The sequence below is a fragment of the Sminthopsis crassicaudata genome, chromosome 2 (genome assembly GCF_048593235.1).
Source record: "Sminthopsis crassicaudata isolate SCR6 chromosome 2, ASM4859323v1, whole genome shotgun sequence".
NCBI lineage: Eukaryota > Metazoa > Chordata > Mammalia > Dasyuromorphia > Dasyuridae > Sminthopsis > Sminthopsis crassicaudata.
The window spans coordinates 33094873-33237163 of record NC_133618.1 but is presented as its reverse complement, the minus strand read 5'-3'; the positions used below and the strand labels follow the sequence as shown (position 1 = coordinate 33237163).

At 44.0% G+C, this 142291-nt stretch overlaps 6 protein-coding genes and 1 long non-coding RNA gene across 8 annotated transcripts; 4 read left to right on the top strand and 3 right to left on the bottom strand.

Moving 5' to 3' along the window:
• Positions 1-41692: 41692 nt before the first annotated feature.
• On the top strand, positions 41693-54716 carry SFTPB (surfactant protein B). Of its 2 annotated transcripts, XM_074285648.1 has the most exons (12): positions 41693-41829; positions 42834-42972; positions 44342-44469; positions 45344-45415; positions 45771-45896; positions 47123-47266; positions 49844-49933; positions 50913-51096; positions 51267-51427; positions 52377-52457; positions 52947-53051; positions 54331-54716. In XM_074285648.1, the coding sequence occupies exons 2-12, from the start codon at positions 42909-42911 to the stop codon at positions 54364-54366; spliced, it is 1191 nt and encodes a 396-aa protein (XP_074141749.1). In that variant the 5' UTR covers positions 41693-41829; positions 42834-42908; the 3' UTR covers positions 54367-54716. The 2 variants fall into 2 exon arrangements, with proteins under 2 accessions (XP_074141749.1, XP_074141748.1); XM_074285647.1 differs by lacking the exon at positions 41693-41829 and having other exon boundaries at positions 42798-42972.
• Positions 54717-67939: 13223 nt separating this feature from the next.
• Positions 67940-72447, top strand: LOC141554089 (uncharacterized). The gene is made up of 3 exons (XR_012485777.1): positions 67940-68028; positions 68554-68662; positions 72200-72447. It is a non-coding gene; the product is annotated as an uncharacterized LOC141554089 (long non-coding RNA).
• On the bottom strand, positions 70435-103855 carry USP39 (ubiquitin specific peptidase 39). Its single transcript, XM_074285646.1, has 13 exons — positions 103436-103855; positions 97121-97190; positions 95650-95744; positions 94142-94278; positions 93342-93494; positions 90310-90535; positions 86958-87035; positions 85378-85445; positions 84718-84906; positions 81070-81212; positions 75398-75533; positions 74573-74659; positions 70435-70719 (listed from the first exon to the last, which is right to left on the bottom strand). The coding sequence occupies exons 1-13, from the start codon at positions 103719-103721 to the stop codon at positions 70672-70674; spliced, it is 1716 nt and encodes a 571-aa protein (XP_074141747.1). The 5' UTR covers positions 103722-103855; the 3' UTR covers positions 70435-70671.
• A 3266-nt stretch (positions 103856-107121) lies between these two features.
• On the top strand, positions 107122-111187 carry C2H2orf68 (chromosome 2 C2orf68 homolog). The gene is made up of 4 exons (XM_074285645.1): positions 107122-107350; positions 108043-108206; positions 109614-109765; positions 110014-111187. Exons 1-4 carry the CDS (start codon positions 107244-107246, stop codon positions 110134-110136), a joined length of 546 nt encoding a protein of 181 aa, XP_074141746.1. The 5' UTR covers positions 107122-107243; the 3' UTR covers positions 110137-111187.
• A 12836-nt stretch (positions 111188-124023) lies between these two features.
• On the top strand, positions 124024-128518 carry TMEM150A (transmembrane protein 150A). The gene is made up of 8 exons (XM_074285642.1): positions 124024-124113; positions 124774-124941; positions 125368-125415; positions 125796-125882; positions 126173-126240; positions 126901-127028; positions 127190-127367; positions 127662-128518. Exons 2-8 carry the CDS (start codon positions 124877-124879, stop codon positions 127901-127903), a joined length of 816 nt encoding a protein of 271 aa, XP_074141743.1. The 5' UTR covers positions 124024-124113; positions 124774-124876; the 3' UTR covers positions 127904-128518.
• A 694-nt stretch (positions 128519-129212) lies between these two features.
• On the bottom strand, positions 129213-132016 carry LOC141554084 (E3 ubiquitin-protein ligase RNF181-like). The gene is made up of 5 exons (XM_074285643.1): positions 131865-132016; positions 130586-130719; positions 130221-130336; positions 129721-129795; positions 129213-129334 (listed from the first exon to the last, which is right to left on the bottom strand). Exons 1-5 carry the CDS (start codon positions 131948-131950, stop codon positions 129275-129277), a joined length of 471 nt encoding a protein of 156 aa, XP_074141744.1. The 5' UTR covers positions 131951-132016; the 3' UTR covers positions 129213-129274.
• A 1744-nt stretch (positions 132017-133760) lies between these two features.
• Positions 133761-138035, bottom strand: LOC141554085 (E3 ubiquitin-protein ligase RNF181-like). Its single transcript, XM_074285644.1, has 6 exons — positions 137811-138035; positions 135920-136053; positions 135537-135652; positions 135273-135347; positions 134877-134942; positions 133761-134217 (listed from the first exon to the last, which is right to left on the bottom strand). Exons 1-6 carry the CDS (start codon positions 137876-137878, stop codon positions 133981-133983), a joined length of 696 nt encoding a protein of 231 aa, XP_074141745.1. The 5' UTR covers positions 137879-138035; the 3' UTR covers positions 133761-133980.
• Between the last annotated feature and the right edge of the window lie 4256 nt (positions 138036-142291).

The window sequence follows — 142291 nt, the reverse complement described above, 5'->3', positions numbered from 1 at the left end:
TTTCTCTTTTCGTCTTTAGCTCCCAAACTTGGCTATTATAATCATATGGTGTTCAGTGTCACTCCTATTGCTGCTGTAGTTGTTTCCATTTACATGTCCTTGTGCATTTTGTTTTTCTGGTCCTGCTCACTTGACTCTGCATCAGTTCATGTAAGTCTTCCCAAACTTCTCTCTGTTCTTCACATTCAGTGTTTCTGATATTCCATCTCATTCATGTTCAATGACTTGTTTTCTCCATTACTACAAAAGGGACTACTATGAAATACTGTGGTGGACATGGGGCCCCTCTTTCTATCTTTGATCGTTTTGGAAGCATATCCTACCAATAGTCGAATCTTTAGGTTTAAAGGACAACCAGATTAAATCCTGAAGGTTTTTCAACAGGATTAATTGGTGAAGGAATATTAATCACACTCAGGACTTAGACCCAGGGAATATCTGAAATTAGCTTGATTCTAACTTTTCACTAGAGGTTTTCAGTTCCTTTGCAAACATCTAGAGAAGAAAGAGGAGGAGGAGGAGAAGGAAGAGGAAGAGGAGGAGGAAAAGGAAGAGGAGGAGGAGGAAGAGGAGGAGGAGGAAGAGGAGGAGAAGGAGGAGAACAAGAAGAGGAAGGAGAACAATTATAGTGACAAAGACAACAACAAGAAAAAGGAGAGGGAGAGGGAAGCGGAGGAAAAGAGGGAGAAGAGGAAGAAGAGGAGGAAAAGAAGACTAGAAGAGGGAGGGAAAGGAAGAGGAGGGATTTTATACCCACGTACTCACACACACACATTTTCAGATTTCTTCTCTGGTATGAAGAGAGGGCTAAAAAATATAACTTTTTAGCATTTCCTTCAAACCAGAGAAGTCTGAAAACATGGTATTAAAAGATGAAATATATTGATATTATACAAGCTCTCTGTCCAGTCATAGCTAGTTTAGGAAATGTGGTTACTCCAGAAAAAACAAGAATGACTGATTCTGATTTTCTTACCTAGGGGTAAGGACTGCATCTGTGATTCTTTGGGAGCAGGGAATTCCCAGATGAGGAAACTTCCTCCACCAGTGCAGGGTAGCTCTTTCTCTCTAACTTAGTCTTAGAAAACTGCCTGGATTCGGAGCCTTATACAGGGTCACCTGTATACTGTAATACAGTAAGTATTAAAGTATCAATTCCACAAATTTTTGCAAATAAAATATGCAAATAAAATGTGCTGATATTTATACATATTCCAGATATGTAGAAATAGATACATATATTACATTACAAAACATACATATATTATATCTATACATATATGTGTATACAACATGGATACAAATGGATACAACAACCTCTTCGCTGTGTCCCACCATCAGAATCTCAGCTCCTTGATACAGGAGAGAGAAATGTTTGTTTCTATGTCCTGATGCCTTGAGCAGAGTAGCCAGCTAATAAATATTTGTTGAATTGAATTGAATTAAATCATGATTACTTTTAATTTATTCTTCCTCTCCTCAAGCCCATGGTTAGACTATGCCATTTGGTAGGGGGGCAGGTGAGAAGACATGGCTAGAAGATCCATTTGTATGTCCATGGTCCAACTCTCCTATTGGGAAATAAATAATTATTTCTACATATAGCATCCCAGAATATTAATATTGGATGGGACTTTAAATGATAATAATAATAATAGTTATCAATATACATATGGTACTTTCAAGTTTTTTACATGTAGCATCCCAGAATATTAATATTGGATGGGACTTTGATAATAATAATAGTTATCAATATGCATATGGCGCTTTCAGATTTATAACATACTTGACAAATATTATTGCATTTGATCCTTGGATGTTTTCTCTTTTCATCACAGGTGAATATAATAATTGTTCAGTTATTTCACTCATGTCTGACTCTTCGGGACCCCATTTGGGGTTTTCTTGGCAAATACTGGAACAATTTGTCATTTCATTTTTTTAGGAATGAGGAAACTGAGACAAATAAGGTGAAATGACTTGCCTCAGGTCACACAGTATCTCAGATAAGATTTGAATTCAGGAAAATAAAACAAGCTGACTTCAGGCCTCTATCCATTGTGCTACCTAGCCTCCCTTCATTACAGATGAAGAAACTGAAAGAACCAGAGGGATTTAAAATTTTTACCCAGGACCACACAAATGCTATATCTGAGGAATCCTCCATCTTCTCCCCTAAAAAGCCTCACTTCTAATCCTAGTTTTGACTGAGTTGTTGAGGGCAGAGGAGTATCTAGGGAGAGGAAAGCAGAGATGGAGCAGAGATTAAAATAACGTGAGATCCAGCGACTATTAAGCAAGCCCTAATCATTTCCATTGCGACTCTCATCACCTCCAGGGGAGGCAGATAGGTGTAATTACATCCTCTTGCCCATGAGGAAAATTGGGCACCAAGGGCTTAGGTCTCTGGCTACAGAGTACAGAGCAAGGTCATGAGAGAGTTAAGAGCTCCCAGTTACCATCTTGTTCATCCTAATGGTCCTCTTGCCCAAGACCGTGTCTCTGACGAGGGCCCCGAAGGACAGGTTGTAAGATTGACGTCAATCTGAAAAGGTTAGAACAGTTCCCAGACATCCCTCATTTCTCTTAATAGCCTGCTGTGACTTGGTCATCCATTCATTTATCTGAATCCTGATGCTTTTACTTTCAGTCTATGTCGCCTTTGGGTTCATGAAGCTTCTTAAAATTTCCTAGTGTAAACTGCACAAAAAACAAGTACGCTCTGGCTCCCTCTCCTCTGGCCAGCTGGCTGGCTGTCTCTTTCAGAATTCTAGGCTACCCTGAGGAGCCAGGGTATGATTTCTCTACTTCCATTGGTTTGAGCCCCCATCGGTTGCATTCTCTCCATTGGTAAAGGTCCAGTGAGTAGACGACTTTCAGTTCAGTTAATATCCAGTTGCTTTTATAAAAGTTTAAAGATGGAAGAAGAATAAATACACAAACATTTCCTCCCTATCCCAACATTTAACCATGTTAATCTCTAGGAGAGTGGGTTTAAAACCTAATTCAGTTTCTACCAAGCATCGGTCCAGCAAATTTGTATACAGAAGAGATATCTTTGAGAGATAAGTCCTTGTTTCAGCTCCTTCTGGGCTGAATCCCAAAGGTCCTGGTAAAGGTCACTCCTTCCTCCTCAGAGGGTCAGGCTACAATTGATCTGGACTCCAACCCTTAGATTCCTGTGGTTTGAGATCCCAACCTATCAAAGTCCCAAGGTCAGGTGCTCTAAATCAGCAAGTGTGGGTGATAAGGTGTCACCCACCTATCTTGGTATAATGGAAGTTAGTAAGAATTGGGTTCAAATTCATTTTCTTACATTTATTGTCTGTGTGACCATTTGCCAAGACACTCAAACTCAGTTTCCAGATATGGAAAATGAAAATAATATTATCTATAGGGAGGAAGCTGGGTAGTGCAGTGGATAAAGCCCCAGGACTGAAGACAAGAGGACCTGAGTTCAAATCTGACCTCAGAAACTCAACACTGCCTAGCTGTGTGATCCTGGGCGAATTACTTAACCCCAACTGCCTCTGCAAAAATAATCATCATCATAATAATAATACCTGTAGGTTCTATCTCACAGCTCTATTGTGATGATTAAATGAGGCAGTGTGAATAAAGTGCTTTGTAGCTTTGAAATGAGACCCCTAGGCCTGTCTTCTATTCCAGTGAAATTTTTATATATCCAGTTCTTAGCACAGTTCCTGGCATGTAGTAGGCACTTAATAAATGCTTGTTGACTTGATATTACTGTAAAGAATCTATGAGGAGACTAGATATTGGGATAGAATTTGAGAGTCATGTGTTCCCATAGGGGGAAATGTTATTTTTTTGCAGGACAATATAGCACCTCTCTTCCCTAGGATGTTCCAAACAGAATGTGGTCACGGGATCCTGTTAACCATATCTTCATCAATCTCTTTTCTTTTGACTTGTCATTTTGGCACTGTACCACCTCCTGTTAGTCTTTCAAATATCTAGAACTCTTCATTTATTCTTTGACTTCCTCATGGTTAGACTATACCTTGGTCATGCCATTTGGTAGAGGGTGACTGACTGGGTGGGTGGGGAAGACACGACTATGAGACCTGCTTGGATGTCCATTCTCCTCCGAATTCTCCTCTTGTGCCTAATAAAAATGCCTTGGCTAAAAAAAGAAAACACCAAATTCCGCATTAATTCATTGGCAAGGCCTTAAAAGGCTGTGTAAATGGGAGCTATTATTATTAAGAGGCAAGAAGCTCCTTATATACTTCCTGCTCTCAGAGTGTGAAGGAAGAAAGGAAGGAAGGAAGGAAGAAGTGAATAATAGCCAGTAATATATAGCTCTTTAAGGCTTGCAAAAAAGCTTTACAAATATGATCTCATTTTATCCTCACGCCTCTGGAAGATAGGGACTCTTATTATCCCCATTTTACAGAGCAGGTTACTGAGGTTAGGGATATGCCCAAGGTAACAGCTAGGAAATGCCTACGTCTGGATTTGAACTCAGGTCCTTCCTGACTTACTGTCTTTAGGACCAGCATTCTTTCTACCTGGATGCCTAATGAATGAATGAACCAAAGAGTCAATGAACAATTACTAAGTACTTACTATATACAAATTTAAGTACTAGACTATATACAAAGCACCATGCTAAATGTCAGGGATACAGATAGAAAAGCAAGATAGTCTCTATCTTCAAAGTGCTTGTATTTTAATGAAAGAGACAAGACCCACAGGTTTCTGTTGTAAATCAGGGAAAAGGTCCTAGTCCTCTAGAAGTCACACAAAGCAGATAGTCAGGAAACCCTGCTTCTAAGCATCAGCTATTTCTGATGGTAAACCATTTCACTGACCTAAGTAAGGACCCAAGGGACCCAAGGACTTTGATGCTCAGAACTTTGTTTTCCTGATATTCAGTAGGTGGTTGTTGTGGCTGCTGTTGCTATTATTGCTAATGCTGTTGTTTTTGTTGCTGTTATTGCTAATGTTGTTGTTGCTGTTATCATTGCTGCTATTGTTGCTGCTGTGCTGTTATTGTTGTTGCTGCTATTGTTGCTGTTGTTATTGTTGTTGCTGCTATTGCTGCCATCATTTTATTGTTGTTGCTTCTGTTGTTATTGTTGTTGCTGCTGTTATTGTTGCTGTTGTTGTTGTTGTTGTTGCTGCTGCTACTGTTTTTGTTGTTACTGCTATTGTTGTTTTATTATTGTTGCTGCTGTTGTTATTGTTGTTGCTATTGTTATTAGCTGTTATTGCTAATGCTTTTGTTATTGCTGCTGCTGCTGCTGTTGTGGTGGTTGCTGCTATTGTTGCTGTTGTTATTGTTGTTGGGAAGGAGAGTTTGACCTATGCTAGGGTTCTCAGCCCTCCTATTCAGGCAATAGAAAGCCGTTATCCTTGGTGTTGGCCTTGTCTAGAAGGATGGGACTTCTCAGTGATTTCGCCTCTCCATGGTGGTCGCAAGGCAGAAATGGAAGCAGGACCAGGGGGGGTGGTCTGGGGGATGCTGCTACTCCTGATATCCCCATCAGGATCTGAAGGGAGATAGCCCCCGGCCCAAATGTTCCCTCTAATAGTTTACTGCATCACTCAGAGCCTGAAGGTTCAGATCCACAGTCCTTGTCCCAGAAAGGCATTCCAAGACCTTTCCCCATGCTCCCAGTAGAAGCAGTTAGGGGCGGTGAGATGCACTTCAGAAAGCTAAAAACAGACAAGAGCCTCAGCAAGGTTAAAAGCAGCCAGCAAGGAGGTTCCCTGGGGTCTTGGGGGGCTCTGTGCCAAGTTCTTAAAACCTGCTTGTAGACTCTTTCGCCCAAAGGGCTGACATCTGGGTTCCAGATCAACCCACCTAGAGTCAACCAAAATCACCCCAGGTCTACCCACATTTTCATCACAATAATACTAGCTGGTGATTGAGTTGGGGGTGGGGAAGAGTTAACTAAAACCTCTTTAGTTCCAGCTGCACCCTGGCTCATAGCACCACAAGCAGAGGAAAATCTGGGTATCTGAAAGTGGAGAGAGGGGAGGATGAGGGGCAAGGAATTTTCTGACATCCTCCTCCGAACTTCGAGTGAGAGGGAACATAAAGATTTCATTCTAGTCTTCAATACAGCGAATGTACATAGTGTACCAGAAAATCATTCCATTCAAAACAAAACTCTTGAGCACCACAGATGCATTTCTTTTACTGGATCATCCAGAAGATACATTTGTTTGAAGCTATATATAAATATGTGTGTGTGAATGTGTGTATGTATTCATATATATGAATACATACACACATATTTATATATATACTCCTACTGGTCTCATGTAACCTCTAGGAGACTCTACTCCCATGTGTTTGGAGGAAGATTTCTATCATGTATTTGTTATACTCTTAGTCATGTATATATGATTTATAATTTTATACATTTATAATTAATATATACTTTTATGTTATATTATTGTATTGTGCATTAATATAATAATGTACATTATATACTTATAACAGTCATATTGTTTATAATTGTATAATCCATATATATATTATGTAATATATAATATATGTATTATACTGTTATATTGTATTACACATATTATAATATGATGTTATATGCCATATATCTATATGATTAAGAGTCTAATATATACATGGCATGTAACATCATATTATAATATGTTTTAATTATTTATTAAAATATTGTTTATTAAAATTGTTTATTAAAATATTGTTTATGATTGTATAATCAATATATATTATCTAATATATGTAACATACTGTTATATTATATTACACATATTATAATATGATCGTTATATGCCATGTATATATTAGACTCTTAGTCATATAGATATATGATTTATAAATTTATATATTTATAATTAATATATACTTCTATGTTATATTATTGTATTATGCATTAATATAATAATGTACATTATATTTATAAGTCATATTGTTTATAATTATGTAGTCAATATATATTATATAATATGCAACAATGTTATATTATATTACATATAATATGATGTCATATGCCATATATATATTAGATTAAGAGTATAACAAATATATGACAGAAATCTTCCTCCATACACATGGGAGTAGAGACTCCTACAGGTTACATGAAAGCTGTGAGGGAGGACAAACTTGCATTGCTGAGAAATATGTGCGTCCAGGGCATTTCACATTTCTAACCCAGCAGAGCTAACAATGGCTTCTGGTGTTATTATAGCCCTTGTTCTTTAAGAAATATGGGCCTGGGACTCTCTGCTGAGCTGCTTTCAGGAAGCCAGATCTGTTTGGCTGGTGCTGCTCTCTGTGGGTTTTCGGTCATGATGTGATTTTATTTCAGTTCTTTTGGGAGACAGACCCGTGCCAACCATACTCAGTTAACCTCAGTCAACTAACTAGGAAAGCCCTTAGCTACTAAGTCTTTCTTTTGAACAGTTCTTTCCCCTGTTGCATTAAATCCAAATACTTATCTGAGTTATAGACCTATGTAACTTAATTCTCTTAGTTGTTGGGCTAAAACCCATTTGAATCATCCTGAAAAGACTCCATTTTTGTTTTTGTTTTTGTTTTAAATTAATTTTATAATTGTAATTTTTTTTGACAATACATATGCATGGGTAATTTTTTTTTACAACATTATCCCTTGTATTCACTTTTCAAAATTTCCCCTCCCTCCCTCTACTCCCTCCCCTAGATGACAGGCAATCCCATATATAATAAATGTGTTACAGTATATCCTAAATACAATATATGTGTGTAAAACCAAATTTCTTGTTGCACGATAAGAATTGGATTCCGAAGGGTAAGACTCCATTTTTGAAGGATTTGGTTGGAACGGGGATAAAAAGATTCATAATTCTCCTGGGTGCTATGCAATTCAACTTGGGAGCAAAATTGGAGAGAACTGAATAGTCGATGAAGTTGTTGATCTTTGCTCTACTTTGACCCCAGCAACCATAATGGCTGTATTCCCTCCACAAGGATCACAGAGAACATAGGCTTGCTACCTACCCCACAGGATCATTATGGAAAAGGAACTTTGTAAACCTTTACATTACAAATGGGATATTATTTTTATTAACTCAATCTGGTCCCTTTATAATTGTGCTAATAATGGAATAACAATTTACATTTACAGAATGTTTTATGAGAATCATCTATAAAACAGGTAGGGCAATGAACACTATGCTCATTATACAGATAAGGACAATTGTGGTTCAGATTTGTTAGATCCCAAGTAATTCAAGTAGAAAGACTCCAGTCTTCTGACTCCTTCTGAAGATCTTCCCATACGCCAATGATTTCTTTCCTTGAGTCAGAATTAAGAGTGATATCACAGAACATCCAATTCATACTTCTAATTTCAATGATGAAAGAGACTGAATCCTCCATTGGACAGATGACTTTCCCCTAGGTCACACACACTGGTAGTGGAAGAACTGGAAAGCCCATGGATCCTGATCCTCAATCCATTTTTTTTTTTAAACAACTCAGTCTTCAAATTTCCAGACTGAAGAGTTTTTGTTGTTCAATCGTTTTTCAGCCGTGTCTGACTTTCCATGACCCTCTCTGGAACTTTCTTGGCAGAGATATTAGAATTGTTTGCCATTTTCTTCTTCAGCTTATTTTACAGATAAGGAATCTGGAGCAAACAGGGTTAAGAGACTCGCTCAGGGTCACACAGCTAGGAAGTGTCTGAAACCTTATTTGAACTCATGAAGATGAATCTTCTTGATTCCAAGCTCACTGAACTATCCACTTCAGCGCCACCTAGCTGATGAGTTACCGAATCACAAAATCTCATCACTGGAAGAATATTTGGGAGCCCAAGACCAAATCGCCCCATCCTAGTTATAGCCCTGGCTAGATAAGTATCATGATAATGAAGAGACAGGGAGGCCATGTGACATGATGCCTAGAGAGCTGGATTCGAGTCTGCCTCTGAGACCCTCTGACTGTGTGGACCAGTTACTCAGCCTCTCTGAACCCCAGGCAGCTTTCTCAGAAGCAGGATCTTAATAGATGTTTATTGACCGAATGACCATAAATCACAGAGAAAGTGCCAAATCTTTCTTGGTAGAGGAAATTCCTGACAGAGTTCCTTATGTGAATGACATCACAGGTCCAATTTAAAAAAGAAAAAAGTATCATGTAAGTATCAGTCAACCTGGAGCATCTGAGAGTACAGAGTAGGGTCTGGGGACTTCAGAAATAAGGGGGAGAAGATTGGGTTTCTCTCCCCCTTTCTTCTCCTCTTGTCTTTTCTTTTTCTTACCTCCCTTGATTCCTTAAAGAGTATAATCAGTGTGACTGGTGCTAGAGACCAGGGTTCAAGGGTGATTCAAACAGATTGGGGGTAGAAGGGAAAGAGAGAAGGAACAGTGTGCAATGTGTCTGGATCTTCCTCAATCTAGAAGTCCATAGTCCTCTGTTGGTTTAAATCACAGTTCTATCAATGATATGTTTTTATGAAGGGTATTTTATCTCCCCAAGAATCAGTTTTTCCATCTGTAAGATGGAACTGTTTCAATTTACACTTACACTTTTTTTCTCTCTCTCTCTCTCCTTTCCCCTCTTTCTCTCTCTCTCTTCCCTCATTCTCCTCTTGGTCTTCTCTCTTTCACAGTCCCTTTCTTTTCTTCCTTCCTCCCTTCTTCCTATCTTCCATGAAATTCCATCCAGGGAAGAAATTAGTGGCTTCCCCAAAGCCAACCATATAAAGATCCCTGAACCAGGACACTGAACCCCATCCCGAGGCTCAGGCCACTGCTGCCTCTTCTTCCCCTCAGAAATGGCCGAGGCCTCCATTTTGTCCTTGGAGTCAGTGACCAGCTGCCCAGTGAATCTTCCCAGCCATTGCCCAATTCCACCTTCAAAGCTAACTCACAGCTCTTCAGGGAACTCAAGTTGTCATTATTATGTTGATAGCTATTGTTGCTGTTATTTATTGTTCCACCCCTTCTCTTGTGTAAACAAATCCAGTCCAGTTAGTTTTTCTTCCCAATGGCTAGTTCCCAAACCTTTAATGGTCTGCAGTGCCCTCTTCTGGACATTTGCCAAGTTCTCTGAGAGCCCCTCAGAACTAAGTCCCAAGGACTGGTGGGATGTCAAAATGCCCAGCTCATTCCAGAGCCTGGAGGGGAAGAGGAAGGGAGAGGGAGTTTCGAAGGAGAGGGCACAGTCTTTTCTGAAGGGGAATGGATTGTTCTGGGTCTTAGCTCCCACCTCTCCCTCTCCCATGTCTCCTTTTTTCTTTCCCCCTCCCCTTCTCTCTCTTCCCTTCTTCCCTCCTACCTTTCCTTTTCCCCTCTCTTTGCTCTTACTTTCCCTGTTCCTCTTCCTTTACTTAGCTCTCCAGCCTCCTCTGCCTTTGTCTTCCCTGCCTTCCTCTTTTCTCTCCCCAAGTGCAAATAAAGGAGAGGCAGAGAGGCAGGGTCCTTTAGTTGGGATAAGGGTATCAAGGTCTCCTTGACCCCTCACCCAGATTGTTACACTCTGATCCCTTGCTGAGCAAAGATATAAATGTCAAAAAAAAAAAGAAGGAAAGAAATTTACCTGGTTATTATATATTTAAAAGGAATAGCAAGTTGCACAGATTTGCAGTTTCCTGTGCAGTCATCTTTTTTAAAATTCTACTATATTATGGAAATGCTTGTCTTATTTCATAAATCAAAAATAAAATAATTATGGATGAAAAAGAGAAAAGTTACAGATGTCAAAGGATCACAGACCAGGAAGAGACCTCAGAGGCCAAATAGTCCAGCTTCCTCTTTTTCCAGCTGAGGAAACTAAGACAGGCAAGTTTTAACAGTTTATTCAAAGTCACAGAGCTAGCAAAGGTCTCTGGTTTTAGAGCTGAGAAGGTCCTTTGCACAGCACCTCAGTGCCTGGATTCCACCTCCCAGGGGTCTCCTGCTTGGCCAAGGAGCATGGGTTGTCCAGAGGCAGCTGGAGAGGGAGGCAGAGGGCCAGGGAGGGCACCAGCAGCCCATCTGGCCGGCCCCTGGGCCTCTTGCCCGGTCCCTGCCTCTGGTCTCATGATTCTGTTCTGACTTCTGTGGTTCCTGGGCTGGACTCTGGCCTGAGCTGCTAACTAACTTCTCTGTGCCCTTTGGGTTCCCCTGAAAGGGGATATGGTCACAGGCCTGAGAACTTGCTATTCTTTCCCATGGGGCCTCTCAGAGGGGGCTCTGGTCTCAGGCCTTTGCCTCTCCCTCTGGCCCCGGGCTGGGTGGGCTCCAGCTGAGGGGGCCGGCAGGGTGTTAGCCATCCAGGGCAGCCCTAAGAAGGCTATGTTCCACCATTCATGTGACTGCCACCGGCCTCCTCCGCCCCCACCAGGGCTCTCTGTCCCCATTCAGCCCAGACATCATGACAGATGGTACTTGAAGACAAGACCTTGGAATGGGTCCATGGGCTTTGGGTGTCAGCTGGCTTGCTCGGGGCTCTCCCCTTTCATCCCCTGGCATGCACTGGGGGAGCCCTGGGTCCTTCATGTTGACTAAATGGGACTCATTGTCAGGCGGGGGGGGGGGGGGGGACAGGGTGGCTGCCATTGGTCTTGGGCCAAAGGGCTGGGGGCGAAATTCAAATAGTTGAAGGGTCTTGATTGGGGGAGAATGTCACTTCGACCCTGGGCTCCTGGGGGAAGGAGGGGAGGCCATATCCTCCTTCTCTACGGTGGGAGAGGATATGGGGAGATGGGAGTTGTCAGGAGGCCAGAATTTACATTCTCAACAGATCAAAACATGCTTTATCCATGAATAAAGACAGTTAATCCCCGGGCAGCTGAAGGGATGCTAACAATGTGGGTGGCAGCCTTCTGAAATTCGGGGGGCAGGGGATGGGGAGGGGAAGAAATGAAAGGTGGCTGAATGGAGCAACAGGTGACTGGGGGATCCCACTCCGCCAGTGACCCCGGAGTCCCTGCAAGCTTTCCGGGATGACAGCTTCCCCTGCCCGCTGTGAGGGGGCCCTCCGAGGCCCCCAGCTGCGTCTAATCCGGCCAGGTGGGGCTGCAGACAAATGCTTGGGCCCCGAGAAGGTCTTTGATGGCAGTGATGTCATGTCTGAATTCTCCAACAGTTTCCATCTGGAGTCAATGCTATCACTGCCCCTGTCACCGCCCTGCCAGGGCCTGGGATCAGGTGTCATTGGAGACAAATCTTAAGGGAGACCAGTTCAGATTGGATTTAGAGTTTGGGGTGGGAGGGGGAGACCTCTCCATCATCCAGGAGGGAACACATCTCTCTGTCCCCTGGCCCCCGTCTGACTGTCCCACCTGGGGAAGGGAGGACTTCAAGGAAGCTGCAATGCTGAGTTCAAATACGTGGCAGAGGACTCAGGCCTGCTCCTGGTCACCTGAGAGGAAATTTCCAGTGCTTAGAGCTGTCCAGAAACTGAGAGGTTTGCTTTATGGGACACAGAGATGCTGAATTCCACAGCTGGGCCAGACCGCCACTTGCAGGAAATGAGGGCCTTGGTGAGCTCTGAGAACTGAAAGAAGTCATACATGACTTACTCGCCAAGAGTCACCAAATTAATTAATGAGTCTAAGGCAGGATCCGAACTCAGATCTTCCTCAGAAGATTGCTCTCAGATTCAGTCTTTCTGAGTGCTCTATTCACTGTACTAACTGGGGGACCTGGGGAGGGATGTTCATCCTGACTCTTACCCACCGCAGCTCCATGGTACAAATCTGCTTTGGCTGTCTCCTTGTTTCTTCTTCCTACTAGCTCCCTTCCCAAAGATCAGGGTCAAGGGCAGACCTTGAGACTTTGAGAAGCTGCCTGTCCAAGTAAGTCACTTCCCTCCCCCAGCTGCGCCAAGGTTTTTCTGTCCTTTGTTAGGTATGGCCAAGCTACAGCGACAAATGTTATCAAGATATGAATTGTTATTACCATCAGTTAATCAACGAGCATTTATTAAGTACCTGCTACATGCCAGGCACTATTTTAGATGTTGGGGATGCAAGAAAAAGTAATAGAGCAATCCCTGCTCTATATACTAAGGGGGTATGTGTGTGTGTGTGTGTGTGTGTGTGTGTGTGTGTGTGTGTGTGTGTGTGTGTGTGTGAAGGACCACAAATGACAGATAGGATGCTGCCCTTCCCCTAAAGGAGCCCACAATCTGGTCTTCAGGGATATGCGCTTTTGTCAGCTTCTGTGCTGGATATTCTTAGTTCTTTTTCACATGTTTCTTGATTATTCTCCTCCGAGGAAGCTCATTTTCCCATAGTTCCTCCCCACACTAAAGAATCAAATTGAATGTTTGCCAAAAAGCAAAGCATCTACAAGTATCTGGGTAAAGATTCACCAACAAATGTCCCTAGAGTGCTTGAATTCACCTTCTCCTCACTTTCTGAGAGTCTGTGGGCAGCTACATGACTTTCCTTCTCTATAAAATGAGCCCTTTGGACCAGAGAGCTTCTGAGGTTGCCACACTCCCACAATTCCATAAAGACCCAAAGGATGAACCGAGCCAACAGCAACTTCTTCACCAGCCCATCCATCGGCAGCTCCTATAGTTCACTGCAGCTGTGTTCCTGGATCCCTCATCACAACATAAATCACTGTGGAGCAGGTTCTGGTTTTCTGGGTGCTGATGTTGGCAAGCTGCTTTTCCATGAGTAGGCTGGCATTTCCCTTCTTCACCAGGATGAGGCACAGCAGCGCAATGGAGAGTCATATAATAAATAAATAAAGATGGTCAAATTGATCTATAATGGCAGCATTTCACAAACAAGTAGAACTGCCCATATTAGGGGCTTTGGGGTGCACTCCTTGGTGCTCAAAGAGGTAAATTCAGGGCTAACAAAAGGAAATGCTACTTACAAAGAAGGAAGTCAATTTAAGGAACTTTGTCCCCACCCCTAAAAGTAATACAGGCAGGACACATAAATAGACTCGAGGAGGGTTTAGAGAGATTCCAAGATGACAGATCCATGATGGCATAAGGCAGGTTTGGGGTATCCCTGACCTTCAGAGGGGAGAGAGGGGGGGAGAACAAGCCTGCCCTCCCCTACCACGTCCTTCACTCCCCTCCAGATGCCCCAGATAGCACTTTATCCTCACAACCACGTCCAACTCCAGGACTCCCTAAAAGAGTGGAAATTTACAGTTGCTGAGAACTCTGGGTTCTTGGCTGCCAACAGTCCTGGCCTGATGAAGGGGAGGCGTGATTCCTTTGTAATTGTACTTCCTTCCTCCAACAATTGTTCCTCTTGAATCAGACATGTTTCTGGCTGGGCTGCCCCTCACCTTCCCGAGGCCAAGAGAAAAAAGTCATTCAATGAGTCACAGAACCCCAGAATCTCCAAGTCCCCGGGGATCTCTGAAGCCATCTGGTTCTAATCAGGCCCGAACAGTCATCCCGCTTCAGCATCTCTGGCAATGGGTCATCTGGCATCCGTTTGAAAATGAGGAGCTCACTACCTTATGAGGTGGTCCATTTTGCTATCCTTTGATAACAGTAACTGGCAGGGGTTCTCAAACTACGGCCCACGGGCCAGATGTGGCCGCTGAGGATGTTTATGCGGCCTGCCGGGTTATGGCAAATGGGCTGAGGGGAGGAGACAGAGCGTGAGCTTTTGTTTTTACTCTAGTCCGGCCTTCCCACAGTCTGAGGGACAGTGAACTGGCCCCCTATTTAAAAAGTTTGAGGACCACTGGTAACTGGAATGGAGCTCTCTCTCCTTAGAATGTGAGTTCCTTGAGGCTATTTTTACCTTATTTAGGATCCTCAGCCCTTAGCACAGTGCCTAGCAGGTAGTTGATGTTTGTTGACTTGATACTTCCATTGGGATTCACTCACAAGGACAGCGCCCAGCATGTTGGATGGCCTTGTGGGAGGATATGTATAATTGAGCTGCAGATGGATGGGGAGGGAGGGGTATGCATTGATAGTTTGAGAGGCTTAGTTACCCCCCCTAAAAAAAATAGTTAACTCAAGCTTCCCATCCCCTCCATTTCTTCATTGTTCTGGTTAATAGAGGCTTAACTGTAAACAGAATCCTATTAGAAGAATCAAGAGTCCTGTGGATACTGGAAAAAGCTGATTTATTTTCTTGTAAATTAGACAGGACTCTGACAAGTGTATCTCTCAGAAGGTTATTCAGGGTTATACAACATGCTTCCAGCATTCAGGAAGCAGTGATTTTTAGCCACTGAGGCTTGCTGCTGAGCAAATCTGGCCCATTCACTGGTACTATGTTGTAGAACAGCTTAGGAAGCAGAGATGAGAGGACGCCCAAGTTTCATGGCTTTCTTGCTTGGGAGGTCAAAGCATGAGGAAAGGAATGATAGGAGTACTTGCTACTTGACTTAACTTTTTACTATGCATGATGTTTTAAGTAAATTACTTTATTTTTGTCTTTGTGATGTCATCTGTTTTATTCTGGCTGGGTTTGGAATAAATGACTAACTCTTTGAGAGGCAGCATGCTGTATGGATGGACTTGGAGTCAGGAAGATTTCAGTTCAAATTCTGTCTCATTTACCAGCTGTGTAGACAAGTCATTCAGTCTCTCTGGGTCTCTTTCTCCTTATCTATAAAGTGGGTGGGTGGATCAGCAAGCATTATGGGTAATGAGGGTAAACTAGAAGCTTTCCCAATATAATCAAGGGTGAAACAAGGCTGCCCATTATCACCTCTGTTATTGTTCTCTCTTTTTTTTTTTTTTATTAAAGCTTTTTGTTTACAAAACATATGCATTGGTAATTTTTCAACACTGACCCTTACAAAACCTTCTTTTCCAAATTTTCCCCTCCTTTCTCCCTCCTCCTCCCCTAGATGGCCAGTATTCCAATACATGTTAAATTATATGTTAAATCCAATATATGCATACATATACATATATAGTTACCTTGTTGCATAAGAAAAATCTGATCTAAAAAAAAAACTGAGAAGTAAAACAAAAATGCAAGCAAACAACATCAGAAAGAGTGAAAATGCTGTTGTATCACCTCTATTATTTAATGTTGTAGTAGAAATGTTAGCTAGACCAATAGGAGAAGAAAAAGAAATCGAAGAAAATAGAGTAGGTAATGAGGAAAAAAAGTGATTACTCTTTGCAGATGATATGATGTTATACTTAGAAAATCCTAGTGGATTAACTAAAAAATTATTTGAAATTATTAACAAATTTAACAAAGTTGTAGGTTACAAAATAAAGTCACATAAATGATTAGCATTTTTATATGTTATTAATAAAGCATAGCAGTAAGAGAAAGAGAAATTCCATGTAGAATAACTATAGACAATATAAAATACTTGTGAATCTACCTGCCAAGACAAACCCAGAATCTACATGAACACAACTATAAAACACTTTTCACAGAAGAAAAAAATCTAAACAATTGAAAAATTATTAATTGCTCAAAGGTAGGCTGAACCAATATAATAAAAATGAAAATTCTACCTTAATTATCTATTGATTCAGTGACATGCCAATTGTTTGATTATTAATTAATTATTATTAATCGTTTAACAATCAAAAAATTATTTTATAGTACTAGAAAAAAACAAAATTCATTTGGAAGAAAAAAAAGTTCAAAGATACCAAGGGGAAAAGATGCAAAAGAAAGATTTCAAACTGTATTATAAGGGGTGATTATCAAAACAATATGGTATTGGCTAAGAAACAGAATAATAGATCAATGGAATAGATTAGGTACAAAATGCCTTGTACTAAAGGACCATAGTAGTCTAGGATATGATCAATCCTAAACCCTGTGATTTCATCAGGATAAGAAGCTTCCAGTAAGGTATTTCCTCTTTCAATATAGCTAAGAACCTTTTCTGCAACTTATTGTCTTAGACTTTCTACAACATTGAGAGTTTAAGTGACTTGCCCAGGGACACATAGGGATCAAAGCAGGACTTTAAACTGCTTCTTAATTCCAAGACCAGATCTTTTTTTGCTTAGATAGGTTGCCTCCTTAGCATATAGATTGATTGATAAATATTTAACTAAATTGGTGAATTCGGGATGTGGGGATCACCTTGCCCTAGCACAGAGCAGCCTTTCACATGTCTTTAACAGAGAATCTCATTATTTCAAAGCTGAAAGGGACATGAGTGATCATCTCATCCAAATGTCCTTAGCCAATGGATCTCACTGGCAGTCTGGCAAAGCCTATACACCCCTTCACAGAATGGCTTTTTCTAACTCGTAATTAAAGGAAATCCTAAATTTCAGTTAGGGTTTTGTGAAATAAAGATATAATCTTTTCTCATACAAGTGAAATCTCAAAGACCAGTTAAAAAGCCCTGATCTCAGCAGGATGAATTTAGAGAGGCTTGGAGAGACTTACATGAACTGATGCTGAGTGAAATAAGCAGAACCAGGAAATCATTATATACTTCAACAATGATACTGTATGAAGATGTATTCTGATGGAAGTGGATATCTTCAAGAAAGAGAAGATTTAATTCAATTCCAATTGATCAATGATGGACAGAATCAGCTACATCCAGAGAAGGAACACTGGGAAATGAGTGTAAACTGTTTGCATTTTTGCTTTTCTTCCCAGGTTATTTTCTGAATCCATTTCTTCCTTAGGAACAACAACAACAAAATTCTGTTTTGCACACATATATTGTACCTAGGATATACTATAACATATTTAACATGTATAAGACTGCTTGCCATCTAGGGGAAGGGATGGAGGGAGGGAAGGGAAAAGTCGGAACAGAAGTGAGTGCAAGGGATAATGTTGTAAAAAAATTACCCATGCATATGTTCTGTCAATAAAAAGTTATAATAAAACAACAAAAAAAAAAGGGAAACAAAAGAACTGATCTAGTCCAAGCCATACTTCATGGAAAGCCAGCTTTCCATTACTCCATACCCAATAAGTCTATTTGGAGCCCTTCAGTGATGGGAAATCCCATTACACTTTGGGAGAACTCTAATTCTCCAGAAGTTTGTTGTGACATTCCCAGGGCCATACATTAAGTATCTGATCCATCCTTCACAAAGCATACTTGAAGGCAGGCATCATGGAGCCCATCTCAGTCTCCTCTTCTCTCCTTTGATGCAGCTTAGGGCCTCTCCGTGCCTCCTTCTGATCCTACCTTCCTGTTCCATTTTGGTTCATGTTCTTCCCCTGCCTTACATGGTAGATGGATGCCAGAGACCATTCTCCAAATCCAGTTACATTTTAAGGGTATCGAAAGAGCTTTTAAGGAGGGCTAGTGTTTTGACAGGCAGCTAGATGATGTCATAGTGCATCAAGTGCTGGCTCTGGAGTCAGGAAGACTTTTCTTTATGCATTCAAATCTGACCTCAGACACTTACTAGATGTGTGACCTTGGACAAGTCACTTAACTCTGTTTGCCTTTGTTTCCTTATCGTAAAATGAGCTGGAGAAGGAAACAGCAAACTACTTCAGCGTCTTTGACAATAAAACCCCAAATGGAGTCATGAAGCAGTCAGACACAACTGAAAAATGACTGAAAATACAAAAGGCTTACAAAGAACATTCCTTGCAGCAACCCTGGGTTTTTGTTTTGGGTTTTTGTTTTTTGGGTTTGTTTGTTTGTTGCAAAAGTGATATTATTACATGTATTGGATTTAATATACATTATAACCTATTTAACATGTATTGGACTACCTGCCATCTAGGGAAGGGGATGGGGAGAAGGAAGGGAAAATTTTGGAGCAGAAGGTTTTGCAAAGATCAATATTGAACAATTACTCTTACATATGTTTTGTAAATAAAAAACTTTAATAAAAAGTTTCATCTAAAAATGTGATATTATTATTCCCATTTTACAGATTGAGAGTCCAAGGGATGAAATTATTAGCTATGGGTTAATCAGTCAAACAAGAAGCATTTATTAAGCCAGGCATTGTGATAGACACAAGAGATCCAAGAGTAAACAGAATAGTCTGCTCTCAAGAAATTTACATTCTCTTGGTGAAGAGACGTCCACAAAAAAGTATAAATGTGCAAATGTGCAAAGAAGAGAGGAGCATCAGGAAAGTCCTCATGCAAAAGGTGGCCCTTCTTACTATTTTATTTACTTTCCTTACTAATATTAAAAAATTAGGGATTCTAGGAGCTAGAGGGAGAGCATTTCAGGCATGAGACAGTGAGGGTAAGAAAACAGAGACAGAAAGCAGGATGCTACAAATGAGAAACAAAAAGCAGATCTGCTTGACTGGACTTGTAAAGTATGAAGGTGAGTGTGAATTCTGCCTTTAACACTTCCTAGATACATAATGCTGGGCAATTTACTTAAACATGAAGAGTTTCAGTTTCCCCATCTGTAAAATGGGAATTATCTTATAGGGCTGTTGGGAGGACCCCATGAGATTACTTGTAAAGCACTTTGCCAATGTCTCTCTGCACTTATCAGACTAAGAATATTTTATAAAAATGAGAATGGGAAGCTGTCCCAAAACCAGTGTGTGCCCAACCATGGTCTGCCTGACTTCAGATCTAGCACCCAACTACCCTGCCACACTGTCCTGATCTTCAGTGCATCTCACAGGACCCACATGCATGGCTGGAAGGATCTACAGAAGTCATCTAAAACTCACTTTACAGATGAGGAAACTGAGGCTCAGAGAAACTAATAGACTTGCTGAAGATCTGACAAATTGTTTATCCTTCAGTGTTTTTTTTTTGTTGTTTGTTTTTAATTTTTATAATTATAACATTTTCTTTGACAGTACATATGCATAGGTAATTTTTTTTTTACAACATTATCCCTTGTACTCCCTTCTGTTCCGAGTTTTTCCCCTCCTTCCCTCCACCCCCTCCCCTAGATGGCAGGCATTCCCATACATATTAAATATCTTATAGTATATCCTAGGTTATCCTTCAGTTTTGAAGAGGATCCATGACATTGTGGGATGATGTCTTGGATCATGCATGAATTAGATTGAAGTGGGGCGGAGTTGCACAATGTCATCAGTCTCATTCTCTCTTCAAATCAGCGACATGGCAGAAGTCAAGCTGACGAGTGATGGCCCAGGATGCAGTGGATGACCTTGGTCACCTGCTTGGTCTTAGTTCAATGTCTAACCAAGCTCTAAGTGCTTCACGGTACCCTTCAGCTGCCTTCAAAGCTCTTGGGAAAAATTGTTCTCATCTGCCCATTCTGTGTGGGGAAGGTCCACACATGCTAGGAGCAGACGTCTCCCTTCCCCGCCAATGGGTTCGAGGCCCTTCCCTGGCTCAGCCTGCCTTCCCAGGTGGTTTACCAGGGAGTGGCTGCTTCACCTGCTTCTTGGAGCCCCAAGTGAGGGTCGGGACTGCAAAGGTGAATGAGCGGGCCTGGAAAGGCCCGGCAGCCCTCACCATGGAGGCAGAGTCCTCCTTTGGCCCAAGCAGTCAGGAGGAGAGGTGGAATTGGGATACAGCTCCCCTGATTCCAGAGCATTATTACCTCCCCAAGACTACTGTCTGGATTCAGACCGAATGACATTTTCCTATTATAAAGTACATTATTATTATTATTATTATTATTATTATTATTATTATTATTATTATTCCTATTATTAAAGTACTTATTATTAGTAGTATTATAAAGAGTATACCTTACAAAATGTTCTGGAACACCCTCCTCCATGACGCACATGTGGTTCTACCTCCAGTCATGAAACTTCTGGGAATGGAGGCTGTCCTAGGGATCCAACCTTTTTAGCACAATTCTTAATTTCTGTGTGTGTGTGTGTGTGTGTGTGTGTGTGTGTGTGTGAGCGCACACAAGTACTCCATGTGGGGAATTGTGAAAGAGCAAGGATGACGTGAAGAACTTTGGAAACTTTAGGAAGGAGCCTGGCTATTCTTGGCCCGGAGGGTCTGAACATAAGACCCCAGAGACAGCCGGGCCAGCAGTCAGCTGGGGACAGACATGATTCCAGAAGAGTTCTGCTGCTGCCCTCTTGTGGCCTCTCAGAGCCTCACTTGCAAATGATTGCCCCCCTCCAATGGGAGTGGGGAGTGGGGTTTCCTGCATCCCACTTCAGCAATGTCCCCAAACCTAAGGACCAGCTTCTCACAGGGTTTCCCATCTGCTCAGGGGGATGCAGCGGGCTCCCCTACAACGGCTCTGGATAGTAGGCCTCTTGAAGAGGGACTTGATTTTATACACGGCAACAAGAAGACTACGATGATCACTTCTGATGGATGTGGCTCTTCAACAATGAGAGGATTCAAACCAGTTCCACTTGTTCAGTGATGAAGAGAATCAACTACACCCAGAGAGAAAGGATTGTGGCAACTGAGTGTGGGCCACACAGCATTCTCACTCTTTTTGTTGTTGTTTGCTTCCATTTTATTCTACTCTTTTTAAATTTTTATTGGTTTGATCTGATTTTTCTTGTGCAGCAAGATAACTGTATAAATATGTATTCATATATTGGATTTAACATATATTTCTATTATGTTTAACATGTATTGGACTACTTGCCATTTAGGGGAGGGCGTGGAGGAAAGGAGGGAAAATTGGAAGACAAGGTTAAGTATAAGTACTCTTTTCAGAAATAATTTTTTAGATAAAAGAAGCAATGGATTAATATTATTTGTTGATTAATTGTCAGTGCATATGTTCTAAAAAATAAAAACATTTAATAAAATAAATAGATAAATAAATTGTGATTTGCGTTTTTGCCATGACATTCATCAATCTGTCCTTCTTTTGACCATCCTGCCAAACCTTTGCCCTGGTGGTGTCCCATGCCTGGAGCACTGTCCCTCCTGATTGCTGCCTATTAGATTCCTGCTCCCTTCAAAGGCCAGCTCAAATGTTAGCTTTTGTCTAAAGCTTTCGGCAGTCCCCAGCCATGAATGATAGTAGTGATCCCTATCATGTTGTATTTATTTTATATATGCCTATATGTATATTATTCACTGTGCCAATATATGATTGATTGATAATAATAATACCATGTGTAGAGTGCTTCAAGTTTGCAAAGTGCTTTATAAATATTATTTCATTTGATTGTGATCACAACCGTGCAAGGTAGGTGCTATTACCCCCAATTTACATATGAGGAAACTGAGGCAGACAGACAAGAAATAAGTTACAACAAAATAAATGCTTAAACATGCTTGGTAATTGCTCCCTGCCTCATGATATCTTGCATTGGCTCTCTAATTTGCTCTGGGTATCAGTCATTCAATCAGCAAGCATTTATGTAAGCATCTAGTGCCAGGGCACTGTCCTAGGTACTGAGAATAAAAAGACAGAAATCTGTGCCCTCCAGAAATTTATAATCTAGAGTGGCAGAGAGAATTTCTATATGGATATGGATATGGAAAATAAATTAAGGTGGGGGGTTCAAAGGGCTACATTGAGAAGAGCTGAGTCTTAAAGGAAGTTCTCTGAAGCAGAAATGAGAAAGGAGTGAATTCCAGGTAGGGAAGAGGAAGGAAAAGGGGGAACCAGTGCAAGGATTCAGAGGCAGAAAAGGAACGATATGTATAAGGAATAACAAGAAGGTCGGCTTGATTTTCTCTGGCCTCCTGCTCTCCCTGGGTTGCTGTATTTTCTGCTCTCTTTCCCATCTCCCAATCAGATTCTTAAGACTGATTCTTGGAAAGTCTCTGCAATGGATTCACAGTAGCCCAGGGACAGTCTCTTTAGGGCCCCTCGTGATCTGGGAAACTGCAAAATACAAAACAAAGCCAGAGACATTTTCCCTCTATGTCAGAGCCTGGCCCAGGGTGAATCCCTGTCTTAGCATGTTGATGAGCTAGGGTGGGGAAAAATTGGGATTGTCACACTCCCTGCCTAATGCATTGAAATATATCCAGTCACCAAACTTGGCCTTTTTGAGTGGGCTGTCGAACTCCAGAGGAAGACATTAATTCCCATCATTCAGCCCCAACCCCAAAAGGGATGCAGATATACATCCATTCCCAATTCTATTTATCTTTTCTCTTTTTCTAACTGCTTAGAAGCAGCCATCACAGCTATAAACTAATTTGGGTTTCCAGAGAAGCTAAAGAACCCCATAATAACTAAGCTCATTACTGCACAAATTCACTTCAGCTGGATTGAAGGATTTCCTCAGAACATTAGTTTCTGGGACAGTTTGCTGATTGCAACATGATTTAATGGGCATGTTTATATGGAACTCAAGAGTTTACATTGTAAAATGTAATTGTACATTCATATACACTATGTGTAAGAAAGAAAAGAAAAGAAAAGAAAAGAAAAGAAAAGAAAAGAAAAGAAAAGAAAAGAAAAGAAAAGAAAAGAAAAGAAAGGAAAAGAAAAGAAAAGAAAAGAAAGGAAAGGAAAGGAAAAGAAAAGAAAAGAAAAGAAAAGAAAAGAAAAGAAAAGAAAAGAAAAGAAAAGAAAAGAAAAGAAAAGAAAAGAGAAGAAAAGGAAAGAAAAATGTTTGCCAAAATGGATACATGATTTGGGCACAAAGGGTGATACCATAAGCAAATTAGGAGAGTAAGGGATATTTTATCTATCAGATCTTTGGAAAAGGAAGGAATTTATGACCAAAAAAGTATTAGAGAACATTATGAAATGCAAAATGGATAACTTTGATTAAAAGTTTTGCATAAACAAAAACAACACAAATAAGATTAAAATGGAAACACAAAAATAGGGGAAAAAATTTTGCAGCATAAGGCATCATTTTTAAAATATATAAAGAATTGTGTCAAATTTGTAAGAATACAAGCCATAGCCAATTGATAAATAACCAAAGGATATGAACAATTTTCAAATCAAGAAATTAAAGCCATGTATGGTCATATAAAAATGCTCTAAATCACTATTGATTAGAGAAATATAAATTAAAATAATTCTGAGGTATCACCTCATACCTCTCAGATTGGCTAAGATGGAAGGAAAAGAAATGATAAATGTTGGAGGGAGTGTGGGAAAACTGGGACACTGATGCATTGTTGGTTGGAGCTATGAAAGAATTTAGCCATTCTGGAGAGCAATTTGGAACTATACCAAAAAGGTAATCAAACTGTGATCCCTTTGATCCAGCAGTGTTACTACTAGGTCTGTATCTCAAGGAAATCATAAAGGAGGGGAAAGGACCCACATGGGCAAGAATGTTTGTAGCAGAACTTTTTGTGATGACAAAGAATTGGAAAATGAATAGATGTTCCTTAATTGGAGAATGGCAGAATAAGTCTTGGTACATGGAAGTAGTGGAATATTATTGTTCTATAAAAATGATGAACCAGCTAATTTTAGAATAGCCTGGAAAGATTTACATGAACTGATGCTGAGCAAAGCAAGCAGAACCAGGAATACATTGGACACAATAATAGCGAGATTGTGCAATCATCACCTATAAGGGAGTTGGTTCTTCTCAGCAGTTCAATGACCCAAGGCAATCCCAATAAACTTTGGATAGAAAATGCCATCTCTATCCAGAGAGAGAACTAGGGACACTGAATGTAAATCAACCCACACTATGTTCACTTTTTCCCCCTTTTTTCCTTCTGTTTTCTTTTTCTTTTGTGATTTTTCCTTTTTGTTCTGATTTTTCTCTCCCAACATAATTTATAAGGAAATGTGTTTTTGAAAAAATGAATGTACATGTATAACCAGAAAAAAATGTAAATTTAAAAGTGCCACTGTTATGAAGTTACATATGATGCTCAGGGAGCTTCATGGGAGACTTCTAAAATATAGATGACAAGGTCCTCCAAATATTTTCAGATGACATTTTCCATTTGTGTGGAACCTTGAAATATGATATCCATTAAGCTCTACCATCACTTGAAATAGATCAGCCTAAGAGTCCACATTGGAAAAACATAAATGAATGAAAAATACTTATCGTGCAGAGTATCAGAGACAAATAGGTAACCCAAAGATCCATTTTGTTGTTTAGTCATTTCAGTTGCATCCAACTCTTTATGACCTCATTTAGGGTATTCTTGGCAAATAGAGTGGTTTACCACTTCCTTCCCTATCTTATTTTTACAGATGAGGAAACTGAGGCAAACAAGGTTAAGGGCCTGTCCAGAGTCATAATTTGGGGTTCCATGAGTACATATAAATTAGACAGGTACCAAAGACAATAAATTGGGCCCATACTTGAAAAAGAACAAGAGAATGGAGTAGATTATGTCTCTCATCATCTGCCACAGATTCAATGATCATCTTTATTCAGATGACACTCAGATGTCTATATCTACTCCTGTTTTTTTCTCCTGGGCTTCATTTGTTCCTCTGCCATATCCAAACCAGATTTCATCATCTGTCCCACCAGAGTCCATTCCAAATTCTAGCGTTTCAAGTTCTGTACAGGGTATTGTCATCCTCCCAGTTAGCCATGTTCACAAGCTCATACATAACCCTCAATCACTCTCATTTTCCCAGGTCTAATAAGTCATCAAGTCTTGTCATTTCTACCTCTCAGCCATCATCTTCTCTCCACTCACATAGCCACCATCCTAGCTCAGCCTCTGTTATCATTCCCTAAGATTGCTACAATAGGTGGCAAACTGATCTCTCCCCTCTCCAACTTGCCCTCTATACAGGCCGGGGACAAGATGGCTTGAATGGGACCAAGAGGAACATAGTAATGAGCTGGGCAAGTCAGGAAGGCCAAGGAAAGCAATCTGGGACCAAAGTAACAATGATGGGTACATAGGGGCAGCTAGGTGGCGCAGTGGATAGAGTACCAGCCTTGGATTCAGGAGGACCAGAGTTCAAGTCTGGTCTCAGACACTTAACATTTCCTAGCTGTGTGACCCTGAGCAAGTCACTTAACCCCAGCCTCAGAAAAACAAAAACAAAAACAAACAAACAAACAAAAAAAACCAATGATGGGTACTGACCCTTACACAGGCTCCTTCTGTCTTTCAAAGAGGAATGCTGCCCTTCCTTCAAGAATCAGCTCAAATCCTGCCTGTGAAGAGGGTCTTTCCTGGTTCCCCCCCCCCAGCTAGCAGGGCCTTCTCTTTCCACCTTGCCTCGAATTTAATTTCTGTATATGTAAAGTTAAGGGATTTCAAACTTTATGTCATGACCCCTTGAACAGGTTGATAAAGCCTGTGAACCCCTTCCCCCCATCAGAATCATATTTTAAATGCATAAAGTAAGATAGAGAGGATTACAAAGGAGACCAAATATATTAAAATAGAGTTATAAAATATTTTTAAATAAGTTTATTGACCCCAGACTAAGAATTCCCAATCTAGATACTTATATGTTGTCTCCGCCATTAAAGCATGAAGGAAGAGATTGGGTTTCTGGTGGTGTTGTCTTGTTATTTTTATCTTTAAGCTTTCTTTATATCCCCAGCACAGTGCTGGTATACAGTAGATGCTTAATAAATAAACAAAATAAAAGCCAACTGAGTAAAATGTTAAGGGGAGGTGAAAGGGCACCAAAGGTCCATTTTCCCTATTGCACCATTTTGCCTAAGACTACTCTTTCTTCCACAACACCTTCATTTGCTTTCTCTCAACATCCTTGGCCTTCTCTCTAGGATTCCTGGAAGAAAAACAACCAAAAATTGGTGCTGTCTATGGTACCATTGGCTTCTAGCTTCTAATATCTTTCATTTCTCCTTTCTTAAACTCCCTGCTTAATGACTTCTGGGCCCTGATCTTGGGTAGATAACTGATGCCTTCTATTCTCTAATTCTATGGGAAACAGGTAATGAAGGGGTGCTTGGGACCTTCCCAAAAAAGACAAAACCGGCAGCCACTGAAAGGCTAAATGAGTTGTGGTTTATGAACATCATGAAGATGATTTCAAATAAACATGGAAAGACTTGCATGGACTGATACTGAGGGAAGTGTGCAGAACTAGAACAATTGATACTATAACAATTTTATAAAACCAAACAATTTTGAAGTCTTTTAAAATTGATAAAGAATAAACTGAGTAGAACCAGTTGAACAATTTCTACACTAACCCTATAAATAAATAAACAACTATGAAAGCTCTAAGAACTTGACCCATACACATGATTTCAAAAGTCTGATAATGAAACCTTCTCCTATTTTAAATGGAGTTGAAGGAAAATTATCTCATTTTACAGATGAGGAAACAGAGAAATAGAGATGAAGTGACTGGCCCCAGCTAGTACGTATCTGAGATCACATTTAAACAAAACTCTTCCTAACTCCAGAGTTCTACCTACTATGCCACCCAGCTGCCTAAATGCTCAATTTCAGTTTTCTTATCTATAAAATAGAGGTGATATGTGCCATGTATCACAATGAGCTCAAGATGGACGTGTGTGACCTGAATATGAAAAATCAGACCATTCAAAAATTGCATAAATACATTTTATGATGAAGAAGATTCTTTTTAGTGTATTTTTATTTATTTTGTTAAATACTTCCCAATTACATATAAAAAATGTAACATAAATTTTTTAAAATTCTGAGCTCCAAATCTTCTCCTTCCCTCACATCTCCCTCATCTCTTGAAAAGACAAGTAACTTTTCAACAGTGAGATGATTCAGATCAGTTTCAATGATCTTATGAAGAGAGCCATCTACACCCACAGAGAGGACTATGGGAACTGTGTGGATCACAATGTAGCATTTTCACCCTTTTTGTTGTTGTTTGCCGGTATTTTTTTTCTCATTTTCCCCCTTTTGATTTGATTTTTCTTGTGCAGCAAGGTAATTATATAAATATACATGCATAGATTGGATTTAACATATATTTTTTCACGTTTAACATATACTAAATTACTTACTATTTAGGGGAGGGGATGTGGGTAAAGGGTGGAAAATTTGGAACACAATTTTTTGTAAAGTTTTTGCTGGAGTTAATGCTGAATTCACGCTGAAAAAATACCCATGCATATCTTTTGAAAATTAAAAAGTTTTAATAAGAAAAATAAAAATTTAAAAAGCAAGCAAAAGCATATCTATTATACATGAAAAGTCAAGCAAAAGATTTCTATATTAGCCATGTTGCAAAAAAAAACAAAAAACAAAAAACACTACCATACACAATTCCCCTGCCAAGAAAAATAAAGTTTTCAAAGTATGCTTCAGTCTGTACTCAGTTCTCTCTCTCTCTCTCTTCTCTCCTCTCTCTCTCTCTCTCTCTCTCTCTCTCTCTCTCTCTCTCTCTCTCTCTCTGTGTGTGTCTGTCTCTCTCCCTCTCTCCTCTCTCTTTTCTCTCTCTTTCTTTCTCTCTCTTTTTCCCCCCCTCTCTCTCTATTTCTCGGGAAGTAGACAGCATTTTTCATCATGGGTTCTTTTAATTTCCTTGGATCATTGTCTTGATTGGAGCAGCTATATCTTTCACAGTTGGTCATCCTTACCATATTGCAATTACTATGTATGACATTCTCCTGCTTCTACTCGCTTTACTGTGAATCAGTTCGTATAGCTCTTCCTAGGTTTTTTCCACAAGCATCCTGCTCATCATTTTTTATAGCACAATAGTATTCCATCACAATCATGTGCCACAACTTGTTTGGCTATTCCTCAGTCGATGAACATGCTCTCAGTTTCAAATTTTTGCCATTACAAAAAGAGTGGCTAAAATATTTTTGTATAAATAAGTTTTTTTTTCTTTTCCTGGATTTCTCTGGGAAACAGTTAGTACTGTGGTTTAGGAAAATCATTTTAATGACTGAATGGAGGCTAGATTGGAGTGGGGAGAGACTGAAAGTAGACAGCTTCCCCAGAAGACTATAATAGTCCAGGTGTGAGGAGATGAGGACTTGCACCTGAAGTGTGGCTGGGGCAGAGAAGGGAAGGGTGCACAATTCAGAGATGTTGTAAAGGTGAAATCCTTGGCAACAGCTTGGATGCGGTTGGAACGAGAGAGATAGTGAGGATTCCAGGATGACGCCTGGCTCACAAGTGGGAGAGACTGGGGTGGGTGTTTACTCATTTCCTTCTTAATACTATTACTTCACTCTTTGACTGACATCCCAATACTAATTTCCTCCCCTTTCTCTTAGTCTCAAAAACAACTCTTAAAAAAACTCCTCTGCTGTTTATAACTTATCTAGTTTCCATCTTCACTAAATCATTCTCGGAGTTGGAAAAGATCTTGGAGGCCATATGGTCCAAACTGTGGTTGAACAGATATTTCCTCTCCAAAACTCTCAAGAGGCAATCTAGCCTTTGCTTAAAGACTTCTAGTGCTGGAAAAGATGAAGACTAAGAAGAACTCAGTACTCCATCCAAGCCTATCCACTCCTTTTTGGCTCGCTATGATGGCTGAATTTAAATCTGGGTATTGAATGGAAATAAATTAACGTTGTTCTTTTGGGTCTCAGGAAACAGTGCTGAGAGCAATCGATGGAAACCACAGAGATATAAATTGTAATCAATCAGTGAATCCCCTCAGTCAACAGTGAGCAAGTCAATAAACATTTGTTAGGTCCCTGCTATGTGCCTGGAACCATGCTTAAGCTCTAGATTGTATAAATTTATAGTAGACTGATTAGGATAAAAGAAAAAGGTCTAGTTTCAAATCCCACCCCCAAGGCTTACTGTGTGACCTTGGTCCAAACATCCAATCTTTCTAGGCCTTCTGTAAAACAAAGGTGATGGATTAGAAGCTCCCAAGATTCCTTCCAGCACTAGATCAATAATTCTATGATCTCAATGTAAGAGGAATCTGGAAGGGAAACAGAGACTGAAGGACAATTTGGTGTAGATATCAGTGATAACTATAAAAATTTTAGCACTTATGTTCTGTGCATCAAAGCTACCCAAAATGTCTATGCTGGGCAATAGGATTGTTAGGCTACTACATTTCAAGAAAAGGCTGCATGACTACTTGCTAGAAATATCGTAGAGAGAATTTCCATTCAAATAAGAGTTAGACTAGACAGTTTCTGAGGTCTGCTCCAACTAAGATGTCTTATGATTGTACGAGTCTGTGACCTCATTCTCTGACAGTGCTGAGAACTGAAGACTAATGGAGTCAAAAATTGTTTTCTATACAAATGGAAAATGACCTTTTTTTTTTTTTTTTTTTTTTTTTAATTCTGTTAGTAACTCTGGCCAGACACAAGTTCACAAAGACTTATATTTATCTCCCAGTTCGTTTCCTGGTTTACCCTTAGTTCCATCTCCAGTCCAAAACCAGGATTTCATTTCTATTAGTTCCCTTGGTCATTGGGGAAACAAGCATCTTCCTTTCTCTAATTGCTAAATATCTACCTGCGAGGAACTTCCAGATTATATTGGACCAGACATTTTCTCTGATCCCAGTGACCTCTCAAACCTCTCAGAAACAGAAATGTATGTACCAAAAAGAAAGCAGCTGACACCAAGAATCCAAAGGAAAATTTAGAAACCCGGGAACTGGCATTCCCTGACTCAAGCTCCCTCACTTCTCATGCTACTAGCAATGAAGCTTTACTATACTAGCATATTTAAGGACATAGCACAGATCTACAGTTTTACCACAGATTTCTTCCCTCTTTCTGGTACAGTGGAGACTGGTTCCAGGCCAAGGAACTTTGTTCAGGCCTCCACCATCGGCTTGACCATAGTCTTCTAATAGCAAAAGACTGCTGGGGACTGCAACCCAGAAGCATCAGTGCTGCTAATCTCTGAACAACCAATGCTGAGGAAAACAGGCTCTGAATGGCCAGTTCTGGCCAGAGACCTGAGGTTCAAGAGTGTCCAGGACAGGACACTCTGCATGTGATAGGCTACTGTAGCATTCCGTCAAGCCTGAGAGAAAGAGCAGAGAACCCAGTGAATTGTGAACTGTTCATTGTGGGAAGAGGTTGATATTCAGCCCTCAAGGAAACCAAAATCAGATGGGAAGGAGTCAGAAAATGAGTAAGAGAAAAGATCAGTATGTAAGTAAAACATGCTGATATTGGAGACAGGGTAGAGACAGCCTAAAGAGCCTAAGTTCCCCCCCCCCCAAAAAAAAAAAAAAAAAAAAAAAAAAAAAAAAAACATGGTACAACAATGAAATTTAAGACCATAAAGAAGAAAATAATAGAAGAAAATGGTCAGAATTTCAGAACACAGAAAATGAAATTCTAAGTGAAAGATCACAGATCAACTCCCAAAAGAAAAAAAAAAAAAAAACCAAGCTTGCAAACTCCAGAACTCATATTGTTTAAATTTAACACTTCAATTCAGAAACAAGTTCTGCAAGCTACCAGGCGAAAGACTTTTTAACTACAAAGGAAATGATATTCAAATAACATTGTGCACCCACTAAGAAAAGGAGGAGGGAATTTAAAATATTATTTAAGATATTCAAAAATATTTAAATATTTGAAATATTTTTAAAAAATATTTAAAATACTCATCAGTGGAGCTCTAAATGTAACCCCAGGATGACCTATACTACAAATCTGAGCTTAACTATACAGGATAAAATATGAACATTAAATAATAAAGAATAAATAGAGATTATTTTCTTCTCAAACACAGCCAACAATCGAAATATATAATATGTATAATATATAATACAGCAATAGCAACAGAGCAACAACAGAAAGATCAGTAAGAGATGTCTTTCTTAAAGAAACAGGTGGGAATAGTAATAGTAAAGAGATAGATAGGGAGCATAGTATAGAAAATGGTGTTATCATGACTACAGGTGAATCAGTGCTTTTTTTATGGGACTACTTTGTAATGTGGTGGGAGGTTCATGAAATTAAATGTGCTGGGATCAAATCAGAGGCTATAACTGAGGGGAAGCTGGACTCTGTGGTATCAGGAAGAGAAGAGAAGAATGGGGATGGGAGTAAGAGGGATAAAAGATTAAAATGGGGAAGGAAGAAGGCCTTTCTCTGAATGTGGTAGGGCTTTCTACCAATGAATGCTCTTATAGGCAAAGGGAGATGAGGACCTTACACCCAATGGGGTCTGGGGAATTTGATGCTTGAAGAATTTACTTATCCTGGGAGGAAAGAAGGTGGAACTTCTCTGGGCAACTGCTACCTAGAAGAGTGGGAGAGCATAGATACAGAGAGGAGATTTTCAAGCAAATATAGAAAAATTTAAAAGGTCAACAAAAGAAGGTCCAGATGGGGGCAGCTAGGTGGCGCAGTGGATAGAGCACCAGCCTTGAATTCAGGAGGACCCGAGATCAAATCTGGTCTCAGACACTTAACACTTCCTAGCTGTGTGACCCTGGGCAAGTCACTTAACCCCAGCCTCAAAAAAAAAAAAAAAAGAAGGTCCAGATCACTGGTGGGAAAAGGGCTCTCTCAGTGTCCTCTGATACCTGCAATAATAGGTGTTGTTCTGAAGGGACACAATGGAAAAAGGGAATCTTTGGGGTAAACCCCATGAGTCAGTGTCCAAAAGTACCTAAAGGGGAAAGCCTTGGATGGATCCCTTGGAAGCTACCTGAAAAATATAAAAGAAAGAGGGTGACAGATGATTACGAGGATCTAAAACAATCAGAAAGAGAAGGTGGATTATAGAGGGGATGAATCACACTGGCTGAATGTGTAGATTTGGGAGTCATCTGCAAAAAGATGATGAATGAACCTGTGACTTTTGATGAGATAAGAATGAACAACTGTAGGAAGAAAATAGGACCCAGATAGAGCCTTGGAGTACATTTATGCTTACAACGCAGGACATAAATGATGATCCTGCGGAGACTCTTGTCAGCTAGGAGGAGAGAGAGAAAGCAGTGTCACAAAAACTCAGAGGTGTTTCAATGTGGTATTCCAGTCTCTAATACCAAATTATGTAATAAATGTCACCCTCTTCCAGGTTCAACAGAAGGTCCCACTAAAATCTTCATTGCTTCAGCTTTTTAATCACTCATCTCTGTAGATGTGGAGATTTTCTCATCAGACAAACTCTTAATGAACCTAAAGCCAATTACTGGGAGCCTTCTTTTCTCCAAATCCTAATTCCTTTAACCTATTATAAGGACAGGCAGCTGTGTGGTACAGTGGATAGAGCACTGGACCTGGAATTGGGAAAATATGAGTTCAAATCTGGCCTCAGATATTTACTATAGCTGTGTGAGTCATTTCACCCAATTTGCCTCAGTTTCCTTCCCTGTCAAATGAACTGGAAAAGAAAAATGGCAAATCTCTCCAATGTCTTTACCAAGAAAACCCCAAACGGGAACACAAAGAACAAGAAGTGATTGAAATTTAGCTTTTTAATGGCCAAAGGAGGTAAGCAGTTTGCCATACCAAAAGGGAGCAAAGAATATAAGGACAGGAGCTCTGTCCCACCTCCAACTAACATATGACAGAGGGGCCAGATAACAGCAACAACAATCCGAAAAAAACGACTTTCAGTAATCAGGAGTCTTGAGTTTCCCTTTGCTACATATGTTCCTGACCCATGTGCCTCACATGACTTTTGTATTTTAAGCTCGACCTGATGTCCCCAGAGGATTTGTGTATGTGATGTCCCCATTTGGGGAGAATGGTTTGTACCAACTGTTCTTGCTACCTCACAGTAAATACCTAAAAATGAAAAAAAAGATAGTCATCTTATTGGCCAATTGTCAATGAGAGTGCACTGGGGAGGGGGAAGGGAACTCATGTGTGACAGTCCTAAAAATCTAGACCCTCAAGGTTATCACTGGAATTGTGAGAATAGTAATAAACTGCCTTCTGGGAGCCCAGCCAGCCAACACAATTGGGAGGTGGTAGACCCAAAGCAGATACTGTGCTACTTTCAGATAATCAGAGAATTTTAGATCTTTAAAGGGTCTCCAAGATGATCCAGGGACAGAGTCAAGCACCTCAGAGTTGGCTGGGCCCTCAGAGATCATTTAGTACCAAAATGCCTCCCGCAACCATCTCCAAAGGGGGCAACCAGAGTTTGAAAGAAGCCTTTACTTCCCAAGGCTCTTTCCATTGCCAGGAGTGATCACTGACTCTATCCACTTCATGGTGAAATGTCTCACCAGGCTAACCTCAAGTTCCCAGATGCCCCCTGTGTACCCACTGCTCCTGACTCAGCCCTCAAGGGCTGATCAATCAATCTAAAAGAATTACATCAGCTGACCACTCTGTGTCAGAACAAACCTGATCTCTCTTCCACATGAGAGGAGTTCAAACTATTCCATTTTACAGACAAGGTTAAAAAAAAAAAAATCCAGAAAAGGAAATGGACTTGCCTGATATACACAGTGAATTTGGTTATTCTTTTCATTTTATTAAAATCTCAGTGACCCACATTTCTGTTTTGGGGGTTATTTTAGACTAGGACAAAGGTTTTTGTTTTGGTTTGGTTTTTTTCTAAATAGCATTTTATTTTTTATAATTACAAGAAAAAACAATTTTTAACATTCATTTTTTAAAATTTTGAGTTTTAGTTTTTTCTTCCTGCCTCCCCACACCCTTCCCTAAAATTGTAAACAATTTGATATGTATATATGTACAGTCATGAAAAACATATTAGTAAGATTTCATTAATTTTTTAAAAATGTTTGTTATTGTATTTCAGTATAATTGGTCTCCTTTGCAATCCTATGTGTTTTGTTTTATGTATTTAAAAATGTGATTCTCGGCCACATCAATATTATACGACCATCAATTCTGATGAACGTGACTCTTTCTAACAATGAGATGATTCAAGCCAGTTCCAATGATCTTGTGACAAAGAGAGCCATCTACATCCAGAGAGAGGACTGTGGGAACTGTGTGGATCATAACATGACATTCTCACTCTTTTTGTTGTTCGTTTGCATTTTTTTCTTACTCATTTTCTTTCTTTTTGATCTGATTTTACTTGTGCAGCAAGAGAATTGGATAAATATGTTTACACACATTGGATTTCACATATTTTAGCATGTATAATATATATTGGATTACTTGCCACCTAGGGGAAAGGGTTGGGGGAGAAGAAGGGGAAAATCTGAAACACAAGGCTATGTAAGGGTCAATGTTAAAAAATTACTCGTGCACATATTTTGAAAATAAAAAGGCTTAAAAAAAATAAAAAATAAATAAAAATGTGAGCCTAAGCAGGAGTCTATAGACTTTACCAGACTGTTATCAAAGGGGTCCCTGAAATGAGATAGGTGAAGAAGCCCCACATGTGGAAGTATTAAGTCCTTTTCTGAGTTAATTACAGCTCTCAGAGGTCTCTCCTGAGTTCTATCGTCCTTTCCTCCTTTGCACTGAGTAAGAGACCAGCCTGGAGGACGTCCAGGCAGTAAGAGGGATGATGATGACCACGAGCAGATGGCCCAAACTGGGGGAGCCGCCAACCACTTCATTCAAAGAGAGGCAGGGCTTACTTTCTAGAAATAGCCCAAGGACAAGGTGGGGCTGCTTCCGTCCTGCAGATGGAGAAATCTGGGAAGTTTCCATTCCTCAGTCTTGTCATTCATCCCCCTCCCTTCTCTATAATGGGATCCAGGCACCTTGAAGATGCTGGAATGGAGCCCACTGGTTTCCAGTCTTCCCTCTGACCATCAGTCACTTAAAAGAAATACAAATGCCTTAGCCTTATCTCACCCCCTCTAACATTTTAGGCATATAGATATAGAGATATATGCACTCACCTAATTATAACAGCTCTATGAACCTGGGATCATTAGTCTCATTTAACAGATAAGGAAACTGAGATCCAGAACAATGAAAAAAGGCTTTCAGATTCAGGAGATTCAGAGAATCAGAGTTGGGACCTCACTCATGGCTAAGCAAATATCCTATCTAGAGCACAGGCCACTTGTGGGTCATCCGGTATCCTGCTGAAAACCACTAGTTACAAGACATAAAGGTATATAAAGGTATTATAGATCCTGCCTTAGATATGGCTTATTAAGAAAGAGTCTTGGGTTTCACTCAATGGCCTTGACACATCAAATAGGCTCAGATCTTTTGGGCTGGTCCCAGAAACTAAAACCCAGAAAGAATAAGGACTGTGTTCTAATAGTCGGTTAGCATTCTTTCCATGCGTCATGTTGTGCTTTCCGCACCCCATTCCCCACCCCTAAGAATCAGAGGCATAAACTTATATTTAGGCAGTCTTTGTCAGTGAGACCCATCCCCTTCAGCTCACTACTTCCAGATATAAGCTCTCGAAGTGGGCTTCTTCTGCTTTCATGAACCCCAAGATGACTCATGTACTAGATACATATTATGTACATGACTATTATACACATATGTACATATAATATACACATGTGCATGTGTGTAGGTTCATATCTCATAGGGTCAGAGATTTAGAGCCAGAAGAGATTGTGAAAATCAACTCATGCATCCATGATTTTACAGATAAGGAAACTGAGGTACAGAAATAATAAGTCACTTGCCCAAAGTCATCCAAGGAATAAGAGGAAGAGTTGAGATTCAAACTCAAGTTCCTTGACTCCAAATCCAATAGTCTCCCCTCAGTGAAATATTTTTCCTCTTATATCTGTTAAGGAGATGCACATACATATTATATATATGCATGTGTGTATATATATATATGTATGTATATATATACACACATATGATAATAAGCATTAATTAAGTGCCTAAAATGTGTCAGAAACTGCTAAACACAAAATCATCTTTTCCATTATTAAGAAGCAGGGTGGTACCATGGGTAACTAGAAATGAACTTGAAGTCAGGACAATCTAGGACATTTACTACTACTACTACTACTACTATTACTACTACTACTATTACTGCTACTACTACTATGATGACAATGATTACTACATCAACTACAACTATTACTATGACTACTAAAATTACTACTACGACTACTATAAATACTAGAACTACTACTACAATCACAACTATTACTATTATTACTAGTAGTAGTAGTACAACTACTAGTTGTTACAACTAGTAGTACAACTACTACAACTACTACTGCTACTAGATAGCTAGTATTTATATAGGTCTTTAAGGTTTCAAAAAGACTTTATAAATATTTTCTCATTTTATCCATCTAAAAATCAATTAACATATTTCAGAACTGGAAGAGCTCTCAGATATTTATCTACTCTAATCTTATGGAAAGAAGTAAAATGGATCTTGTTTTTTGCTGCTTGTTGTTCAGTCATTTTCACTCATTTCTAACTCTTTGTGACTCATTTGGGGTTTCTTTAGCAAAGGTACTAGAGTGGTTTGCCATTTTCTTCTCTAGGTCATTTGACAGATGAGGAAACAAGTAAAGTAACTTGCCCAGGGTTACAGCTAGGAAGTGTCTGAAGCTTTCTTTTAACTCTTCCAGGTTTAGCTATGTCATGCTGAGAAAATCACTTGAACCTCTCCCAGCCTCAACTTTCTTATCTTTAAAATGATTGAGATGGACTCATCTGTCTCTAGGACTCCTTCTAACTCTAATTTTCTGGTCCTATAATCCATTCCCTTCATCAAAGATCTTCACTGACACACTTTTTGATTTCCTGAGCAAATTCAAATTCCATAACTTCCCAGACTTTATTTCCCATAGGCCCCTCCCTTCTTTTTATTCTAAGTTCCCCTAAAATAATAACGCTTTTTATTTCTATAGCCCTCCTCAAAACAACCTTACAACATGGGAAATGCGAAAATGGCTGCCTCCATATAAAGGATAAGGAAACTGGGTCCCAGAGAATTGAAATAATTTATTCAAAGTCACAAGGCTAATAAATGACAGAGTTCAGATTGGAATCCAGGTTTCCTGACTTCAAGGGCAGTGTTCCTTTGACTATACCCATCTCCAAGGCAACAATCTCTAGAATCCTTTTCCCTCCACACTTAAAGTTCCAAGAACAACCTCTGATTTTCAAGTTGTCAACCTTCCTCTTCTGGGTCAAGACTCACTTCAAATCTTACTTCCTCCAGGTGGATATCAAAAGAGGTGACCTAAAGCACCTCTTCCCATCAATGAGGGGAAAACACCAATGGAAAGAAAAAAAAAAAAGCCAGTGTATTTATCCATCTTATCTTCAGAGGGTCTGAGCTCCTTGGGGTGGGACCAAGGGGACAGGTGGTGACCTAGATCAATTTCTATGATTTCCAATTTGGGGAAGAAAAAATTTTTTTAAATTTATAGAATAAACTGTTAGAGTTAGAAAAAAACATTAGCTGTTCCTCTCCTTTCTCAGAAAAAGAATTCAGAGAGAAAACTGTCTTCTATTCAGCTTGGTCTAGCTTAAAGAGCCCCGACCAGCGCCTAATTATTCTTCTGCTTTTATTTTCTCTTCAAGCTGAAATCCCTGTGCTATTCACAGAATCAAAGAATCTATCATCCCCTTAATCCAACAACAATCTCTGCTTAAAGATCTCCAAGGAAAGGGAGTCATCACCTCCCATTCCCACTTTGAACATCTTTCATTGTGTTTGTCCCTATATCCAACTTAAAGTTTCTTCTTTGTACCTTTCATTCACTGTTTTTCATTATGTCCTCTGGGGCCAATCAAATGACCAACAAGCATTTTTAAAATAAGCTTCTGTTGATGGCTAAAAGCACATGTGATATATAACACCCCTGCATCTCTTGCCTCCACAAAGTGGCCTTTCTATAGAAAGCGAGGTTGAGTCATTCTTAGAGATATGAAGATGTGCTTCTGACAGGTAGTGATGGTGTGACCTTGAGCATCTCCAGGCAACTCTAAGACTGTATTGATGAAGGCATTTTCTCACAGTACCAAAGAAATCACATATACCAGACTCTATATTAAGTCCAGAGGACACCAAAACACAAATGAAATAATCCCTGACTTATGAAGCTTAAATTCTCTCAAAGAAAGCAAGCATGTTTGTTCCCTCTCCTTGAGAAGTCTTCAGATTCTGATGCCCAAAATAAAATCTATTCCACCCCAGTTTCAAAGCTTTATTTTTCCCCATTAATGTGGCATAGTTGCCTGTCTCTGAATACAGTCTTTCATTTCTGTCTCCTTCCCTGCTGCCCAGATCTGCCCATTCCTAAAAAACCTCCACTGAACCCTGCCATCTTCTCAAGCCATATTTCTTTTCCCTTTCACGTTCAAATTCCTCGAAGAAACTATATATTTACACTTGTCCCTATTTCCTCAATTTCCACTTATATTTCTTTTGTTTCATAATTTTTTGAAGTTAGACATTTTATTTGTAGTATTTGGGGGGGGTATGGGTTATACTTTAATACACGTTTTTAATAGTAGCTTTTTTAAAATAGTAGCAAAGATAGTTGTCAACATTCACTCTTGCAAAACCTTGTATTCCAAATTTTTCTCCTTCCTTCCCCTCTACTCTCCTCCCCTAGAGAGCAAGTAATCCAATCTAGGTACAATTCTTCTAAATATATTTCCATATTTTTCATGCTGCACAAGAAAAATTAGATTAAAAAGGGAAAAAATGAGAAAGAAGGAAAAAAGTAATTGAACAACAACAAAAAAGGTAAAAAGACTATGTTGTGATCCACATTCAGTCCCCATAGTCCTCTCTCTGGGTTCAGATGGCTCTCTCCATCCCAAGTCTATCGGAACTGGCCTGAATCACGTCATTGTTGAAAAGAGCCACGTCCATCACAGTTGATCATCACATAATCTATTTGTTGCTATGTGCAATGTTCTCTTGGTTCTACCCACTTCACTTAGCATTCCACTTGTATTTCAACTTCTTGTAATCTGACTTCCTGCCCCACTTACCTGAAGCTGCTCTTTCTAACGCCACCAACTATGATCGTCTTTTTTCAATCCTTGCCTTTTGGACTTCTCTGCCATATTTGGCACTTTGGGTCAGCCCCTGTTCCTGGGTTTTTTTTCTTCTCTGGGTTTTAATGATTCTGCTCCCTTCCCCATTCTCTATCTAACAACACTGGGCTCCTTGCTATTCTTTCCACATGACACTCCATATTCCAATTTCAAATTTTGTATTTTTTTTTCCTGTCTGTCTCTTAAATGTAGAATACTCTCTTCCTTACCTCTCCATCTTGGATTTCCCATCGTCTTTCAAGATTCAGCTCAAATCCCATCTCTGCAAGGGGTCTTTTTCCATTCTCCCCCTACCCCAAACTGCTAGTTCCTTCTTTCTGAAAAGACCTCCTACTCATATTGTATATATCAAGTATGTACATAGGTGTGTATATTTTATTGCCCTTCATTAAAATTTGAGCTCCTTGAAAGTGGGGACTGTGCCTTTCTTTGTATTCCCAGAGAGCAGTATCTGGCATTCAGTAAGCATTTAATAAGTGGTTGTTAATGATGATCATGACGATAGAAAATAGAAGAAAAAGCTAAGAGAACTTATTCCCTAAGATAACTGAGCTTGACTTTTATCTTGTGAAGAAAAATGAAGAAAATTCTTGAGAACAGACTTTAGTTGGTATACTGAGGGGACTGAATAGCGGGACTGTGTTTCCAGAATTGAGAAAGTCAGCAGTTGTAATGATAATTAACAGTGACTTTTAGCTTAAATCATTCTCACAACTGACAAATTGTAAATAATTTTTTGTTTTATTATTTGTTACATTGTAAATAAATAGTGTTTGCAACCTATAATTTTTTTATTTAAGCTTAGGAAACTAGGAAATTTGATATATTAAAAAATTGAACAAATGTTTATGAAAATAGAGGTTTCTTTAGTTTATTAAATGAAATTAGAGTAGGGACACATTTAATTGATTAAATAATGAGAGTGATAATTGTAGCTTTAGCACTTGGCATGGAAAATGAGAATAATACCCCTTGATTTCCTTAGAACTCAAGATTAGAATGAATTAAGAAAACGAGCTAGTACCAGGTAGAAAGAAAAGTGATAATTTCACCTAGATTATAATATAAGGCTTCACTGCAAAACCCTACTGCATAAATAAACACAAGATAATTTGAGGAAAGAGAAACATAATTCCAAGGATCAGAGAAAGCATTACAGAACAGTGGAAGCTGAAGGCGCATGAATTGGGGAAGCAGAGAAGGAAACACATTTCAGAAATAAGGGGTAGGGAGAAGCAAATGCACAGAGGAGAGAGAGGGCGTGATAAATTCAGGGATCAGTTAGCAACCCAGTGTGGCTAGAATATAGGGATCAGATAACAGAGGTGTAATGACAGCAGGCCAACTTAAATCTGATCCCAGGGCCATGTGTTTCCCTCCCCAACATCGTCTGGAGACTCCCCTATGCAAGCTTGTGTCTAAGGGATGTTATCCTGCTCTCCCACCCAGCTCTGGGAAACCATTCACAGTGAGCGTATCCCACTCCTGGGAACTCTTTCCCTCCAATTCCAGTGGGGACATAGGCTGGACTCTTGAGACCAGGCTGCCTTTTTTCTCAGACTGTACTCGAGGTTTAACTGTCCCTTCCTTCCCCATTGTCCTTAGCTCCTTGATGTCAAACTGTCCTCAGTATAATCCACCCACCACAACCACAGCTGGGCTGTTTTTGTTTCATGGTGAAGCAGGAAAGGGAGCAATGTGAAATAAGTTTGGGAAGACAATTAAAAGACAGATTAAGGACGGCCTTGAATGACTGCCTTGAAAAGTCTGTATTTTGTCCAAATGACAAGGGAGAACTATGGGATGTTTGGGAACATCTGAAGTTGTCAGACCCCTGCTTTAAGATTATTTGGGCAGCTGTGAGGGGTTGGAGTTAAGAGACACTGAAAATAGGGAGCCCAATTAGTAGCTTAGTACAACAATCCTGGTGAAAGATCCTGAGACCTTTTATAGTTGTATGAATGAAGAGAACAGATGTGAGAGATGTTGGCAATTGATTAGATTTAGGGGTAGATGGAATAGTTTTTGAGATGTGTGGCAGTCAGTGTGGCCCACGGCCCAAGGTGAGAACCTCGTCTACTCCGTAACTGGCACCGAGGAGATGATGACTATTCCCCGGGCACCTCTCCAGATGCTTGCCCCCGTGGAGTCAGGCAGTCGAGTGTTTGCCCATCGGGTCCTTGTTCCTGGCTGGAGGACCAGGTGAGGGCTTTCAGAGAGATTTCCCAAGAGCAGAGACAAACAGGCTGTGGTATGCTGAGAGGGATGGAAGTCAAGGAAGAGGATCATCAAAGGAGCCCTGTAATTAGCTCAGAAAAGGAGCTTTCAAGGTTTGTTAGCCCATTTCCCTCCGTTTGCACCTATAGAAAATGAGAAATAAGTGATATACCCACGATCACACAAGTAAGAAGCAGCAAAGTCCAGATTCAAACTCTTTGGAGCCTCTGACTCCAAACCTTATGGGCTTCCTGCTCTAATGATTCCTCTGTGTGTGTAGTTCTTAAAGCTTTGAAAGATTCCTTACAAAACACCCCCTCCCTTTTGGGAATAGACCTTTCTCCCCAAGAATGTAGCACCGGCAAAATGAGGGGGCTCAAAGGTCCCTGATCTTCTCCCACCCTTTGTACTCAACTTCTGCTGAAAATGAGAACAGGACTGAGCCGTGGGACTAAGCAGCCCATAGAATGAAGGATGCTATCGTTGTTTAGTCATTCTTCAGTTGTGTCCGACTCTCTGGGGTCCCCTTGATGGTTTTCTTGTCAAAGATACTGGAGTGGTTTGCCATTTCCTTTTCTGGCTTATTTTTAAAATGGGGAAACTGAGGCAGAATAAAGTGACTGGCTCAGGGTCACACAGCTAATAAGTGTCTGCAGCCGGATTTGAACTCGAGAAAATGAGTTTTCCTGACTCCAGGTCCTGCACTCTATCCACTGTGACATCTAGCTGCCCCAAAATGAATAAATAGAACTAGGGGAGGAGGTTGGCTGAGAAGACTAATAAGTGAAAGAGTCTGAGAAGAGGGTTGGGGTGTGGGGACTGAAGGAGTCAGTTTCCACAAGAAATTGGTAAATATCAAAGACCTTGAGAGCTTTTTAAGGGGAAGACAAATATCTGGGATCTTGATCTCCCCTCCCTCCATCTCATTTCCTTCTTCTCTCCTTCCTCTTGTGTCCTCTCCCTCCTCCTCCTCTCCTGCTCTCCCTTCCCTCCTCCTTCTCCTCCTCCCATCCTTCTCCTTTCCCCCCTCCCCATTGTCCTGAACCAGCTCCCCAATTCCAGCCTCAGCCCCCCTTCCCATGGCTCCCTCTAAGCTGCCCCCTTTGCCTCATTCCAGCACGGTGCCCACGCCCCCAAGTATAAAAGCCGCAGCCAGGACTGCTGAGTGACAAACTCTGCTGGATCATCCACCATGGCTTTAGCTGGAACCCTCCCACTGCTGCTGCTGCTGCTGCCTCTTTCCAGCCCCAGCCCGGGTGAGTCCATCCCCTCAATCTCCAGAGAGAAACAGTTGGGGCTCTCAGCTAGAGTGCAGTAAAACGGTCAGGGACTCTGGAGTCCAAAGGCCTGGGTTCCAGGATCCCCACTTCTGACACTTATAGCTGGGTGACCTTGAGCAAGACAAAACTCTGGGTCTCAATTCATATAAGGAGGGTGACTGAATGACCTCTGAGGCCCCTTTCAGCTCTTCATCTCTTCTCCTTCTTCCACCTCCTGCTCTTATAGACCAGGGGTCAGAGTGGAAGTCCGAGTCCAGCAAATGAAGAGTAAAAACTGGAAGAAATTGAAAGGAATCATCCCTCTGAAAACCCTCCAGAAAGATTCACAAGGAATGAGAAATGGGAGTGGGAGTGAGAGGGAGATTATGCCTGTGTAATATTCAGGGAGGCTCTTGGATTAAAAAACACACACACACACACACACACACACACACACACAGATTGTTCAAGTAAAAAATTAAGAAAGTGGGATTATATAGCAGTTCGTCTGGAAAAAGATCTGGGGAGATTGGTGGACCACAAGCTCCAGATAATCACCAGGATAATATGGGAGCCAAAAAAGAAAAAAGTCAAAATTAAGAGGTGGAAATATCCTAAAAATAAGGAGATGATGATCATCCTGTAATTATTCTCTACTGGTATCAAATTCAGAGCAGAGCAACATAGTTTAGAAAAGACATTGATAAATTGGAGAATATAGAAAGAGTTCAACCAGGATGGTGAAAGTTCCTATTGGATTTTAGGAAATAGATGCAGCAATTAGGGGTATTTAACATTTTTAAAAGGCTCAGAGATGCACAATAGTCATTTTCCAAATATCTGAAGGGCTCCTGTATGGAAGAGAAAATGGGTTTGTTTAGGAAATAAGGTGGATCATGTCCAAGGGAGACACACAGACTTCAGAAGATTCTGTTCATGCTGTATGGGGATCAGTCAAGGCATCCGTGGTCCTATGATCACTATCTTCAAGAATAGGAAGGATGCATTGTGGGAGAAAGATTCCACTAGTTCTGCTTGGCCCAAGAGAGAAGAACCAGGAACAATGGATAAAACCAGAAGTTTAGCTTTGACCTCAGGAAGAACTTTCTAACAGTTAGTGGAAGGTAATGAGCGCCCCATCAGTGGAAGTCATCCACCAAGTTGGATAATCACTTGTCAGGGATGTTTTGCTGCATGGAGAGAGGGGGTTCTTTTCCAGATCCAGATTGGACTAGACTAGTATGGGACAAAGTTCTTTGCAAGGCTTCTTCCCACTTTAATTCTGTACTTCTGTGGAGGTTGACAATGGGGAGTCAGGCCGCTGTGCTCGCCAAGTAAGGAAACTGGTTTGGGTCCTCAATTGCAGCAGCTCCAATCCCCAGCCTATCAGCTTGTGCCCAAGATCTCGAGTCCCAGTGTCAGGACATTGAGACGGCTATTCTCTGCGGATCCCTTGGTCGGTGCTTCCAGAAGGTCTGGGGACATGCTAATGAAGTGAGTATCAGTTCCCTGGGCATGAAGGGAAAAATCCCAAGGGGTTTGTGGAGTCCCAGAAGTGGATAAGAGAGAGTTTAGAGACTGAGAAGTAGAGAAGAAGGCCATTGTTCCCCCAGCTGCAAGCCCCTAAGGTTGTCTCTTGTACACACTTATATAGGTACATGGCATCTCCTCCATTAAGCTTCTTGGGGACAGGAAATGTGTTCTTACTTTTTTGTAATCCCAGAGCTTAGCAGTATGGTTGGCACTTAGTAAGTGCTTATTTAATAAGTCTTTATTGATTCTTGATGGGAACCTAGCTATCAGTTCAATTCAATAAGCACATTAAGCACCTACCATGTACCAAGCTTGCATCATGGGATGAAAACATAAAAGTGATCCACTCCCTATCCTCGAGGAGTTTATCAGCTAAGCCTCCCCAATCAATCAATAAAAATGTATTAAGCACCTACTATGTGCCAGACACTGTGGTAAACAATGAGGATCCAAAGAGGCAAAAGTTAGTTCCTGTCCTCAAGGAACTTAATAGGGAAGACAATGTGGCAAAAAAAAAAAAAAAAATTTATATACAAAGCAAGCTATATATATAAGATAAGTAGAAAATAGCTGAGGGAAGGCACTAGAATTAAGAGAAAATGGGGAAGTTTTTAAATAGAAGAGATTTTAGCTGAGACTTAAAGAAACATAGACAGAGTAAAGAATGGAGAGCCTTCCAGACTTTGGGGATAAGCAGAGAAAATACTCAAAGCTGAGAGAGGGGGGTTTTGTTCTCCATGAAAAATGTTCTGTCCACATCATCATTGAGATTGTTGGACCCTAAGAGGAATCCTCTCTTCCCTGCCCCTTGCTCTGTTCCCTTCTTCCTCCTCAGGATGACCTTTGCCAGGAATGTCAGGACATCGTGACCATTCTCACCAAGATGGCTAAAGAGACAATTTTCAAGGTATTAAAATGATTCCTCCCCTGGGGTTGGGGAAAATGTCCCTGGAAGGTACAGACAGGGAGCAGGACAGGACATGGGGCAGCAGAGAGAAGGGAACAAGGATACTGGACAGAAGCCTGGCACAAAAAGACTACAGAATTACCATCACAAGAGCACCAAGGACCTTGAATTCATTCATTAGGTTCAGTCTGTGAGTGGAAATCTTTGATTTGTTCCTCCCTGTACCATGATCTGATGTTTTTTCCCTCAAGCCCTCCCCAGTTACCGTCGGATTCTCCCATGTCACCTCTTTCCTCCAGAGTTTCCTTGGCCCCTGCTTCCCAGATCTTCTCATAATTCTGCATTTTCTCTCTAGAAAACCATCAAGAACTTCCTAGAGGAAGAATGTTCCAAATTACCAATGAAGCTTATGGTCCCAAGTTGCCAGCACATGGTGGATGAGTACTTGTCTCTCCTCATCACACACTTCCAGGGACAGATTGTGAGTAATGCCCAATGTTCATTCAAAACTCATACTCAAATACTATTCCTTTTATGACACAAACATGGTACTGATACCTAAACCAGGTAGGACAAAAACAGAAAAAGAAAATTATAGACCAGTCTCCTTAATGAACATTGATTCAAAAAACTTAAATAAAATATTAGCAAAAATATTACCAAAGAGCCCTCATGGAACTCATTCAGTGCTATATACCCTTGCTAGAGTGAGTGTTTCTGAGGATGGCAACCAACTCTGGTTAATTATTTTTTTTTTCCCTGAGGCTGGGGTTAAACTTGCCCAGGGTCACACAGCTAGGAAGTGTTAAGTGTCTGAGACCAGATTTGAACTCTGGTTCTGGTTAACTATTAATGAGAAGAATAAATATTGTGAGTGTGGACCCATTCTAATGAGGGGCTGGGTTTGTGACTTGGATCACTTTTGCTCTCAAAGCACACCCAGCCTCTGGCAATATAGACAAAAGATATATCCTCACTCAAGATTGAAATAGTCCACAAAGGGCTGGAATTCACTTTAAATTAGATTCTTTGTAAGGTTCTTTAGTTGGGTGGGGTTACCTACCCAAGATCAAAAAGTCAGGTCACCTATTAACAAAGTCCTTCAGTTCAATGTCATACTTGACTATCATATAAAAGAGAAATAATTTTTCTTAATATTTAATAATCTTCCTCAAATCATACACACATCGTATTCACTGTATATATACACATTGGGACTCACATACATACACAGAAAGCATTCACCTCCACAGACACACAAGTACCTAATCCACGTTTACACAGAGCGAGCACTCACCCAGCACAGAGTATCCACTCCATATTCTTACATATAGAATATTCACTCTACTATCCCATGAAAAGCACCTAATCTTTGTATACACTCAGAGCATGCAAATGCATACATTTCCCCATATACACATAACTCTTTTCTCACACACACACTGCACACCCTTTTTTTATTTGCACACCCTTTCTAAATCCACAAGCTCAGAGATGTGTTCATCCCCTGCCCAAGGATCTACTCCATACCTTAAACTACCTGCCCCTCTGCCCCCAGTGAGTGTCTATCATTCTACATGATCCTGTGTATACTTCCATTCATAGAGTTTCTGATTTTTCTTCACCAAAGACTGAGTTGAGACCCAGGGATTTCCTCTCTCCTGGTTGCCATCATGTCTTCTGATACCTCTTATTGTTTCCCAATAGCCAAAGCGGATATGTGGGAGTCTTGGCCTGTGTGAAAACAAGACCCCCCTCTCATCATGGGAGCCAGAGTCTCGGGCTCTCTCAGAGAATCTGGTTCCAGCATTTCTGGAGGATTTCCCAGGGAGACCTGGGGCTCATACCCAGGTGAGCTGCCACCCCTTAATGTCACTGTTGCTACTGTCTTCCTTCCGAGAACAGAGCAGGAGCCTGGGCTGGGAAGAGAGAGAGGAACACCTTTCTGAGGATGGTGGAGGGAGTTAGGTCACTAAAGCCAGAAGCTGGAGGGGTTTTCTCCAATATTCCTTGAATGAATCATGCTATCCTAAAAACTTAGAATTCAAGGAACATTGGAGAAAACTTGTTCAGTCCCATACCAATCAGACTGCAAAAACATTATTTTATAGGTCTAGAAAAAATTAATAACAAAATTCATCTGAAAGAACAAAGGGTCAAGACTATCAAGGGAATTAAGGAAACTGAAGCAGAGAGATACAGTGAATTATCCAAGATCACACACTAATCAGTGACCCAATCACTGGATGCTGAGTTCTCAGTCCAATGTCCACAGCACCTACTCCCTTAAAACCAGGTTCATCGATAAGATAAAGCCCAGATGGAAAGTGAGCCTAGCAGAGTCCCAGAGCCATGCCTAAATGCCAAGCTATGCGTGGGACTCCCATATGGCCATACTTGCTCCACACGCATGTGTGTGCTTACCCTTAAAATGCTTCTATACACGATATGCTAGAAAGAGCTAACTGGGGACAGCTAGACAGAGCAGTGGCTCTAGAATCACAAGGACCAGAGTTCATACATGACATCAGACAGACCACACTTACACCCTGAACAAATTAGTCACTTAAATCCATTTGCCCCTGGGGAAAATATTGCCCAGCTATCCATCAGTTCAAGGGTCCCTTTCTGCTTAATAATAGCCTAAGTAAAATAGTCATTCATATAAAGACAGGATACGTTCTGATCAAGGAAATCAGCAAAGGGGATTTGGGCTGGATCAGAGGAAGAGTTTCCTGACCTGGTTTAGGTGGGGAAGGGCCAGGAGAAATCATCTTTTCTGTGAGGCATCAGGGAAATAGCTATCCATGTACAATAGGGATGGAGACAGAACCCAAGCTGGTTCATCTGGCTGATGCCTGGTTCTCTTAAATAGAATGGGGCAGGGGGGAGAGGAGGGAGAGAAACAGAGAGACAGAGACACAGGGACAGAGAGAGATACAAAAGCAGAGACACACAAAGAGAGAGGAAGGGAGAGAAGAGGCGCACACACAGAGACAGAGATGAGAGACACACACAGAGAAATTCTTAACTACATAGAGTCTTTGGATTTCAGTTATCCAGGCTCTCCTGTCCCCCAAGAGTGCTAACAGTAGAGTTTAAACCCTTTAAGGCAGATTTGGATCTTCATTTTGTCTTTCTATCACCAATGCTTACCAATCAAAAAGCATTTATCAACCAGCTACTAAGTGCCAGGCAATGTGCTAGGTGGAAAATGAGAAATAAAATAAAATAAAACAGCCCTTGTCCTCAGAGAATGGATATTTCATCCAAGGAGAACACGTTCAGAAATCCGCATAGACAAAATAAATGTAAGGCAAATTTGAAGGAGAGAGAAACCCTAGAAACTGGGGACTTTAAGGAAAGCTTCATGCAAGAGGTGGTGTCTGAGCTGAGCTTTGAAAGAAATAAGGGATGATTTTCAGAGGAAAAGGTCAGGAAGGAGGGAATTGTGGGTGTGGGGCACGGAGAGATAAGAGAGCATATCATGTGTTAGGAACAGCAAGGATGATAGTTGGCTGGACCAAAGAGTATAGGAAGAAGAATATATAATAAAATTGAAAAATTAGATTGGAGCCAAGTGGTGGAGGGCTTTAAATGTCTCAGAGCATTGTGCTTTGTACACAGTAGCCATTTAATAAATGCATGTTGAGCTGGACTGATTTTTGAACCACACAGAGGCTCCTCAACTATGGGCATTAGCCAGCGTTCTGTCCAAGGTTCTGGTCCTATTCCAGTCTTCTGCTGGGGGAGAGAGTGTGGGTTGTATGATCCCAGACCATGGAGATACTTGGTAGAGTGTCAGGGAAGGAATAAGAGAGCGTATGAATGGGATTCCAGAGTTGGCTAGGACACTGATTCCAGAGCCTGGAAATTGGAAAGGACCTCAAGAGCCCTCTTGTCTGACTCATAACCGAAAAAGAAGAATCTTTTTCAGACAGTCTCCAACTAGTGGTACCAGCCTGTGCTTGAAGATCTCTGGTGACAGGGCGCTCACTCCCTCAGATCTAATTCTTTCTCTTTGCAACTTTCCTCCAGCATTTCTGGTTCTCTTTTCCAGGGCCCAAGCAGAGCACATCTGGGTCCTCATTCAACATTTAGCACAATGATTGGCACATAGTAGGTGCTTAATAAATACTTATCAATATATTTCACAGCCCTTCAAATACTTGAATACAGCTAAATCCTAAGGCGAGGATTAACAGTCTCTCAGAATTAGAAAAAGACAGAAGACATGGGTTCAGGCCTAACTAGTATAGTTAAGGGAGATGGAGGAGAAATGGGAAGAGAGTGTAGAAAGAGGAAAAGCAGAGAGCCAGAGAGTTTCTGCAATTTCTGGAAGAAAAACTGTAAAGTTAGGAAGGCAAGGGACAAGAGACAGACCTCTCTCATTGAGCACCCTTTTCCATCGTGGTTCTCTCCCTCTAGGACCTCATCAAACAGAATTTTCCCATCCCGCTTCCATTCTGTTGGTTCTGCCGAACCTTAATCAAGAAGGTTCAATCCGTGATCCCCAAGGTGAGGCCGAGGGGCTGCCCTGCACACTGAGGCAGACTCCCTTCCCCATTCTTGATGACTTTACCTCCCCTGGTTCCCCGGCTGTCCTACCCTAGCCCTGCAGATATCAGTTCACAGGTATCTTGGTTCCCAGCCTCAACTCCATCCCCATGAGGAGGCTCAGTTCACCTGCAAGTAGAGATTGGATGGGGATGGACCTTTATCTGACCCTTTCAGGTGCTAATGGACACACTTGGCTGCCCAAGTCTTTAGGAAGGACCAGAATACATGTGGCCAACCATAAAGGACCATGGGATAGTTCCCAATATACTCAGATTAGCCTGGAAACTGGTTATGCTCCAGGAAGAACCACGGGGATTAGAACTTAAAGAGAGTCCAGCTTGGGAGTCTTTCAGATCAGATTGCATCTAGCCTAAATATCTGCTTCCACCATGGGCTTCCCATCCTAGTATTTGGGTTCTGGAGATGAGGCGGGGAGAATTCAGGAGAGAAGTATTACTTCTGGTGCCTGATTCCATTTGAGTTACCCAGAACTCCCCCAAACCTTTTCTAAGGGGTTTGTGGGGCTCCTACCCAGGGAGGGAACCCAGGATATCAGGTAGCTCCCTATTTCTCCCTTCCTTCTTTCCCTCCAGTCAGCTCTGGAAAGGAAGGATAGCTTTCCATACTTCAAATCTCAGTCTCACAGCCCCTAAGTTCTAGAGAGCCTGCCCTCTGGAGGTGTCTCCACCTCCATTTAGGGCAAAATAAAATGTAAGCTCTTTGAGGGCAGGGCTGGTTTTTCATGTTGTCTCTGTATGGCTGAACCAGGAGTCAAGTTGGCATGGGATGGCTGTTGGGTTTTCCAAGGAGAGGCCAGAAGTAAAAGTAGGGACACAGTGGGCCCTGCCTCCCTTATGTGTTCAAACATTCCCACCCTGGCCTTCTCCCTGCTGTCCCACTTCACAGCCTTACCTCTACCCCCACTCTTCTCCTTCAGTCTGTGCTGGCACTGGCCGTTTCTCAAGTGTGTCACATCGTGCCCCTGGTGGCCGGTGGCATCTGCCAGTGCCTGGCTGAGCGCTACACCATCATCCTGTTAGATGCAGTGATGAGCCGCGTTTTACCCCAACTGATCTGCGGTCTGGTCCTTCGATGCTCCACTGAACAGACCCATAACCTAGGTGAGCTACAACTGGCAAGTTGCTCTTTATGCGTTTTGGCGGTCTGTTTTCTTTACTTCCCAGGTTCATTTGTCCTTCATCTCAGCCCCTATGTTAGATATCCCCCCTTCTCTCTGGCTTGGGCTTCTCTCCTCCTTTGCACCACATCTCTGAAAAACGTGCCATTTCAGGACTTCTCCCAAACCAGTGGACACCCTCAGACCCAGACTGCCGCCTCTGTGTCTCAGTGACCAGCTGGGCGTCATCAGAACTGCCAGGGAACAGCACTGAGAGAGACGTGGAGAAAACACTCCTCAGCATCTGCAACAACCCCCAGCTGGACTGGCAGGAGGTGAGGGGGCTGGGCTCCCTGCACATTATACTAGACTCTTCCCCTCTCCCAAAAATGATAATAGCCGGACCGGTTTAAGCTTTAATACTTGCAAAGCACTTGACACAGGTATAATCTCATTTGATCATCACCACACAGATACTTACACTTACAGCACTTAAATGGGCAAATCATTTAAACCTCTGTCTGCCTTAGTTTCCTAACCTGTAAAATGCTAGGGATAGACTCCATGGCCCCTAAAGCCAGATGAAATAATTGAGCCCCATAAGTTGAAGTGAGTTGGTTCTAAGCTCATTCAAATAGAAAGCACTGGAGATGGGATTTGAACCTGCCTCAGAGTTACTAGCACAGGATATGCTGTTATCCTGTGCCATGAGGTCTCTGCTACACGTGTGGTGATCTCGTCTCCACGAGCGCACTGTGAGCGAGAAGTGATGTCGGTGACCATCTAGTCCTGAAAACAATTCCTTTGACCTGCAGAGGCAGGGACTGGGTCAGGGCAGCCCTCCCCCATCCAGTACAAATTTTCTGAAACTGAAAATAAGCTGACAGCTGGCTTCTTGGTTTGGCCAGTATTTACTGGAATTACAACTGGAAGGAGCTTCAGAGGCCATGGAGTCCATCCCCTGCATCTTACGGATGAGGAAACTAAGGCAAACAGAGGATTACGTGATTTACCCATTTAAGAGTTGTAAGCATAAGTAAAATATAAAATGGGGATGAGAGCGACCAGATGATTCCTAAGGTCCAACATGTAACCTTATAATGTATTATAAGGTCTGGTTCACACAGTTAATATTTTGTCGACTTGATGACCGAGGGGCTAGAGAAACAGAACAACTATTTTGGATGAGGAAGGAAAGGCCGATTTCCCCAACTTTGGTCAGTCTTTACATCTGTGTGTGTGTGTGTGTGTGTGTGTGTGTGTGTGTGTGTCCTGCCCTCACAGTGCCAAGGTTTGGTGGAGCAGTTCTATCCTTCACTACAATCCTCGCTGCACCAAGGCCAAGACCCCCACATCATCTGCCAGGTAGGTATGGCCCCCTCTGCCCACTCTGTTCTCATTCTAGCCTAGCTGCTCCACCCGGTCCTTCCCATCACGCCCAGTGTGGCTCTGCTCCCCTGTCATCCAAACCTCCTGGGAGGCCCAAGGTTATTCCCACTCATGCATGACCCTGAGCTATGTGGGCACCAGCTCTGCCACAGATATTCCAATATCAGGAAAATCAGATTATGTCGAAGGTCAAGGGAAGCCTCAAAAGGTGTTGTACCCAATGGCTTTGGTGCTTTGAGGACAGAAAGGTTAAAGAGCAGATTGGGATGAATCCTTGCGCCATTAGCTGTCCCTCTGAATCACTGTATAATTTCCCTGGCAAGCACAGGAGGAGATATTAGTATGAAGGGGAAACTCCGGTAAATTTGTCCTCTTGGACTCCAAAGCTAGGGAGGGAGAGGACTATTGGAGGTAACAAGCCTCTCCCCTGCTTTGTTCCCTGCCGGGTTGGGTTCTCTTGAACAGAACCTGGCGATGTGTGAGACAGAGCTCAGTCAGCCTCGGACTCCGGCCTGTGCCCAGGGCCCGACCTTCTGGTGTTCCAGCATCCAGGCTGCCAAGGAGTGCCATGTGAGTATCCTTGCCTCCAGAGGGAGGAGCAGGGACAGAGGGGGTGGGAGGAAGTGAAGAAGGCCTGAGCAAATGTGAGGGCTCTGCCTCAGGACCACCATGAACCAACAGAAACCCATGAGGGTCAAAACCAGATGAACCCCTGCCCCTCCCCGACAGCCAGACCAGGGCTTCTTAGCAAAAGTGCTAACGTATACCACAGGAAGGCAATCTCTGCAGAGAGCCTCTGGGGGTTTGAGCTGTGAGAGGATGTGCTGAGTCAGGAAATCCTGAGTTCAAATCTTCCTTTTGAGATTTACTATTTATTTGACTGTGAGTAAGTCAGTTGCCTTATCTGTAAAATGGGGACAATATCACCCATGTCATGGGAAACAAACCTTTAAACACCAAATATGAATAGATTGATGATGATGATGATGATGACCACCTCCAATTACCTTCTCAGCTTCTCCCTTGACCTCAGTCTTTCAGTAAAAGGAATTCGGTCCTGTCTTGAGTCGCCTTTCCTCAGGTCTCACTTTCTGGACCCTTTCCTGTTAAGTGTGCTCAGTGCCCAGTCCAGCCTCCATGCAGCCTCTAAGATGGATTTGTGAGGCCCTTAGGAGGGTCCCACCTCACTGTAACACCCCCAAAGGATTGTGGGATCATAGCCAGAGGCCTGGAGACTTTGGGAGGTCCCCTAGTCAAACTTCATTGTAGTCATAAGGCCAGTGAACTCCTCCAATCTAGTAATGGAACCATAGTCAGAGAGACAGAAACATCAAAGATTTTAAATCAAAGCCTCTAAAACCAGTGCTCTCTCCATTCCATGTCCCTTCAGGTAGGGCTAGCTCTGTACTTAATCACTTAGGTTAACCACTGCCCACTCCTGGTTTTGGAGAAGCAAACTTGAGGGAAATACAACGGAAAGAACCTTGGGTTGGGAACCAACACAGCTGAGTTCTAATCCCCAGCTCAGCTGCTATCTAGCCATGGATAGATAAGTTAGAAGTCACTTGAATTTCTCTGGGCCTCAGTGTCCTCATCTGTGAAATGATGAGGTTGAACCAGATGGTCTTTTCCAGCCCTAACCATCAGGAAACCTGCCTGTTCTCCCTCCTCAACTGAGATAAGATTTTTTTTAAATGGGACCACCCACTGGGGAACAAGACTTCATCCATTTTGACCATGAGTGGTACGTGCTACAGGCCTCTGCCCTCTGCCCTCCTCTCTGTGTTGGTTGGGCTGCTGATCCAGCAGGCCGCAAGCAGAAGACTGAGGGCATCTTCTCTGCTCTTAGGCTCTGCTGTATTGCAAAATCCACGGGCAGGATTGACGTGGCCCACGGAGGGGCCCAGAGCAGCAGTTCTCAGGAAAGAGCCTCCCTAGAGCCCTGCACTGGGGCTGGCCAGGGCTGCCAGAGGCTCGGAGGCACGTCTGCCCCCAACGCCCTTTGGACCACAGCCTCAGCATGATTCCATTTGTACTTTGAGGCTGTTTCTTAGAATCCTGCAGGATTTCGGGCACTTCTTCTAGCAGCCTTTCCAACTACTTTGACTCAGCTGCTGCCTCCACCACCGTTCTTTGTTGGAGAGATGACCTGCTTCTGACCTGCATCCCTCAAATCTTTTCACCCCAAATAATCCACTCCGATGTATAACAAGTAAAGTTTTGGATTCCTGGAAATTTCCGTTTTAATTATTACTTAGTAGATCGGTAATTAGAAATTATTTCATCCAGGACAAAAACAAGAGGGAGGGAGAATGGCCCAGAGGGAAAGTAGAGGTCCTTCAAGTTCCAGGACCTGGGAGGGCAGCCCCAGAAAACCACCCTGGAGTAGGAGCTGAAGTCTAATTAGGGGGCAGATAGATAGATGGCACAGTGGTTAGAGCACTGGCCTTGAAGTTAGGAGGACCTACGCTCAAATCTGGCTTCAGACACTAAATAGCTATGTGACCTTTAACCCTTGAAAAGGTCAAAGAATTCAATGCCCATTAAAGTCTTTTCTAGCTCTAAAGCTATGAGAATATGTATTTGTGAATGACAGCCATTTGACTCACACTTGACAAGTCACAACCCCACTTGCCTCACAAAAAAAATAAAATAAATGAAGTCTAAATGTAATTCCCTTACACTCCCCCCCCCCCCCCCAGAACAGTACCTGTATATTCTAAGAACTGAATTCAAAGGGGCAGCTACACGGCACAATAGATAAAGCACCAGCCCTGAAGTCAGGAGGACCTGAGTTCAAATTTGACCTCAGACACTTAACACTTCCTGGCTGTGTGACCCTGGGCAAGTCACTTAACCCCAATTGCCCCAGCCAAAAAAAAAAAAAAGGAAAGAAAGAATTGAGTTCAAATCTCACCACTAATTAACAATCACTTATCCTCTCTGGCCCTCAGATGACTTATATGTAAAATGAAAGGGTTGCTCCTAGCCAATCAATTATCAAATCTCTTCATTTCCCCATCGGTTCTCTCCACTCACAAAGCCATTGTTCTAGTTCAAAACCATCATATGTGTCCTGGTCTGTCGCAATTGTTCCCTGATCAGAAGCCTTGTCTCAAATCCTCCTCACTCCAAATCCTCCTCCATGTGCAGAACACAGTCACCAAAGTGATTTCCCAAAAGCATAATTGGGGTTGTATTATTACTTACTCAACAACATCTCCCTATTAACTAGAGGATCAAGTATTACTTCGCAGTATCTCGGACTTTTTCAATTTGTATTTTTGCATAAATTTTATGAGGTACAGAAGTATTAGGGCAGTAGTGAAGACTTCCTTGTCACAATGGGCGGATGAGAACAATTTGTTCCAATGGCCATGAAGGTGACTGAAGGAGGTGCTGTGGAACGCTTCGAGCTTGGTCAGACATGGAGGACCAATGGCATGCCCCGTGTCCCCGGCTGTCACCAATCATATTTCAATAACTTAAGAAGGGAAAGTAAGGCTGATGACTGGTTTGTTTTTTTTTTTTTTTCTTTCTAAGGCAATTGGGATTAAGTGACTTGCCCAGGGTCACACAGCCAGGAAGTGTTAAGTGCGTGAGAGCACATTAGAACTCAGGTCCTCCTGACTTCAGGGCTGGTGCTCTATCCCCTGCCCCACCCAGATACCCCGAGGCTGATGACTTTGTGCTAGTCTGCCTCACTGAAATCCTATTCATGCACAAGGCAAGGCAATATCCTGTGACATCATTGGTCCTCCTAGACAACAAAGGATAGAATTATTATAATACACTAGTCACATGTGGGCTGCTCAGTTGGAGAGGTGGATAGACAGAGTGCCAGGACTGGAATCAGGAAGACATCTTCCTGATCTCTCCTAATTAATACACCCTGATAGAGTGTTCTGCACATGGAGGATGATTTGGAGTGAGGAGGAATTTGAGACAAGGCTGCTGATTAGGGAACAATCCAGGTAAGAGGTGATGAACCTCCTCACTGTAACACCCCCAAAAAGGGATTGTGGGATCATAGCCAGAGGCCTGGAGACTTTGGGGGGGTCTCCTAGTCAAACACCATTGTAGTAATTTGAACTCAATTCTTAGCAGGTACAGGTACTGTTCTTCTGGGAAGTGGGGAAATCACATTTAGACTTCATTTATTTTATTTTTTTGTGAGGCAACTGGGGAAAGTGACCTGTTAAGTGTGGGTCAAGTGGCTGATATCCACAAATATCTTACTGGACAAGTCACTTAACCCTGTTTCCCTCAGTTTCTTCATCTGTAAAATGAGCTGGAAAAGATATGTCAAACCGCCCCAGTATCTCTGTTAAGGAACCTCCAAATGAACAACAAAAATACACATATCATTTAGAAATGAGCTAATAAGGAAAAAAAACTAGAGGGTTGGATTCAATGCTCACAAAAGTCTCTTCTAGCTCTGAAGCTATGAGAGTATGATAGTTGTGGGTGTCAGCCAAGCTTGGGATCTCCTCCCCCTGATTTTGGACAACAAGAGCGGCCAATTATAACAACTTTAAGGCTTTTGCACCAACAGGCCAATGGCCACCATTCACCAGAAATGAAAGCTGGCGGTGTGATTGGTGTTCTTCACTGAGATAAGGATTTATCGGTCCTATACCATCCTAGGGGAGCAGGCAATAAAGTTGTGTCCAGGCTCACTTGATCCTGCCATTGTTGAAAGGACATACCCAAACGGGCCAGCACTGAGGGAGGCTGAGCTTATACCTTCAGAGTTTAAAAGGGCCTGAATAAGCTTGGAGAGCATCCTTCTCCAGATGAAGAAGGAGCTTCAGCTCATGTCCCCAAGAGCCAATGAAGGAGTTGAGTTGGGAGAAGGGAAGGGATGTGATAACTTTGGGTCATGGGGGGTCTCTCGGGAGAGGAATCCCAAAGACCAGAATGGAGAGGAAGGGGGGAGAATTGAAGATGAAGATGAAGATTTAGGTTTAAGAGAATGAGAACATTGTCCCAAAGTGGAAAGGACTGCCTGGGGAGGACAAATAAGGGTTTTCCTCTCACTGAAGGTCTTTCAGCAAAAGTTGGATGACCATTGTAGTGTGTTGTCTGTCAAGGAGGGATCCTTCTTCTGGATGGTCCTGAATTCAATCAAACGAGTATGACTAGTGCATCAAGTTCTCAGGAGGGAGTAAGCATGAGAAAGCTGCAAAGCAAGCTGGGACAGGCTTTAAACGTCAGAGGAGTTAATTATTAGATCTGGGAAATAGTCAGAAACCCCTGGAGCTTATTGAGCCAGGAGGAGATGAGATTATAATCAGATTTCAGTGAGCAGAGAAAATATGGCTACGTGAGACCACTAAATGGTGCATCAGAGAGAACATCAGCGTCCAGAGTCCAGAAAACATGAGTTGAAATCCAGCCCCAAACCATCCTAGCTTTGTGATCTCAGTCAAATCCCTTGATCTCTCCTTGCCTCAGTTTCCTCATCTGTCAAATGGGGATAATAACACTTCTCTCTTAGGGTTGTCAGGACAGTCAAATGAGATGACAGTTGGAAGGCACTTAGTATAATGCCTACTACAAAAATACTAGCTATTATCTGAGAGGCTCTGTGAAAATAGAAATAACAAGATTTGGTCACTGACTGGATAAATGGGGTGAGAATGAAGAGATCCTTTGACTCTGAGATTCTGTCAATGTAACCAAGTCCCATGCACTTTAAATGATAGGTCCCACACACATACACAGCTCCCCCAGACCCACAGAGGGAAGTGACTTGCTCAATGTCACACAGCCAGCAAAGACAAGATGGCAAACCCTCTTGCATGTCAGCACTGACTGCCAGAGTGGAGGGCCCGGCCCCCATTTCAGATCTTAAGGGAAAGAAAGAGCAGAAAGCAAAGATGGCAGAATGCAGCTCAGTGGCTGCATTGGGGTCAGTGCCCAAGAGTGACATTGCATTGATCACATTATCTGCAGGCAAGACCTGCATTGATGCAGAAGGCAGGGCTGCAGGGATCAAGGATGGGGTGTAGTCCCCCACCATTCCCAATTCAACATATAAGTAGGTGCCTTTCCATGTTAAAATGGAGAGCTCTTCACTTGATCCAGGCATTGAGCAGAGAGCATTGAACTTGGAATCAGGAAAAAAGGTTTAATTCCTGCCTGAGACACTTACTAGTTAGGTGCTCTGGGCTTAACTTAATCTATTCTAGCCTCAGTTTCTTAATCTGTAAAATGGAAATAATAGCTTCCTTATAATAATAGTTTCCTCATCTTGAAATGAAGATAATAATAATGCTCATCTCCCAAAAGTATTGTGAAGATAAAAAGGGATAGCATATGTAAATATATAAATATAAATACTAAATGTAAAACGTTTATATTTACATAAGTATATAATTTTTGAATAATAGTTTCCTCATCTTAAAAAGGAGATAACTAAAAAAAAAAAAATGGAGATAACTATAGCTCCTATCTCCCAGAATTGTTGTGAAGATAAAAAGGGATAACATTTATAAATATACAAATATAAAACATTTATATTTATATAACAAATACATAATTTTTGAATAATAGTTTTCTCATCTTACAATGGAGATAACAATAGCTCCTATCTCCCAGAATTGTTGGGAAGATAAAAAGGAACAGCACGTTAAGAATTTTATAAAACCCAGTGCTATAGAAACCCTAGCTGTTATTATTACTTTGAGAAGCCTGCAAAGTCATGTAAGTCAAGGGGTGCAGGCTTCCCAGTCCAGTTCCAAAACAGCTGTCAATGAGCCCAAACTATCAAAAATGTCAATGAGCCCAAACTATCAAAAACAGGCAGAATCAGAACCACTAAGAATTAAAAAATTGAAAAGATAATGATTAAACATTTGGAGGGGATGTGGGTACATCTGGAACACTGATGCATTGTTGGTGGAATTGTGAAATGATCCAACCATTCTGGAGAGCAGTTTAGAACTATGCCCAAAGGGCTACAAAACTCTGCCCACCCTTTGACCCAGCAGTGTCTCGACTGGGTCTGTATCCTAAGGAAATCACAAAGGAGAGAAAAGGACCCACATGTGGAAAAATGTTTGTAGCAGGTCTTTTTGTGATAGCAAAGAATGGGAAAAGGAGCGGATGCCCATCCATTGGGGAATGGCTGCGCAAGCTGTGGTACATGAAGGTATATTACTGTTCTATAAGAAACAATGAACAAACTGATTTTAGAAAGGCCCGGAAAGCTTTACATGAACGATGCTGAGGGAAGCGACAGAACCAGGAATACACTGTACACAATAACAGCAAGAATATGCGATGATCAACTATGGAAGATCTGGTTCTTCCCAGTGGTTCAGTGATCTAAAACAATCCCAATATATTGGATGGAAAATGCCCTCTGCATCCAGAAAAAAAAAAAAAAAAAAAAAAAAGTAAATCAACCCATGCTCTGTTCACTTTTTTTTCTGTTTTTTTCCTCTCCCATGGTTTTTCCCTTTTGTCGATTTTTCTCGCTCAACATGATTCATAAAACAATGTGTATTAAAAATAAACTTAAGATAGAAAAAAGAAAAAAAAAAGTTGCCCCATTAGAGAAACAAAGTATTCCTTTCTTGTGATGCAGTGGTAGAGCTGGCTCAGTAGCAAGGTTGGATTCTGAGAAACTGCCCCCCCCCGAAAGCTGTGTTCCTGGGGCAGGGACTGGTTTAGATGGGGACCATTGAGCTTCTCTAGTCAGCGAGGCTCCCCAAAGCACTTCACAGAACCTGGCATGAAATCCGTTCTAGGAGCTCCCAAGATGATGCAATGGGACAAACTGTTCCCAAGTCACAGGAAGAAACTGCTCAAAAGTTAGGATGTCCCCAAAGGAAGGGAATAAATCAAAACTCAGGGCATGGGAATGAATGTGATATTAACTTATTAATGAAGTTAAATTAAAACTTGAAGGGAAAAACCCCTATAATTGGGAGCTGTCCCTTGAGGTGAAGGGAGGCAGGCCTGGCATAGGCAGTGGATTGGCCAAGGATTAGAATGGAGTAGGAGAAAGGGGCAAAGAAGAAGCTGTTCCAGATCTCGAGGCACATCCCTCTCACTTTGACCTAAATCTCCAGGTTTTGGAGATATGGGCAGCGGGCAGGAAGAGGCATCTTATCATCCCCCAAGACACTGAGTCCTGAGAGAGGAAGCACTTGCAGGCTATCTATGATGTCCCATCCAGCAGCAGGGCGAGGACGCTGAGTTCCCCAACTCCTGTCCACTCTCCCCTTCTCCCATACTTAACCTAGCCCCTTTTTCCTTGGCACTTAGTCTGGGCTAAGGGAGTGAGGGGCAACGGAGAAACAGCAGTTGCTTCTGATACCTCCTGGAGGCAGAGCCCACTAACACCTTCCCCACCGTTACCAACAAAAAAACCACATTCATGTTTGAGCTAAAGACCAGACTAGACCCAGCACTCTCAAGTCTGATAAAGGACTCAGATCTTTGTAAAGACCCAGTTTAATCTCAATTTTGAAACATTGTTCATATGGAAGTAACTGCCTCTTGTAACATTACTTCCTTTGCATCAGACTTTCATTGAAACATTAATAGAAAATGTTTTATTTGCAAGGTGTGATAGTAAATATTTAACAATCAGCTCTCCAGAAAAAGAAATGTTCATACAAGGCTTTTCTCCATCACTTTTTTAGATCTAATAATAAATCAAGCCCTACTTTGTAACATTTGTCTATTTTCCAAGGTGTAAATACACTGAAAATGTAACAAAAACATGGGACAGGTTCAGCTGATTCTAGGACCCTTCCAATTACATGGAAGTGGTTCAATCCTCATCTCACAAGTATTGCCCAAGGCTGGATTCACTGTCAGTAACTGTAAATCAAAGCACTCCTCCCCAGCCATCTCCACCCTAGATGGGTCGTCTCCCCCTTTTAGAATGGAAGTTTCTTGGAGCCCCCTTTCAGGGGCTGGTTTTGCCCTTGTTTTTTACATCCTGAGTGCTTAGCCAAAGCTCCTGAGACTTGGTGTGTGCTTCATAAATGGATTTTGGTTCATTCATTCTTGTTGTGGATAGTTGAGGTTCCATGTCCTCCCAATTCTTAGTTCTATTTTTTTTGTCCCAATACCCCTCCCTGAGCTACCTCTAGCAGACTGGATCTTCCACCCTTGCACTCCTTGCCCTCCACCCTGGGTAGAAACTGAAACAGAAGGCCTTCATAAAAAGAAACACCACAACTGCCAGAAATTTGGGTAGGTGGGAATATCCCGGTCAAGTGGACACATCGAGGACTTGTAAAGGAAAATTGAGGCAAAGCCCCAACAGCTGTATAGGGGGATCCTGTAGCAGAAGGAAGTTAGGAGGGAGAGGTTAGGATCAGAAGGGAGCAGACTCCCAAAGTACCAGGGCAGAGTAGGGAAGAGGTGGGAGAAGGGGACCCAGGAGGCCAGAAAACCTCTGTCCTCCCTACAGAGAGTTTCTAGGAAAAGGAGATAACTAAGATTTAGATTGTTGCAGGGCAGTGTCCTCGGCCAGCCAGACTACTTTGTCCTAGATAAGAATATAAGCTGACTCTGCCTTCTCCTTCACCTAATCAGTTGTCGAGTCCTGGAGATTCTGGCTCCTCAATATTTCTTATGTCTGACGTGGCTCTTTTCAACAATGAGGTGTTTCAGACCAATTCCTTGTGATGGAGAGAGCCATCTGCATCCAGAGAGAGAACTATGGGAATGGAATATGGATCACAACATAGAATTTTCACCTTTTTTGTTATTTGCTTGCTTTTTGTTTGCTTTCTCATTTTTTTCCTTTTTGATGATTTTTCTTAATGCAGCATGATAAATATGGAAATATGTTTAGAAGAATTGCACATGTTTAACATATATTGGATTACTTACTGTCTAGGGGAGGGATGGGAGAAGGGAGGAGAAAAATTTGGAACACAAGATTTTGCAAGGGTGAATATTTAAAACTATCTTTGCATATATTTTCAAAATAAAAAGCTATTATCAAAATTTTTAAAAATATATTTCTTACATCTGTCTCTTCTGACAACAACCTAGCCCAGGATTTCATTGTCACCTGTCAAAATAACCAAAATAGTCTCCTAACTGGTTTACCACCCCCCACCTGTCCCCACCATGCCAGACACTATAATTAATTCTTTTTCTTTTTTTCTTTTCTGAAAACTTGGCAACAGCCACAAACATTTTAATATACCAAAACAAGAATAAGAAAGAGAATTCTTTAACTTTCAACTTTTCTTAACTAGAACCTGGGGCTTTTAAAAAAACATATACATTAAACACTATGTGGCTAAGAAAGGTGGATAGAGCTGGCTTAAGAGCCCTGAAGACTAGAATTCAAGTCCCATTGCAGATATACTGGGGCTGTGTGGTCCTGGGTAAGTCACTCAAACTCCCAAGACTTGGGGCAACTAAGACTTTAAAATGCAAGGAAGGTAGCCACCTGTAGTGGCAATAGTACCACAATGCAACCACAAGTCCAGTTGCTGTTTTTGTTTTTTTGTTTTTGGGGTTTTTTTTGAGGTAATTGGAGTTAAGTGACTTGCCCAGGGTCACACAGCCAGGAAGTGTTACGTATCTGAGGCCAGATTTGAACTCCTGTGCTCCTGAATTCAAGGCTGGTGCTCCATCCACTGCATCAGTTGCTGTTCTTACACATGTACCTAGATTACATATGTGAGGCAGTGAATAGAGCAAACCCCCCCCCCCTTTATTATCTGTTCAAATTTGACCTCAGCTGCTAGCTTAGACAAGTTCAGTATGCTCTTCCATAAAGTGAGCTGGAGAAGGAAATGGAAAACCACTCCAATATCTCTGCCAAGAAAACCCTAAACGGAATCACAGATTTTTGGATATGACTAAAACAGCTCAAAAAGTGCATTGCATTTAACAAGGTTAAATGGTTCTATTCCATGTTCTCCTAATTGCTTTTTTTCTTCTGTGTACTTTTAAAAAATATATTTTATGGATATTTTCTCCTCGATGATTTATTTTCCAAATTACTACCACATTAACTTTCCATGTAAAAAATATCTTGTTGCTGCCAGATTAATCCTAGCTTGACATTCAATCTGGACTCCCTTGTTATTTAAAACTACTTCAAACAATCCCCCTCTTCTTATCTCCAGCTAAGCTGGATATTTCCCATTCCTCACTGCCCTCCCACTCAGCCCCTGGCTTTCCCAAGGTCCTCCAAGGCTCTTTTCCCTCCTGTCTCTCCTATTGAAATCCATTCCCTCTTCAAGACCATTTTTTCCCCCTCCCCTTCCTGAGGCAATTAGAGTTAGGTGACTTGCCCAGGGTCCCACAGCTAGGAAGTGTTGAGTGTCTTGAGGTCACATTTGAGCTCAGGTTCTCCTGAGCTCAGAGCCGGTGCTCTACTACACCACCTAGCTGCCTCTTCAAGACCATTTTCACTTGACCATTTTCATTTTCAATGAAATTTTCCTTGACCTTACTGAGCCAAGATGATTTTTTTCTCCATCAGAAGAATTCTAATTTTCTGCTTTCCTGACATGCTTATGGTCGAAGGCTATCTCCCAGTCGATCTGATTTATATCTGGCCACTGGGCTCAGATGGCTCTGGAGGGGAAAGTGAGGCAGATGACCTTACATAGCCCTTTATCACTGCCATTCACCCCTGATTTCATGGTCCTTTATGAGAACGAAGGACAAACAACCTCTGCTTATGATTAAGACAATCACAACTAGAAGGCACCTTGGAAACCATCAAGTCTAATCCCTGCATTTTACAGATGAAGAAATGAGGCACGGGGGAGATTAACTGATTAATCTGGGGCTAAATACCCTAGCAAGTGTCTGAGGCAGAATTTGAATCCTGTTTTGATGAATTCTGCTTAGAACTCCAATCTCCCTAAATTCCAAGTAGGGCCAAAAGGAATACAGGCCATAGTTTATGGATCTTGTACTTGCCATGTTCTATCCCCAGCACATAGCAGCAGCTGTGCATACAGCAGGCATATAATAAAGGTTTATCTAGCTGAATGGTTTTTGGTAGAAGAACATTGACTTAACTACATGCCAAGAACTGAAAATACCAACAAGTGAGGGAGCTGCTACTCTCTAAAGAGAAATAACTTAAGTACTGGATATCCAACGGTCCCAATGAATGCTCCAAAGAGCAACATGGAAGACAGATGGCAGTGTCAGGGGGCCTAAGGGCGTACCTATATAGGGGAAGACTGAATGGGACCCTGGCTGAGGCCGGAGCTGCGAGGGAAGGTCTCCAGTCTGGGGTGCTCTGCCCTTACTGTGGAAAGGGTGGGATTAAAAAAGAGATAAAAAGAAAGTTTCTTGTCTCCCTTTGAAGAAATGGGAGGTTATCAGTGTGGAAAGCTACACCGAATAAAGTTTTTCAATGAGCTGATTAGGTTTTTTTCTTTACTATTTAATATATAGGAAGTCTCTTTATCAGAGGAAGGATACAATGGGAAACATCAGTAAAATCAAAAATGATCAATGGAAATGTAGGGTTTTTTACGTTTTATTTTTTTCTCAATTACATATGAAAAATTTTGACCTTTTTTTTTTAGAGTTCCAAATTCTTTCTCTTCCTTGAGAAGGCAATTTGATGTAGATTATACATGTGTAAGTTTGCAAAACATCAGAAATGTATTTATAGTTCCTTTTTAATGAAAATTTTTATATTGTAGTTTTTAAATTACATGTAAAAACAATTAACATTTTTAAAATTCCATTCCAAATTCTCTCCCCCCTTCATTCCCCTCCCCCATCCTTGAGAAGGCAAGCAATTTCATGTGGACCATATTTAAGCCTTCTCCCTGTCTGACCACAAGGATTTCTTTTACTACTGTCCCATGATGCTTCAGATTGACCCCAAGTAACTTTATTTACAATCGTCAAGAGCTTTTCTCAGCATTTCAAGGAGCAAACTAAACCACAGAATGGACTGTCCTGCCTCAAGCCAGAAGTCTGCATCCATGCCCTTCATACTGAGCTCAGGGACTGACATGAAGGTGGAGAAACCCCTGAGGTTTACACTCCCGGGACCAGGGCCTTGGTTATCTATCCACTTATCACATCACTGATCCAGAGTCAACACCTTCCTCAGTCCAATTTGTCCCCTGGATTTCTTCAGGACAGCTTAGGAGGTGGAATGGAGAGACTCCAAGATCAAACCCAGCCTCAGACAGCTGTGTGACTCTGGAACCTCAGGTTCTTCATCTGTCCAATAAGCTGAGGAAATGGCAAAGCCCTCTGTATCTTTGCCAATAAAACTCCTAATGGGGTCACAAAGAGCTGAACATGACTGATATTTCTTCTGATGATGTCAATTAAACTCTCACTTAAAATGTGACATCCTTTCGAGACTCATATTACATTCATCTCCTCAAGACTGTCAAACTGGTAAAGGTTCTGACAAAGGCCTCATTTCCAAAATATATAGAGAACTGACCCTAATTTATAAGAAACCAAACCATTCTCCAATTGATAAATGGTCAAAGGATATGAACAGACAATTCTCAGATGATGAAATTGAAACTATATCCACTCATATGAGTGTTCCAAATCACTACTGATCAGAGAAATGCAAATTAAGACAACTCTGAGATACCACTACACACCTGTCAGATTGGCTAAGATGACAGAAACAAATAAGGATGAATGTTGGAGGGGATGTGGGAAAACTGGGACACTGATGCATTGTTGGTGGAGTTGTGAAAGAATCCAACCATTCTGGAGAGCAATCTGGAACTATGCCCCAAAAGTTATCAAAATATGCATACCCTTTGATCCAGCAGTACTACTACTGGGCTTATATCCCAAAGAATTACTAAAGAAGGGAAAGGGACCTGTATGTGCCAAAATGTTTGTGGCAGCTCTTTTTGTTGTAGCTAGAAATTGGAAGATGAATGGATGTCCATCAATTGGAGAATGGTTGGGTAAATTGTGGTATATGAAGGTTGTGGAATATTGTTGCTCTGTAGGAAATGACCAGCAGGAGGAATACAGAGAGGCTTGGAGAGACTTAAACCAACTGATGCTGAGTGAAATGAGCAGAACCAGAAGATCACTATACACTTCAACAACAATACTGTATGAGGATGTATTCTGATGGAAGTGGAAATCTTCAACATAAAGAAGATCCAACTCACTTCCAGTTGATCAATGATGGACAGAAATAACTATACCCAGAGAAGGAACACTGGGAAGTGAATGTAAATTGTTAGCATTACTGTCTATCTACCCAGGTTACTTATACCTTCGGAACCTAATACTTAATGTGCAACAAGAAAATGGTATTTACACACCTATATTGTATCTAGGTTTTATTGTAACACATGTAAAATGTATGGGATTGCCTGTCATCGGGGGGAGGGAATGGTGGGAGGGAGGGGATAATTTGGAAAAATGAATACAAGGGATATTATAAAAAAAAATTACTCATGCATATATACTGTGGAAAAAAGAATTCTAAAAAAAAAAAAAAAAAAAAAAAAAAAGACTGTCAAACTGGCTTGCCAACTGTCCGAAGTACAAAACAACCCATATCCAGGTTCTGGTAGTCTGAGGGTCTCCTCCATGTCAAGAATTGTCAAGAATTGCCTGCCTTTCTTTCTTGTGCCTCACAAATGAGACAAAGGTCAGGTCTTTCCCAGTTTTCCCTTCCCCTCCAGGTATAAACACTCTCTCCCCTTTGAAATGATTTGTAGAAACTTGTGGACATTTTTGTCCACCCTTATTCCCACAAGGGCAGAATGAATCAAAGATAAAGTCTTTCCCAGTTTTCCCTTTCCCCCCAAGATATAAACACTCCCTTTTGAAATGATTTTATTATTCCCAAATTATTTGTATATACTTGCTTGTGGACATGTTTTGTCTACCCCTATTCCCCCGGGGCAAAATGAGACAAAGATTAGGTCTTTCCCAGTTTTCCCTTCTGCCCCTCCCCAGGTATAAACACTCTCCCTTTTGAAAGGATTGTTATTCCCAAAAGATTTGTACTAACTTGTGAACATGTTTTGTCCATCCCTACTCCCACAGGAACAGAACTTAAAGCTCTGAGGGCGAGAGCTGCTTTTCATTCTGGCTCTGTAACCTCAGTCCCTAGAGCAAAGGGCCTAGAAATGGCCACCTTAGCCAAGCCCATTCTCACCTTCTTTTGGAGGCTATTTTCTCTGGCAAAAATCAGGCCCAACTTGATTACTATCCCTTAAATCCTTCCATGGAAACTGATTTTGATGCCAGGGATTCTATCTCCTAGGTGACAAAGGTTAGACAAAGAATCTGGGGGCTGTATCTCTGTTACCATGACAACTTACCCAGAATCCAATCCAATCCATACCCAACAAGCAGCCCTCGAGGATTATCCCCAGCAAGAGGTATCTGACCCTCCTTGGAGTTCAGGAGAGGAGGAACTGGCCCACCCTTGGAAAAGCAGTTACCAGCTCCTAGGCAAACTTAATAGGGCCATTTGTAACTTTCAGCCCCGATACCTCTTTTCTGTGAAAGAGAACCAACTGTCTTTCACAATAACTGAATCAAGCTAAATAGTATTCACCGAGAATTTATCAAGGTAAGGTTCTCATTGAACTAAATCTGGATGGACTACCCAATTTTCCTCCAGCCTTTAGCTAAGAAGCTGACACACAGGATGTCAGAACTGAAAGGCAGTTCAGCGGCCATCTAGGTCAATCCAAGAAAGAACTAGGACCCTCTACAATACATCCCACAAATGGTCACCTAATCTTTGCTTGAAGACACTAGTGAGCCTTGGCCCCCCCAACACAATCCATTAATTTGTAGGAGGTTTTTCCTGACTTCATAACTAAATTTGCCCCTTGTCCACTCCTGGTTAGTCCTATTTTTGCCTTCTGAGGCAAAGCACCCCTTGCCATTCAGCTATTCAAATAGAAGAACAGTTTTTTTTCAGGATACAGGTCCCCATTGTCACAATGTGTGTATCTAGGAAAGAAAACCTATTTGTTTATAATTTAAGAGCCTGGCTCTAGAAAGTTTAAGGTGTTGTTATATGTTTATGTGATAAAATATATTTATAAACATAGGTATAAGCATGAATGGTTTAATTTTCCCTCCCCAGGCCATGAAGACACCATGGAAAGCATCCTGATGTACAGTCTGGCAGAAGACCTGACTCTGAGCACCTGCTCGGCCACCTGCTAGTTCTATCAGACAAGGCACCAGACCAGGTCTGTTTCCTCTGAAAATGAGGATAATATTTACACTACCCACACCTCTGAGGGCTGTCAAAAGTCTCAACAGGGAAAGAAATTTCATTCAAAACAACTATGCCATAAAAAATGAGTCATGTGCCAGGACACAACCAAAATCCTAATAACAATAAAAAACCCAGGTCTAAATAACGAGATAATGTTCATAGTTAGGACTTGAGATATTAAAACGACACTACTACCTTAATGTAACAAAATTCTAAAGGAAAATGTATAAGGCTAGGAAAAAAATTCATCTAACAAAACCAAAGGTCAAGAATTTCAAGGGAAAAAATGAAAAAAGGATGACCCCATTTCAAACTATATTTAAAAAGCAAGAATCAGGGGCAGCAAGGTGGCGCAGTGGATAGAGCACCAGCCTTGAATTCAGGAGGATCCCAGTTCAAATCTGGTCTCAGACACTTAACACTTCCTAGCTGTGTGACCCTGGGCAAGTCACTTAACCCCAGCCTCAGAAAAAAAATAAATAAATAAATAGCAAGAATCAGGAAAATGATTTCCTATTAGAGTGCCATGGACATGGAGGACATCCAGACCACACTAATGCTGAAGAGAGATTGTCAATGGAGGCTAAGGCCCGCCAGATGCCACTAACATCAGACTGGTGGCACCGAGCCCTGGAACGTGACAGGGTCTGTCTCTTGGAGGAGTCCCATGAGCACTCCAGGGCTTGGCCCAAACCCCACACGGGGAAGATCAGTTATAAAAGGTCTCCTGTCCATGGCTGTGGACGGTTTCTAGCACTCAGACCGGGGGGGGGAGGGCGGGAAGTCGTGCTCAGCATGACCGTGGCTGTCAGCCTTCAGAAAGCCTGTTGGGAAAACAAGAGAACGTGCCGTATTCTGTGGGTTCCCGAGGCCAAACCTAGAAGCAGGTTTGGGTCCAGAGCAGGCGGCTGTGCTCTGCCTCTCAGTCTCCTGCATCCTGTAGGTTTGTTCAATCCTCCTCCTCCTCTCAGGAGGATTCTCCCACTCCCCCAGCTCACGATGACTTCCCGTTCAGATTTCCCTCCTTTGCCCTCCCTACACATGGCACATCCCCCATTACTTAGCACATCTCCCCTATTAAAATGGATACTCCTTGAGAAAGGGACTGGGATGCTTTGGGAACATTTGTGTTTCTAGCATCTGACGCATAAATGTTTGATGAGTTGGCTCAGCAGAACTTTCCCAGAGGAAAAGCCCTCCCCCAAAGGGAAGCACTGAGACTCCGTCCTGACTCGGTCAGACGCCCGCTGGCCAGAAGGGACCTTCAGGCTTCAAGATGTCCCTCAAGCTCCAGGACCGTATGACTAAGCACAAGTCCAGAAGGGAGGAGTGGATGTAAAGCCAGGGCTGCGATATCTCCACTCCTCCTACAAACCTAAGAAAAAATTTGAGAAAATGGCTCTTTTTATTAGATAGTAAGCTGGTGGTTAAGAGGACTCGGCTGGTCAAGGGCTGGCCCTTGGAGTCCAGACCTGATTTCACCTCCGAGTGGGGCAATTTCCTTCACCCCGGAAGCTGGCTTGGGGAGGTGCTGGGTGCCCGGGGGCCAAGTGTTTTCGGCAGGCTCCAGGGCCAGTGGGGTCAGTGGCAGGTCTGCAGGACCCCGAGGCCAGAAGGCTGCCCACTCCACCAGACTCCATACAAAGGGAGAGGACTGGGCGCCAATGGGGAAGAACCACAAGGTGGGTGACCCACAGTGGGCAGGATGGACAAGAGGAAAAGGAAGGAAGGGTCACTGGCAGGTCAGGCATAAAAACAGCATTCCTTTAATCTGCTTCAGAACACAGACTATTAAAAAGGGGGGGCGCCCAGGCCACTCCTGGGACAGGAAGTGGGTGGGGCACAACTACCACTCTCGCTCAGGTCCCAGAGGTAAGTGGTAAGAAATAAATTACATCTGCGCTGGGCACCAGCCTCAGGAGGCCAGAATGAAGATGGGATCGCCAAGGAGGCTGAAGGGGGCAGCCGGCTGGAGGCCCCTCACGCCCCCTGCTGGTTGGTCTCATCGCTGTCTCGTCTCTTCCAGATCTGTAAAAAGACACCAGATTCCCAAATTTAGGAGCTGCCCCTCCCCTTCTCCCCCTTTTCCTTACTTCTTATTCTCCATTCCAAGCTCCCTTGAATCTTGGGCTGCAAGGGAAGCAACAGAGGAAGAAGAAAGGAGGAGGGGCTCCTTGCTCCTGCCCCCCTGAGCAGCTTCTGTCCCTGGGGGTCCCTGCACCCCACATTGCCCACCTGGATCACCCCTCCCTGTCTCTGGCTGGCAGGCTCTCCCCCCCTTCTTGAGAAGGTGCCCCTGACAGCCGGCCTTCATCTCCAGACCCCGTCCAATGTCTCTTCCTCTTACTCCCCTTCCCCTTACTCTAATCAGATGAAGATGTCATCCCCAAGTGGGCAGTCCTGGCCTGGACCAATCCAGGTGGTGGATTGAATGCAGTGAAACCCTCATCCAGATCCTACAAAATCCCTCTACCCTAAGCTCTCTAAGCCTCTTTCAGGTTCTTGCTTTACCAAAATCCTGAACCACCTCGAGGACACAACAGCCTACAAAGCTCCTCAGGGAAAGCTGAGCTCGCTCTGGGGACATAAGGAAGGAAGAAGGCGGCATACTCCTGTGCCCCATAGCTCTGTCACTAATACTCCAATCAGAGGCTTCTCCAAGGTCACACTGACCCCCAAAGACTATGCCAATGGAACGAAAGCCCCCTTCAATTTCTTTAGCAAAAGAGGAGCAGCTAACATCCTACCCATGGGCCTTCAATGATCACTTCCACTTCAAAAACCAAAATGAAGGGGCAGCTAGGTGGCGCAGTGGATAGAGCACCAGCCTTGAATTCAGGAGGACCCGAGTTCAAATCTGGTCTCAGACACTTAACACTTCCTAGCTGTGTGACCCTGGGCAAGTCACTTAACCCCAGCCTCAAAAAGGGGAAAAAAAAAAAAAAAACAAGAGGAAAGTCTGTTCTGTATCTTACAAGAAGCTGATCACTGGGATAGCACTGCTGAGAACCCCGAGGAGTGACCACTGCATCCCAGTGCTAGTGACAAGAGGAAAGTCAACAATCTGACAAACACCCTAGATCGGAGAGAAGTCTATTTCAAAAGGCTCAAAGGAAATAAAGGTAGGATCCCATGGAGTAAAATGCTTCAAGAGTCAGAGCCCAGGGGAGAAGAAAAATGATAAAGAGGAGGTAAATGGAAGAAATCTGTTTAAAGAGGTTGATGTGGATGCACAGGGCACTCTCTAGCCAACTTAGATTTAAGAAGGTAACAAGAAGGATAAAGGCAAAGCCAGGTAACAAGAGAAAAAATATTTAAGTAGATGACATGATCCTGGAAAAAGAAAATCTGGAAACAAAAGCTCAAAATGGGCCACGGATGGTGGGGAAGTTGGGCTTCTAAAATTATACTGGAAAAAAAAATGGTCTTTGAAGCGAATGAGACAATGATAATCTGACTTCAGAGAGAAGAGAGTTGCTCAACTTTTACATTGTTTCTGATTTCTCAGGAAAGATGATCTTTGCACTGGAAATGAAGGAACAACAAAAAAACAACAGGAAGCCAATTCCCAAGATAAGTAAGCAGGGAGTAAGAGAGCTCAGATGTTACAAGAACTGGTAGATGGCACTGCTGAGCTAGTCAATGATATCTGAAAAATCATAGAAAAGGGCAAGGTACCACAAGATTAGAGAAAGGTGAATGCCTTCAAAATAAGAGAACAAAGTCTGCAAACTACAGGCTCACGAGCTTGACTGATTCCTGGGAAAAATTCTAAAATGGATCATTGATTAAATTTCTTTAATGATTACAAAAGCGCTAGCACAGCCGCATCAAATTATTTCCTTTTTTGGACAGAATTATTAAACAAATTGATGGTTTATAGCTTCCCTAGGAAGTTTTTGATACAGTCCTACCCACTATGCTTCAGGAGGAGACTGAGAGATCTGTATTAGATGAGAAGAAAGGTAGAAAGATTCAAAACTATCTAAACAGCCCAATTCACTGTCATCCTACAGGAGGTCTCTGGAGGAAGATCCCAGAGATCTGTTGTTGGCTTTGTGATATTTAAGACTTTTATCTAAGAACTGGATAAAGATATAGATGGAACGGTGGTCACATTTGTGGATGACACACAGCCTGGAAAGTTAGTTAGGAAGCCTGGATGATGATCAGGATCCAAAAGATCTTAATAAAGAACTAAATTAAATAAAAAACTGTCCTGAATTTGTAAGATGAATTCTACCTAAAGGGATAAAGAAATGTAAAGCATTGGACATAAAAACTCAAATCAGACAAGTACAAGATGGGGGAGATAGGGTTAGATGGAAATTGTTTGGAAAAAAATCTGGGCATTCTGGGGGACTGCACACTCACTCTTAGTAAGCAATTAGACAAGAGCTTAGAATGCTTCTGTCATAGTCACTCCCTAGAACAGGGAAGTGAGTACCTCCTATCCACATCTGCCCTGCCTGCTGTGGCCAGTTCTGGGCACCACAATTTAAGGAGATTCATAGGCTGGAGATAGACAAGAGGAGGGCGGCCAGGGAGGGGCCTATAAGGAGCGCACGTGTGTTTTTTTTTTGTGTGTGTGTGTGTGTGTGTTTCCCCTTTCAGGGTCCTTTCTTGAGCATTGCAGCCTTTCCTCAGCTCTCCAAACTCTGACTCTGGGAAGCCTGGACAGGTCCAACACCAAACCAGAACCGTTTTAAGGATGTACCAGCCAGCTAGGGAGGCCCGTTACCATTTTCTCAGCTGCAACAAGGCTCTATGTCTGTGCCCGGTGATGGCAGATGGCTCTCTTCTGCCTGTCTACCCCGCCTTGCGTCGTCCTCCACTTCTCTGCCCTCTCAAAGCTCAGCGCACTGGACATGCCAGCCTCTCACTTCCCTTTCCCTCAGGCCCAGAGAAATGCTAGCATCCCTGACTGCCCCACACTCTCTTTGCTCTCCACCTACCTCCAGCCCTAGAGGATTTCCCCCTTTAATGCCCACAGCAAAGTTGAAAGTAGGCTCATTTCATTATCGAAGTTTATTCACAGAATAGAGATAAAAGGTCAATCTTATTATTATCCCCATTTTTTAGATGAGGAAATTAAATCTAAAACAACACTAATGATTTCCTCAGAATGACAGAAACTAGTAACCATCTAATAAAGATTTGAAGTCAGTCTTCTTGGGCAAAATAAGTGCCCTATGCCAGGTGTTAAGGGCATGTGAAAGAGTTTGGGATGCTTTTTGAGCATTTTATTTATTTCTCTGGTGTAAGAAATGAAACTATCTTGTCTATATTAAAATCCTCTGCTTTTCAATAGGATCCTGTTGTTTATATAAACTCTTTGCATTTCAGAATAAAAGGCTTCCAAGGAAGGATTGTTTATATATATATATATAAAGTTTTGTTCTGGTTAGAGCTTTGGGTTCATATTATGAAATAAAACAAAATAGATATTTTTTCTCTTTTTTCCATCCCCTTGCAACCCTAATGTCTTAGTCTGCCTGCGAGGACTTCCCACCCACAGTAGTCATGAGAGCTGGCAGAGGGTCCGGTGCTCACTAAGCCCTCTGGGATTACATTTCAAATTCCTGAGGGTAAAAGTAGCACCACAACATCTCCAGCATCAGTGCCCCTTGCCTCTAACAGATGGGGAAACACAGCCCGCGCTCCAATACTTGATGGCTGATTGATTCTGAGCTCACTTAGAAAGGCTCGCTGTTCTTAAATTCACTAAGGACTCCAACCTCTCATCATTGGCACTGATTCCAGATACAGGAAACAAATATACCCTTCTCAATCCCACATGATGTGGATCAGAGATGCATTTTAACCATTCTAATGAACTATTTGGCAGGAGGTTTGGGGAGTTTTCTGCAGCCACTCTTACCTGGATGTAGGCCTCTGAAAGTGTGATCATCTGAGGAAGGATGTCAGTGACTTGGAGATCCTGGAGTTCATACCACTTTCCTGTTCCCTGAGGGGGAAGAAAAAGAAAAAAAACACAGGATTCAGCAATCCCTTGAAACCAAAAGAGTGAAGCAATTACAGAGACAAGAACAAAGCTCAAAAGCTAAGGCTTAAAAAAATCCCAGGGAAAATAAAAAAGAATGCCCCAAGCAGAAGTGAGGACATGCACAGTCATTAAAGGGAGCCTGATGTCTGCTGGATGCCATCCAGGCAAAAGGGCTCTGGGGCAGTATTCTGCCTTTTCCCCCTTCTTCTATGCCATTGCAGAAACCCAGACATGTAGATCCAGCCAATCTGGGTCAACCCCAGAGAAGAGAAGCTCCCTCCGCTTCTTTTTCTCATTGGAAACTGCTGATCCTGCCACCTCTGAATTACCAAACTCAGCTGGCACGACGGGTAATGTCAGCCTGTGCAACTGATGACTGATATGCGCAGGAGAAGGTGGAAAGCAGACTAAATGCCACTGGATGCCAATGGACAGAAAGCAAAGGACAAAGGAGAGCCACGGCCCCCACTCATTCTCAGGAGCAGCTCTGGGCTGAAGGCCTCGCGGCACACAGGCTTGTGGGCACCCCCAAGAGCCAAGGCTGCTTTTCCTTCTGCACTCACTGCCCGCCTGCACATCCACAGACTCGTGGAGTTTCAGGACTGGGAAGTAGGCTCAGGGCCAATCACAGGCCTCGGGGCCCTTCCGCCATGCTGGGCCAGCTCCCTGACAACACTCCCCAGGTAGAGCCGCACTCACATGATGAAGCACGTGGATCCGGTAGGAGCCCTCGGTAGGTTTCCCGTCGTGCACGATGTTGGCGATGAGGTCATAGGTGGTGTTCTTGTGCACGGCCTGCACTTCCTCGGACAGATATTCCCTCAGGTCCACATTTCTGAAGCCAAGACCAGCAATGAAAGAGGTCAGGCTGAGACACAACACAGCCCCGAACAACACCGAGACAGGGGAGCCACTCGGGGCAGTGGGAGCAGATGCTCCATTTATGCTTTTAGGCCCGGGCAGCACATCTCCCCTCCCGCCCCATCCCACAAGGACCTCTAGGGACACACTGTTTACCGCCATAAGCTCAGAACGAACCCGTGTTCTAAATATCAAAGGCAAATCTTAAAACAAGAGGACAAGATCAAGATCCTCTCCCAGCCCCTAGTTCGGAGATGGATCCTTAACCAAAAAAGGAATAAAAGCATTCACAGAAGAGTAAGTCAAGCCAAGAAGCATTTCTCAAGCACCAAGTCTGTGCCAGGCGCTGGGCTAATTAGCACCAGGGAGACAAAGAAAGGCAGAAGGCAGGCCCTGCTCCAAGGAGATCAGTCTAATGAGGACAAACCAGAGACAAGGCAGCCTAGAGGTAACCAGCAGAGGGAAGCACCGCCACTAGCAGGCATCGGCAGCCAGGTGAGAGGACTTGCGTGTGCAGGATGGCGAGTGAGAATGTATAGGTGACAAGAGGCTGATGGAGCATCCCTGGTCACAGCATACTTGGAGGGCTAAGTCATGGGGAGGGCACTGGGGGCCCCAGAGAGTCAGGCACACTCAGCCTCAGACACTCCTAGTTGTGTGACCCTGGGCAAGTCCCTTCACCCTATGTACCTCAGTTTCCTCATCTGTCCAATGAAGTGGAAAAGGAAACAGCAAAGCAGTCCAATTTCTTTGCCAAGAAAGCCCCAAATGGGGTCATGAAGAGTCAGACATTAATGAAAACAACTCAACCACAAAGGCAAATGGAAACTGGAAAAGCAGGAGTCAGGTTATGAAGGCTGTGAATGATAAGCAGAGGACTCTATAGTTCAGCCCAGAAGTGACAGGGACCCCTGGAGTTACTGAAAAGAAAGGTGGCAGATGACGCCTGAACTTTAGGAAAAGCCATCTTTTGGAGTGGAGGAGCCTGGGGTGTGGAGAGGCTGGAGGAGAGATATGGTGAAGGAAGATCGGAAGGGACTTGGCAGCAGTTTGGAAGGAAGGCAGAGAGGGGGTGAGAAGCCAAGAATGACGCTGTAAGGCTGGGTTTCTGCAAGGGCTGCACAAGCTTTCACAGTGGTGGTGCAGGAGCTGGAAAAATGTGGCAGAAGGACTAGGAGCTCTGCTCCGGACAGGCTGGGTTTAACTGTGTGCAGGACACCTGGTTCAGGATGCCCAACAGGCAGTTGGAGATTGAAGACTACAACAAGACCAGTGCAGACGAAGGCTGGAGAAAACAGAGCGAAGAAGCACCTGTACAGAGGCAATCACGGAATCTGGAGAAGCCAGTAAGATTGCCAAGAAAAATGGCACAAGGCCAACAGAGCCCAAGACAGGGATTTAGGGGGCACTGAGTGAGTGGGTGCAGACTCAATTATATAAACTTGAAAAACATGTATAAGAACATTAATGCAACTAGAATAAGAAGGAAGGTAGTCAATTGGGGAAAAATAGTTTGTAGCAAAAGTATCTTTGATAAGGGTCAGATATGCAAGATACATAGAGAACTAACACATCTATAAGACCAAATACGATGCTGCTGCTGATAAAAATAACAATAAATAGCTAGCATTTATATACTGCTTATTTTGTGGTAGGTACTCTACTAAGTATGTTACAAATATTTCATTTGATCCTCATAATTGTGGAAGACAGGTGCTATTATTAGCCCATTTTAAAGATTAGGCAACTGAGATAAACAGGTTAAGTGACTTGCTCGAGATCATACAGTTAGTAAAGGTTTGAGGCTGAATTTGAATTCAGATCTTCCTGACTCCAAGCACAGTACCCTATCCACTGGGCTACCTAACTTGCCTGCTTCCAAAAGATATATAAATAGGTAGTTCTCAAAAAAGTCAAACTATTAATAACTACATAAAAAGCTGCTTCAAATAACTACTCTTGACATTTTCACCCCAAATGATACATGCTGGCAACAATGACGAAATACAGGAAGTTAATGTTGCAAAGACAGGCCACACTGATTCATTACTGGAACAACAACAAAGTGGTCTGATCATTTTGAAAATTATAGTAAATAATCAAAATGTTGATTCCTTTTAACCCCAAGATCCCACCTTTACACATATGTGCCTCAGGAGAGGTCAATGATAAAAAGGAAAGTCTCTTCTACAACAAATATTTATAGCAACACTTTTTATAAAAACAAAGGACCAGAAACAAAGTAGAAGCCCTGAAAAGTAGGAATAACGGCAGCATCTGAATCTGTAGACTATCTTACTGTGCTGTAAGAAATGAATATAGTTCTTTTTTTTTTTTCCTTTTGTTTTCTTTTTTTCCCCTTCATGGCTTCTCCCTTTTGTTCTGATTTTTCTCTCCCAAAATGATTCATAAAGATATGTATATTTTTTTTTAAAAATCAATGTGCATGTATAACCAGAAAAATAAAATAAAAAGGAAAAAAAAAATAACCATCCCCTGGAAAAAAGCTTTAAAAAAAAAATTAAAAACAATACAAAGAAGCATGAGAAGACTTACATGAACTAATGTAAAATAAAGTAAACTGAACCAGAAATGTGCACAATGTAAATAAAAAGTCAAAAAATTGCAACATCCAAGTTTGGTCCCACAGAAGAGAGATGAGAATGTATCTCCCTCCACTATGTATAATGTTGGGACTTGACTGATGGGTTACTTTTGTTGAACAGAAGTTTTATATATATATATGTATGTATAATATTCACATCAACAATTCTTTATTCCAAGGGAAGGAAAAGGAATATACTGAAAAATTGGGTAATGTAAAAAAATTTATCAATTTTTTTTAATTTAAAAGAAAATTATGACTAAATAATGGTTTGGGGATTTCTGAGTCCCTTTAGATATTATTTGGGCAAATGACCTATCAGATAGTAAAGGAGCTGACAATGAGTAATCCAAGTCTTAAGAACAGCTATAAGGCACGCCTGAACAAGCCCAGGACAAATGCCAAGGAGTTCAATCCTTCAGAGTGAAAACTTTGGGCTCCAAAGTTCTTAGGGAATCAGAGTCAGGAGTCAGAGAGGAAATGAGAAAACATCAATGTGATGTTTTATGGTTCCATTTAGTCTGAGAGGAGAGGAAAAACACTGGCCTTCATCTTCATACCAGCTAAAAGAACAAGCCAAGCCAAAGAAGGATTACTAATTGATTAAAGAGAAACCAAACCCTAAGTTCTTTTAGGGCAAAGCTGTGAAGATTGAACAGAGGAGACTATCGTCAAAAGATTCAAGTCATAAGTATATTCAAGCCGGTGATGATTTGTCAAAGTTCTGAGAGAACATTGGCAAAGCTTCTTAAAAACAAAGAATAGGAAAGGTATTAATTAGGTCCAAATTGCTGTGGAAAAACTACAAAGTCTGGTTAATTTATGACTTGGAATTGATTGTATGATGTGGGAGACATCGGCCCAGGATGGCGAGACCCCATCAGAGAAGGGGCCGTGCTCTACAGCAAAGCAGAGCCGAATTAGTCCAGAAGAAAAGCAAGATACAGTTAGAGTCTACCCAAAAAGTTCATAGGGACTGCTTGTGGCCAAGCTGTGGCTGAGCGTTCCGAGCTCCTAACAGTCTGATCAGCCACAGTCAGACATAGATAATGCGATTCTAATAGTGATGCCGTTTTAGTCCTCTTTGAGAACAAAGGACAACCACCAATCAAAAAAAATTTAAATTAAAAAATAATAATAATAAACTACTTAAAATTCCATGCTTTGTACGTAATAAGTTGATTGTTTAAACAAAGTGGTATATTTCTTCAATTCTCCAAGAATACTCAAATGCTAAAAGGCAACACTGCTTAGGTACCAGCTCTACAAACTGCATCAATAGGCAAAGCAAACAGAAGAAGGGACTGACAGAAGATGGTGCAGCATGTTAGGGATCATGATGTAGATCAAGCACTGTGACTGACCTCCAAGAGACATCTGTACTTGTGTCCCCAGCTCTGCACTTCTCCACTTAGCTGACACTATAAGCCACATGCTCCCCATCCCTCCTACAAAGCTGATGATAAATGGCAGAAAATGAGATTCTCCCTCTCTTTGAGCCCTGGCCTCCAACTTCCCCCACCTCCTATCTAGTCTCCTGGATGACCATCCTCTAATCCAACCTCCCCATTTTGCAGATGACAGAACTGAGGTCCAGGTTAATGGAGCTCATGTGGAAGCTGCCCATCAGGCATTAGGAATCTCAGTTTAACATTCTCCACTATGCCATGCAATCAGTGCCCCCAAAGTCTCAGTGTGATTTCAAGCTTTAATAGTTGAGGGATACTACACATAGAAAAAGGAGAAACAGATTAAAACCACCAATAGGCAACAGTCAACAAGAAAGGCAATGAGAAGGACCTTTTTTCAGGCCTGAAAGGAAAACAATATATACATAAGAATTTGCCATTTTGAAAAAAAGGAAGACTAATAGTCTTAAGAAAACTGAGTTACAGAAACCTTTATATCTGCCAAGAAGCTATGTATTTACTAATCAAAGGCTAAATAAAACTATATAGAAAGGGAAAGGGAAGGTGGGGAGAAGGTGGGATTTTATTTTTAATTATTTAATTATTTTTCTGGAGACAATTCAGCAATGGGAAAGTTTTAAATAAAAAAAAAGAGTGACGATGTTCTTTGTCAAATGAGATCTTATTTGTTAAGTGCCTAGCACAAAGTAGGCACTCTCTCGTGCTAGTGTTGAGAAGACCTAATCCTGGTGCTTCTAGGCTAGGGACAGAAAACTAGAGGCCTATCAAAGACAACAGCTGCACTGGGTGAGCCTCCTAAGCCCCATTCTTTCTCCCTTAGACCACAAGCCCAGCAGGATAAGAGAACATAAAATAACAAGAATTCAAGTGGACAAAGATGATGCTGAAATGGGTTCTCCCAGACCACATTACTCTACGGTACCTATTTTATCATCACGATTTGTTCCATGGTCCAGCCACATTTTTGTAATAATAAGCTGTCCCACACAGGGTTCTAATGACTGACTGACAACATGGAGCCCCATGTTTCTTCTATCAAGTTCAATCAATAAGCATTTGTTAAGCTCTTGCTACATGTCACAGAGGCACTCATTGCATGACCTTAAAGAGAAGCTTGAAAAATCCATCTCAAATTGAGGCAGAGAAACTTTCCAGCCAATCCAACCTGAAAGGTGAGAAGCAACATCTTTGACGAACCTTACAAATCTCCGAGGGGGCCCTGGAATTCCAAACCAAAAATCCTTTTCTCTCGTACCAACTATCCCAACCCGATTGTTCCCTCCTGTGACCATCCCAAATGCCGTCAGGACATCCTGTACCTTCTTAATCATGAAAATGCCCAGTCTGAATGCAGAATCTGCTGAAAGATGGGTTAATCCCTACTCAAAAATTAACTAAAAATATTTATAGTTTCCAGTCCTCTTGAAGGAAAAGAGACAGGAAGAGTAGAGAAGAGACAAGGGATTGTTACCCACGTGATGGGAAAGTTGACAATGGTCGGGTTCTTCTCCACAAAGAAGTTGTTCTTGGTGAACCTTTTAATACAAAAGATAAGATATGGGGGCAGCTTGGTGAGCTGGAAACGCTTCAGAAAGTTCTCCTTGTATGTCTTGTATTCCTGAGGAGAGGAGAGAGATTGAGCTCGTGAGTTAAGTTTTGGACAAAGAAGGAAGACTCATTAGCAAGAGGTGCATAGAAAACAAAGGGGATCACAAATTCCAAACACAAAGGATTCTTACAGGCCTTCTAAGTCTAAGCCCCTTCATTTTATAGATAAAACTAAATCTCAGATTATTAACTATACCAAACAAGATTAAGAGGTTGAGGACTAACAATCTGGTTTAAGACTACAGAAAAACCTAAGCTGGAATTCAATTGTTCCAAGAGAAATGCAGGGTTCAAATAATGCTAAGTAATAATTTCATCAACTCAGGCAGAAGATATCTAAGAAGATTTTAAGACAGAGCCTGGCAAACTTGACAAACATGTTTGTCAGTCTGAAAACTCTATTAGCATGAAAAACAGCTGAAGGAATCTGTGATGTTGAGCCTGGAAAAGAAGAAACCCAGGGGAGAACCTCTTGGAAACCCATCATGTGAGAGACTTTTGTGTTATTTCTTGAGGAACCTAAAATCAAGGGGTGAAAATTATTAGGAAACAATTTTAATTCTATTTGAGATTGCACTTTATAACAGTTCTCATGTCTAAGAATGGAAAAAATAAATAGTGTTCTGGAAGTGTTCCAGAAGAAAGTCTTGCATTATTAGGTGGAAGGTTGGGCTGGATGACCCATTAAGGGTCTCCTGAAGTTCAGTGCTAATGATTCTGAAGTGCAATGACCCCAAATTTAATAAACATCTAATGTGGAAAATAGGGGCACAAAAGAAATAGAAGACACTATTCCTCCATTCAGAGTTTATAACCCAGCTGAAATAAATACAAGCATGATATAATATTTAGAAGCAGTACATCAAAAAGCAGAATAAATGCAAGAATGGTTAAAAAATGAAAGAGGAAGAGGGGAGTAATCAGAGCCCAATCCAGATAGGAAAGAAGGCTTTTTATCTGGACTTTGATTCCAAGGATGGACTGGTAAAAAGACTGGGACAGATCTAGAAGTGAGGGAAGGGAAGAAAAGGGTAGGTTAGGGAAGGACACAAAGGCAAAAAAACAACAAAAAGAGGTCCTTGGACTAGATGGGAACTCAGGAATTAGTCTCCAATTCCAACTAGCTGGGTAACCTTAAACAAGTCCTTCATCTCTCAATCTGTCATCCTGGGACATTACCTAGATGGTGAAATAAGTTAAACATCCTCAAGTATTACTGTAAATCATTAATGCATGTTGGCACTGTGCAATGGGAAGCCAGGCAATCAACCCTGTAAATGGTAACCTCAGCAGGTCCCACGGAAGTCTGGCGGCCAGTACCTTGGCTACCAGCTGGTGGGAAAGGAAACAGAGGCAAAACAAACAGGAGTTAAAGGCCACACACAAAAATAGAAGTTTACAGTTACACCTAGAAATCCTCCTTTTCTGCTCTATTCTGTATATTTTGGAGTTATCATTTGTTATCAGAATGAAAAGACTTAAGAGTCAAGTAAAGTGGGACAAAATCCCAATGCTGAAGAGTAAAATGGCAGGCAAGATACAAATGGATGAAGGAGGGCACAGACCCAAGAACAGATGGGTAACTGGGGGCCAGGGGTGGCCAATTTCTTCAGTCTGTTCCCAAGACAAAGTCAGGGGCAGGTCAATGACTTCACAGGAGTGGCTCAGGGAGCCCAAAGGGCATCAGCTCCATCTGTACCCCACTGGGCACTGTGTGCTACGAGAAAGACTTTTTTAAACAAAGACTTTTTCATGTATTTTCATCTATTAGGAAAGTCATTCTTGATGGTGGTCTTTTCTGAACAAGGCAGAACCAGAGCTGGAAGGAGTCTCTGAATAAATTAATTCCACACAAGCCTAAGCCAGAATCCCCATGACAAAATACAGACAAGGACCCAGCCAGTCCCTCAGAAGGCTTCCTGTTCCACTCTCAGACAATGCTACTGTGGTTTAAAATTCTGTCTGGACATGCGCCTCTAACACCAATCCACACAATTTCTATCTATTGCTCCCAGGTCTGCCCTCTGAGGCCAAGGAGAATCACCTCTTCAATACACCTGTCCTTCAAGCATCTGCAGATATGTGTGTTCTTTGTCTCTCTAGGCTAACCAGCCCCAGTCCCTTCAGCTCATACGGCATGGGCTCCTGCTTCCTCACTATTCTGCTCATCCTCCTTCCCCTCAAAATACTTTTCCAGTCTGTCAACATCTTTCCTAAAATGGGGCATGCAGGACTGAATAGAACGTACCCCATGTGATCAGCCCTTTTCTTGATCTTGGCATTCATCTGCCATTAATGTTACCCAAGGCCAAAGTGATTCTCATAGCTGCCCCATCCTGGTAATTTATACTGACCATACAGTCCACTACTACCCCAAATCTTGTCCACACAAGCTTCTAATCTAGCCAGGCCTTTTTCTTGCTGTACTTGTATAACTGATGTTTTTTCAACCTTAATAGAGGAGTTTGCAATTAAATTTATTAAATTTAATTTTATTAGATTCTAGTGATTCTAGATTAGCTTGTCAAGATATTTCTGGATTTCCTGTCTGCTATCAGACATACTGGCTCTCTAGCAGCTCTGTGCCATTTGGAAAATCTGACACCTAATGAATGGAGTGTATTATCTACCAGGCCCTGAGCTCAACCCCAAGTCCTGCAAGCAAGCAGGGGCAACGCTTGCCCTCATGGAATTTATATTCTAAGGGGAAAAGACAACCACACTAGGGAACAGAAAATAATGTGAGGGACAAACAGTAACTTTTTAAAAAATGGCCAGGAAGTGTCAGAGTGGCCTGGTTCTAGGCAAGATAAAGCCAATGCTCGCTTATCGGTGGTCAGAATTTCAAGAGCAGAGAAATATTTCATCTACAACTTCATCTAAATGACTGATAAATGCCAAGGGCCAAGGACAGATCTCTGGGTATTGAACCTGAAAACTACCTCCAGATTCACAATAAACCATTAATGACTACTACTGGACTCTAGTCATTCAACCAGTTCCAACATTTCTCCACTGTGTCCATGAGAAACTCTGCCAGAAGCCTTACAATCCCCTGTGCTGCCAGTCTACTAATCTCACTGAAACAAAAACTTACGTCAGTCTGGGGTGATATGTTCTTGAAGCCATAAAAGCTCTCAGCCTTCACTGCTTCCCTTTCTAAATGTTCACAAATCATTTCTTTCATCATACATTCTAGAATCTTGCTAGGAGAAGTTAAACTTACTTAGCTATAGTTAGAAAATCTCACCAAAATGCTACCTTCCACTAGCTGGTGGATGGCAACAGAGAAAAGCCAGAGCATATCAGAAGGGAAAAGCAATGAAGCTGCGCCCAAATGAGGTCACAAACAGATGGCCCCACTCAAGATACGGCAACAACCTGGCTCCTATGAGGGCTGAGAGAATGAGTAACTGAACCATACATGTCCCAATAAAGGAGCCATGTAAATATACTGCCCCTGGTCCACAGGAGGAAGAATTACAAAGGGTGCTTTAGAGAACTCTCACATTTACCTTTTCAGTGATGCCATTGAACTTTGCCAAGATGTTGAAGAGTGGCACCTGGGGGATGATGAGTTGTTCCTTTTCATCCTTGTAAAGTGGAGCAGTGGGAAGGTCCAAGGTCAAGTACATAAAAGTCGACTCAACCATCGTCTCCTGGTATTCATCATTATGCAGTAACTGCTCTTTCTCTTCTGCTGGCTAAGAAGAAAAAGGAATGAGATGGAACATGTAGGAGCCCAACAGAGGTCCAGAAACAAATCTCTAAAGAGTGGGTAAAGCCTTGACAAAAAGAGGGGTCTCACCAGTATACCCCAATCTGACTCATTTATGAAATCATTTTGATTTCTTTTATAAAATCACTTATGAAACTTTATTTTGCCACAATTCCCAAACACTTGAATTATCTGCCTCATAGTGTTCCTGAAAGTAAAGCACTTAATAAATGTGAATTGTTGCTACAATTATCTGGGATGGCTTTGTTTACACAGCAGTAGAAAAACTACATATAAAAAACACGAACCCCAATGGTAGACCTTCACAGAATCAGCACAGAAAGTCCCATTTCCACCCACTAAATCCCCAACAGGCTGGGATAGTCAGAACAGTTCAGCCAAAATATTCAGCCTATAATCAGGCAAGAAGCAGAATATCCAAGTTCCAACAACTTACGAGATCTGGGTGTGGCAGTTTCTTAGTGAAGATTCTCATGGACCCTTGGAAAACATCTGTCACAATAGCTACATAAATAAATAGCAAAATACAGATTAAATGAGACAAGAGAATTTTCAAATTCTTAAAACTTCCTTCTAAAATTAATTTTGGGAACAAGCTCATTTCTTTCTCAACAACCTAGCACAAAAGGCTATGACTAATTATACAGAAGCAATAATAAAAAAATGTAACATCAAAGTAATTTCCCATAACCACATCTTTTGTGCATGGAATTGTCCATTCTGCAATGAATTCAAAGATTATAGAAACAGATTACAACAGCCTAAATGAAAAGGTTACTAAAAGAAACCTGCATTCTGGCTAAATGAGGAAATATTCCACCTTCTCCCCCTCCACTCTATCAGGTGTTTTGTCTTAATTTAAATATTTCTTTGTTACAAGTAAAAGTTCACTCTTCAGGGTTGTAGGAATTATCTTTTCCAGATGCAATGGAGATGTAAAGACAAAAGACTTATCAATAAAATGCTTTTGTTTTTAAGAAAAGGTAGTAAGCTAAAAGCTTTAGTCTGATAGAGTGGTTCATAGGACTTTTTGAGACCGCTGATAAAAGGTCAGGACCTGGTGAAAACAGGGTTGCTGAGTGACTCTCCTTTGGACCTCAGATAAGGTGCTTGGCCTTTTGGGATCTCAAAATCCCTACATGTTCGTTACAGTTGGAGATAGAAAGAGGTTGTGAAAACACTTTCATCATACCAAAACATCTGTTTCCAATAACCACTAGAGAAGGCAGCAAAAGAACAAGAACACTGAGCTCCCAGGGAGGAAGACCTAGTTTCATCACTACTCAGGAAAAGTGTCCCTTTCTTGGTCACCCACACTACACACCACATTGGCATGAGCTGCGAAGGTGGAGAAAATGACATTTTCAAATGCAGCGTTAACGGCAACATCACTTCCCCAAGGGAGGAGAAAAAGAAGAAAACATCAGGAATTTGTTTTTTGATTTTCTTTCCAGCTAATTTACTAATCAGCAGGCACCTGGTAATTAATTCGTTTTTGATTCCCTCCAGCAATTATGTTTCCTTTACAAAGTGAAATGCACCAACATGTATTTCCTTATTATATCTGGAGTTCCAAAATGTATCTTCCAGCCCCCAAATCAGATTCTATTACAATGAGATTTGAAGCCTCAGCATAATAAATCTTTGATTGGGAAGAGCCTTAAAGACCTTCTAGTCCACGGGAAAGTGACCTGCCCAAAGCAAGGTGAAGGCAGACAGACATGGAGCCTCAGTGCCTTCTCTTACCCTATGACCCTGTGATTAACCCTAGAATGTCAGACAAAGCACTGGGGGTCTAGCACCAGAACTTTGAGAGCCCCCATAAACACACACACACACACACACACACACACACACACACACACACACACACACACACACACACAAATACACACACCCCCCTCCACCTGACACAAAAGAAAGAAATGGACCCTGTTCTATTAGCCCAGCCAGGTAAGAAGGGCCCAAATTCACAGTCCTAAAAGGGCAGCTCTTTTCATCAAAACTACAACTTACTCTTCTTTTTCTTCTTTGTCCCACCCAGAGCTGAGTGTAAGGCATTCAGGAACCAGGAAAGAAAGTCTACCCCATCACCTGCAAGGAAAGAAGTGGAAAAGGTCAAATCTTAGGGAAGCCCATACCAGAAGCACAACTAACAATTCCCTCAAAATACAAGTCACCTTCAAGACCATCAGGCCTTACAGGGAAATGATACACGTTTGCCCAAAGCATGCACTGACCAAAGAGATTTAAAGCTACAGGGAAGCCAGGAGCTAGGTAGTTCAAACTAATTACTTAAGAGAGAAGGTCACAGATGAGAGACAGGGATCCCCTAGCTAGCAGAGGTACAGCTAAGGCTCAGAACTCCTGGCTCCCCACCCAAAACTCTCTCCATTACATAACAGTGCCCTAAAATGAAGTCAGTAATAGACCCAGGCCTACCAACAATGATTTGGGAGGGAAAAAATGCCATAGCCCAATCCTGGAGTTAAACATTCTATATTCTCACTTAATTTTTTTTTTTAAATGTACAGAATTACAGAAATACAGACCTAAATAACTGAAGAAGTGGTAAATGCCTATGAGTAAACCAAGTTATAAAAAAAAAAATTCCTAAATTAATTTATTCAATGCCACCTATAAAACTAGAAAAAGTGAAATAAATCACAAGAATAAAAGAATCAAGAAATTCAAGAAAAGGGGCAGCTAAGTGGTGCAGTGGATAGAGCACCAGCCTTGAATTCAGGAGGACCCGAGTTCAAATCTGGTCTCAGACACTTATCACTTCCTAGCTGTGTGACCCTGGGCAAGTCACTTAACCCCAGCCTCAGAAAAAAGAATGAATAAATAAATAGATAGATAGATAAATGGATGAATGAATGAATGAATAATAAATAAAAAAGTAAATGAATGAATAAAATAAATAAGAAATTCAAGAAAAACAAGGAGGGGATAAAAAGTGGAAAGAAGGGGGCATAGCAATACCAGATCTCAAACTATATTACAAAGTAATAGTCACCCCCCCCCAAAAAAAAAAAACACTTGGTATATATAGATTACACACAACACAGAAACAAACCCTCAGAGGGACCTAGTGTTTGATGTCCCTGGATTCAGAACTCACTGTCTATCAAAAATTCCTGGGAAAACTACAAAGCCATCTGGAAGAAATGATGTAGACCAACATTTCACACTATTATCAAAATAAGCTCTTACTGAACACATTATTTAGACATTAAAGGAAACAATTAGAGAGCAAAAAAGAAATCACTTTTCAGCTCTATAGACAGAAGAGTTTCATGATCAAACAAGAGATAAAGAGGATTACAGAACGGCAAATTTCAATATGTAGAATTTTTTAAAGTTTCATACAAAAGAGATGCAGCTAAAATTAAAATGAAAACAGATAAATTAGAAAAACCATTTACAGAAAATTTTTCTTAAGGGTATCATTTCCATAGTATAAAAGGAACTGGTTCATATCTATAAAGAGGAGTCATTCCCCAAGTGATAAATAGATAGGAACGATCAATAGCCACATGAAAATGTTATAAATCATGAATAATTTGGGAAATTATTCAATTAAATTAAAGCATCTCTGAGGTTCCAACTTACAGTCATCAGACTGGCAAAATTGACAAAAATGGAAAATGACAAATGCTGAAAGAGCTCCAGGAAAACACATTAGTCGGAAAATGAATTGGTATTGCCATTCTGAAAAACAATTTAGAACTATGCTGCCCAAATTACTTATAATGCCACTGTATGACCAAACAATACCACTACCCCATCTATATCTTAAAGAGATGAAAAAGTTCTAAATGTACAATATTCACAGCAACCTATTTTGTAATAGCAAGAACTGGAAACCAATGGAGTGTCCATCAAATGAGAAATGGTTGAATAAATTATGGCATTTAAATATAATGAAATACTATGATGCTACAAGGAATTATGAAAAGGATTGTTTAAGAGAGAAATGTGGATTTCTATGAAATGATAAAATGAGCAGAAATGAGAAAAATTTCCTTTCCACTACATATAAACATCCATTTTATTTGGTACCTAAGTCCAAAATAGAAGAACATTTTTAAAAGAAGCTAATCTTTTTATATTCCTAGAGATGAAGTTCAGGGCAGGACTAAAGAGCCAAACACCACCGAGGCTTCTCACCTGTTTAAGGGTTGGACAGTCAACCAACGGGTATTACAAAGCGCCTACACAAAAACGCCCTTTGCGCTTTTCTTGGCCAGGGTGTGCTGAGAAGAAAAAGGAAGCTGCTCAGGGCCCAGAAGACAATCCCCCACCTCCCCCTGCTATCCAGATATCTGGGATGAGGCAAGCCCGAAGCATCAAGGCCTCCTCCCATCAGTTCTAAATGTTCCTAGGATCTGCGCTTGTTTCCAAACCTGGTTCCCTGCTGGTGCCTGTAACCCTGAGTTGTCTTTACCACAGATTTATGCAGCTCCCAATCCCCTGTTAACCTCACCTCTTTCAATGAAGACTCCAAATGGTAGCGGCTCTGAGTGCCCCAGCACAACGGGTGCCAGTAAAGCCCTTTCTTCCCAACAATCCTAAGTGGCAAGTCCTATATTAGTGCTGCCCCAAAGGATTACAGGGGCCATCTCAAGAGATGCTGGGCTCCTCCACCTGGGAGGACTCCAAACAGAAGGAGATGTTTCAATTTGTCAGACATGTAAAAGGGGAGATTTTGTCTATTTGAGTTGGCCTATTGGCCACCAGAGTCCCTTCTGATTCTAAAACTGACTTTAGAGAGTAAGAATTATGTCTATGAAACAAGGAACTAGTTATAAAGAGAGGCAGTGACTTATACAAAGGGTAGCATCTTCAGAAGATGCTGCAAAAAGGATATCGCCAGGCCTTGGCAACAAATGAGCTAGAGGAAAGGGACTCCCCAAGTTGTGAACTGGAATCAGAAGGGGGGGGAATATTTCCCTCCTCAGAAATAGGGAAATTTGGAAGGGGGAGGCCTGGAGAAAAGATAAAGAACATGGTGCTAGACACACTGAATGTAAGCAATCTGAGCTTAAGACACTGTAATCAGCGGGCACATCCCAGCACAGCCTGTGAAGTACAGACAAGGAACTTGCAGAGCAACATGAGCAGCTACTGGGACTCCCCTCTTCCTCCTCTCCAGGATCCCCTAAGATACCATGGACAATCCAGTTTGGAGGCTGGGACAGAAGAGGAGGAGGGGGCAACTAGGCGGCATCATAGGTAAAGTGCCAGCCCCAAGTCAGAAGGGCCCAAGGTCAAATATGGCCTCAGATATTTACCAGCTATGCAGGTCATTTGCCTCATGCGTGCACATGCACACACACGCAAGGGGGAGAGCCCCGTTCCTCACCTTGTTTAGTAATCTGAAATGTTTTCTTGCTGCACAGAACGACGGCCTGAAGCATCTCATGGGGAGAAACATGTGCCTTGAAATTTCGAGGATTCCACAGCTTCCTCATCAGTTCTCCAAAACGCTGCACCAATAAGAACATGATGTCCCCAGGAGGACGTTTGATATTCTTGTAGTTCTCCTCTTCAAGGAAGTAGTTGCGGAGGGGTGGGACATTAGACAAAGCCTGGAAGCCAAACACTCAGTGTCAACCCTTCAAGGTTAGCAACGTTCCCCAAAGAGGAAGGATCAAACCAAGGCTCTCCCGTCCCATTTGCTTGTGAATGTTCCCCACAGAATAAAAAATAAATTAGACCCCTAGAGAAAACCATCACTTAGTGACTGGCACTCCTGGCCTTTCCATTTGGGGGTATTTGTTTCCAGAGGTACCAGGGATGTGAACACTGGATGTCTGTTATTGCCCCAAATTCCTATTCCACTCTCCTCCAGAGACAGGAAGAGCTAAAACACAAGCACCAAGAAGCACTGGCTCCCATGAGCTATGAAGGGCATGGTCACAAAAATTCTCCCAAATCCACGATGTTTCTCATTCACAGGGAGCCCTTCCTCCAAATCCCCATCAAGCTCCTTTCCTGACCAACCTAAGGCTGCCATCAAGTGATAAGAGGCTCAGACCACCTCCCCCCATGGTGAAGTTCCTGAAGAACCGGAGGGCTGAGAGCACCAACCCCCAGCCCATGTACAGACTATCTCTACAAGTCTCCCCATCCCCGTGGGTGGAGATGCTCTTCACTCTCAGAGCCTTCCTTCTGGTCAAATCTCCTGCCTGTGACTGACTCACTGATGCTTCAGCTACACTTTGTGGCCAGTTTCCCTACCAATGAATGTATTTCAGTGGATATTAGTACAAGGTACCAGCAAGAGGTTAAAGCTGGAAAGGCCTTCAGAGGCCACAAGGGCCTGTCCAGCCCAAATTTCGAGTGTCTCAGGAGAGCTGACAAGATCTTGGGATGGTCCTTTCTCCTCTCTCAGGTACCACTAAAGTCACAGTTCAATGCTGGTGGAAGCAACAACTTCTAGACTTGTGTTGGAGATCAATGTGGCAGTAAGCCAGGAAATTACAAGACTAATGATCACTTTTGGTAGGAAGAAAGGAATTAGCCTGTATTGAGTGCCTGCTGAATGCCAGGCACTGTCCCAAGTGCTTTTCAAATACTATCTCATTTGACCCCATAACAATCCTTGGAGGCAAATACTATAATGATCCTCATTTTATAGCTGAGAAAATTAAGGCATTCAAAGGTTAATAAGTTACACCACTAGGAAATGTCAGAGGTCATATCTTAACTCATATCTCAACTCCAGGCCCAGCACACTATCCAGTAAATCCTGAGTGCCTATGATGGCACAACTCCATTGCTGAGCCCAGGCTTCCCCCCACCCCACACTAATATAACAATCCAAAAGGGGAGGCTCTCTGCTCAAAGGTTTTCACGGCCACATCATACATTTTTACAACAAAGTGAAGCAAAGGAGCCAAATAAAGTGCAGGCAGGTAACACACCATCCTTACCAAGGGCAGTGTGACTGAGTAGGGAATATGCTTGTCCTGGAGTCAGAGGAGCAGCTCCAAGCCTTACTTCTGAGCTACTTAATCTGGTCCAAATCCCACAATATCTCTGAGCCTCAGGAGGAAAGCCCCAAGCTTCACCTATTAGGTTTTAAGTGAAGGGAGATTTGTACTGATGTATGTTGTTTCCACACCAATGAAACAACAAAGGCCTGCCATACTGATGTGCTAATGTTAATGTAATGAGATATTAATTATTAAATTAAAAATGACAATATGAGGAACATAAAGAAATCTGGAGAGGCCTTTATCAAACAAAAAGCCAACAAGAAGGTGTACTAGTATGGAAAAAAAGGAAGAGTGAAAGGGAACGGGAGAGAATTCTAACAGAGATAAAAACATGGCTATAAGATCACAATTTAAGCACCAGAATTTAAACATAATTCCTAAGCAAGTATGGCTATTTCCTCTGAAGTCTGGAATGTTGGGGGAGGAGGGCTCCACTTCCAGAGCTCTGTTCCCCCCCCAACTGAGCAAGGCTATGGAGAAGTGGCTCCCACTGTCCCCAGGAAATTCCTCTCATCACAGGCTCCCCAGGGACCAGCACAAGGACATGAGGAGAAAACTTTGGCCAGACCTGAACATGAGCCCTCTGTTTCTCCCCTTTTAAGTAAAGAAGTAAAAGGGCAGGTTATTTTGAGGGCCCGTGACAGCTCTCTGGAGCTAGGCAACTATCTACCAAGCAGCCTGTGATAACAAACTATTTTCAGGAAAGGGCCAGACCATAATGATCTATAAGTGATTCTGCACTGAAATCAAGCTGAACGTTAAATCAAACAGATATAATTATATATTCACTAAGGTCATTTCTAACGTATCTAAGTTATTTTTTAAGTGGGAATGAAATAGGAATAAAGACCCATCTCTGGCCCAGGACAACCTGAAGCTAGGACACCGTGCCACCTCTGGTTATCACCTTGAAGCTATCCAAAAATTCCCAGACCTAAAGGGCAGTGAGGTGACGCAGTGGACAGAGCACTGGTCCCAGAGTTTAACCTGAAATGAAATCTGGCCTCAGACACTTAACATGCACAAGCTATGTGACCCTGGACAAGTCATGTAACCCCACTGCCTCAAAAAAAAAAAAAAAAAAAAAAAAAGGGACTAAAAAATTCCCAGATCCTCTCAGCCCAGCAGGAACAATTACAGCAGCAAGAGGAGCAACAGGAGCCCACACAAAGCACTTTCCTATGGCATGGACAAGTATAATCTACTCTAATCTACAAATAAAGAAGCTGGGGCTAAGGGAGGGTCACAGATCCATCCAGTCACAATCTTGGATCCCAGAGGCCTCAGGAACCAGCTACAACCTGGCCTACTCTGAAGAGCTCAGCCGGCCTGGGCAGCAAGGCTGCCCCCTTCCCATGCAGCCTCCCCTGAGGAGGCTCCTTTCTCGGCTCACCTGCAGCACGGCATTGGCGTAATCGTTAGCCTTGATGTTATTCAGCCCCACAATACCAGGCAGATAGGTGGTCCCATCATAAGCCCGAGACAGCTTGGCCTGCTTGTCCAGGTTGGAAATCTGCTGCTTGGTGAATGTGGGCTTCAAGACGTACTGCAAAGAGAAGGCACAATTAGCAGTGAGGTGAGGAGCAGACTCCTCCCCAAGAACGAAGGGGCTGCTGAGAAGGGGCAGCCAGCATGGCCCTGTCTCTGATTATAGCACTCTAGCCAGGCCAGGGGGCTACCCCTGAATTACGACACTAGAAGCTGCCATTTCTGGAATCACCCCTAATCTCACTTAATCTTCCAAACAACTCCTTGTGACCAGTGTCACTTATCAAAGGGAGAAGCCAAGGAAAGGCTGAGATGCTAACAGCACAGACCACACTACTAATTAGAGGTCTGCGGCAACATCTGAACTCAGATTTTCCAGACTCCCAGCCTATCCAGCAGCACCCCCCCAGGCTATCCTAATGCTCAAATGCTAAACTTCAGTTCAACAAAATAAATTGCTATTTTTCACCTACCAGCCTAGCATGAAGTTGTTCTCTTTACTCAGTCCCATAAGTGACATAAGTTAATGATTCCAAGTCACCCAAAGCACAAATTCCCAAAATCCCAACTTTGGAATACCAATTGTATCTGTTCCCTCCCCAACCCCGAAGGGGATGCCCCCCAGGACATCAGACATAGAGGTAGATCGGCACACAAGAGAAAGAAGCTCCCCAGAGACTTGGTGTGTTCCACAGTGACACGTACGGTGATATCTTCCAGTGAGGAGTCAATGATTTCATAGTTATCTGGAAGGCAGTAAAACTTAAGGGTGTGCAGGTTAAGGAAAACATGGTGGCTGAACTGGACACTATGAATGTAGGCATGAGACTTCAACCCTCGTCCTGGGGGGGGGAGAAAAAAAAACATTACAATGGAGGCATCTTGAAGGGGCTGATTTTCCATGGGTCTTCTCGATATCACATTACACTCAGTAATAATAAACATCATTCCAGAAAGGAATCCCCCTATGGGCCAGTATTCAAGGAACTTAATTCCTTCCTTTAGGTTTCTAAAACTCTCCCTGGAATACCTTGGAAGCATTCCCTGGCAAGGGACAAGAAGGCAATAGGCCTGTCTTTCTCCCAGCCTTGACTTCTCACTAAAATACTCTGGTCCTGTATTGCCAACTTCTTACACTGTCTCTAGAACTGAACCTTAAGCATCATAGATCTAAAACCAGATTCCTTACCCCTCTCCAAAATCTGCCCCATTCCCCAGTTTCCATCTTTTTCTATAGTAAAACTGTTCCTTAAGTCAGAAAACTTAAAATCTTCTTTGACCTTCCACTCTTCCTTTAGTACAAATCTTATGAAGTTACTTCTTCCTTTGAATCATCCTTTCCTCTCACCACCTTGCTGACCCCATGCTGGTCTTCCTGAAACTCACGATCACCCTTCCTAATCTACCCCATACACTGCCATGAGACTCATCTTACACAAACTTTTATGCCATTCCCAGGCCTCCAACTTTCGAGGCTCCCTACTACATACCCATTAGGCTTAAATGCTTCCACCTAGCTTTTGCCAGAATTTAAGCTACCGATGCCATTTTCCGCTGTCTCTTTATCCCCAGATTCTAACACAGGGCCTGCTATATGGAGGTGCTTAATGTCTACTGCATTCAACTGGACTGAAGGCATACCTCTCCAACACTATCTCCCTTCACTGTCCCACAGACTGTCCATTAATCATTTCCCCAGAATACATCCCATTTGTCTCTCTTGTGGGCCCTCGTGTGAGCTGGCTTCCATGTGACCTATCTAAATCCTCCTCTGTCTAGGGAGCTAAACATAAAGTACAACACTCACAGTCATGGTCGAGGTCTTCCATGAGGACCAGTCCAGGGATTAGCCATGCTGAGCTCAACACACCCTTACAGGCAAGCCTTGCCTCCCCTCTGAGGGCAGCAAGCCTTTTTTTTTTTTTTTTTTTTTTAACTCTCTCAGCATCTGCACAGTTCAGAAGCATGCTGGGATAAACTTTCTGTGAAGCAAAAGGACTTGACCTCATCACTAGAATGGCTCAGAGGTTCCTTTGCAAAGGGATTCTCAGCAGAACTATTTCCTTTCTTCAGAAACCTCATGCCACAGAGCTATCTGATCCCAAGGTACTAGAAGACACCACTAAAAACACCTGGTTCCTCCTGGCAGGCCAACCTGACCCCACTCCACTCCAGGCAGGTTTGGAGTTCCAGGTCACACAAGGCATATTTACCCTGAAAGTACTTGCCACACACCAGGCAGGCGTACGCATTGATGTGTGAAAGCGAAATGGAGCAGAGTTTTTCAAAGTCAAAGTCCAGGACACTCCTGAAAGAACAAGAGGAAAAGAATTAACAGGAACGAAACCCTATTAAGCCAAGGCTGAGGCTTTCCAGGAGTGCGATAAAGCTGGCTCAGTGCTGATCCTGGCGTGTGGGACACGCTCCAGACCACAAATCCACTCCCATGGCTCTCTCCTGACACAGACACCAAGCCTCTGTCTCAGACCGCCTCCCCCCCATCTGCTGGGTTAGCAGCCACAGCCCTCCTATACTCCTGCTGGTTCTGTAAGGAGCTAGATGTGCTTCTTTGCCCAATGGCTCAGGGTCTTCCCGGGTCTGTCTCTTCATCTTCAGAATGAGAAGACTTCACAAGATGGGTCTCTCCAGTTCTAGATCCATGATCTATGATGGCTCTATGAGCTGTGTGGCCAACATGCAAGGTCCCATCTCCTCCTCATCCTCAGGGGCCTAATCTGTAAATAAGGGGGCTGCCCTTTATGTCTTCTGAGGTCCCTTTTAACTCCAGATTGACAATCCAAAGATTTGAAATAAGGTCTCATTATTGCTTGATTGAACCCCTAATTAAGATAGACCTGGGGTAAAAGGGAAGGGGATTTTAAAAGTAAAACCATAATATGTCATGAAGTATTCACTAGATGAACATTTATTAAGTATCTACTATATGCAAAGGTACCACATATTAGGCACCAGGGACACAAAGATGAAGTTACAATGACTACCCCTCAAGGATATGTCTACTGGGAATATCTGATGCTGTGCAAATAAGATTATAGAGCATAATAAGACAGAGCTTTAAAAAGATGGGAGGATTCCTTGGGGGAAATCACTGACAGCTGGGAGGATGAGAAGATGCCAGTTCTGTTGGGTCTTGAAGGAAGAAGAGAGAAGGGTATCATGGAAGCCAAAGGGGAAGAGGTCTCAGCAAAGAGAAAGGGGCATTTATGGCACAGCAAACAGATCCTAAAGGAGAAAAGCAAGGGAACATTCTCATGTACTTGACGATTTTCTAATTTGTGTGATGAACACAAGAACTAAGAGCTTCTATAATCACTAAAATCCATGAAACACTTATGATGTTTTTGCATGAAAATGAGGATTTGCAAACACATCCACCTTCCCCATATCTACCAAAGCTAAAAAGCCCATTTCATTTATGTTCAGGTTCAGACACATGTCCATTCTTGTACAAACTGGGCTGTAAAGTGGAAAAGAGATAAATTTGGTTCCCAAAGCTCTCAAAAGGGTAAAATGTGAACAGCTCTACTCATTAACTATGGAAAGTGTACAAACCAAATGGCTTTTGGAATGGTTTTTATGTTTTTCCAAACCAGCCCTAATGCTGTTTTTTGACCAACAATGCCCCTTTTGCCCAAGAAACTCAAAGTTTCACACTTCACTGACCTATTAATGGTATCCAAGTAGGGGCAATGGCGGCTCCTTCGATCCTCAGAGTCTAAGCGTCCATATCGCACTGAAATGAAAATCAAGGACAGTGAAGATGGAAAATTACAACAAAAGTCAGTGGCAGGTGGAAGTTAAAGAAGGGGGAAGTCAGAAACCCTGAGCGCAATTCGATGGCGGTGTAAAACAGAGCACTACCAAGAAAGCAATCAGTCATTACCGAACAGAGACCAGTCCTAGAATGAGAACATAAATTCCCCTAGCAATATCCCTAAATATAGGGATATGGGGGGTTATGGGGAGAGGGGGAAGGGGAGGAGTACCTCATCACCTCTTCCCTAGATGGCTGGAATAATCATCTCATGGCATTCTAACTGGGCCTTTAGGATAAAATGCATACTTTTAGTTTATAATTTAAGGCCCTCCAAAAATCTTACTCCAACTTAAGCTTACCAATTTCAGTTCATTTTATTCTCCTTCACAGGTTTTATGATATATCCAAACTGGAAAGGATTCCCTCCTCTTTCTGGAAAACTTTTCTTTTACAAGACCCAAGTTGGGTGTCTCCTATGTATTAAAACTGTCCCTGTCCTTCAACTGAAAGTTCTCTCCCTCGCCAAATTTCTTTCAGCATTCTGTCCAAACATTTCCTTGGCCCTGATCACACCCTCTCATACTTACGTAGATATAGTCTTCTTCTATTCCGACTCTGAGATGGAATCTAATCTAGGCAGCAAGGTGGCACCATGGGCCTGGAAGCCTAGAAGACCTTAATTCCAACCCTAACTCTATGACCCAAGACAGGTCATTTAACCTCTCAGCCTCAGTTTCCTCATCTGTAAAAGGAGAAAAGTAATAGCACCTGAGCTCCTTCTCGAAGGGATTATTGTAGCAAACAAGTTAACATCCGTATGATGCTTTTTGCCAACCTTTAAATGCTTTACATGCTATGACTGCAATTACTACAGAATGAGAAGGAATAAGCATTTATTAAGCACTTACTATGTGCCAAACACCAATATTCTCATTGGATCCCCAGGACTATCATGGGAGACTGTTATGATGCTGTTATGTCCCCATTTTATAATTGAAGAAATTGAGACAGGTAGAAATTAGGAGACTTGCCCAGGTGTCTGAAGTAGAATTCATACTCAGGACTTCCCAACTCCAGGCTGAACATTTTATCCACACCTTTCCTTCTGTTTGCCTTTAGAGCAGCAGCAGCATTATAGAGCACTTGACAAATAATCTCTTTTTAACCCTCACAACAACATGGGGAGGTTGATGCTATTATCATCTTTATCTTATAGTGGAATACTAAGGAAGAAATGACTTGCCCAGTCACACAAAATGTATAAGGCTGCATTTGAATTCAGGTCTTCTGGATTCTAAGCCTAGTGCTCTTTCCATGGTGACACTCAACTGCTAATGATGGCAGAGAGGTCCTCAAGCCCAGTGATCTCCTCATCTTTGCATCTATCATGAGGCCCTGATAAATACTGAAATAAATAAAAGGGAATGAGTCAAAAGCATCCCACAAAAATTAATGTAACAAAAACTCACTAATCAAGTATGTGTAAAAAAACTGGGATTAGAGATGAAATCCCTTCCCATCAATAATAATTTAAAGCCAAATTATCATCACACAAGTCAGTACTGCAAGGTCCTTGAGAGTAGAAACATCACAGAATTCCATATAATCCCTAATACAGAACTTTGCATGGAGTTCAACTTGTTACTACATGTTGCTAAAGATGCTCAGAGTAAGAGACTAATTCTAGCAATTAGAGAAGACTACATAGAAGAGACATTGGAGATTGCAGGATTACTAGATAAACTTTCATTCAACTGCAAATCCAATCTGCTCATTTTATAGATGAGAAAATTGACGTCCCAAGAAGTTTTGTGATCTGTCCAGAGTCAAGAGAGGAAATAAGCCCAAAGAGCCAGGATGTTTCCAATTCCTAACCCAGCATATTTCCTCTCCAAAGGGAATGGGGATGAGAGATGTCTTGTCAGGGAAACAAGACTGGCAAACCAGAGGATCTCTAAGATCTCTTTCCAGCTCTAATTCCTATGATTGGTCAGGAATTCCCAGCAAAAGAGCAAGCCTGAGTAATCATGGGGGAAGAGGAAAAGCAAAAACTCTGTATGATGTTATAAAAAGGAGGACAGAGAGCTATACACTGCCTGCACCACCAGGTTCTCCCCCAGAAACTAGAGATTCTATTACTATTAATTGCAACTGTCATTCCCTGGGACATCCTCCCTATGGAGTGAGAGTGTGTTGGCTGAACTTTGGGTCAATGAGGAATCTCTGAAGACAGAGAAGAGAGGAGAAACTGCCTTCCTGTTAGAAATGTTTTAAATGTTGGATAATGAAGAAATAGAATTTTAAGAGTCTGTGAAGAACTAACTATTTACAATGCATTTTGGAGAGATTATAATAGCTAAAAATTGGGCAGACAAAATTAATTTAACTCATAACAATAAAAAGGATGCTTAAAAATCTAATCAGTATCTTAAGTGAACTGAATGGTAGAATATTTGCAAAAATGCAGTCATTTGCTGTTTCAGTGGTGTTTAAAATGATTCTTTTGCAGTTAAAATATTGTGAATAATTATATCTAACTACTAAGTCCACTATTACTAAATTATGTATCTAATAATTTTAATACTTAATTCTATAAGATTAAGAGATTTAATATCGAGATGAGAAGAGATATAGACATTATGAATATAAAGATATTGAGAATGTAAATTTCTCCTTCCCCAGTATAATTAACTATTTGAAACTAAATTTTTAATAAAGTCATGATTAACTGCCTATTATTAAATTTTAAACTATTCAAACATATACCTCAATTACCATAGGATCTAAGATGAGGTTAAATATGGGACCAAGAAAAGTAGAAAGCTAAGAAAAAACCTACAAGTAAACCCTGTCAACCTCAGAAGTTGTTACAGAGCTAAACAAAAAAAGGGGGGAGGGGAGGAGAAGAAGAAGGGAAGGGATTTGGAATGTCAGGCTAAACAGCTTTTATATATGGTTGCACAAGTCTACAGGATGCATTCATTCAAAATGCAGGTATTAAGTGCCTTTTATGTAGCTGGCACTGCTGGGTGCCGGAAACAGACAAAATGAAAAATCTCTGCTCTTGAGGAACGTATGTTCCATTAAAGTAAACAACACGTATGCATAATTAAAACATGTACAAAACAAATGTAAAAAACTGGAGATGGAAAAGCTAACAAGTAGGGGAGAATCAAAAGACAGTTTCTGAATGAAGCTAGAGGTGAAAGCGAGGAGGCATTATTTCTCAGCCAAGCCAGATAGTTGGTGAAAAGACAAGAAGGTGGGGGAGAGTGTTGGTTTGGGACCATTATTCCATTAAAGTTAAAAAGGCTTGAGAAACATAATTTTGGGGCAATATAGTCATTTTATTAATAAGGCCAGGGCATGTTTATTAATAAAAGGATGGTAATTTGGCCTCTTAGACCAAAGACTCCTCATGGGGTGGCCTAATGTATCTGCTCTTGGAAAAACAGGAGTTCCTGAGGGTGACAATTAACTCTGGTTAATAATTAATGAGAATGAGAGCCTGAGGTACCCAACTTGGATCACACAAGTCTTTATCAAAGAGATGTATCAATTTCCCCATCAATTTCCATGTTACCTGTCTGACAAAAGGAGGGAATCCACATTTTCCTAGACCTGTCTGAGCAAACACAATGAGCAGCCCAAACTCAGGATTTCTTTTATTGTCTTAGATCAAATCTCAGCCATGCTGGCTGGAAATCTGTCTTTTAGAAAGATTTCCCATGCTGGTTGATTTCTAGATGAGGAAGTGGAAAAGGAGAAAAATCTTGGTTCTGATTAAACAGTTGTTAATATGAGAGAAATAATCATTTCTCACACTATGAAGTTCCTTTTGGATCTTTTGATTCTGTCACTCATCATATTAGCTATCTCTCTAATATGGAAACCTGATAAGTATGTCTTCCATATCATTCTATGCGGTCTTGACAAAAATGTCAACCCAGAACAGGGTCAATGACATAACCCTAACGCGTACAACGAAAGGCACAATTTTAAATGAGGAATATTTTCTATGCCCTTTCTTTCTTGGGTAAAGGTAAAATAAACATATACAGGTAATTATAATAGCTGAGAAGAGCATTCAATCAAACCTAAATTTTCTCTTTCCAATTCTTACCAGAGCATCATATTCTGCTGTTTAGGGCCAAGCAGAATATGTTGCCCTCCCATCTGACAGGCACCCCTTCAGGCACCAAACAACCATTACAACTCTTCCACACATCTCCATGTGGGAGCAAGCATTTACTTAGCCTGTTAATTTGACCCTGACCTCTAAGTTTCCTTCTAGCTGAGTTGGTACATCATATCTGGACAGCTCCCAGACCCCAAAGCCTGATAGGGCCTTTACAAATAAATCCAAAGGGATTCTCCAAAAGGAATGGGGATGAGAGATATCTTGTCAGGGAAACAAGACTGGCAAACCAGAGGATCTTTAAGATCTCTTTCCAGTTCTAATTCCTATGATTGGTCAGGAATTCCCAGCAGAAGAGCAAGCCTGAGTAATCATTGGGGAAGAGGAAAAGCAAAAACTGTGTATGATGTTATAAAAAGAACAGAGAGCTATACACTGCCTGCACCACCAGGTTCTCCCCCAGAAACTAGAGATTCTATTACTATTAATTGCAACTGTCATTCCCTGGGACATCCTCCCTCTGGAGAGTGAAGCCAGATTCTTCAGTTTGCCTCTATATAAAGTTCATTAGATACTCCAGCTAAACTGCCTTGTCTGCTGTTCTTATATAGGATAATCTTCCTCCCATTTCCATGTGCTGCCAAAGGCAATCCTTCTCATCTGCATGCTTCTTCCTCCATGGAATCCCTGCTGTTCAGTTGCACCAGACTCTTCCTGACCCCATTTGGGTTTTCTTGGCAAAGACTGAAATGTTTTTCCACTTCCTTCTGTAATTCATTTTACAGATAAGGAAACTGATTTATCACAATGTGAGTTTCCTAACTCCAGGCCTGGGCTCATCCATTGTGTCACCTAACGGCCCAGAGACTCCCTAGCCTCCTTCGAGGTTCAGCAACAGTGCTGCCTGCTCACAGCAAAGATAAGCTGAGCCCTTTCCCACCCTGCAAGGTGTACATGTGTATGTATAAGTGTTACACTTTCTGTATGTTAAATCTCCTTAAAAGAAGGCAAGGAATTTTCATTTTTGTCTTTGATCCCGAGAGGCCGGAGTAGTGTCCAGCTTAATAATTGTGTGCTTAATAAATGTATGATTGAGCTGAATTAAATCAGGGATAACTGTACTACTAGCTCCCTCCTGGGAAAACATCTTTCAGTCCTTCAAGGAAAAGTTACCATATCGTTACTCCCAAAAAGGACTGCCTTAGGCAGTGCCACAAAGCAGAGAGAACTCTGGCTCTAGAATCATAAGCTCCGCCGTCCAAGTCCTCGCCATGAGGCTTACTGAGTGTCTCCGACTACCAGATGCGGCCCACAGAGGACGTTTATGCAGGGTCATGGCATGGGCTGAGGGGTGGGACAGAGTGTGAGCCTTTGTTTTTACTCTAGTCCGGCCCTCCCACAGTCTGAGGGACAGAGAACTGGCCCCTGTTTAAAAAGTGTGAGGACCCCTGAGTACAGCATGCACTTACTCCCCAACCCTCAGTTTCCCCTTCTGTAAAAGGGAGAGTAAAACCAGGCGGGCTCCCAGCCAGGACCTGTAAGGGTTGAGAGTGAGGAGCTGGGTACTCGACCAGTTTTTAAGGGGACGATGACCTTCCTCAGGGAGCTTGTGTTGTGACACTTTTTGGAAGTTGAATTCCCTGGACCCACATTTTCTCGGAAGGCCCCCAGGGCCAGCACGAAGCAGATTAGGCTAAAGTAGAAGTGGAAAAAAGTCACCAAAGATAAAACGCCCCAGCGTCGGAGCTCTGGACAGGTTAGCGGGAAGGCAGGGAAGGCAGGCACCCTCGGGCACCGCCAGGAAGCCTCCGTCCCCTGTGACAGCGCCCTCCTGCGCTAAGAAATCACTTTGGGTTTAATTTGCAATCGTAGCCGTCCGTGGTTACCTTCCCCCACGGTTAGGGAAGCTCCCTGAGGGGAGGCCGGCCTCGGTCTCGTGCCTAACAGGGCAGAGCTCGGGCTCTGGGGCCTCATTTTCCACACCGGGACACAGAAGGGGAATGAAGGGCGGTCTTCGGGTTGGCGGGAAGGGGAAGGGGAGAGAAAGGGGAAAGAGGGTCTCCCCGGTCCCGACCCCGCGCACCTCGCACCTCCCGCTCCGGCTCAGAGTCCTCGTCGGCCTCGCGCTCCCGCTTCACGCGCGTTCCCGGTAGCAGCGGCGCGGGCACGAGCGCGGGCACGCTCCCGCTCGAGTAATCTCGCGCCGACGGCTCCGAGTTCCGTTCCCGCTTTACGCGTACCGGACTCCCCCGAGAACCCGAGCCCTCCGAATCCCGCTCCCGCTTCGACCGACTCGAGCTGCTTCGGGACTCCGCATCCCGCTTGCCCCGGGCGGAGCTCCGCGTCTCCCTTTTCGTACGGCTAGACATCCCCGTCGGCCACCGGCCCCGCTACGCGCGCTGTCCCTCCGCGCAAGCGCAGAGGGCCACCCCGGCATTGCCGCGCCTGCGCGCCACAGCTGGCCAATCAGCCGCCGCACTTCTAGCCAATCCGCAGCAACGTCTGCTGGGGGCTCCGGGCGCGGTAGTCCGGGTCTACAAACCGATTTCCCAGACTTCCGTGTGTGACTCCCGAATGTTCTTATTGGTTCCTGCCCCCAATCGACAGGGAAAGAATGAACCAATCATCTTTGTCACTCAGAGTTTCTTATTTAAAGGGCCAGATGGCCCTTAACTGACCCTAGAGGACTGGAGAAATTCTTATGTGACTGATACGCCATGGAAAGGTGCTATCGCGTCCCTTAGAGGCTGCCCATGAGTTGTTTTTTTTTTAAATAAATTTTATTGATGTTTTGTGTTTCTTACGTCATCATTGTAACAGTCCTCCCTTTCCCTGAGAACCATCAAATATGACATATTTACTTTTAATAAAGGAACAAATGTAGAGGGAGCTGGGTGGTGCAGTGGATAGAGCACCAGCCCTGAAGTCAGGAGGATCTGAGTTCAAATCCTGCCTCAGACACTTAACTCGTCCTGGCTGTCACTTAACCCTAATTGCCTCAGCAAAAAAAAAAAAAAAAAAAGTCAACAGACTGACAAAGTATTAAAATGTAGGAGCAACTTTTTGTTGTAGCTAGAAACTGGAAGATGAATGGATGTCCATCAATTGGAGAATGGTTGGGTAAATTGTGGTATATGAAGGTTATGGAATATTATTACTCTGTAAGAAATGACCAGCAGGAGGAATACAGAGAGGCTTGGAGAGACTTAAATCAACTGATGCTGAGTGAAATGAGCAGAACCAGAAGATCGCTGTACACTTCAACAACAATACTGTATGAGGATGTATTCTGATGGAAGTGGAAATCTTCATCATAAAGAAGATCCAACTCACTTCCAGTTGATCAATGATGGACAGAAACAACTACACCCAGAGAAGGAACACTGGGAAGTGAATGTAAATTGTTAGCACTATTGTCTATCTACCCAGGTTACTTATACCTTCGGAAGCTAATAATTAATGTGCAACAAGAAAATGGTATTTACACATATATATTGTATCTAGGTTATATTGTAACAATGTAAAAATGTATGGGATTACCTGCCATGGGGGGGGGGGAGAGAGTGGAGGGAGGGAGGGGATAATTTGGAAAAATGAATTTTAAAAAAATATCTAGCTTATCTAAAATTACAAAAAAAAAAATGTAGGAGCAAGAGCGCTTGGAAAATGATAAAGATTAGTATGTGACATGAAACAGAAACAAGCAAAGATTGTGAATGATCGGTTACTTAATGCAACACCCGAAATTGACAGTAATTGTCAGGCAGTTCCCAAGCCCAGTGAAATCACAGTTCCCCCACAAAAGAACAGCACAGCCACGACCCAGTTTTGGCATTGAGTCTGACCATGAGCCTGCATAATGCCGTGGGAAGGATGCTGACATTTACTGTTGGTACACCAGGACTCATCTTCTCCGGGTCTCAGTTTACCCTCTGGAAAACAAGGGGATTGAACTAAATGGTGTTTAAAGTCTTTTCTATCTCTAGAATTATGACTAATAAAGATAGGAGTCCAACCCATCCTACAGCAATTAATCACAGGAGAGCCTGAAGACTCCACTGAATCAAAAACAAAAGATATAGGGATTTGGATTAAGTCGTTTTCAGCCTCGTCTGATAGTGATCTCATTTGGGGAGTTCTTGGCAGAGATACAGGAGTAGCTTGCCATTTTCTTCTCCAGCTTCTCTTACAGATGAGGAAACTGAGGCAAACATGGTAAAGTAGTTTAGGATCACACAGCTAGGACGGGATTGAGGACAAATTGGGACTCAAGAAGATGAGTTTTCCTGACTTCAATCTGGGCATTCTATCTGCTGTCCTTATAAATATATGTTCTTAATGAATTACAAAGGATCATAAGGATAGTGGACCATTTCATAAAAGGAGGTGAGGACTCTCGGCAAACAACTTATGCTTATGTTTCAAAACAATAAATCAGTCCCAAACTAATGATTTAGTTCAATTCATTAAACTTGTATTCATTAAACTAGTGCCAAGTACTGTGCTAAGTACTTGAGATAGAGACAAAATACAGTCCTCCCCTGAAGCAGCTTAAGGGAACAGACAACAAATACATACAAAGCAAGGGATCTATAGGATAAATAGGAAATAATTAAAAGAGGGAAAGCTTCGGAATCCAGAAAAGTTAGAAAAGGCTTCTTGCAGAAAGTAAAATTTTTATCTGAGACTTATTGGAAGCCAAGAAGGTCAAAACAGAGAAAGGAGAGCTTTTCAGGCACAAGGGATAGCCAAAGAAAATGGAGAGAGCTGAAAAAAGGAAGATCCTGTTCGTAGAACATTTAGAAGCATTCAGCACTGAATCAAAGAGTATATGCTGGGGAGTTGAATGCCAAACATCCCAAAAGCAATAAGAAGCCACCGGGAGTTAATAAGAGAGTGATTTGATCTGACCTATAGTAGGCACTGATTGATGTTTGTAGATTTATTGACTAGGCCTTAACATTCTTGCTTGTAAAATGAATAGATTGTAAGATCCTTGCACTGTTTTCTTTCTGTCTCTGTCTCTCTAGTACCTTAAAGGAAATTGAATTAAGAGTGTTAGAATGGAAGTTGAAATCCTGTATCCCTAAGTTCAAAGCTGGCCCTGTGAGAATGGAAGTGGAAGGGATGGAGAAATGACCAACTAAAGGGCTGGGACTCTGCTTAGGGAGCAGAGGGGGCAATCTCTGACCTGAGGATCTCAGGAAATTTGCAGTTCTATTGGAACTTGCCAGCAAGTCTGCAGCTGCGCCCTTAGGCTCTTGTACATATATGTACACGTGCGCATATGTGTAACATATAGATATGCATGTACATAAATGTGTATATTTTATATAGATAGGGTTTGCATGCTCTCTCCCATTAGAAAGTGAGCTCCTTGGGCGAAGAGGTTTTCGCTTTTCTCATTTGGAGCTTTTATTGGAGTGTCTGGCCACTTAATGAATTCTTGAGGGATTTCCTTTCTAAATGTAGCCCCTTGTTCCGCAGTGTTTGGTACATGGAAGTTATTTAATAACTGTTTTTCTCCCATTCACTCATTATTTCACACTAGGTGGAGAGACTATATAGCACGCCCGAGAAGAGGGTAAACACAAAGTATATACAAAGTAAATAGGACTTCCTCTCGGAAGGAAAAGAACGTGGGAGGCCCGCCTCTCAAAGGGGCGGGCCCAGCCCCGCGCACGGGGAGAAGGGGCCGGACCAAGCTGGGGAGGCGGAGAGAAGAAGGGCCAATGGGAATGGGGAGGGGGCGGGGCCGCGCGCGGGGGCGGGGCCAGCCGGGACGGGGAGGGGGGCCGGGGGAAGGGAACGCGGCCGCCAGTGACGGTTGCTCCTACGGCGGGGGCGGCGTTGGCTTTTTTTTTTTTTTTCCGAGCTCCCGGAGCGTCTCAATGGAAGCGGAGCCGGGGACGGGCCGGCGCTGCTGCTGCAAACCGGGGGGACGTTTGGATATGAGCCACGGCTTCGTGCACCACATCCGGCGGAACCAGATCGCCCGGTGCGGCGGGGCCCGGACCCTGTCCCGGGTTCTACCCCTCCCCCACTCTCCCCACAGCCCCCGGGTCCTGTCTCCGCTCCCCCGACTCTAGAACCCCTGGGTCCCAGCCCCGGTCTCGTCCCTGGTCCCTTCCCTGCTCCCTCCCCGGGGTCCTTGACCCAGTTTTTACCTCTCTCCTCCCCCCCCCCTCCTGGTACCCCCGGGTCCTTCTCAGCCTTTCGACCTCTTCCCCGCCCTACCTCACTGGGGTCGCGATTCTACTTTCCCCTGGTCCTGGGTCCCTGCCCCCTGTCCTAAACCACGGCCTCTCGCCCTGACCCTTCCCTGCTCCCTCTGGGTCCCTGCCTGTATTCCTGCAGCTGACCTCCCCTTGATCTGCCCCTAACCTTTGAAAGTCTGGATCCCTGCCCTCTGCTCCCCTACCCCGGCTCATTCCCTCTGCTGCCAGCCCCTGGGTTCCTGTCCCCGTCCCTCCACTCTCCCTGAAGCCCTACCCCTGCCCTCACCTCTGCTCTCAGGCCCCTTCCCCATTCCCTCCTCCAAGGTTCTTTCTATCCCTCTAGTGTCGACCTGTCACATAGGTCCCCCCCTCCATCCTTTCCCTTCTTCTTGCCCCCTAACTTGAGAAGCCTCCTTCCTTGGGCCCCTTGTTCCCTGACCTCTCCTCTCATCCCTCTCAATCCCCCTCGCAGAGATAATTACGACAAGAAGATGAAGCAGGCTGCCAAGGAGAAGGTGCGGAGGCGGCTCACCCCCGGCCCTACAAGACCCCGAAAGCCCGACCAGCAGGTGTACTTACCCCGACGACGAGGAGAACTGAGACTGAGCCGGCCGGGGGCTTCTACTGGGAGCCGGGGTGAGAGAGAGAGTTCGAGGGGACCTGGCCACCGGAGTCCCTAGCTAGCTGGGGTCGCTGGGCAAGTCCCTGGATCTCTGTATTTAAGATCAGGACGCAGGACAGGACACAATGGAATGAGATCCTGGCTAGAGCCGGGGAGAAATGGGTTGCTATTGTCACTTCAGAGTTGGGGGATCCTGCAAAAAATGGGGATGGTAGTGGGGGTCCAGGGCATGGAAAGCCGTGAAGTTCAGCCTTCTATTCCTCATGGTCCAAAAGGTTCAACGACTCCCAAGGTTTCATGCCTGGGAAGTGAGAGAAGCCTGGAAGCTAGATTTGCAGGTTCTACTTCTGTTTACTCATCTGTTTACTCATGGGTGGTCTCCCAGGGCAGTTGTAAGGATAGAAAGAGATAATGATGCACTTCAAAAGGTGCCAGTAGATGTTTATTATTATTGTTGTTGTTATTATATTGATTTGAAAGGATCCTAGCTCTAGAAATGGAAGGGATTTTACAGGAAGGGTGACTTGACCTATGCCACACAATTCATAAGGATGGGTGTGATGTGCATCCAAGACCTCTGACCTCAAAACTAGTATATTCCTTCCTTGATGACTGAGGAAATTATTTTCTTCTTTTAAAAAAAAAAAAGGGGGGGCAGCTAGGTGGCGCAGTGGTTAGAGCACCAGCCTTGAATTCAGGAGGACCAGAGTTCAAATCTGGTCTCAGACACTTAACACTTCCTAGCTGTGTGACCCTGGGCAAGTCACTTAACCCCAGCCTCAAAAAAAATTTTCTCCAAAGGTAATTTTCAACATTCACTTTTGCAAGACCTTGTGTTCCAAATTTTTCTCCCTATCTCCCCCTCTCCAAGACAGCAAGCAATCTGAAATAGAGTAGACATATGAAATTCCTCTAAACGTGGAAATTATTTTCTTGACCGTAAACCAGAACTCGGGAGCAACTGACATGGTTTCAAATCAAGGCCTTGCATTTGCTCTAATAATTATTGGCTATGTCAATATCTCTGAGTCTTTATTTGTCAAAAGGATATAAGTATCAAATAGAGCTTTTTACAATCTAACACTATGTATCAGTTACACAAATAGCTACATAAATATATACTATTATTGTTACATAGGAAGAAACAGACTTGAAGAAAGGCAAAGAGAAGGATTTATACAGTATCAGTCAACAGATTAGTAACAGTTACCCAGACTCCCCTGTGTCTGTCCCTCCCTAGCTTTGTAGGGATACTAGTCATCAGGTTGGCTCAGAATGGTATAGATCTACCCACCTCTGGACTGTTCTCGGGGCAGGTGAGGAAGGATGCTTCCTGGGACATTCCCCTACTTGTCTCCTTGGCCATAGTCATTCTAGCCCTTCCCCCTTTCCCCTCTCATTACTGATTTCTCTTGTACCAGATACAAACTTCCCTGCATGCAGCCTAGAATATGAGGAGTCCAGTGAGAGCAGCTGTAGCGGCAGCTCAGACCCAGAACCCCCCAGCCTTCAGCTTTTCTGCCTGGAATACGAAGCAGACAGCGGGGAAGTTACATCTGTCATTGTATATCAGGTACAGCATGGGAAGGGCATTGCTGGGAAGGGGAGGAGGTAGGAAACCTGGGTTTCCTGGGCAGAAAAACGAAGGAAGGATGCCCTCTGTCACCCATAGGGGATAACTCAGAATGGGACCCAGGAGTCACTGGAAACATGTATATAGGATCTGGGGAAGGGACAAGTAAATATGTGCTAGGCCCCTGCCCCATAATGCTCTGCTCTCTCTGCACACTCAAAAAGAAGTGATTTGCCTCTTCTACTCAGGATGATGACCCAGGAAGGGTGAGTGAGAAGGTCTCAGCTCACACACCCCTGGATGCACCCATGCGAGAGGCCCTCAAGATTCGAATCCAGGAAGAGATGGCAAAGAGAAAGAGCCGGCCCTGAGGGCCGCAGACTTTCCTGGGACTGGACTGTCTTGGCTTGTATTGTCAGAGCTGGAGGTTACCCTGTCCCCTTTATCCTGGGGATTCCAGGCCCGATCTGGCCTCCCCACTCAGCTGCTGGAGCTTTGGGAGAAGTGTCCGCTGCCAAGTTAGCCCCTGGCATCTCCTTTGCTGTGTCCTCTGCCATCTCTACACAGACCACAGCTGCCTGGGAGTTGCAGAAAAGGGTTTCTCTGGCCTTGTGTCCTGCTAGCTGGAATTATGAGATGTGCAGCCCCCCAATCAGTGAGCGCCCTGAAGAGCTTTTCCCCACCCACAGGGGTTGATCCCCTTAGCCCTGATTGTGCCAATCAATGGACTCCATTTTCATGGGAGGTTCATGTCCTCCTCTTTCTTCCAAATTTGTGCTTTTTGTGTTTGGGAAAGTGTTTCTCCTTACCAAACTTCAGAGCTTCTGGAGCATTTTCTCAGCCCTATTTCCTTCCATTTGCCTCCTTTGATTTCCATGATACTGTCTCAGGTAGAACCCTAGAGCTTCTCCCCACATCCAGGGCCTCGTACCACCTCAGCCTAAACAGCTGTAAGTTTTCTCATTTTGACCACTTTTAAACAATTATCCACAAGAGCCCTAAGGAGAGGATGTACAGTAAAACCCCAAGATCTGTGAGGCTCCAGAATGCCCCTACAGGCTTCCTCCTTTTCCAAGGAAGTCTACCAGACCCAGCCCATCAGAACGAGAATCTCGGTGGAGTCAAGATGCTTCTGAGATGATGAGGTTTGAGGAGAACTGAAAATGAGATTACAGACTCTCCCAACTGACTCGGCACTCTCCAAGTAACAAAAGGAGGGGCTGAATAAGCAATAATTACCCAATTGGAGACTTAATGCTCCTTCATCTTCCCTCTTCTTTAAAACAAGAACCCAAACTATTGCCCAGATGGAACCCAGAGATCCCCTTGTCCTTCCCCTCCCTGACTGCCATCTGAACCTCCCACCTCTAAATGTATAAAGTATGTTGGAGATTCTTTGAATAAAGGTACCAAAGGAAAAGATCTCTTAGCTATTAAGCATTCTTCCCAGTATCTGGGCTAGGCTACAATCTGAGAAATGGGTCCTTGGTTTTTCTACAGTGTATTTGTGTCTCCCCTTCTTACCCCCTACTCCCCCCAATAGGCACAAAAATCTGGCTACCAGGAACACTTAATGGGAGCAGGGAGTATCACCTGCTTCCCAGAATCCAGTTTGGCTCTGATGAGTGATACAGATTGGAAGTGAACCTCTGTCCTGATGATACTGCTCCTTCATATCAGAACTTCACAGTCCACTAGTACTGGTTCCCAGCAGCTTTGTTAGAACTCTTAACAGGCCCCCTAGACCATGGTTGGCCTAGGCCTCCATACCTCTAAGGAGTAGAGCTAGGCAAACACTTAGATCATCTGCAACCTTCCAATTGGAAACAAAGCTACACTTTTGTAAGCTCAATTAAATTAGAGTCTAGTGGGATTAGGTGACTCAGAGGGTAGAGTACTAGGCCTGGAATGAGGAAATCCTGAGTTCAAATGTAACTCTGGCATTAGCTGGGTGACCTTCGACAAGTCACTTAACCCTGTTTGCCTCAGTTTACTCGTTTGTAAAATAAGCTGGAGAAGGAAACAGCAAATCACTCCACTCTTTGCCAAGAGAACCCCAAATGAAGTCTTGGAGAATTCAACAAATGTACTCTGTAAGAGAGAATGACTATCCACCTTTCCAAGCACAAATACCTTGTCATCCCTAGTCCCAGAATGCACCTCTTCATTGAGCACTTTCAGAATTGGCTCCAAATAGAAACAAAGTCAGGGTGTTAAGATTAAAAAAAAAAAAAAATTCCCCATTTCCCTCAAAAATACTTCAGGTGTTAGTGCCAACATTAGAAACCACTGGAGAGGCCTACTGGGTTGATTAGGCTGGCTCAACCACTCGATTCTCCCCATGGTATACAGAGAAACTTAATAGATTTCATTTGGGCTAGAAGACTTCACCCCGGGGGCTTTCTTAAGTTGAGGCCCCAAGGACATGTAGCCCAGTCAGAGCTGTATTACCCGGCCAACACGGGGGTTAAGGACCTGAAAAGGCGTATTGAAGTATTGTTTAAACAAGACATAGGCCAGGGGTTCTTAACCCTTTGGGTGTCCTAGACTCCTTTGGCTGCCTGGGAAAACCTGGGGCTTCATTCTCTGAATGTTTTTAAATGAATAAAATAACATAGGATTACTGAGCATGCCCATATTCTTGGAATACAGCTATCAAAACAAACATTCATGACCCCTGGTTCCCTGGGATGGAACACAAATTCTAACGGTTCCCTCTCTGACCATGGCAACACTATTTGCCTTCTCTCTGGCCTTGTTCTTCAGTGAAAGGGGCACTTGGCTTAAGCAAAGTCTATGTAACATTCTTCTCCCAAGCAAGCTGTCTAATGCTGAAAGTTGGGATTTGAAGCATTACTGTAAAACAAAAGACTGCCTTTTAAGCAAACAGGCTTCCCCCCATTAGAATGAGGGTCAGTCCTTCAAATGGCCTTTGGAGGCTATTCTGGAATTGTCCTGGATCGTCTCCAACCCATCCTCCACACAGCTGTCTCAAAATATCCCTCAGACTGACTCTGGAAACCCTCAAATCCAGCAATTATTACATGCCAAATTCTCTATGCTGGGGATGGGGATAATACAAAGAAAATGGGGTGTCCTCGAACCTACATTTTGCCAAAGGGCTATAATGTCCTTAATTCTCCAAGAAGACCAGGACATTAGGGAGGTGATGCTGTGAGATACAAGTGAATTGATGTGAGGGAGGGCTGGGCAAAGGCACCTGTCTCACTTTCCCCTCCAGAGCCATCTGGGTCCAGTGGCCAGATAGAGATCAGGATGACTGGTGCTGGCCCTTGGTGCAATGGAAGATCTCAGCCTTTTTAACCTAAGATCTTCAACAGATCTCCATTTGACAGAGGTTGTGCCCATTGTGATTAAGGCTAGGTAACAATTGAGGCAAAAAATGGCCTTTTATCTAGTTACATATATATATATATATATATATATATATATATATATATATATGTATATATATATATGTATATATATATATGTATATATATATGTATATATATATATGTATATATATATGTATATATTTGACCCAGCAGTGCTACTACTGGGCTTATATCCCAAGGAAATACTAAAGAGGGCAAAGGGACCTGTATGTACCAAAATATTTGTGGCAGCCCTTTTCATAGTGGCTAGAAACTGGAAGATGAATGGATGTCCATCAATTGGAGAATGGTTGGGTAAATTATGGTATATGAAGGTTATGGAATATTACTAGCTCTGTAAGAAATGACCAGCAGGATGAATACAGAGAGGTTTGGAGAGACATCAACTGATGCTGAGTGAAATGAGCAGAACAGGATATCACTAAACACTTCAACAATACTGTATGAGGATGTATTCTGATGGAAGTGGATACCTTCAACAAAGAGAAGAGCTAATTCAATTTCAATTGATCAACAATGGACAAAATCAGCTACACCCAGAGAAGGAACACTGGGAAATGAGTGTAAACTGTTTGCACTTTTGTTTTTCTTCCCAGGTTATCTTTACCTTCTGAATCCAATTCTTCCTGTGCAACAAGAAATTTGGTTCTGCACACATATATTGTATCTAGGATATACTATAAGATATTTAATATGTATGTCAATGCCTGCCATGTAGGGGAGGGGGTAGAGGGAAGGGAGGGGAAATTCAGAACAGAAGTGAGTGCAAGGGATAATGTTGTAAAAAATTACCATGCATATGTACTGTCAATAAAAAGTTATAATTATAAAATTAATAAAATAAAAATAAAGGCAGTTTAAAAAGAATCTGGGTGGGGCAAAGGACAAGTATATATGAGGAAATGAAGGTATAAAAAATAAAAGATAGCAGTAAAAATTATGGTTAAAAAATTTTTTTAAAGGATGTTATATGGGTAGGTTTGTGCCTCTGGAGAATAGGAAGTTCCCCAAAGGGCTATGTTTACACTCCCATTCACACAGGCAGCAGACAGTACACTGGTGCTCAGGTCCCTTGGAGCTGGTGAAGGACATAACCCACCAACCTTCCTTGCCTTGCCCAGCCACTGGGGATCTTTATGACAAATGGATCTATGCCTACCTCTCCCCCTGCCCAACTAGAATCAGAGAATATCAGAATTGTGTCCAACTCTCACTAGAGAATCAGAACCAGGAGGGTGAATCCAACTTTCCAATTGGCCTTTTATAGGGTTGGGGAGGAAGGTTTTCTATCCAATACTTGATTCACCTTAAATCTGAGGGGGTCTCTCTTCAAAGTGAAAATCTACGTAGGAAGGTCTCAGTGTTGAAAGACTTTTATGAGTCACCAAGGTCCAAAGATTGTAGCCTCTCTCACCAGATCCAGATCCAGATCCAGACTCAGACCAAGATTATTTAATTTTACATGGCCCAAGGGTACTTCTTTCCTTGCTGCTGCTGCTGCTGGTTGTTAATTTGATTTGCTATCTATAATAAAAAATGATATCATTCAAAAAGAGGGCTTAGAGCTAGTGAATTCTAGAAAGGTTTTTCATTAGAAGTAGTACATAGGAGGCAATTAGGTAGCACAATACATAGAGTACCAGCCCTGAAGTCAGGAGGACCTGAGTTCAAAATTTGCCCTCAGACATTTAACACTTCCTAGCTGTGTGACCCTGGGCAAGTCATTTTACCCCAATTGCCTCAGGGAAAAGGAAAAAAAAGAAGTGGTACATAGGCGGACCATAGAAGGTAGCCAGGATCTCAGATAGATGGAGATGGAGAAATACTGGGAGATGGGATGTTATATATGATATAAGAGGAAGAACAAGTATAACCAGGAGTTTGTAGAATATGTGAAGGGGAATAATGGGGATTGAGGCTGGCAAAATAGGCTGGGGCCAGAAGAGCTTTAAATGAATATAGAGCCCAAGCTATTCCTGAGCAGGGGAATAACAAGGTGAGACTGTACTCTAGGAGAAATATTTTGGCAACTGCAGGAAGGTGGATTAGAGAGGAGAAACTGGAAGCCAGGAGTCCTAGGAGGTGACTGTTAAAATCTAGAGATTAAGGGTGGTAAAGGCCTGAGGCAGGGTGGCCCTGAGAATGGAGAAAGAGTAATAGATGCATTGTGAAGGTAAAATTGGTAAAACTTTGCAACTGATGAAATATGAAGAATGTGATAGAGGGGAGAGAATCAAGAATGATGTCAATGGTTGCAAGCAGGATGGAGGGTGGTGGTTTCTATGGCAACAGGAAAGTGTAGTGATAGAAAATAGATTCCTTTTTGAATACATTGAGTTTTAGGTATCTTTGGGGCATCCAGTTGATTTGAGCTGCTTGGGATTCCTCTGCATAGAAATGATCATTGAATTCCTGAAAGTTGAAGAAATCTAGGAGACAAAAAAGGCCTAGAATAGGGAGGGGGTTTTTAGACTTGGAGACAAGATTTAAATTTATAGCCCAATTTACTGTGTGATCCTGGATAAGTCATTTAAATCCTCTGTATAAAAGAGTTTACAATCAATAGTTCTTAAATTCAAGATCAGATCTGAATCTATGATTTTATGAAGAGATTAAGAACTTGCCAAACATGGAGATTTATGGCTAACATTAACATGTAGCTTTGACGATTGGCAAAACACTTTACATGTATTTTATTTTTTTTCCCTGAGACAATTGGGGTTAAGTGACTTGCCCAGGGTCACACAGCTAGGAAGTATTAAGTGTCTGAGGCCACATTTGAACTCACCTTCTCCTGACTTCAGAGCTGGTGCTCTATCTCCTGCCTCACCTCGCTGTCCCCATATATTTTCTAATTTAACCTTCACAAATCCTGTGAGATTGGTACTATTATCAGCCCACTTTACAGAGCCTGGAAGAGAAAGTGACTAGAAGAGGTTCCTGGAGTGGCTCAGCTAGTAAGAGTATGATGTAGCAATTGTATTTCCTGATTCCAATCTAACCCACAATTCCCCAGTAGCCTAGTGGATAGCATCTTCAAGAATCCATGAGATAAACGGCCATTCTCTCCTCGTAAGCCTTCAGTGGCTCCAATATTGACTCCAGGATAAAAGGATGACTTCAAGAATGATGGAAACTCAGATGCCAATCAATGGGCCCCAACTATGCACTTTTCCAGATTTTTTTTTCCATATAATTCCATTTCACACAGTTTTCTGTAGCCAAACGGTATTAACCATTGCTCAAGACTGACATGCCTCCTCCAGCATTTGCCCAGGCCCTTATCCACATCTGGAATCCAACTCAAGATTCAACATGGGCCCCCAAGCCTTCAGGGCCATCCCCACCCCCAACAGGGGAAAGTGCCTCTCCTGCCAATCACCCTTTCTAAAGTTCTTCTAAGAGCTAGGGAGATCCCCCCCTCCCCCCCCCCCTCCCGCCAGAGGAATGTAAGGTCTTCGAGGGCAGGAACTATTTATTTTCAGCTTCCGAGGTCCCAGTGTCATGCAAATGTAGATGCACAATGTCTACAGAATTAAATTGAATTATTACAATTGCTTAAAGTGTTTTGTTTTTTGAAAGTCTATTTACAAAAAGAGGTGGGGGTGGGGTTTACAATTTAACTGATGCCCAGAATCTTTGCAAAAAACAAACAACTTTCATTTCTAGATACCTTGAATGGGGTGGGGATGGAGGAGGAGGAAGAAAACCACCACCACAAAAACTGTGTTACAAAATCACCAATTGCTTTGGCTACAACCCACCCCCAAAGTGTGGATCTTGGATCTAGGAGCTGAAAGGAATCTGAGAGGCCGGGTAGCCCCATCCATCCCACCCCCATTTTGCAAAGAAGGAAACTGAACCCCCAAACCATTAATTTAATAGTAATAGTACAGGTTATAAATGGTGGAGCTTATGATCAAACCCAGGCTCCTTTCTAGATTCCATGGGCTGAATTCTTGCTACTTTGTTTCTCGGTTTCACCTCTACCAAAAAAAAAAAAAAAAGGGGGGGGGCTGGGAGTGTTTTAGTTCTTTTCTCCAAGGCCACACCCCAGTCATTAGAATTACACAGATCCTCAGGCTCTCTTTATTCCCTAGATTTGCTTCTTTGTCTAGGGATACACAGTTTCTAACTATCTAGGGATACATCAGTACATTTCACCAGGCTGGTGAATCAGAGCAAGTTTGCATTCGGGAAATCAGGTTGGTCATTTCACACCTTGGGGTGTGTGTGTTGTGTAAAAGGATATTCCCATGGGCCCATTCACCTTGTTCCCCAGACTTGGCTCCAAATGACTTTTGGCCGTTTCCCCAAATCATTTGTCCACCTTCCAAGAACCCAAATTTGCCCTCACTGAGGATTATTAAAATAAATTGTATAAATAAATGTATAAACTCATAATCATTTGGAAGGAAATGAAAAGTAAATGCATTAAAGAATGGGAAGAGCTTACTATGTGCCTCAAATTGTATTAAGCAGAAGAGATACAAATGGAAATGCAAGAGTCAGTGCTCTCCAATCAAAGGAGACACATAAGAAAAGTTTAGTTGGCAGGATGGAAAGACCTGAAAGTCCTGAATGTATGGCACAAGGACAGATGGCAAAGCCTAGGGATTCACATGGTAACCCCATAGGAACCTTAGCAAAGTAGATGGGAAGGACTGGTGCTCACCCTTCTCACTGGAACAAAACTGGGAGCTTCACTTTATCTAAGCCATGTTAGCTTGTAAGCAGCTGAGTGGGTTCTGGGGGTCCTGGCTCCTGGAAGAAAAGGGTGAAGAGGGAAGGCACCCAGGAAGCAGTGGAGACAATGATTACTCGGTTAAGTTCTGGATTGCTTCTCTTAAAACCATTCGCACCAAGTTGGACTCCCTCCCCAGGACTCTTTTTCATTAGTTCTTGAAACAACTGAGGAAAAAAATTCTACTCTTTCCTATAAAGTTGCCAAGACCTGGGCTTAAAGTCTCTGTTTCCTGGGCAACTTTAGGCGATATCACAGGCTCAAGACATTCAGGCAAAAATATCCTTGGATCAGAATTGGTCTTCAAGTTTATGTCTTTTATAATCAATAAAAAGTGATGTCTCCTTTGGAATCCCAACATCCTCTATCTACTGGCAGGGTCTAAGCAGATATAATATGCCCTTCACCTTGAATCAGCCCCTAAGAAAAGGCATGCCCTCCATAGTAGGCTGTGATAGCTAAAAGGTTTGCTCCTGGAGAGCAGACTCTTATCACCTTGGATGTGTCAGGATGTGACAAAATTTTTGTCATTGGGCAGGATCAGCTATCAAAAAACAGAGCCTTGAGACTGCCAGATGGTATAGTAGACAGAGCAGGAGACCTGGAGTCCGGAGGATTTGAGTTCAAATTCAGTCTCAGACACTTAACACTAGTGATCCTAGGCTACTCACTTAACCCCAGTTACCCTGCAAAAAAAAAAAAAAAAAAAAAAGTAGGAAACCCTTCCACCCTCTTCAGAACAGTGCAGACAGTACCTTGAAATCCCTCTCCCTGAACTTTGAGTTTAAATACAATTTCTGTCATGTTGAGAGCCAATCACTCCCTTACCTTCCAGAGCTATCTTTACTGCCTGTAACAAAAATCAGGCAACAAAGTAGCCATTAACTGTACACCCACCCACTTCCAAAACTTCCCTTGGAGAAGTCAAAGTGAAAGTGAGTACCTATTCCTGGCCACAAAAGGCAAGGAGAGTCGTCTCTCTTTTTTTTTTAATGATTTCAAATAACCAATGCGGGCAGGTACTCCCCACTTGGCCAATTTAAAAACTATAAATAATAGCTCCCTCCCTTCCTTTCAACATTCTTGTAAAGATGAGTGTTCATACCATACTGAAAACTTTGAGAAGCTGGGAAGAAGATACTTTTTATATTATTGATACATATATTTGTATACACAGACAAAAAATACAAATCTATCTTTTTTCTCTTAGAACTTCCTTTTGCCAAACTTTTTATAATCACTTAATCTTGTTCCTGCTTCCCCCAGAAGGTAGGCTAGCATTAATCTGCCCCTTGAAAGGAAGTTACCCTCCATGAGGAAAGTAAAAGTTAATTGATCTAAAGTCATTCAATGCAACAAAATCAAAACTTAGTGGAAGCCTTGCTGCTTTTTAGTTCAACTATAATTCAAAAAACATTGAATTAAGCATTATTTACAGAGTTTTCTATCTACTGGCAGGGTTTAAACAGTCAGATACAATATGCCCCTCACCCTGAATCAGCCCCCAAAGGGGGGAGGGGGAGGGAAAGGGGGAGGAAGAGGGGGAGGGAGAGGGGGAGGGAGAGGGGGAGGGAGAGGAGGAGGGAGAGGAGGAGGGGAGGGAGAGGGAGAGAGAGAAAACACATGCTATACAGGGTCCTGTGCTTGGGTGAGAAACAAGTTTCAGGTATGACACAGGTCCCTGTCAGGGAGCCTTTCTTTACCTTTCCAGTCACCCAGCCTGGTTTTCATTCTTGGAGTGATCTTTAACTTACCTGGCTCTCATTTCTGTGTCCCCTGAGACACACAAAAGCCCTCTCCCCTCATTCCCTCACCCTCAATATGGACCCCATTTTACATGCCATCTCTCCAATCTCCAACCTGTCTGCCACACGGCTGCCACTCTGCTTCCCTTGGAGATCTGATCTGGACTCAAAAGTGGTCAGCGGTTCCTTGTTGCCTCTCAAATCTCATACAGAAGCCTCAGTCTAGCATGAAAGGTCTTCAATAGTATGGTTTCCACCCTGCTTTTTCCTTCCTTTCATATCCATTCATTCTGTTCCAATAGCGATTGCTCCTTAAATGCTCCCTCCAGATTTTTGCTTCCTTTAAGAGAAACCTCCTAGAGGATCTTGGGGCATTTCCATCTCCCTTCACATTATTAGTATTCTTTCTCTAGACACTGCTTCAAGAATATGGCTGGTATTTGTTCATTTCCAAATACATCTCTGAATATGTATGCTCAAGTTTGTTGAAGAATCCCTTCAGAGACCTTCCTAAGTTTCATTGGGACAATTGGGTTCCAAATACCCTTGGGGTGATCCTCCCTCTCCCAGTAGGCCCTCTCCTTCAGAGATTTAGATGACAACTTCTTTTGTGTTAAGTATCAACCACAGCCATTCACTCAAGCCTGATTAGCAATCTACAACAGATGAAACCAAGAGTTAAAAGACCAGATCTCATTTTGCTGGTTTTAACTACTTTATCTGTGTCCTTAAGAGGTAGGGAGTTGGCCTTAGATCTGAGTTCTATAAAGTGCTGGCTGTGTGACCCTGGACAAATCCCTTAATCTCTCAGTATTCTTGGCAATTCTCTAAAACCAGGTGTTAGAAAGGAGCCTCCACTGAAAGAAGGAATTTCCTTTCCAGAATTTTACTCTGTGTGTGTGTGTGTGTGTATATATATACGTATATATATGTATATGTCTGTGTATATATATATATATACCTTTGAAATCAAAAGTTCAGTCCCTATCTCTCAACCTTTGTATGAATATCATCCCTGTTTGGATTGGAATTAGTCCCAGTCCCCTTGGCTCCCTCTCCCTGCTGCTTGCTGGTCTTCCTCGAGGTTTCTGCTAAATCCTGGGCCTTTATCTGATCCTTTTCCTGTTCCGCTTTCACTAGAACATTTTCAATCTGGCAGCTTCTCCATATGGTCTCTAATTGAGCAGCTAAACACTATGATACCTTGAGACCCAGAGTGTTTGTTTGTTTTTATTAAAGCTTTTTATTTACAAAGCATATGCATGGGTAATTTTTCCAACATTGACCCTTATATAACCTTTTGTTGCCAATTTTTCCCTCCTTCCCCATCCCCTCTTCCATCTGACAGGTAGTCCAAGACTCGTTAAATATGTTGAAATACATGTTAGATATGATATGTGTATACATATTTACACAGTTATCTGGTTGCACAAGAAAAATCAGATCAAGAGACACCCAGATTTTCTGATGAAGACTGGACAAGAAAGAAAAAGATGATTTTTAAAAATATATTTTATATATTATTTACCAAATTCCTTTTTTTTAAAATAGTTCTGGGGCAACTAGAGGGTGCAATGGCTAGAACACCAGTCCTGGAGTCAGGATTTCACATTCCACCCCTGACACTTTGTGACTCTGGGCAAGTCACTTAACCTGATTGCCTCCGGGAAGGGGAATAGTTTGGAAATCTAGGAGGAAGCTAGTGGAAGAAATAGAAAGGCTGGATGGGGCAGTAGATAGGACTGGCACCTGGAGTCAGGAGAACCGAGTTTGCTCCTTGTTCACAGCCAAATCACAAGCTCTGGAGAGTTTAGTTTCATCGGTAAAAGGTGGGAGCTCAATCACCTTCCTAAATCAAAAGGGCCTGGGAATAATATCTTCCAGCCTGACAGGTGAGATTCTCAGTGTTAGGTGTGGTTAGTAGAGGAATAGATAAAGATTAATCCCTGGGGCAGGCTGGGAAAAGGCACTGATAGAGATTAGTTTAGCTCCCTCTCCTACCCTCCGGAGAAGTTGTCCAGTCAGAAATCCAAGTTATATCAAACCCCAGAAACGCCCCCTCTGGAGTGGTCTCAACCAGTCTCACCTTGCTGTGCCCTGTCAGAAATCCCAGTCATGTCCCTGAGGTTAAATTGCCCTAAACAAGCTACTTTCAGGGCCATCCCTATGGCGGCTGCTGCCTTTGGTCCGTTTGCAACTGTACTCTGCTTCATGGTATCTTTTCACTTCCTCTTCCCCGTGATATCCTGCCACGTGGGACTCACTCCACTATGTTTCCCAACCCCACTTCTCCTCCTGGCCATAACTAACTCTTTCGGGGTGCTAAGTCCTTTTTAGGAGTTAGCCTGCCAGCTGAGGGCCCGTCCCACCTCATGGGGTGCTCCCTTTCTATTGAGTTCCACTGAGGAACTTGTCTTTCATATGTTCTCTCCATTCCTGGTGTCTATTGTATCCCTTCCCTTTGTAACCTATTCCCCTAATCTGCCAAAGAGAAGGGCCGGTGTGAATTCTTTGGGTGACTGAACCCCAACTTTTAGAGCCTACCATCATCTGATGTCTACACGACCCCCACTCATCCTCTTCCATCACTTCCAGTGGACAAACATCTCCACTCAGTCACCGAGAGAACCTTGAGGAACACCTAACTTTTCAGATTCTTTCCTCAAGATTCTTCTGGGGCCCCTCTTCCTCCCACAGAATGACTGAATTCAACAATTAGCTGGATTATCAAAGTATCCCAGGATACTTCCGGTGGATAGAGTGGGCCAGGAATCAAGACCTGAATTCAAATGTAGCCTCATTTGAACCCTGTGACGCTGGGCAAGTCACAGTCATCCTAATTGCCTCAATTTCCTCATCTGTAAGATGAGCCCAAGGAGACGGTAAAATGCTCCAGTGTCTTTGCCAAGAAAATCCCAAATGGAGCCATGAAAAGTCAGCCTGGGACTGAATCACAACATGAAGTCAAGTTAACAGAGGAGACCAGACTTGCCAATCTTTGTATGTATGGAGGGCAAGCCGCTGGCAGGTAGGGCCCTGCCCACGGTCTTCATCTTGCCAGCCCTGCCACACACCACACCGCATGGATGTTTAAAAATAAAACTCCAATATGCTGAATCACCGCCACACTCCGGCAAGCCTTCCAGCAGGTTCAGGTACATGCCCAGCTCCATGAGGGAAATCTGAGCACAGGCCGTGGCTCCAGGTTCTCCCTGGAGGACACTTGTAACCTCAGATGTCACCGGAGAAGACAGGGGGACCTTAACAGGGGTGAGCATGTCAGCATTTGGAGAATCCCCAGGGCCCAAGACATCTATGCAGCTTGGGGGGAGGGGGAAGAAGCATCTGTTGAGTGCCTACTATGTGCTAGGTCAAGCAGTTTGGAAATATTACCTCATCTGATTCTCACAAGCTTCCGTGGTGGGTGCCATTATTATTCTGAGATACCTTTGAGGAAACTGAGGCAGGCAGCAGGGAAATGACAGGGCCTAAGCTGTTGGACAATGTTCCCAGTTGGCCATCACTGAAAGGTGACTGGGAAGGACTAAGGAGAACAGGACAGCGCTTTGGCCGGGATCACACAGCTAGCAAGCACCGGGGTGGGAATAGAAGGCAGGTCTAGTCCAAGGCCTCCAGGAAGGCCCCGGCGGACAATCCGGGGAGCCTCTCCTCCACATATTCCCACACCCTCCCAGCCCGAAGGCGTACCTCAGTCTCTTTATCTGAGATAGCAGTGCCCCATGACCCGTCCTCTACAGATCTAAACGGATCCATGCCTTCGGGGAGCATCTAGTCCGAAGCCGCCTTTGACAAAAGTGGGATTGAAGTCTTCCGCCTCAGAGCCACAGAGTTTGGATTCAAAAACCATCTCTCTGCCTTACTATCTGGGTGATCTTGGACAAGTCATTTACCTCGTCCCTCAGTTCCCTCGTCTGTAAAATAGATTAAGACCACACGGCCGCTGAGATCCCTTCCAGCCACAGATGCAGCCTCCAGGGGATCTCCAGTGGAATGGGAGGCCCCGGGACTGGCCAAGGAAGGACTGGGACTGCACCTGGACCTCTGCCCGAGCTCTGGCTGCCTGGAGGAAGCGTCCTGTCCCACCCCCTCCTCCCCAGGCGTTTCCTAGCTCGGGTCCTTCGGGCCGGCCAGTCCCACGCCGCGGGGGGCGGCCCACCAAAGCCATTGTGCGGGGGCGGCCGGGCCGCCCGCCCCCAGCGGCACCTCCCCGGCCTGGGGGGTGCCGGGACTTGTAGTCCGGGGCCGCCCCCCGCCCCCCGCGCCTGCCAGCAGGAGGACTCCAGGTCCCATCGGGCGGTGCGGCGACGGCTCTGGTCAGAGGGGCGGGGAGGGGAGGGAAGGGGAGGGCAGAGGAGGGACCGGCCCCGGCTCTTTAAATCCTTTAAAGGGCTGTTCAAAGGGACGGCGGCTGAGAGCTGCGCTTGGGGGGTCCGGCGGCCGGTAAGGGGACTGGGGGGTGGGGAGCCCGAGCTCGGTCCGCCCGCCCGCCCGCCCAGGGGAGATGCCCAGCTTCGGTCCCAACTCCTCAGCCCGGCTCAGCCCTCCTCCTGCCCTGGTCCTCCCTTCCCATGCGCTTGGGGGAGCAGCCCGGCTCCCCGCAGAGCGGCTGGCTCCCGGAGCCCGGGGAGGTCCCGACGCCGAGGAACTTTGCTTGGGGGCCGCGCGCTCGGCCCGGACCCGGGGGTCCCACGGCCAGCGGGCAGGCCGAGCTTCTGGCTGGGGTGCGAAAGGCGGGCTCCCTCGCAGTGCCCGCCCCCGCCGCCCGCCACCCCCATCCCGCCGCTGGTCCCCACCTGACTGGCCCCCGGCCCGGGCCTGCCCGGCCTTTGTTAGCGGGGCCCCCTCGCCGCCCGCCGGCCCGGTCCGCTGGCCCGGGTGGCCTTGACCCCAAAGCGGGGCCGTTTCCAGCTGTGGCGGCCGGCCGGCCGGGCCCGTTAGGAGTGGGGGGCACTTGGGGGAGGTGCGGGATGCCCGGAGGAACGTGCACAGTATGTGGGCTCGGCTCATCCCGGAGGCTCAGCCTGTTCCGTTGGCCAGGCTACCCCCCCACCTGCTGTTCCGGCACAGTCCCTTGACCTACTTCATCCTTCTCTCCCCCAGGCTGATGCTTGTGGTCCAAGTGTCCTGAAGTAGCTGGGCCCCCTGCTTCACCCACTTCCGATCCTGCCCCCCCTCCCCTTCCCCACCCTGGCTCCCCTCCCTCATGACCGCCTGGGTCATCCTCCCTGTCAGCCTCTCAGCTTTCTCCATCACTGGCATATGGATTGTGTGAGTACCGGGAGGGAGAAGCGAGGGGGAGGGGAGGAGGAGGACAGACACGAGTGGGAGAGAGGAGGCTGGCCGGGGGAAGGGGGAGATGGGCCAGGGAGGAACAGAGTCGGGCAGGACAGAACAGCTTGCTCCCACACACGAGGTCCCTTGTCCCGCTGTAGACTCTGGTGCTGGGACTCAGGACCGCTCGGGCGTCTCCCGTAGCCTGGCCTCATGCATGGGCACAAAGTCCCAACGACCCACCACTCTTGGGACCAAGTGACACCAGTGGCACTAGGCGGGACTAGGTGGGAGAACAGGGACCCGTGGCTTGGGGATCACTCCCCATGGCATCTGACTCCAGATGAGGGAGCTGGACGGATGGCGGGGTCTGACAGGTACAGAGGTGGGGAACGGCGCGAGTGATGCCCTCTGCCCTTGCAGGTATGCCATGGCAGTGATGAACCACCATGTGTGTCCTGTGGAGAACTGGTATGGAGAACAGTCCTGGCACCCTCCTTCTAAAGGCTTCCTCCATCTCTGCTCCTTTTTTGGGCTCAGGGGCTGGCAGCAGTCAGATGGCGACCCTGGGCCTTACTGCTGTGCTCTGATTTTGGCATCACCCACCCTTTCCCCAGGCATGGCATCTTGCCTACCTTCCCTGTCTCCCACCAAATCCCCCTTCTTCCTTTCGAGGCCCTTTTTCCCTACTGATTTCTATCTCAAGGATAGTGGAGAGAAAGGGACTCTTCTCTGCTTTTGGTGAGGGAGGGCTCTTTGGGGGAGGGCCTGGAGAAGGCCCCAGGTGAAGGAGGTGGGCTGCAGAGAATCCACTTTGCCCCAGTCTGCTCCCTGTCCCACCTCCCTCCCAGGTCCTACAACGAGTCCTGCTCCACCGACCCCAACATACAGGGTGGTCCCAAGAGCTGCTGCACTCTGGAGGACATCCCCCTGATCAGGTGAGGCCCCTAAGGGGGGCAGGGTACAGGCCCGGAAGTGCCCCTCCTTGTGTGCCCGCCACAGCCTCCAGTGCCATCAAGTCCCAAGCAGTGTCGGAGCCTCTGAGAAGACTACCTGCCCAGCCCCGGCCTGCCTTTAGCACGAGCCCTCCCCTTTGTCCCAGCTTTCCCAGGGCCCTCAGATCATTGAGAGGAGTCACCTGCCCGGATAATGGGAGACGGGGTGGGGAAGCTCACCTGCCTGTGCTGACTGCCTTTGACTCCCCCCTTGCCTTATTCCCCTTTTCCAGTAAATGTGGCACATACCCCCCTGAGAGCTGCCTCTTCAGCCTCATAGGCAACGTGGGCGCTTTCATGGGTAAGTGCCTCCTTTGCATTCCTTTCCCATCCATCTGTGACCCCTCTTTTCCTCTCTGGGTCCCCACTAAAAATTAAAAAAAAAAAAAAAAAAAAAAAAAAAGCATGTGAGGAAGGGCCTGGCCCCAGACCCCTTGTCCCGAGGGAGCCATTCTAGGCCACATCTGCTGCTACTTTGGTCACCATCAGGTGATCTGAACTGTAGCTCAGGCTTGTGAAGAAGAAATGCACTGGCGGGAGGGGGAGGGAAGTTTTCCTTTTATTCCACAAAGGCTAAAGGCCGACTCTGTTTGTCTGATCCTTTACTTCCAGCCTGACTTAAGTCCAAGAAAGGGTTTATTATCAACTACTCAATCAAGGGTTTATCATCAACTATCTACTCTACTGCAGACCTATCTAAAAAGCCTCCAAGTTGGGGAACCCCTGGCTGGACTTGGGGCTTCTGCTCCCACCTCCTGGATAGGGTCTGGCCTGAACCCTCCCTTAGGGGCCCAGGGGCAGTGTTCCCCTCTCTGAGGCACCATGTTCCCCGCTTATATCTGGTGGAAGGAGCCCTGTATTCCTTTGGGAGTAGGCTCTGTATCTCAGAACCCGTAGGCACAGTCAGTGCTTAAGAGATAGCTGCTCTGTCCCTCAGAGCCCCTTCCATTCTCTTCCACAGTGGCCTTGGTCTGCCTTCTCCGCTATGGGCAGCTGCTGGAGCAGAGTCACCGGTCCTGGGTTAACACCATGGCTCTCATCACGGGCTGCTTCAATGCTGCTGGCCTGGTGGTAGTTGGCAACTTCCAGGTGAGACTGTTCTCTGAGCATTGGCCCCACCTGCTGACCCCAACCATCCTCGAAACCCCGGGGTTAGGGGGGGCGGATCCATCTCTGGCCAGGATAGTGAACGTGCCCGGGGGTTGGTGAGGCGGGGTGGCTTTGGTCAGCACTTTGTCTACACTGCCCAGGTGGATCACGCCAAGTCTTTGCACTACATCGGGGCAGGAATCGCCTTCCCAGCGGGCCTCCTCTTCGTCTGTCTCCACTGTGCTCTCTCCTACCATGGTGCTGCTGCTCCCCTGGACTTCGCCATGGCCCACTTCCGTGCTGTGCTCGCCATTATTGCCTTTGTGGCCCTGGTTCTCAGTATCCTTTGTGGGGTCGATCCTCGAAGACGGAGGGCAATCCCAGAGATTAGGTGGCCAGTTTGCAGAGGCCTTGGGGGATCACCCCAACAATTCTGGCGGGCAGATGGTATTTTGTCATTAGTAGAGATGAGGCAAGTGGTGCTGAAGAAAGGGCTTCAGTGGTTCACCCAGGTGGGCTGCTTGTGGCTTCTGGGCATGGGATTCTCTTTTCCCCTTCTGTAGCCCAAAGGTCGTCAGGGAGGGGTCAGGGCCGTCCCCATCTGCTAGTTGGATTCCTTAGCCTCTGCTACAGGTGGTATCTTCTTCATTCATGAAAGCTCGCAGCTCCAGCATGTGGCCGCCCTGTCTGAATGGGTCTTCGTCATCGACATCCTTGTTTTCTACGGCACTTTCAGCTACGAGTTCGGGGCAGTGTCCACAGACACATTGGTGGCAGCCTTCCAGCCAGCCCCTAGCAGAGCCTGCAAGTCTCCAGGGAGCAGCAGCACCTCCACTCACCTCAACTGTACACCAGAGAGTATTGCCATGATCTAAGCGAGGAGGGAGGTCAGTGGGGGACAGCTGAGGCCCCCTACTGGTCCCAGGCCTCCAGCTTCCTTGAGTTTCTTTTGTACCAAAAAGATTTTTTTTTTTTAAGAAAAAAGTATTACTGATGGGGTGCATCCTCCCTTTGGAGGACCCCCCCCATCCTGTCCTCAACTTGACACCTGTGCCATGAAGAGCAGCGACTCCTGCTGGCTGCCTGGGGGCTGAAGAGCAGCGACTCCTGCTGGCTGCCTGGGAGCTAACACTAAGTCTGCTCAATCCCAGCATTCTTATTTTCAGTGTTTTTTTTTCCTTTTTTTTTTTTTTTTTTTTTTTTTTTAAAAACACTCCCTATCCTCATCTATTCACCAATCCAGCCCTTAAGGTGCCTTCTGCTCCCCACTGGTTCTGAAGCCAGGCCACTGGAGTCTTTCTGCAGGAATTCTGGGGGCTGGGACAGCAAAGGGTATATAGGAAGGAGGCAGCTAGTGGAGCCCCCGCCCCCAGCTTCCATCTGCTCAGACTTCCTTCCCTTTGTTCCTCCCTGCTTCCCTTAGGGCAAATAACCCAGCAGAATCACGGATATTTTAGTACTTTTTTATATCGATTAAAAATCTAACTCTTGATTGTCTGGCCATCTATCTTGAAGAACCAGAGTGTCTAGCTGTGGGAAGGGCTTTCCTGGGATCCAAAAAATGAGGAGAAACCAGAATGTCACACTTTAGGAAGGTTGTTGCTAAACTGAAGGAGCGGAGGGAACAATGGGGACACAAGAGGGGTGTCTCCAATGTGGAGAAGTGACTAGAGGGCTGGGGGGGCAGAGCTGGGAACAATGGCAGGAAGTTGGGGAGGCAGATTTAGGTCAGGAAAAGTCTAATTTGAGCAATTCAGAAGTAGAGTGAGGTCCTGTCCCCACTCCGTTACTCCTCGCCGGCATTTTGTTCAGATTGGGGTACCCAGGATGAGACCACATCCCTGTCTGAAGTGGCTGTTTGTGAAGGTTTGCCCCCTAAGTGGATTGCCTCCCACTGATTCCTTAAGGACACTATTTCCTACTCTGAGCTTATCTGGCAGGGAATAAGGCTCTTTTCCTTACCCTTCTCTGGGGATTCATGACTTGGACTAGGTTCCCCTGGGACTGCCCTTTAACCGGGGACTTTATCTTCTCCCATCTGGGCTGAATCTTCCCAATGGGAGCCAGCTCTCCAGAGTCCACCACTGCATCCCACCTCTCCCACCATTAGCAGAGGTGGGAGTGTGAAAGCAGTGTGTCCCGCTGCCCAGAGCACAGATCCTTTCAGGCAAAGGTGCTGCTGTCCAGGGTGAGGAAACAGTTTAATTGACATGAGGAAAAATGTTGGGAGGGAAAAAAGAAGCCCATCATGTATACATGGCTCCATGGAGGTATTCAAGCCGATGCTGCTGCTGTTGCCGCCGAGCCTACGGGAGAAAAGTAGGAAGCGGTGAGGGGAACCCCACCTGATTCAACTGAGATCTCCAGAAGATAAAGAGGAGGGGGGTTACTCAGCTTCTGCCCAGGGTCTGTCCTAAAGGACAGGTACAGTGAGAAGACAACCCAGAGCCTTATAAAACCCCTCCTGTGATTCTACTGATCTGTCAAAAGTCTAAAATGGTGGACAGGTTGACTTAAGGTTACCCAATCACAAAGTAGCAAAGTCAAATATCAACTAGAGGTCTTTTGATTTTTAGGCCAGGCCTGGGGTTGTCCTTTGACCTTTCTGTAGCCACCCCCCCCCATGGGTAAAATACTCCTTGCCCAGAAGGGCCAGGTCAGTAATGCCTGAGTCTCCTACTGTTCTTCTTACCTTATCTTTCTTATACTCCTCATACTCTTCATTGTCTGTGGGCAGCTCACATCTGCACAGTGGGCAGGAGTTGGTCTGAATAAACAGTGGGAGTGATCATTCAATTGGATAAGTGTTAAGTGCCAGGCACTGTGCTACAGGTATCTGGGCTACAAAGACAATTCCTGTCCTTGCTTGGACGGGAACACCTTATACACAAAAATAAATACCAAGTGATTAGCAACTGGCAGGACTAGGAAAAGCCTCATGTAGGAGGCAGCCTTGGAACAAACTGGGGATTCTAAGAGGTTTAAAAGAAGAGGGGAAGCATCTTAGGCAAGTGAACACTTCTGGGCTCCTTTTCTACTTTTCTCCCCTGATTTCAGTTCTTTGGGTCATGTCTCATAATTGTGGCTTCCACCCTTGACATTTCAAGAAGGGTAGGAATGAAACTTTCCTCTATGGACATGTGCAGTAAACAAATGGTGGGGGGAAATGGATTGTGCAGAAATCTCGGGTACCTTGCCCAGCCATGGGAGAATGCACTCTGAATGGAAGAGGTGCTGGCAGGGCATCTCCAAGGCAGTCTGTTCCTCCTCAAACTCCAGAAGGCACACAGGGCACTTCAGACCTTTATCTGGGGAAAAAGCTCTTTTTAGCTTCCACATATGCCCTCGCCTCTCCCCCCACCCAAAATCCATTCCAGCACTGCGGCCTCAAAAGCAGCCTGCTCTCCTTGCACTCAGGAGAATCTTGATTCAAATTTCCTTCCAAGCCAACTAAAAGCCAGGAGTATTCGAGGGGGAGGAAGAGGGGTCTGCACTGGCTGCAGAAGTAATGAAGCTGGCTGGAAATGGAAAGGGATTGGCGGAAGGAGGCCCCTCACCAGCCTGGGCCCCCGTGATGATGGCTTTTGGCAGGCTCTGGACAGCTCTCTTGGCAGCAGGCGGGGGCAGGCGATGGTCCCAGTCTGTGAAGTCCGCAGATGCCAGCTCAATGTCCATCCCATTGAACAGTGTCCTGGGAAAAGGATTTGGGGGTGGGGAGAGAGCTGTTAGATCCCCGTAATAATAATCCCTCCTTCTTGGCACTCTCACCCACAGAACTTCTAACTCCAGGGCCCCGATGTCTCTAAAGCCTCTAAGGTCCTAGCCCAGGACTTCCTACTTCAATAACTGCTTCCTTGGTGCCCCTGTCACCCCTAGGAACTGGCTCAATAATTTCCTCCTCTGGTCCCAAGAGCCTTCTGGGACCCCTGAAGAATATATGGATCATCCCTTCCTCAGAGTCCCGAATAATGCCCCTTCCCATCCCTCCAGAACCCAGGGCAGCACCCCCTCCCATCCCTCCTGAAATTCGGACAGCACTCCTTCTCATTCCTCCGGAGCCCTGGGTAATCCCCCCTCCCATCCCTCCGGAACTCTGGACAGCTCCCCCTCCCATTCCTCCAGAGCCTCGGATAGCGCCCCCTCCCAATCCTCCAGAGCTCCGAATAATGCCCCCTCCCATCCCTTCAGATCCCCAGATAGCCCCCCCTCCCATCCCTCCTGAGACTTGGATAGCCCCCCCTCCCATCCCTCCGGAACCCCGGATAATCCCCCCTCCCATTCCTCCGGAACCCCGGATAATCCCCCCTCCCATCCCTCCGGAACCCCGGATAATCCCCCCTCCCATTCCTCCAGAGCTCCAAATAATGCCCCCTCCCATCCCTCCGGAACTCCGGACAGCTCCCCCTCCCATTCCTCCAGAGCCTCGGATAACGCCCCCTCCCAATCCTCCAGAGCTCCGAATAATGCCCCCTCCCATCCCTTCAGATCCCCAGATAGCTCCCCCTCCCATCCCTCCGGAACCCCTGATAGCCCCCCTCCCATCCCTAGGATCCCCCCGGAGCCTACGATAACGGCCCCCTCCCATCCCTCCAAAACCCCCGTTAATGTCTCCTCCCAACCCTCCAGAACCCCGGATAACGCCCCCCTCCCATCCCTCCAGAACCCCCAATAACGCTCCTTCCCAACCCTCCAGAACCTCGGATAGTGCTCCCCTCCGAACGCTCCGGAGTCCCGGATAACGGCCCCTCCCGAACCCCCGGTTAGAGCCCCCTTCCTCTCATCCCTCCGGAGGGGTCACGTCCCGGCCCAGCCCCGGGCGATGACCCCCCCGCGTACCGTGCCAACTCCAGGAGCGCATTCTGTCGATACTGTTCCTCAGGCACTCCCGGCTCACAGTCGTGCTCCTCAAAATAGGACGCCATGGCAACCGTGAATCCTAGCCGGCGAGCGACCCCTGACGCTATGATGCTGCACTAAAAGATCCCTCCCTTTTCGCGCCACTCTGGCCAATGGGAGAACTAGCTCCGTCCCGAACGTCCAATCAGAACCACGATAAGGAAGGCTCCACGCCCCACCGGGACTATGAGATCCCGGAAACCCCAAAGATAATTTTCTATTGGTCTTTGTGAATCAGGTGGTGTAAAGCTCGAGCCAATGAAGGCTTCCCGCGAATTTAGGTTTTCATTGGTTGCTACCCGCAGGAGGCGGAGCCAGAGCGGGTTTCAGGTCGGAGCTGGGCCCGCCTATGCTGGCTCAGTGCTGCCCCCCAGCCGCCTGAGCTCTTCTCCCACTTAACCCAATGGCCACTTAACCTCGGAGACTGGGCTTCAGTCTCACTGCCTCCAGGAGGGTTGCCTTTGTGGACCCGGGCCATTCCTGGGTCGTACTTTGCTTCTCTCACTTCATTGTACTTATATCGAAAAAGAGTATCAAAGAGCATCCAATGCAACCTTTGGATGGATTGCTGGATACTGACACGGAGTGCAGGGTCCCAAAGTAGCATTTCTGGACTTTGAACCCAGAACTTTGACTCCAACATGTCCTTGAGGACTGGAGTAGCTCTTCCCAGCTCTGCCTCAGCACTGTGCCTGGCACATAGCAGGCACTACCTAAATGCCCACTGATCCGTCTTTCACACCCCCACCCCGATGTCGGCCAAGTGGACCTCACTAAGTTCTGAGGCAGTGGTGAGGGGCTTCCCACCCCAGACTCTTTGCTTTGGGTGCCCATGGGCTCTCAGGGAGCAGGAGAACCAAGAGCAGTCCCAAAAGGTACCATCTGCCCTTTCATAAAATCAGATTTCTCGTCCCACCTGGCCAAAATCCCAGCCTGTCCAGGCCTCTGACATTTCTCTAATAGTTAATCCACCCTGACAACTCTGGGTCTGTTTCCTGCTTGTCTCCCACAAATAATGATGCATTCTCTCTCCCACTCTCCACTCAAGGGTTGCCAGAGAAGGATGCCCTTGCCTGATGTGCCTCCCGGAAGAATGCTTTGGGTGGAATTGGGGGTGAAAGAAAATATGATGATTAGAACAAAAATAATTGCTTGTATTTGTCCAGGAGATTAAACTTTGGGAACAAACTTTAGGGTCCCTTCCCTCCTGTTCATATTTTATATAAGAGTAAAGGAATAGCTGAGAAGGCTCAGAAAAAGGGGGAAGATCAGGGTTTAAGAAGTTGGAATGGGGCTGTTAGGGCCAGGGAAGGAGCCTCCTTATGCCCTATACACAGGGGTCAAACCAGATTAAACTGTACTAGGAAACTGATTAACAAATTAGAATGCAATAAAAATTTAAATATTATATTTTAAAGCCAAGTTGATATGTAGTCATCAAGGGTTCTTATGTACTGCTTCATGACTCTAGTTTCCACTTGAGCTGCCCATGTAAAGGGCCTCCAAAACTTTCTGGAGGATCATAACTTTAGACGAGTGAAAGACCTTAGAGACTATTTAATTCAACCTTCCCATTTGGGACTTGGCCAAGATCATGAGAATGATAAGTATTGGGATGAGCTTTGCATCCAGGTTCTCTGATTCCTGGGTAGCTTGTCTCCAGCTTGAGAAGCAAGGGGAAAAAACTCTGGATGTAGAGAGTCAACAATGGAGATGACTGGAAAAATCCATCTAAATTAGGATGTCCTTTGAGAATGGGAAACAGATTTCCTAACCAATCTGTCACCACCTCCCCAGGTAGGGAACCTCCCCAGAGCACTTCACACAGAATGAGAATTCCTTTTACCCTAGTGGGATTTTTATTCAGCTCTATATAGCAAGGGGTGATTTACTTTGTACCCCTGGGGGCGGGGGTCAGCGTGCAAGGGTACAACTGGTGGAACCAAGCCCACCAAAGAGGGCTCCCCAGGGTTTCTTCAACTCCAGCACCAACCAGTGTTCCTTAGTGGGACCCAATGGTTGGGCGGGGTTGGCTTCTCTTTCCCCATGATCCACTTTAGTCTCCTGGTCTTGGATCGAAGCCCCAACCTTTGGCTGTGGCCCCCTGATGCCACGCTGCCGGGTTATGAAGATTCACAGGACGCTCCGTGGTAGCCACAATAATCCACTTCAAGAGGGGCAGCATTAAGGCCGTGATGATCAGACCCAAGAAGAGGCGGCATCGGATGTTCCCATCCAAGTCTGCCCAAGGCTGTTTAAGGGCCAGGGCCTTGTTGGCCCTGGCAAAAGCATTCTGGAACAGCAGGAGCCAACAGGGTTTATCAATATGGATCAGAGGGGTATTCGAATCACCCAAACCCTCTCCCTCTGAAGCCTCCAAGGCAGCCCTTCTGTCCCCAGCAATTCTCCCTCAGTTCCCAGACCCACCTTTCTCTTGAACCCTTGAGCTGGGGGAGACGAGATTGGACCTGAATAAGAATCCTCCCACAAAAGGAAACTCACTGCCTCACAAACAATTCACTCTCCCCTTGCAGAGGGATACTTCTTTCATTTTTCATCTCCCGTTGCCCTCCCATCCCCAGCTCACTCTCTAACTTGTGTTGGTTAGACCCTTCCCCTGCCATCTTCTTGGAAGGGCTCCATCTCTGATGCAGGACTGGTCCACTTACTGCTTATCACCCTGTACTGAGCAATTAGGACCAAATTCCCTTTACCCTAACTGACCTTCCTCAGCAAGCCTCATTACCCTTATTGATCCTCTTCCCCCTCTGTTCTTAAGAACTCCCAACTCCATAGGCCTTCAGCAGCCTCAGAACCTCAGCCCGACAGCAACACAGGCCAAGTGGAGAGTTCCTGCCCGCCACATGCCCATTCTAGGGAGCCCCACATTACTCAAGTACAGGGATCCCACATTCCCTTCTCCCATCCCTCCCCCTAACCCTTAGTACAGACCTGGTCTGAGAGGAGACGTTCCCTCCTTTCAGCAGGATCCAGGCACATCTCTGGATCCTTCCCTGACTGGCAAGAAGGCCCACATTAGGTTGGGTCCTCGTGGAACCCACTTCCCCATACACCCAAATCTGCCATGGAACTTTCTGGTGAACTTGTGGGTAGGAGTTCTTGGGGGAAAGACATGACCAGGGCCCTTCTACTTCCTTGGAATCATTACAAATGGTCAGAGTGAAGAGGATCATAGGATCAAGATAATCATCTCTTTCTCATTAACACTCAAATCCTGATCTTCTGACCTCACCAGGGGGGCAAGGCTGCATGGTTTGCTCCAGTCTCCTGTCTACACTGCAGTTTAGGGGAAGGAACAACTCCTCATGCCCCCGAGGCCAGCCCTACCTTTTCTCTTCTGTAATCTTCATAGTCCTCATTGTCTGTAGGCAGCTCATATCTGCACAGAGGGCAACTGTTGGTCTGGGAAGACAGAGTGGGGATGAAGATGGTTCAGGATCCATTTCTCCCTCACCTCTCTCCCCCCCTCAGAGGCTTAAGTTCGTGTTTAGAAGAAAGCTTCTTTTGGTCATCCCCAACACTCAGGATCTATGGGCAGGGCCACATACTAACGGGGCTGGGTACCAGGGCGGGATGGGAAGCTGTGGATACCTTGCCTAGCCAGGGCACGATGCAGTCTGAATGAAATAGATGCTCACAGGGCATCTCCAGGGCAGTCTGCTCCTCCTCAAACTCCAGAAGACATACAGGGCATTTGACACCTGCGTCTGTGAGGGGAAGTCCATCAGATCAAGACCTGCTTCCTCCACCTGCCCACCCCCATCCCTCCCAGTGTTGCCTCCTCAAAGGCAGGTCAGTCACTCATTTGGATGTTTTTTGTTCACCCAGCCTGGTCTGAAAGATTGAACGGGGAGTTGGTTGCATGCTGGGTAGCGGAAGAAGGGGAGGGAATAATGTTAGTTCCATAAAGGTCAAACAGGTTAACAGGGAAGTGTCAGAGATGAGAGAGGGCTGGGGGGAAGGAGGCCCCTCACCAGCCTGGGCCCCTGTGATGGTGGATTTTGGCAGGTTCTCCACGGCTCTCTTGGCAGCAGGGGGAGGAAGTCGGTTTTCCCAGCTAAAGAGCTCACCTGTTGGCAGCTCAATGCCCATCCCATTGAAAAGTGTCCTGGGCAGAAAGAAAGTCCCCGAATATGCCAATATATTCATGGCATTATTTTTGTTTCACAAACAAAGCGGATGATTGGAGACAAAGTCGGGTGGGTGGAAAATGACTGAGTAATGGCTCATGAATGAAACAGGATAAGCTCTGTGAGAAAGGACCATCATGAATATAGACACATGGTGGGACTGGCATAGAGAGATGCAGAAAGAAGAAAATCAGGGAAATGATATGCACAATAATTACACAAAGGAAAAAGAAGCCAGCTCTAAAATAGTGGGGAAGTCTCATGACAATCTCACTTCCAGGGGATTGTTGAAGACCGGCCTCTCTCCTCTCAGTCTGGGAGGGGGGAAACGTATCCATGGGAACAGAAAGTGGCTGGATCCATGGTCAGAACTATTCTCCCCCCCCCCCCCCCCGTTTTGTCTGAGTGTGCATTTTGGTTGTAGAGTAAGTTTAATGTAGGAGTGGGTGGAAATGTAAATTGAGAAATGAACATGATAGAAAAACGAGGACCAAAAAAAAAAGTTCACTGCAAAGATGGTTGAGTCATAGCAGAGCAGTGAAAACACACACCCCAATAATCCAGACTCCCAGCCCCCCTTTTCCCAGATAAATCTCAGCCTTGGGTCTTCTGAGGGACTAGATCCTTCCCCCAATCAACCGAGCCCTCCCGAAGCCCCACCCCTGCCCTCCCACAATGCCCTTCTCGGGACACTTCCCTACAAACTCTCTCCTCTCTCCTAATCCCTGGCTCCAAATGTAATCCCCCTTCCCTCGCCCGTTCCACACCAGAAACCCCGTTTGGCCCCGATGTCCCATTCCAAATCGTAGGGCGAACAGGGAGAATCTCCAATCTGGGGATCAGTGCTCCCCCGATAATTTCCTGGTTATCTCCCCATTCCATAAACTCAACCCCTAAATAATCCCCAATCCCTAACTCCCAATGAACTGCTCCCTTCACATACTCTCTCTCTCTCTCTCTCTCTCTCTCTCTCTCTCTCTCTCTCTCTCTCTCTCTCTCTCTCTCTCTCTCTCTCACACACACACACACACACACACACACACACACACACACACACTCTCACTCACACACACTCTCTCACACACACACACACACTCACACTCTCACTCACACACACTCACACCCACTCCCCTTCAGACACGCCCCCAGCACACACCTCCTCTCTCCCTTCCACACAATCCCCAGGCTGAACAAATGTGGTCCTCAGGAACCTGAAGTCAGGACTGGTCAGCCTCGCCCCGCCCCCCAATAATCTCTAACCTGGTGATCCCAGGTAATTCCTCCTCTCCGGACGAGGAGAACCCGAGTGCTACTCCACTAGGCAACCCCCGGGCAATCTTCCCCCGCCCCCATAGCCTCCAGTTTGCGCTATACAGACAACCGCGGATAATCCCTAGCCTGGAAAAGTGACCCCCCCCTGATAATCCCCCATTTTTGAACAAGAAAACCCCATTCTAGGCAACCCCCGGATAATCCCTCAATCTCTGGATTACCCCCTTCTCTCTCCTGGACAGCTCCGGATAATCCGTATCCCCAGACTGGACAGCCCCGGATAATCCCTATCCTTAGACTAGGGAACCCTAGGATAATCCCTATCCCCACCCCCACCCCCAAATCGCTGGGCGAGGCGGCCTCTGCACCCTCTTCCAGCCCCGCACTAGCGGCCAGCCCCGGATAATCCCCGCCCCGCCAAGGCGGACCCGGATAATCCCCAGAGATGGCCAGCCCCGCCCACCGCGCCAGATGCAGCAGCTCGTTCTGCCAGTACTGCTCTTCATCCATCTCCTCGGGGAAGTTCTCCATGGCGGCGGCGGGCGCGGCGGCGGCAGGCGGCGGGGACCCGCAGCGACCGGCCCCTCTGGCCCCGCTCAGGACCAGGTGCAGCCCACAACCCCACCCAGCCCGGTCTGCAGCAGCTGACTCAGCGCTCCCGCGACCACCCTCCCCACCGGCCCCTTTCCCGCAGAGCTGGCCAATGGGAGGCCGAGCTCACGCGGCCTGCCCAATCAGTGCCTGGGAGGGCGGGCATAGCGGTCCGTCAGGGCTGCGGATGGAAAAGGCATCCTCAATCCTGCGTTCCCATTGGCCTTGGAAGTCAGATGGCCCGAATTTTTTTTTTAAGGCAGCGGCCGTGGCCTCGGTTTCTCATAGGATCGAGCTCTCTGGGCGAGGCTTTTGGCCAATGAGAAAGCTCGATGATCCGAGCCCTGGTGGGAGGCGGGGCTCCGAGGTTTGACAGCTGGGGATGGAAGGCACAGCTGCGAGCGCCCGCAGAGCTGCGCGGTTCCGCCCCGCCCGCCCCGGAGGCTCCAGCCGGGCTGGCCAGAACGGACACCCCCTGAATACGTGCATGCGAGCACGCATGAATCAAAGAAAAAAAATCAGTGCTTGGACAACCGAACGAACGAAAAGCGCTTGCTGGGTGGGAGCACTCGGTACTCCGTAAAACCCATCAGGGTGGTAATTGTCTTGAGCCCATTTCATATTCGGAAAGACTGAGGGTGTCTGACTCAAGCACGTGACATTTGCCTTCAACTTTTTAAAGAGCTGCCCCTCGATTTGTTTTCTTAGCCCAATAGGGCAGAACTAGGAGTCAGGCAGATAATAAGCATTTATTGAGTACCTACTCTATACCAGGCACTGCACCAAACAGTGGTACTGAAGAGAGCAGTGGGCCGGAAGAGAGCAGTGGGCCTGGAGTCAATAAGGCCTGAATTCAAATCCAACCACAAGGTTTACCAGTTGTATCCTGAGCATGTAACAGCCTCAGTTTCCTCAACTGTTAAATGGGGATAATATCGCACCTACCTAATGCACAGAGCGAAGCACAAATTCGGCAACACAGGTTTATGTCCCGCCCTGCTCCTGAAGCCCTGCATGTGTGCAGGCAAAGGAGGACAATCTCGAGGAGCTCACAGGGCCAGCAGCAGCGGCCCCCATGGGACCATCAAGCTGGCTTAGCCGAGGTGGGGGGGGGGCGGCAGCCACGACCTCCCTGAGACTCCGGGAGAGGCTGCCCCCAGTCCCCAGACCGCCCGGCCTGTTTCCCCAAGCTTCACCCCGAGAGCAATCTCAGCGGCGAGCGGGGACTGCCATCCTAGCGGCCCATGACCCCAGCTGTCACTTAGGGACACTCTGTGACCAGTGGCTAAGTCCAAGACCAAGGGGAGAACACAGCATGGATACGGAGGCACCAGTACGCAGGCGCTCAGCACACACGCGCGCGCACACACGCACACGCACACACGCGCACACACACACACAACCCCCCCCCCCCACCCCCGCAGCCCCGCAGCCTTCCTTCAGCGCAGTCACCCTTCATGAAACCCGACCACCTTTCCCTCTAAGGGGGTAGCCCGAGCCTCCCCAGCAGCCACAGCTACCGAAGAAACAGAAAACCAAGACCCAAATCCTTAACGTCATTGAATGCCTCAGTGCATGGGGTTTTATATATATATTCCTGAGGCAACTGGGGGTAAGTGACTGGCCCAGGGTCCCACAGCCACAGTGTCTGAGGTCGGATTTGAACTCAGCTCCTCCTGACTTGCGGGCTGCATGGGATTACTTTAATGGAAATGTCACTTCAGAAGATGGATCACCACCGGCCTTCCTGCTTCTTCCCAAGGGCTTCACTTATTCAAAGACCGCATTGGATTTGCAGCCGAAAGCCGGATTTTGTGTCTCTCCCTTTAGAACTTGAGCATGTTGAGAGCATGGACTGCCTTACTTACCTATTTGTACCTCCAGCTCTTACTTAGCACGCGGTGAGTTATTAACACATTCCTTTCATTCATTCAACAAAGCCTGGAAAAGAAGGCTGGAGCAACAGAGCAGGGCACAAAAAAGCACATTTAGCCTTGAAGCTGGAAAAATCTTCCTAAAGGAGATTCAAACTGGGAGATCATCCAAGCTACATTTATTAAGTGTCTGCTGTATGGAAGGATAGCTAGGTGGCTCAGTGGGAAGAGATGACTTCAGGTTTTTTCTGCCTCCAACTCCAGTGATTTATTCACTGTCCCACTGTTGAATGTGCTATCATTGCCATTGTTTTCATTTATTTGCTTTTTTTTCTTTTTATATGTATAAAATATCGATGAAATATTCATGAAATAGTCAGGAGGATCCCAATTCAAATTCAGCCTCACTGTGTGATGCTATAGGCAAGTCACTTCATCCTGTTTGCCTCAGTTTCCAAATGAGTTGGAAAAGGTAATGGCGAACCATTCCAGCATCTCTGCCAAGAAAACCCCAAATGGGGTCAGGGACAGTCGGGCCTGACTGAAAACGACTGAAAAAGAGTCCAGTGTCGCTCCGAGGCTAAAATCTAGGTTACTGGAAAGATTATGGTTGCTTCAACAAAAAAGGGGCAGGTTTGAGAATACTTGGGGACACGCGGTTGGAGACGACCAGTAGGCAGCTGGTAATGTGACCCCAAGGAGGGAACTGGCTCTTTCTGATTGTGTGAAACAAAGCACTCAGGGTCCTAACAGGTGATGATTAAACTTAGCTCCCCTGTGGCTTTCCAAGGTCCCCACAGCCACTCAGTCTGAGCTGGGCCAGCCCACCTATTCCGCAGGTTTCAGAAATTCACTCAGTGTAGACTAGTCCAAAGAGAACATAGTCTCCTCTCTCCCAGTCAAGGAGTGTACAGTCAGGACCAAGAAGAAAGTAGTCCCCCAGTCAAGGAGTGTTTATGAGGCACTTAATGTATGTCAGGCCCTATACTAAGTCCTGGGAGATACAAATAAAGACAAAGTTTAAAAAGTTTTGTAGCTGAGGAACTTACAGTTGCAAAGGGGGACCCCTTCAACTACAAGCTCCTTGGTTGAGGAAGATAAATGGCTGCTGGCATTATCAGCCCCAAGGGAATCTGGGTAAATTGCTTGCAGTACAATAGAGAATTGGTCAGTCCCTCAATTCGGTGTCTTCTGGGCTGTCTTGGGGGTCAATAGACAAGCCTTCAGCCCAAACTTTCTTTCCTATGCTCTCCCAGAACAAGGAACGGGGCTATCCTTTTTCCTCCTGCTCAGCTCGATTCTTCCTTGCCCAAGTGAAAGAGCTGGGAGAAATTATGACACCTTCTACTGCTACTATTCTTTGCGGGGTTCCACTGGGGTCCAGCTGGATCTACCCAAACCATTGGCTCAGCAAGTCAGCCTCTGTGGGGGGAAGGAGTCACTCCACTGATCTGGAATTGTCTCCCCATTACTCACATGTACTCTATCTAAAGTATCTTTCCCCTGAAGTCTACTGTCAGACTTTTGGAGGATAGTTTATATCAGCTATTCTTACTATACTCCTTCCCCCCAAAAAATTTACTCTTTTTAAAAAGTGAATTAGGTCGATCTGTCTCAGTGATTTCAAGTTATCATGGAGTGGGGGTTAGTAAATGCTGTTGGGGGCTTACTGGTTTAGGACTACTCCCAACCCCTCAGTGCTTACCCTAGAGTACTAAAGAGACATATATAGTAGCCAATGCTGGGAATCTCTTTAGGGAGAGTGAGTGCAAGTTGGGATAATCACCTCAGGACGTGGTCTATGCCTTTTCTTTTTCTCTTCACTTACAACTGACTTGTATTTCATTCTTTGTTGGCCATTCCCAAAGAAGGATCGCCACAGCAGGGACCATCTTTACAGTTGGATGATTGGTGAGGGTTGTGTTAAGGTCTCCTCTCAGAGTACTTGTGACTTTGCTGCTTTATTATCTTACCTCTTCTCTGGCAGTATTCATTAGCAGTGCGATAAGTTAAAAATATAAAAAAGGAACTTGTGGGTGATCCCAATTTAGCTGCTTTCTTCTCTATCTTCTTCCTCATTGCCACTTTCATTTAAAAAAAAAAAAAAATGTCCTTAGATCAAAAGGCCTGCTTTGGGACCTCAGGCTCCTGGACAATTGTGCCTTCCTTCATCAGCAATAAAGATAGTGTATGGTTTCTGGGAAGGATGTCTTCTGACAAAGAGGGATACAGATAGTTTTCAATTTGTAAAATTTAGATTAAACAGAGGATGGAGGAACATATCCCATGGCACCAGCAAAATGTTCCCAATTAACTTCATTAGCTTCTTGTGCATTTGTTTGCTACAAACTTTCAATAAGATTGTGGCTCTCAGAACATTTGTCCCAAGATACACAACCTTCCCATTGATTATCCACTTAATTAGAATTTCAGGTCACTTTTACACCACATGCAATTGCTTGTTTCTGCTTTGGTTTCT

Coding starts and splice junctions, on each gene's coding strand:
- LOC141554084 (XM_074285643.1), bottom strand. CDS start 131,950: ATGGCGTCCTATTTTGAGGAGCACGACTGTGAGCCGGGAGTGCCTGAG. Junction 130,337..130,585: donor CATCACGGGGGCCCAGGCTG/GTGAGGGGCCTC, acceptor CTTTTTCCCCAG/ATAAAGGTCTGAAGTGCCCT. Junction 129,335..129,720: donor AGGAGTATAAGAAAGATAAG/GTAAGAAGAACA, acceptor TTTCTCCCGTAG/GCTCGGCGGCAACAGCAGCA.
- LOC141554085 (XM_074285644.1), bottom strand. CDS start 137,878: ATGGAGAACTTCCCCGAGGAGATGGATGAAGAGCAGTACTGGCAGAAC. Junction 135,653..135,919: donor CATCACAGGGGCCCAGGCTG/GTGAGGGGCCTC, acceptor TTCCCCTCACAG/ACGCAGGTGTCAAATGCCCT. Junction 134,943..135,272: donor AAGATTACAGAAGAGAAAAG/GTAGGGCTGGCC, acceptor CCTTCTTGCCAG/TCAGGGAAGGATCCAGAGAT.
- TMEM150A (XM_074285642.1), top strand. CDS start 124,877: ATGACCGCCTGGGTCATCCTCCCTGTCAGCCTCTCAGCTTTCTCCATC. Junction 125,416..125,795: donor GTGTGTCCTGTGGAGAACTG/GTATGGAGAACA, acceptor CCTCCCTCCCAG/GTCCTACAACGAGTCCTGCT. Junction 127,029..127,189: donor TGGTAGTTGGCAACTTCCAG/GTGAGACTGTTC, acceptor TACACTGCCCAG/GTGGATCACGCCAAGTCTTT.
- USP39 (XM_074285646.1), bottom strand. CDS start 103,721: ATGTCTAGCCGTACGAAAAGGGAGACGCGGAGCTCCGCCCGGGGCAAG. Junction 90,536..93,341: donor ACGCCAATGCCGTGCTGCAG/GTGAGCCGAGAA, acceptor TTTGGCTTCCAG/GCTTTGTCTAATGTCCCACC. Junction 75,534..81,069: donor ATTGTCAACTTTCCCATCAC/GTGGGTAACAAT, acceptor TCTTGGCTTCAG/AAATGTGGACCTGAGGGAAT.
- C2H2orf68 (XM_074285645.1), top strand. CDS start 107,244: ATGGAAGCGGAGCCGGGGACGGGCCGGCGCTGCTGCTGCAAACCGGGG. Junction 107,351..108,042: donor CGGCGGAACCAGATCGCCCG/GTGCGGCGGGGC, acceptor TCCCCCTCGCAG/AGATAATTACGACAAGAAGA. Junction 108,207..109,613: donor GGCTTCTACTGGGAGCCGGG/GTGAGAGAGAGA, acceptor CTCTTGTACCAG/ATACAAACTTCCCTGCATGC.
- SFTPB (XM_074285648.1), top strand. CDS start 42,909: ATGGCTTTAGCTGGAACCCTCCCACTGCTGCTGCTGCTGCTGCCTCTT. Junction 52,458..52,946: donor ACCCCCACATCATCTGCCAG/GTAGGTATGGCC, acceptor TCTCTTGAACAG/AACCTGGCGATGTGTGAGAC. Junction 53,052..54,330: donor AGGCTGCCAAGGAGTGCCAT/GTGAGTATCCTT, acceptor CTCTGCTCTTAG/GCTCTGCTGTATTGCAAAAT.